Source organism: Colias eurytheme, chromosome 12 (genome assembly GCF_061535395.1).
Source record: "Colias eurytheme isolate Ceu_HAF_F1 chromosome 12, ilColEury1 Martin Lab GWU primary, whole genome shotgun sequence".
NCBI classification, from domain to species: domain Eukaryota; kingdom Metazoa; phylum Arthropoda; class Insecta; order Lepidoptera; family Pieridae; genus Colias; species Colias eurytheme.
In genome coordinates this window covers 1,373,143-1,491,452 of record NC_142991.1, presented here as the reverse complement: position 1 = coordinate 1,491,452, position 118,310 = coordinate 1,373,143, and the positions used below count along the sequence as shown (strand labels likewise).

General features: G+C 34.2%; 10 protein-coding genes and 3 long non-coding RNA genes across 15 annotated transcripts; 6 read left to right on the top strand and 7 right to left on the bottom strand.

Moving 5' to 3' along the window:
- The first annotated feature begins 4,673 nt into the window (after positions 1–4,673).
- On the top strand, positions 4,674–12,631 carry LOC149903794 (uncharacterized). Its single transcript, XM_090108187.1, has 7 exons — positions 4,674–4,859; positions 4,937–5,734; positions 8,789–8,903; positions 9,801–10,080; positions 10,650–10,712; positions 10,976–11,049; positions 11,912–12,631. Exons 1-7 carry the CDS (start codon positions 4,679–4,681, stop codon positions 11,964–11,966), a joined length of 1,566 nt encoding a protein of 521 aa, XP_089964313.1. The 5' UTR covers positions 4,674–4,678; the 3' UTR covers positions 11,967–12,631.
- A 2,916-nt stretch (positions 12,632–15,547) lies between these two features.
- Positions 15,548–49,953, bottom strand: fab1 (1-phosphatidylinositol 3-phosphate 5-kinase fab1). The gene is made up of 34 exons (XM_090107623.1): positions 49,545–49,953; positions 48,758–48,926; positions 48,260–48,393; positions 47,801–47,952; positions 47,521–47,604; positions 46,911–47,044; positions 45,803–45,919; positions 45,669–45,725; positions 44,641–44,802; positions 42,352–42,472; positions 41,812–41,920; positions 41,215–41,326; positions 40,683–40,823; positions 39,916–40,492; positions 30,610–30,754; positions 29,695–29,812; positions 28,614–28,800; positions 28,203–28,334; positions 27,848–27,938; positions 26,564–26,763; positions 25,975–26,093; positions 25,470–25,595; positions 24,812–24,931; positions 24,431–24,487; positions 24,288–24,320; positions 24,129–24,211; positions 23,599–23,729; positions 22,834–22,945; positions 21,877–22,012; positions 20,614–20,721; positions 20,338–20,457; positions 17,984–18,172; positions 17,383–17,538; positions 15,548–15,878 (listed from the first exon to the last, which is right to left on the bottom strand). Exons 1-34 carry the CDS (start codon positions 49,824–49,826, stop codon positions 15,703–15,705), a joined length of 4,890 nt encoding a protein of 1,629 aa, XP_089963749.1. The 5' UTR covers positions 49,827–49,953; the 3' UTR covers positions 15,548–15,702.
- A 2,090-nt stretch (positions 49,954–52,043) lies between these two features.
- LOC149903792 (uncharacterized) lies at positions 52,044–53,400 on the bottom strand. 2 transcript variants are annotated; one of them, XR_016457339.1, is made up of 5 exons: positions 53,258–53,400; positions 52,731–52,965; positions 52,532–52,603; positions 52,334–52,413; positions 52,044–52,229 (listed from the first exon to the last, which is right to left on the bottom strand). It is a non-coding gene; the product is annotated as an uncharacterized LOC149903792 (long non-coding RNA). The 2 variants fall into 2 exon arrangements; XR_016457340.1 differs by lacking the exon at positions 53,258–53,400 and adding an exon at positions 53,054–53,227.
- Positions 53,401–59,237: 5,837 nt separating this feature from the next.
- On the bottom strand, positions 59,238–61,549 carry LOC149903791 (uncharacterized). The gene is made up of 4 exons (XR_016457354.1): positions 61,189–61,549; positions 60,740–60,917; positions 59,881–59,985; positions 59,238–59,729 (listed from the first exon to the last, which is right to left on the bottom strand). It is a non-coding gene; the product is annotated as an uncharacterized LOC149903791 (long non-coding RNA).
- A 6,335-nt stretch (positions 61,550–67,884) lies between these two features.
- Positions 67,885–69,283, top strand: LOC149903790 (uncharacterized). Of its 2 annotated transcripts, none has more exons than XR_016457325.1 (5): positions 67,885–68,027; positions 68,320–68,554; positions 68,682–68,753; positions 68,872–68,951; positions 69,056–69,283. It is a non-coding gene; the product is annotated as an uncharacterized LOC149903790 (long non-coding RNA). The 2 variants fall into 2 exon arrangements; XR_016457326.1 differs by lacking the exon at positions 67,885–68,027 and adding an exon at positions 68,058–68,231.
- Positions 69,284–71,305: 2,022 nt separating this feature from the next.
- On the top strand, positions 71,306–73,545 carry EMC8-9 (ER membrane protein complex subunit 8/9). Its single transcript, XM_090107972.1, has 4 exons — positions 71,306–71,645; positions 71,945–72,094; positions 72,371–72,476; positions 72,851–73,545. Exons 1-4 carry the CDS (start codon positions 71,433–71,435, stop codon positions 73,018–73,020), a joined length of 639 nt encoding a protein of 212 aa, XP_089964098.1. The 5' UTR covers positions 71,306–71,432; the 3' UTR covers positions 73,021–73,545.
- Positions 73,546–74,919: 1,374 nt separating this feature from the next.
- LOC149903788 (alanyl-tRNA editing protein Aarsd1) lies at positions 74,920–78,556 on the bottom strand. Its single transcript, XM_090108085.1, has 8 exons — positions 78,408–78,556; positions 78,191–78,319; positions 77,674–77,833; positions 76,928–77,142; positions 76,653–76,759; positions 76,336–76,476; positions 75,640–75,954; positions 74,920–75,074 (listed from the first exon to the last, which is right to left on the bottom strand). Exons 1-8 carry the CDS (start codon positions 78,444–78,446, stop codon positions 74,951–74,953), a joined length of 1,230 nt encoding a protein of 409 aa, XP_089964211.1. The 5' UTR covers positions 78,447–78,556; the 3' UTR covers positions 74,920–74,950.
- Positions 78,557–80,585: 2,029 nt separating this feature from the next.
- On the bottom strand, positions 80,586–81,552 carry LOC149903787 (uncharacterized). Its single transcript, XM_090108219.1, has 2 exons — positions 81,316–81,552; positions 80,586–81,064 (listed from the first exon to the last, which is right to left on the bottom strand). Exons 1-2 carry the CDS (start codon positions 81,536–81,538, stop codon positions 80,679–80,681), a joined length of 609 nt encoding a protein of 202 aa, XP_089964345.1. The 5' UTR covers positions 81,539–81,552; the 3' UTR covers positions 80,586–80,678.
- Positions 81,553–85,408: 3,856 nt separating this feature from the next.
- On the bottom strand, positions 85,409–89,805 carry LOC149903786 (alanine--glyoxylate aminotransferase 2, mitochondrial). The gene is made up of 10 exons (XM_090108086.1): positions 89,761–89,805; positions 88,553–88,644; positions 88,263–88,447; positions 87,954–88,077; positions 87,594–87,782; positions 87,128–87,256; positions 86,789–86,941; positions 86,364–86,585; positions 85,841–86,086; positions 85,409–85,541 (listed from the first exon to the last, which is right to left on the bottom strand). Exons 1-10 carry the CDS (start codon positions 89,771–89,773, stop codon positions 85,446–85,448), a joined length of 1,449 nt encoding a protein of 482 aa, XP_089964212.1. The 5' UTR covers positions 89,774–89,805; the 3' UTR covers positions 85,409–85,445.
- A 1,705-nt stretch (positions 89,806–91,510) lies between these two features.
- On the top strand, positions 91,511–94,965 carry l(1)G0320 (signal sequence receptor subunit 1 l(1)G0320). Its single transcript, XM_090107962.1, has 5 exons — positions 91,511–91,713; positions 92,208–92,396; positions 93,004–93,281; positions 93,792–94,032; positions 94,538–94,965. Exons 1-5 carry the CDS (start codon positions 91,653–91,655, stop codon positions 94,606–94,608), a joined length of 840 nt encoding a protein of 279 aa, XP_089964088.1. The 5' UTR covers positions 91,511–91,652; the 3' UTR covers positions 94,609–94,965.
- Positions 94,966–96,305: 1,340 nt separating this feature from the next.
- RpS28b (Ribosomal protein S28b) lies at positions 96,306–96,821 on the top strand. The gene is made up of 2 exons (XM_090107928.1): positions 96,306–96,584; positions 96,696–96,821. The coding sequence occupies exon 1, from the start codon at positions 96,383–96,385 to the stop codon at positions 96,578–96,580; it is 198 nt and encodes a 65-aa protein (XP_089964054.1). The 5' UTR covers positions 96,306–96,382; the 3' UTR covers positions 96,581–96,584; positions 96,696–96,821.
- A 1,348-nt stretch (positions 96,822–98,169) lies between these two features.
- Positions 98,170–99,077, bottom strand: bc10 (BLCAP apoptosis inducing factor bc10). The gene has a single exon (XM_090107959.1). It carries the CDS (start codon positions 98,894–98,896, stop codon positions 98,657–98,659), a length of 240 nt encoding a protein of 79 aa, XP_089964085.1. The 5' UTR covers positions 98,897–99,077; the 3' UTR covers positions 98,170–98,656.
- A 1,918-nt stretch (positions 99,078–100,995) lies between these two features.
- On the top strand, positions 100,996–113,760 carry LOC149903782 (sodium-dependent neutral amino acid transporter B(0)AT3). Its single transcript, XM_090108254.1, has 5 exons — positions 100,996–101,682; positions 109,081–109,752; positions 110,288–110,649; positions 112,672–112,935; positions 113,328–113,760. Exons 1-5 carry the CDS (start codon positions 100,996–100,998, stop codon positions 113,512–113,514), a joined length of 2,172 nt encoding a protein of 723 aa, XP_089964380.1. The 3' UTR covers positions 113,515–113,760.
- Positions 113,761–118,310: the final 4,550 nt, after the last annotated feature.

Here is a 118,310-nt window from a genome sequence, read left to right as displayed (position 1 = left end):
AAGTAAAATTGTTTCTACCTTTATGTATCCCAAAGACTGATATTTTCTTTTTTTTGTAAGGTTCCGTACGCGTATGTTAGACTTGTCGTTATATAATTATATATATTTTTGTTTTTAATTCAGTTCTAGATAAAATACTAATTTTTCATGTTAGGAGTATAATTTTGTACGGAACCTCTATGTATTCCACGATCATGTATGCCTTAAAATTAATTTTGATCTTCCCTTTTTATCCAACTGATTGTCATAAGTTTATAAGTTTTTTTTTTTTTTGAGAAAATAAGTCTGCTGTAAAAAATATTATGATAATTACATAGTAATCTTTCAAAACAATGACCACAAACATCGACGTGTGCCATACTGAGATTTTGTATTTATCTTCAAACTATAGAAAAAATTACATGATATTTATTCGTATTATTTTAGCCAGATATCAATTTATTTATTTTTGGAGTATATGTGCCAAAATTATTTTCGAAACTAATATTTTAAATAAATCAAACTAATTACTGTAATTTTAGTTTCACAAAAGTTCAAGCACTTTTTACATGTTCATTAGGGTGTGTAATAATAATTTAGAAAATAATCTATGGCCCGGATTATGCAAAATACAAGGAGATAATTTCAGCACAGATAAATATATTGCGAATAAAATACACCATAGAGTATGCATTCAAAAATTAACATTATTTCAGTAAAGTCACGAATCACGTATTGTAGTGTAACAATATTACTTCAACCAAATTTCATAGAACATTTATGAAATTATAAGTTCATACTCTTCAAATATTGTCTATTCTCCTGAATAATAATTCTAAATAACATGTTATTTAACCTTACTTGTGTACTATAATTATTACTTAATAATAAGCAATGTGTGATGCTTAAAAAGCTAAAAATAATATGCTCAGTCTTATAAGGAATGTACCTATTCTATATTTTGTAATAATACTTTAACTATAAAATTATATGTGCATTTATTGTAAACGAATTTATTTTGTGTTGTTTTAACTACCCACTGTTATGTTCAAAAACCTATGTTTAATCAAAATAAATGAATGTTAATATTTTGATGGTTTTTATTTTATTATTACATAATTTGCACTTATTACTAATTAGAAACTAAATCAAAAGCCTGTTATGCCTTGGTAAGTTATGCAAAATTTGAGTGTTTTACAACCAACGGGATTATAAATTTAGGACAGCGCGCGTGATCAGAAGCTTCTAATTTCTAAATGAGTTTCTAAATTTAGTTTAGAGTCCAAATTAAGGAAGATGTAATAAGAACATTCTCAAATGATATAATAATATGAAAAATCTCTCGGGATACCCTTATAGGTAGGGATGTAACGATACATGATTTTGCCGATACGATACCGATACCGATATTTGTAGTAATGTATCGGCGATACCGATACCGATACCGATATCGATGGCTTGGTAGAAAAATAAATAGTGAATTATGCATAAAAAGTTACCAACATTTAACAGAGACAACTGTTAATCGTATTCTTTTAAATAAAAATGCCAAATCAAAAAACAACAAAACCATTTTATTTTAGTATTATTATTTTACGAAGTCAGTTAAACTTTAAGTAATACACGTCATACAATCAGTACCTAATAAAAGTTTACTATTGGTAGAGTTTTTTCAGAAAACAAAGTGCGCACGCGCGGGCGGCCTCCCGCATCGTTCATTGGGCGCGGGTTTTTGAATTATTTGATATCAAAAAAATTGGTTGTTTGTAAAGTAGGTTTACGATCGAGATGTTTACGTGATAACATAATGCAGTGGCAGCGCTCGAGATGAAACGGGAGATCGGTCCGTCTCTCTCTCGTTATACATGCGATCGCGCTCGTGAGGTTTTGGTGTGACACAAGTTTATGAACATGTCACCCGACTAAAATGATTTTTAAAACGTTATCACGTTAAAAATTAAAAAAATTCAAAATTATTTATTTCTTTCCTTTACATAAACAAATGTTGGAACACTCCTAGTAAGCAAATAAAATGCTTGTGTCAGGAGGTTCCGCTCTTCCTTAACACTATTACAGAAACAGAAATAAAACAATATGAATGAATACAATGCAAAAACATAAAAGAAAAAAATGGTTGCCTGTAAAGTCGGTTTTACGGGCGAAGATTTTACGTGACAACGTCTTTTTCTCGATCATAGTTGAGTGGGAGAGAGACGCAAGGCATTCGGCGGGCCTCTCTCTCGTTCGGTGACTCATCGTAACGTTACCGAGCGTTACACTTTTTCTTATGTGACTCCCAGTCGCAACCTAATTTAAGACGTTGTCACGTCAAAAAGAAAGAATTTAATAAAAAAATATCGGTATCGGTTGATTTATTATCGGCGATACCGATATATCGGCTTGCCGATATATCGGCCGATATATCGGTATCGGTATCGGTATCGTTACATCCCTACTTATAGGATACTCGCATAAAAATTAACATACACTTAAATTTTAGTAACTCAATTAATTTTTTTTTTAACTTATGAAATTTATTTAAATCGTTATTTAGCAAACAATCAAACCGACTTCAGAGTTCAGAGAAGAGGAAGGTTACAATACTGAATAAATTCGAGACTGTAAAACACACGTTAACTCATAAAATTGATTGCCTGTGAAATATATTAATGTCATTACTTTGTACAAGACACAGTACAATAGTCCGGGATACATCGCCCATTTTTGCAAGTGATTACTATCAAGCTAATTTTTCGTGAGTAGCTTTATTTTGATGAGATGCCCAATAATTTCATGTACGAAACTCTCGATTGTGGTAGCTTACAGAGGTAACAAGGATAAAAATTTTTGATTTGATGGTTCTCAAATATTTATTACGCAATTTGTAGGACAATATGTCTGTTGAATTATATAAGTATTAAATAAGTGAAAATAAAAAAATCAGCTGGTTAGTAATCAATTATGATGACTTCGTTATCGATATGTCGTGGCCATATCGTAGATTTGCTCATTTCATGATATGATCGATCATTTCACGAAATGGTCGCATTTCATGAAATGGCCAACATAGTTTGATCAGATCGTTAAATCGTCAACGTTTCACGATTTGGCCATCCACATTTGGCCAGATCGTATAAAATATAAAGAGTCCATAAAATATTAAAAAAATTCAGAATATTCTAAAAACTTGTTTAATGTCATTTAAGTTAGTGCCGCGGCAGCGGGCGGCGAATGCCAGAAGCGAATCGTTTTTGCAATAAAAAACAGTTAGGTTAGGTTAGGTTAGACTTTGATAAACAACGCACGAGCCGAGCGAGCAAAGCGAGCGTGCCGCGGCAGCGGCCGGCGAGTGCCAGAAGCGGATCGCTTTTTAAAAAACAAACAATTATAATACTATAGTAGGATATATAAATATATATTATATATCCTAAAAGAAAAAATGCGTCTTAAATTATTTTATTTAAGACGCATTTTTTCTTCAATACATAATATAAGATATCCACATTTTCCATAGTACTCGAACCGTCGTAAATTCTTTGCTATGACTTTCTTCATATTGTTATTAAACGAATTATGAAGTTTTTAACTGCGAATAATCAAATTTTCGCCAGCGGCCGCCATCTTATCACATAAACACAGAGCTTGCAGCGCCTCTACCAATGATTAATGTAACTATTTTACGATATGATCAAATAATTTTGATCATTTCATGAAAAAACCGCGCGTTTAGGTGGCCATATCGTGAAACGATTTCTTATCATTTATCTGCTCAAGCCACATCATGATGTGGCCAAACTAAATTGGCCATTTCACGAAATGCGACCATTTCGTGAAATGGCCAATCATATCATGAAATGAGCAAATTTACGATATGGCCACGACAGATACACATTGGAAAGGGGGACTCTTTGATCAAACCATAGATTTTGTAGGACAAATATTTTTTCGAATATTATTCGACCAAGCCAACTAGACGCTCGGGTGGAATGCGGCCTCCCCGCCCGCTTACCGCCTCAGGTACCGCGTTCGCCTTAGTACGGTTCGCAACATCGACGCATTCGTACGTTTCGCATCGCTAGTTATTTCTGTACTTTTTATTATTAATCGTTAAAGCTTGTTGTTGACTGTTAAGTTTTTTGTTGTTATTTGTTTAAGTTTTTACTGTGTTGTTATTCATAGACAGCCCTCGAAATGGGGAAAAATAAGACTATTCATAGCGGAGAGCGAACAGTGATATTATTAATATTTTTTTTTTGCTATCTGTACCCGAGACATGGGCGGGTGACGTCACAGTTGAAAAGGGTCTAGTTGGCTTGGTCACGTAATAATTTAGATAATTATCTTGAGATTGAACAAAAAAAACATTCAGTTAGTAATTAATATTTGAGAACCATCAAATCAAAATATTTTATCCTTGTTTCCTCTGGTAGCTACCACAATCGAGAGTTTTGTACATGAAATTATTGGGCATCTCATCAAAATAAAGCTACTCACGAAAAATTAGCTTGATAGTAATCACTTGCAAAAATGGGCGATGTATCCCGGACTACAAGAACATCATCACTATATTAATTAATAATTAATAACCGTGGGGTTTTCGTTTAGTAATTTTAACAACGCATTTTGTTTTTTAATTTGTCCTGTATGAAGTTTGACGTTTGATTCTCGAACGAAATTTTGAAATGTCATTTTCGTTATCATGGCGGAGGACGAAGATGGTGTTTCGGACAAAAAATCGCCTCAAAATTCAAATAATTCGGAAACCAATGACGGTAACCAGCCCAGTACATCAAAGCCTGATTTAGGTATCGAAGAGGCTAAATATGATAGCAAGGAAAATGGTCATAAATCGCCAACAGAGCCGAGTTCTTCATCATCAAGTGAGTGTTTTGCGGAGTTGTTTTTTGTTCGTCTATATATAAAGGCATTCTTGAGCTAGCGTGCTTTATTTTTGCAGAAACGGGAGCGATGCGCAAGGAGGACAACCCTTTTTCGTTACGACACTTCCTGAAGCGGGATCTCTCGTTACCGGGCAATTCAACATACGAGAACACCGGCGCAAGACCGAAGGTTTACGCGAACACAGTGCAGCATTCGCCGACTAGACTAGACAAAATAGACATTCATAGTGATTCGAGACGTGACAAGAATCGCTCCAACGAAAATAAAGCCAAAGAAAAGAAAAACGACCTTGTGATACATCGTAATAGTGAGGACGCGTCTTCTAGTAGTTCCGTAGAAATTCCTTTTAGTGTAGTTGAAGAATCCGAATCTAAGCATAATTATTACGCGGATAGTTCAGACGGGCCGTTCTTCCACCGGCCGAACTTGGCATCCGAGCCTTTGGGCATGCCATCCCTGCCTGACTTTGTTCAAGATCATATTTTAGTGGAGCAAGCGTATTTAAACTCGAACGGACCTATATCAGTGGATCTTGACAATTTACCAGATTTTACGTATACCAATTCGAATTACAATGCTGGTTCTTCATCGCTTGGTAGGCGAAACAAGAATAGCTATGGTGGCAATAGGAATTATGACTATGATGCTTATCTGGGTGCTGCGTCCACGTCTGAAGAGTCGGGTCCGTCGAACCGCAGCATCCCGCTGGACCTCCCTGTGGGAGCGGAAGCAGCTCCTCCACCTTTGGACTTAGTGCACCTGAACCTGGATCTCACAGAGTCTGTGAATCCCGCTGACAGGAGGAATGTCTCGCCAAGGAATAATTTCCCGCTGGACCTTCCACCTAATGCTGGTAAGTGTTCTTGTCAAAGCGAATGTTCTTGTACTGTAACTTATTAAATTATTTTAGAAATGTAAAAAAGAGGAAAGAACTAAGCTATATTTTAGAAAAGATCACAATTTTTACCAAATTGAATGTTTATTTTAAAATTGTTCAGTGTGTTTAAATACTATTGCACGCCTCATAAGCGAAGCGTTGAGGTGGGTACTACTGTCACTTCGCGAAAAACATCTGATTTTTCAAACTTAAAATGTCTTTATGTATCATACATTGCACTTGTAAGATAATACACACACATATTAAGAAAAAACACTATTTTTAACGTTAATGATATTTTTGATGTCATTTTTGTTATTTAAACTAGTTAAAAAACAGTTTAAAAAAGTTCTGTCTTGGACGTCCGTGTGTCTGTATGTGCGGATCCTTTTTCTTGTTAACACGATAGCGACCGAAATACTTTACTAATCGAGTCTTTTTTTTTCTCTTACGCTTGAGTATGCTCAGGAATAGAACCCTTTCATTTTTCAGGGTCTGATTCGATGTGGTTTAATTGTTATTAAATAAACAAAAATAATAATTAATAAATATTTATTAAAAAAAAATTATGAGGCGTGCACTTTTGGATTTTCCAAATTATTAACTTGATTTTACTTTACTTCTGAATGATGTTTAATACTGTGTGGCATATAGTAGTACAATAATTTTGTATTGTACATAAAATATTTCTAATTTTTTTAAAACCAATTTTTTCTAATTGCCATCTAACTTAAATACAATCAAAGACAACTAAAGTTAATCTTAAATTTATGCACAGTTTAATAAAAGACTTAAAGATTCATAACATTTTACTGATAAATTGTAAATACCAAAGTACAATTATAAAATTTAGGACAGCAAATTTGGCTAGAGCTATGTAAAAGTACTCATAAGTTGTTTACAATTGTTTAAATTATTTTAATGAAAGCCAACTGATCCTAAAGTAAACAAAAAATACTAATAAAATCATTACTTTTATTCCACTTTTTAAATTTAAATAGTACCCATTATCATAGGGTAAAATCAAAGTAAAACAATATAACAGTAATTATATGCGGCAAACATAAAATCATCTACAAATTTGCTACCTTGACCTCAGAAAAACTCATATATACATAAACATGTACATTGTATACATATTCAAACTATGTTGCGTATTTTCTATGCTAATTGTTTATAATTCAAATTTTCCATTTGATTGGCAATTTTGATTATAAATTTAGTAGCTTTTTCTTAGGGCTTTGATTGCATTATTTTTTGGTTCAATTTATTTTTTAATTTAAATCTGTACAGCTCTTTGGAGTTCAGTAATAAACACATGAAGAACTATATAACTAGATATTCAAAGATGTATATTCAATATTATTTAGTTTTGTCGCTCTGCCCTGTAACCATTTACTTTCTAGCTTATTTGAATAAATGGTTATGGTATGCTTTAATAGTTGTCACATGAGTGTTAGCAAGTATTTCTATACCTTAATAATATGTTGTATTCTGGTACATAATCTCAAGGTATCATGACTTTTGACTGACCAGTTGGCTTGGTTGGTAGTGGCCCTGCCTTCCAAGCCAGAGGTCGTGGGTTTGTTTCCACCCGGGGCAAATATTTGTGTGATGAACATGGATGCTTGCTCTGTGTCTGGGTGTTAATCCATACTTACTAATATTATAAATGCGAAAGTAACTCTGTCTGTCTGTCTGTTACTCAATCACGCCTAAACTACTGAACCAATTTGCATGAAATTTGGTATGGAGATATTTTGATACCCGAGAAAGGACATAGGCTTTTATTGCGAAATATGTACCACGGGCGAAGCCAGGGCAGACCTTTAGTTATTTATATAAGTATGTATTTATTTAAAAATTATATATCTATGTTTATCAGCCATCTGATTTCCATAACACAAGCGAAAGCTTAGCATGGGATCAGATCGTGCCGTGTGTGAAAATTGTCCTGGAATATTATTATTATCATCAAAATCTGTTCTGCAATTTTTGTATGAAACAATAACAAACATCCATTGATCCATTCCTACAAATTTTCACTTCTATAATTAATGGGTAGGATATACTATGTCCTCATGTTTCCAAACTTTATCTTTCTGAATTCTATAGTTCTAAATCCACAAGAAGGCAAATGTATTAACAAAAATAACTATTCCAAATGTACTTAAAAATACTTGTTACGTAAAGGTATTGCAAAGCAATATTAAGTCGCAAGCATTTCCTGAAAATGTATTAGATATAATATGTACATATCAATATATTTAAAACTAGGAGAGGTTATTCATTTTGACCTATTTGGAGTGATATTTTAATCATTTACACTTTACAGTTTGCATGTATTTGCGACTTGCGATTTGTATTTGATAAACAAAATAATTTTATACAAGTCAAACAATGTAATGATATGCGTTATTATATGTAGATCATAGACGTAAGAGCATTTTGAAAGAACTAACTAACTATACAAAGGTCTGAATATGATAGCCCTGTTATAGCACTTGGTTGTTAAATGTTTCATTTATTAAATGACTAACCGGTTGGCTTATTACCGTTTCATTTATTAAATGACAGATTTAACAACTAAGACTAAATGAATGACTGAAATAAAAATGAAGTTTAGTTATACTTACCTGTATAAACTGGTTCAAATATGTAATATCAAAAATAGAAAAATCTTAAATGTTCATAAATTAATGAACTATATGCATGCATAAATGTCTTGCAAGATTAATTTGACGATTATTGTTTTTTGGTTTGTCTTCACTTTACACTGCATTGCATTCTAATAAAAGCAGAACGACAAACAAATTACAGTCTACTTTTAAGTATATACTCAAAAACAGTTGAATTAAAATACAATGGTTTAAGTTCTGCTAAATTTGTCTAGTTTGAATTTTTTAATTTAGAAAAAAGTAAACCAGGTTGTAACCACTGAAAGCAACTAGTCAGATGTAAAAAAGAAAATGATAAATGATAAAAAGTCTGACCATTGCCAAAATTTTACACAATTACTCTTATTTGCAGGTGCAGAATCCATGCGATTACCAGACTTCCTACCAGTGCACCCCGGCAGGACGTCGCCGGAACCACAAGCACAGAATGAACAGATACAGCAACTTGTTGAGTTGGAACGGACTAGGTGAGATTTCGCATGAATGTTGTTGTACTGTGCAAAGTATTTTGAAGTGTATGGTGGCCATAGAAATCTAAATAACAAGACACATAGAAGTGCTATAATGTCATAATTCGTATGAAAACCGCTGTCGCCAAAATCAACACATTCAAACCGAAAGCTAAACAGTACACACAAGTAAACTATGCCTTTTATTGGACAGCTTGATTTTAGTGAAAACTAACTTAACTATTAAATTAAGCTTTTGAATATGTATCCTAACGCACGAATTTACGGTTTATTTTAGAATAACATCCCTAAGTATATGAGACTTTTTGCTCCAATACGAACAAACGTGATAATAAGAATGGTCGACTGTGTCATTCATTGTTATTTCGATTACTATGGTGACACTCGTAATACTTGTAAATATTCTATAATTTTAAGGAAAAACGGCATTATCTCTAAAAAAAAATATTTTCCGATGAAATATTATTCCTTTATAAGTATAATTACAACTTGTGGAAGAATTTCCGCAATGGGAATTGCTGAAACACACCATGTATACACTCATACGTCTCCAGAGCAACTGAACAGTGACGAATGCAACTGGTGATGTGAAAATCACCTGAGTGGCGACAAGGTCACGCACGCTTACGACTTCTAGTGTCTTGTTATTTAGATTTCTATGATGGTGGCGCTTTATTTATATGTTTATAGGATAATGCACCACCTGTTGTGCTGTTCTTGTTTTAGTATTTGAAGTACTTATATTTTTCTGTAGGATTTGGTTCAAAATAAATAATCATGATTCAATGACAGTGGAACATCTCACTACAGAACATTACTAAACTGCTTGATTTGTTGTTAGTAGTTGCTCGTTTAATTATTTTGTTTTTTACTTACTTAACCTATTTATTTTAGGTCGGAACTATTTATGGAACGCAATAGGCGGCTTCGCGCTGAAGAAGAACTGAATTCAGGAAGGGAAGCTCTACGTTTGTTACGAGCTGAGCTCAGCACTGTACGGGCCGCTGAGACGGCGCTGAGAAACCAACTCAGTGACGTCAGACTGGCCGAAACGGCGCTGAGAACTCAACTCAGTGATGTTAGACTGGCTGAGACGGCACTGAGAACGCAACTGAGTGATGTCAGACTGACTGATGATGGTGTACACCGGGAACATAATCTATTGGATGTAGCGGTAAGTGAATAAGTTCATGTTATATTGGGGATGGTGCTGAGAATGTTACATATTTGATGTACAATAATGTGTTATTGTCATGTATAAATATAAAATAGTTGATATGTATAAATCTTTTGAATTGTCTGGTTATGAGTGTGTAAATTCCGTTCAAACAGGGATAAATAGTAGTTTTCATTTTCATTTTTTTTTTAAATAGTAGTTTTTGACCACAAGTAAAATATAATTAAAGCAATAAAATAAATTTGTGTTATGGCTCTAATAAAAATGCTCATAACGCGTTGTGGCGAGGAAGAAATGCCACAACCCATTCTTAACTTTAATTTATTTACCACTGTGAGCAAACTTTTGTATGTTATGAATGTTTGTCCTCATATAATTAAGGTACATTTGCAAATTGTATTAGCCCTCGAATTTAAGTCGCAACGAATTTTGCACTGTGGCTTTTTTGGTGTTGTGAGCTATTTTTTTCGCTCAATGAGCGTCGTTGTTCCTTATAATAATTTATCAGTTATACTACTTCAGAAAAAATATCAACATTTTAATAAAACAATACCCTTTATTTACAGGCTCGGCCCAATGAGACAGACTCTACAGTTGCAGACTTGAAGAATGAAATAAAACGACTTCAGGTTGGTTTTATAAAAATGTTTATTGCACATTATTTGTTTTGTATAACATTTTAGGTATAACTTTAAAATGCCTTAACATTTTTAATACAAATTAGAATTTTATATCCACTGAACTTAGATAAATTACAATTCTATATCTATTTTAATTGCCTATCTATTTTAATCTATTTTAATTGCCTTTATCTTTTAATTTGTATTTGTTGCTATTTGCTTCTATATATTATAAGCTATAAGGTATTCAAGTAATTTTGTATTGTTTTCAGGAGGAATTATCATCCTCTCAAGAGGAGGTCCGGACACTCCGAGCTGCGTCTACTATCACAGAAACCTCACTACGGTAAGTTTCACATAATACATGAATATTACGCTCAAAGACAAATTGTTCAATGAGCAAAACAATATAAAAAAATCTGATTGCAAATTTGACTATTAATCACATTTTTTGCGTTCCAAAGAAATATTCATACATAAAATCGAAAAACATAACCCTCCTATCGCAGTCATATAAAAATAACTCACAACACGTTGTGGTAATCATGTCGCCTACGGAACATTAATTGATTCAAAATCGACTATTTGTATGAATTTAAAGTTATTTCTAATTTTTATCATTTTTTAATGCCTGTCCGTTCGCGTCGTGTCACCCAGTTCACTCAATAGTGTATCAACATTTTTACAATGAACAAATTCGTCGGTTTCGTGCGTATGTCAGTGACTGGTATTACGATAAACCAATTAATGTTAATAATTGCCATTTCTTTCATTGCCACTACGCTTTATGAACTTTATCAATATAGACATGAATTTTGCGTTCTGGCTATTTTACCATGTCCAGAACGCGTTGTAAGCATATTTTATTTACACAAAATGAGCGTTTAACACCGGGCTATAAAATTTGGTCTATCTCAATCGATATTTACCGTCCGCGTCCTGTTCTCAATTTTGTTAAAAATCCATACTAATATTATAAATGCGAAAGTAACTCTGTCTGTCTGTCTGTTACTCAATCACGCCTAAAGTACTGAACCAATTTGCATGAAATTAGGTATGGAGATATTTTGATAGCCGAGAAAAGACATAGGCTACTTTTTATTGCGAAATATGTACCACGGGCGAAGTCGGGGCGGACCGCTAGTATGTTTATATAATAACTTATAAAATATTTATTTTTTATTATAATTATGTTCTCTTATTTTCAGGGAGCTCTTATCAAATTTGGAGCGACTGCGGACACAGAACCGAGACCCCACTTGATATTAATTTATCTCACTATGTATAAGCGGATCCAACGCTCACTCCTAACTAAAGTGACGCATTTTATTACAAAACTATTTACTTTATATTAAAATCATGATTAACTTTAAAAATTCTAAAGCAGCTTGTTTTTTTCAAGTCACTTTAGTTACAAGAGTCATATTGTATATTACTCATAATTTGCGATATATTTTCTCATGGATGCACTAGGCATATTCGCTATCGCAATCAACTCATTCAGATTTGTATAAATATACATATTTTTTTCTTTGTTTGTCGTCTCCATAATGATTAAAGGTAAAATCACTGTTAGATTTTTTTGTTTGTAAATAGTTTGGTGAAATCGTGGTGGATGAAATACTCAAGAAGCAGCTTAATTTAGTTTTTAATTACGGAATCATCATATTAATATTAAAAAAATATAATAAATTCTTGTATGCCAAAGGCAAAAAATATAATTGGATACTTTATTCCAATATATGATTATTTAAAAGTTGATTATAATTGAGCTTCCTTCCTAGCTTGAAATTTGGTTAAAAATCATCATGATCATTAAATTGTACATAATATGTAATGGTACAATTGTAAATTATCATAATTTAGGATTTAAATATCTAATTTTCTTATATGTCGTTTCTTATATTCAGTTTAACTCATAAAATATAACATGATTTGACTTTTCCAAATTAAAATCGAAAAATACGCTATATTTTTCTGTTTCAATACAGACGTAAACAAATTCTATTTAATAGTATACTAAAAATATCATAGTATAATCTATTATTATTATATATAAATATATATTATTATTCATACTTCATCATCCTCATCATAAACCAAATGAGAACTATAACATAGATTTCATTATGTGTAAATAACTTCTGTACAAATAGGCTCTCGTCTATGAATTATTTATTGAACTTAGAATAAATAATACATAAATCTACTTGTGGGAATAGAAGTGTTGAGAGAAATCATGGAAAATATATTTAAGTATCACAAATGGGGCTCGGAATCTAAAATCTAAATTATATTGGTGTTTTTGCCGTACTAAATGTGACAGATTACTAATTATTATTAATTTAAATTGTAAAGTACTGTATAGCAGTAGCTATGGTGAATTTGGTGAATTTTCAATACTTCTAAACGTATAAGTGGGAAGGATTTGTAAAGGAAAATAGAATATTTTGGATATTTATGAGAAATAAGTGGTTGTTTACGAGTATTGAAAATTCTGCCATTTATGTATTAATAAGTGTTTGTATGGAAATATGTTATGTTTTTGAAACTCGGAATGTAACTTATGTGAGCCTGAGGATAATAAAATTAATTATAAACATGTGTATTTTTTGTTTTCTTTCGTAACCTCCACTCCCATATAAAAAAAGCCGTTATATACGATTGCGATGAAAAAAGTGATTCAAAATAACGTTCTTAATTAGACGATTACTCGAGTTAAAGGTGCCAGAATTTTGAGGAAGCCATATTTTTCTGAAATTTTACTGTTCTTATTAAATTAATCTCATATCAAAGACCATGACGCTCAAAGAGCAAAAATAGTTCACAAGATGTGGTCATAGGAAAAGTGCCAATCATTAATTATAGATTAATATTGGATGGCTGAAAATGTGGCCTTAAAAAGCTCACGGCTCGTGATAGTAACAGAAGGAACACAGCGTAATTCGTGTCGTGGCTAAAATGCTATTCGACATCGACGCGTCGTGGCAACAACGCAAAGCCACAACGATATCTGACACAACAAAGATACTTATCTGAGCGATTTTCCGCTAAATTTAACTACGGACCAAACAAAGTCAATCAATTCTTTCACAGATATGGTTAAGAGTATAAGTATTTGCAACCAGCTTAATATTTTTGTTTTCCTTTTCCTTTACTTACTAATTACTTTTAGTTTTGGTTTTATCACGATTAAACACTTTTATCGTGATAAAACCAAATGTTTTATAACGCGAAAAAAAGAGCGCCAAAAGTGTTTTATCGTCATAAAACCAAAACTTAAAGTTATTACACAAAATACTCTGACAAAGCCCTCGCAAATGCTTTAATATAATTGTTTATGTATAATCATTATACATGTCAAGTAGAAAACGTAAAAGTGTGAAAATTAGAGGTAACTTCGTGATTTTTTTTTAATGATCAAACAGAATCCTTGAAAATATCATCTAGTTTGATATATATTATTTTTTTTAGATTTGGTCTGGAATATTACACGTATCATCTAATAGAAGATTGGTAATTTTGCTTTATACCCACCCTTAAATGAACTAACTTTTTAATGATAAGGGTGCCATGCCATGAGATAGTTAGTACCTACATAATTTAGTATTTTGGGCCTTATGGGTCAGAGCCAGGGTGAGGCAAGTGCGGCAAAATTTATTGCTTTTGGAATTTGGCAAATATGCTAATAAGCTTGATTTTCATGCTTTCTTCTGTCAACATCAAAATCCCTACAAAATTTCACGACATTTCTGTTCGTTTTTGTAGTAAAGTAGGACTGTTTTGTGTTATGTTAATAATGAAAGGAGGTTTAATAGGAGAAAAATAAAAACACAGTTAAAATAAAATTCATTTATTATGCTTAGGGTGTATAAAAATAACATCAGGTGAAAGAACATAACATTTTAAAACTAATGGAATGTAACTAAACGTGCAATAAAATATTAAAATTCAACTTATTGGAAGAACTAAAAACCTTTAATACAGATGTTCGCACACAAACACTTTCCATAAAGCATACATGTAAAATAAATATATAATTTGCGTATATGTACTTAAATAAAGGGTATATAATACTAATTATTATGCTAATTCTTTGAGACTCCAATCAGCTAATACTTACTTAAAGCCAATATTTAAATAAAAAATGAGTTAGATTCAACTATGATTCCTATAAAATATAAAGACTGGTACAGAAACCTTTATTGTATTAATATTATTGCATTTACAAATTTTTCATTTTCACAACTTTAAGACTAAAAAATATGGTAATATCAAATCAGAATAAATCAAACAAATCATCTTAAAACTAGATATGAAAAAAAAAATATTCCTTGTGGTTTTTATTAAGTAGATGGAAGATGAAAAGTTAACAAAACATAAAAAAAAGTTGTGTGGTTTTATGAAACCACGGAAAAGTGAAACTGTTCGAACGGTTCCGAACACTGCTTTGTGTAGCGCATGTCGCGTGACGGTCGGTATACCTACTCGGACGGTAGGTATACCTACTCGGCAGCCGCGATACACGCGACATGCGCTACACAGACCAAAAAGTTTGAGACGATGTAATAAAAGTTTCACTTTAAAAAAATCTAAAAATTAACCGAGCAACAATTTGAAAGCAAATATTTTTTTTAATACATATCATTAATGTGATATCGAGCAACTTTTAATCAAATGTAAGTAATATTTTATATCATAATCGAATGAACATTAGAGCCGATTTTTACCCAAGTAAAATTATTTTTACCCATATAAAATTTCATTTCACATTGTTCGAAACAAAAAACTAACATAATTTGTAATATTGTACAACATAAAGCTTGCAATTTATTTCATTAAAAAAATCATCACTTCATTCTACACCTTCTATATTATTTGATAATCAATAACTGATAAAATATCAAAAATAACAATTTTTTTTGCACAAAAAAATCGATTTTGCTAATTTTTTTTTACATATTTTATACAAAAATCCATATTTCCTGCAAAATTTCTCCTAATTACCAAAAATAAGATCCCAATGGTGAGGACAATGCAGGAAGTATTTGCGAGCGGCCGCACAGAATCTCCTGCGATATTGTTCAGGCGACACCACGGTGGGCTGGCCTGAACCTAAGTTCTTCTTAACTAGATGCTCTAGTTTTTTATCCCAAGTGAACGTGCGGATGTAATCTAGAACATGAAAAACGTATTTTGTAATGGTAGTAATATAACAGATTAATGTTTTAGTGATAAAATTAAGTATTTAAATTTTTTGAAAATCAGACTTGGGGGGATTTAGATTTTTTTAACCCACAAAAATGTAAAGAATAAAACATTTTTTATTAATAGAGTTAGTTTAGTATCTTGAACTATATATTGAACTAGCTTCCGCCCACGACTTGGTACGTGCATCCCCCGTTCCCGCAAGAATTTCGGGAAATCCTTTCTTATATAAAACTCAAAGGTGACTGATATAGTGATCTATCAACGCACAGCCCAAACCACTGGACGTATCGGGCTGAAATTTGGCATGCAGGTAGATGTCATAACGTAGGCGTCCCCTAAGAAAGAATTTTAGAAAATTCATCCCCTAAAAGGGTAAAATAGGGGATGAAAATTTATACCATGAAAATTTATCTTTTCCACGCAAGCGAAGCTAGTATGCTAGTATGCTATAAAGTTCGTATGGTTTCAAAGTATGTTCTGTAATTTATGAGTTTATTTATTATTCATAACAATTTAATAGCACGATGTAGATGAAAACTTTTTTTGATGTAAGCATTTACAAGTGTATAACAATAGTAATACCTTTTTTAGCCACTGATTGAGGACAAAAGTACTTAAAAAATCGTTATTTTTATTCTAAAAAAAATTAATTTAGAAATCATATTTGAATGCTTTAAAACTAAAAATCGAATTCGATAGAACCTTATAAATATCTTAAGCGTGATATAATCAGGATTACTGCCTACTGGTACAAATAGCGCAGATATTCCGATTTCCGCGGCTTTCAATGCAAAGCTCTGAAAGTTCTCTGCTTTCCGAATCGGTGGTAAATGTTAAAAATATGTACCTAATGACGTTTCAAAAGTGCTTCTAGAAGAAGTCTAATTGAATAAATAAATGTTTGAGTCTGAGTTCCAGCAAAGGTTTTATATCGGCCTCATTGCGCGCTTGAATGAGCGATTTTAGCCCGAGAGCTCTATCAAGTCCTAAGAGAGCTTTTACTAATTGTCCTATCATTAAAAGCTCTATCAAATCCTGAGAGAGCTTTTACTTAATGTCCTATCATTAAAAGCTCTATCAAGTCCTGAAAGAGCTTTTACTCAGTGTCCTATCATTAAAAGCTTACCTAGTCCTGAGAGAGCTTTTACTAATTGTCCTATCATTAAAAGCTCTATCAAGTCCTGAGAGAGCTTTTACTAATTGTCCTATCATTAAAAGCTTACCTAGTCCTGAGAGAGCTTTTACTAATTGTCCTATCATTAAAAGCTCTATGAAATCCTGAGAGAGCTTTTACTAATTGTAATATCATTAAAAGCTCTATCAAGCCCTGAGAGAGCTTTTACTTAATGTCCTATCATTAAAAGCTCTACCTAGTACTAGTCGGTAAAATAGATTAAAAAAAAAAACTGAAATCAATGAGACAGTTATATTTATTAGTGGCAATTTTTTTTTTCGTTTTTTCACTCACCTATTATCCCCAAAACGAGCGTATTATCTTGTATCCCCAGCAGCAACGAGTAATCCATCACGTGGTGTTGCGAAAGAAACGCAGTATCCCGCTCCAGGCTACTCCATAGCGTGTTAGCGGTACTTGCCGACACGTAGAGTTGACGGTCCCAGCGTACTGGAACGTTTTTAAATATAGTTTTTGGAGTTTTTTGGACATTGGACAAAAAATCTTAGAGCATTAAAAAGCAAATAATGTTTGAATAGAAATATTTATTTTTATAGCTTTTTTTTGAGAATTTGATATGTCGGATTGCGAATCCGACAAAGAAGGCAGAAGTGATATGTGATTAGAAAACACAAAAAATTGACTTTTTTGACACATATTTTTGCTCGTCTATTATATTTAAGGTTGCTTGACCAAAATTGTTTAAAAACAAACTTTATTAATTTAAAATGTGAGTCAAAACAACTTGTTATTACGTTACGTAAATATTCACATTGTAACCTTGCGACTTCGAACCTTACAATACAATAAATGCGGCGTTCTCTGTCGAAATTTGTTGTGATGGGCGACTTTGAACCTTACCCTTCTTAACTTAAGACTCAAAATCGATACTCACTTGCAAGCAAGTTATCGTCCACTAGCACAGCTTGCCCAGGCGGAGCAGCGGCAGCACCGAGCGCGAGGCGATGCCTTGCCGCACCCTTCAGGTCAAACCGTGCGCACGTGCCGCGCCCGTACCACACGTGCTCCGTCACCAGCACGCCGCTGCCCGCCCCGCCCACGCTGAACACGCCCAGGATGCGCGCTACAACACACTCGCACGTCACACACACTCTACAGGTCGACCCGCGCACGTGCCGCGCCCGTACCACACGTGCTCCGTCACCAGCACGCCGCTGCCCGCCCCGCCCACGCTGAACACGCCCAGGATGCGCGCTACAACACACTCGCACGTCACACACACTCTACAGGTCGACCCGCGCACGTGCCGCGCCCGTACCACACGTGCTCCGTCACCAGCACGCCGCTGCCCGCCCCGCCCACGCTGAACACGCCCAGGATGCGCGCTACAACACACTCGCACGTCACACACACTCTACAGGTCGACCCGCGCACGTGCCGCGCCCGTACCACACGTGCTCCGTCACCAGCACGCCGCTGCCCGCCCCGCCCACGCTGAACACGCCCAGGATGCGCGCTACAACACACTCGCACGTCACACACACTCTACAGGTCGACCCGCGCACGTGCCGCGCCCGTACCACACGTGCTCCGTCACCAGCACGCCGCTGCCCGCCCCGCCCACGCTGAACACGCCCAGGATGCGCGCTACAACACACTCGCACGTCACACACACTCTACAGGTCGACCCGCGCACGTGCCGCGCCCGTACCACACGTGCTCCGTCACCAGCACGCCGCTGCCCGCCCCGCCCACGCTGAACACGCCCAGGATGCGCGCTACAACACACTCGCACGTCACACACACTCTACAGGTCGACCCGCGCACGTGCCGCGCCCGTACCACACGTGCTCCGTCACCAGCACGCCGCTGCCCGCCCCGCCCACGCTGAACACGCCCAGGATGCGCGCTACAACACACTCGCACGTCACACACACTCTACAGGTCGACCCGCGCACGTGCCGCGCCCGTACCACACGTGCTCCGTCACCAGCACGCCGCTGCCCGCCCCGCCCACGCTGAACACGCCCAGGATGCGCGCTACAACACACTCGCACGTCACACACACTCTACAGGTCGACCCGCGCACGTGCCGCGCCCGTACCACACGTGCTCCGTCACCAGCACGCCGCTGCCCGCCCCGCCCACGCTGAACACGCCCAGGATGCGCGCTACAACACACTCGCACGTCACACACACTCTACAGGTCGACCCGCGCACGTGCCGCGCCCGTACCACACGTGCTCCGTCACCAGCACGCCGCTGCCCGCCCCGCCCACGCTGAACACGCCCAGGATGCGCGCTACAACACACTCGCACGTCACACACACTCTACAGGTCGACCCGCGCACGTGCCGCGCCCGTACCACACGTGCTCCGTCACCAGCACGCCGCTGCCCGCCCCGCCCACGCTGAACACGCCCAGGATGCGCGCTACAACACACTCGCACGTCACACACACTCTACAGGTCGACCCGCGCACGTGCCGCGCCCGTACCACACGTGCTCCGTCACCAGCACGCCGCTGCCCGCCCCGCCCACGCTGAACACGCCCAGGATGCGCGCTACAACACACTCGCACGTCACACACACTCTACAGGTCGACCCGCGCACGTGCCGCGCCCGTACCACACGTGCTCCGTCACCAGCACGCCGCTGCCCGCCCCGCCCACGCTGAACACGCCCAGGATGCGCGCTACAACACACTCGCACGTCACACACACTCTACAGGTCGACCCGCGCACGTGCCGCGCCCGTACCACACGTGCTCCGTCACCAGCACGCCGCTGCCCGCCCCGCCCACGTACAATTTGTTGACCACAAACCACTCATACGTCATAACACGTTCAATTTGTTGACCACAAACCACTCATACGTCATAACACGTTCAATTTGTTGACCACAAACCACTCATACGTCATAACACGTTCAATTTGTTGACCACAAACCACTCATACGTCATAACACGTTCAATTTGTTGACCACAAACCACTCATACGTCATAACACGTTCAATTTGTTGGCCACAAACCACTCATACGTCATAACACGTTCAATTTGTTGACCAAAACACACTCATAAGTATTTTGCAGCTATCACTACGCTTTTATTCATGAACATAAAACGGGTTATAATAAAACATAACTTTTTTTAATTATAAGGATTTAAAACTTCAAAGACCAAAATTTATATTTAACAGATACTAGACAGATTCGTTGAAAAAAAAATGCGGTTTTCGTTACATTAAACATTTTAAATAGAAATTATATCTTTTATAAAATAAACTCACCGAGCAAACTGGGCTGCTTATTATTCCTGCAGTTTGTGATATAGTTGAAGTAGTGTGGAGCAAATTCTAGGAACTGTTGCCATTCTGGTTTTGTCATTTCTTTCAGTACATATCTGTCATCTGAAATAGATAGGTTTAGAAATTGAAAAACTATTCTATTTCCTATTGTACGTTGAGAGCAAAAAATAGCCCACAAAATCGAGAATTTGAGACGTGAAAGAAAGAATAATGAAAACTTTCTCATTTATAATATCACATGTAAAGATATGGACTTACCTTTAGTTTTACAGAATGTAGAGCCAGATTTTCCTCCCCTAGTAGCCCAGGGCACACACTGCGCTAACGAACGGATGAAACCTTCCTCTATTTCGCACACACCTTTGTCTGTAAGTGAAATTATATTGTGTTAAATTGATGTTCCATTCCATACATTTCCATGTTGAAATTAATTGAGTATTATGATGAAGGAGCGGTATTAACTATAAACATTGTAGTTTTAGAATTTATTCCGTACAAAATTATACTTTTATTAACTAACACGTGCACTCACTGGTTATTTCAAAATATTGATAGAATTTTTTATGTGCAATTATGTACTCACACGCTTTAACAAGCACACTACAACATACATGAGTGTGACGTGTGAATGTCATGACACGTTCAATTTGCTGACCACTACACACTCATACGTCATGCCACGTTCAATTTGCTGAACTCAACACACTCATACGTCACGCCACGTTCAATTTGCCGACCACAACATACTCATACGTGATTATACGTTCAATTTGCTGACCAAAACGCATCCATACGTCATGTCACGTTCAATTTGCTGACCACAACATACTCATACGTAATTACACGTTTAATTTGCTGACCATAACATTCGCCATGCCACGTTCAATTTGTGGATCACTACACAGTCACACGACATGCCACGTTCAATTTGATGACCAGAACACACTCATACGTCATGCCACGTTCAATTTGCTGACCCAACACACTCATGCGTCATGCCACGTTGAATTTGCTGACCACAACACGCTCATACGTTATGACACGTTCAATTTGCTGATCACAACACACTCATACGTCATGCCACGTTCAATTTGCTGATCACAACACACTCATACGTCATGCTACCTTCAATTTACTGATCATAACATACGAATACGTATTAACACACCCAGTTATTGAGCTGACGTAGCAACGCATGCAGGATACCCGTTACATTTAATGTAAAGATTCAACTTTGCTCAGTATTTACTACAATTACATTGCTATCTTTTGACGTGACAACGTCTTATAATTCGATAGCGCCGGCTGCACGCACGAAAAAACATGACTCATGCGGCGTTACCTCGCTCTGGCCCATCTGAGGCGTTCCATGTAAGGCTTGAAGTGCGAGCGAGAGCGCGGAACGAGCGACAAAGAAGCACAATCGGACGTTGTCACGTTCAACTATCGTCAGTAAACCGACTTTACAGACAACCAAATTTTTTTATTAACACACGTCCTGTGCAATATGAACACACTCACTGTCCCTCTCCTTGTGCGGGTCGCAGCACTTCTCGTCTCTATGCTCAGTGGGGTCCGCAGCGCTGAGCGGCGCGACCAGCATGTGCCGCAGCTTGTGGAACTGTGCCGCGTAGTACACGCGACACACCAGCCCGTCCTAGCCAATAGCAATAAAAATAGACGGGTTGCACTCCGGGAGTGCCGGCAGAAGTGAATACTTGATTATTAACGTTGAGCATGTTTGATATTTTGGAATGGTATCCGTCTTACGCTTTTTCGATCAGGTCACGTGTCCTGACGCGAGTTTAAGATTTTATACCCATTACAGAAAAAGTGCTCAACGCCGCTAAAGAAGTTTTCACTTCAATAATAAATATTTCAGGACAATTTTCACACACGGCACGATCTGATCCTATACTAAGCTTTTTGTGTTATGGAAACCAGATGGCTGATAAACATACATATATAATTTTAAATAAATAATTATAAAGATAATTAACACCCAGACACAGAGCAAACATCTATGTTCATCACACAAATATTTGCCCAGGGTGAGAATCGAATCCACAACCTCTGGCTTGGAAGGCAGGGCCACTACTAACCAAGCCAACCGGTCAGCTCAATATTTGCTATTATCACGTGCTATTGCCCGCGGCACCACCCGCACTTTTACAGCGTAATTGCTATCGTAATGATATATTTCATCCTGGTAAATAGTAGCCATATCTCTAGCCTGCTTACTATTTAAAGACACAAAAAGTATATCATAAAATCACCCCGTTGCAACGTGAATGAAAGACAAACAAAAAATAACACACTTTTGCATTTCACGGACTGACGGACACATCCCTTCTATAAGGTTTCTAGCAATAACTCATTGTAGAACCGTTTTTTATTGTATCACTACACGGATTAACATTCAAAATCTGTTTTAAATAATATTTTAGTATGAAGTACAATGTTATAACTTATACTCACTTTTAACAACACCTCGATGTGATCATTATTTGACTTGGCCTTCGCTTTGTCACCGTCGGTTTTATCTTTGCTAGATGTTAAGTTCTCGTGTTCCTCTTGCTCACTTTGAGTACTAAAAATATCAAAAAGATATTTTATAATACTATCTATAGCTGTTTTAACAATTGATTCTTGAATTTCTATATAAAAAAGGTGAAAAAATTATCAGTTTGATAAAATCGTCGTACCATTATTATACAGGGTGTCCTTCCCAGACATAGTGTACAATGGAACCCACAGTTTATCACGTGCTGATAACATAAAAATACTACACCAGCAGTAAAAAATAGTCGACTTTTTCTTAAACTGTGTGTTTACTTGAAATTATAAACTTGTCATGAACATAATATGGCATAACAATTGCGCAAAGTAAAAAAAATCGCGCATAGTAATCAGTATCTTAAAAAATATACTTTCCATTGACCTTAGTACACAATACCCGTGACACCCTGTATAGTATTATTATTTTAATTTATTGAAGTGAAACTTCTTTATCGGGGTTGGAAAAAAATTTAGTGTAACATTTTTTCGTTACGCGTGACATTTTTCCGTTACGCGCCATCTTTGATTCGACGTATTTCTGTAAAGTTGCATATAGTAAATTATTTTTTGAAAAATTAGGTCAAAAAGAAGTTTCACTTCTTACGTGTGTACACTAGTACACGCACACATTTTTTTATTTACTTATCTACAAACAATTAGATTACATAGATCCATTAGTTATACCTATGCCGTTGACGATGTTGTTGCAAGGTATGCTGATAAGTGACGGACGCAAGTGTGGCCGCTATCACTGAGCCTATTTCACCCGCTTTTACCACCACTGGTACAACCCCGCTTGATATTATCATACCACCCTTGTGGATAAAATATTAAAATAAATATTAATATTGTTCATAATTTGAAATTCGAATACAAATTTTGTGATTGGAAGTATGAAATACATACGCACGTAATTCGAAGTTTGAAATACAAAAATCGTAATTCGGAGTTAGACATACTAAATTCGAAATTCAAAATTTGAAAAACAAAATTCATATTTCGAAGTTTGAAATACAAATTCGTAATTCCAAACCATTTTCCAAACTTAAAATACAAGTTTTGTAATTTGTAGTATGAAATACAAAATTCGTAATTCGAAGCTTGCTACAAAATTCGTAATTTGAAGATTGAAATACAAATATGCAATTTGAAGTTTAAAAAAAAAATTCATGATTCGAAATTAGTATGTAAATATAAACTATATTGGGATATACCTGATTAGACGGTTGATTATTGCTGAGTAGTTGTGACAAAATCTGCTTTACTGTTTTCTTATCACCTTTCTCTTCTTCTTCTTCTGTACGTCAATAAATAAATATTTAAATATTTTTTTGCTATAAACGAATTTATATCAATTTGTAAAAAAGACTTACCACCGTGTTCTTTTTCGGAATCTCTGTTACCATCTGAAAACATATTTTAATGAATATTTTCCTGCAGCAAATAAATAGTCCTCCGAGTATTTAAATGGACGTTTTAATATTTGTATTTCTTATTATAAATATTGCACACTCACCACTTATTTCATTCGACGAATCTCCAGTGGAGTCCTCTGAATCTGTCCTGTCTTCTACTGAAAAGAATATCAAGCATTTTTATTTTAAATCTTAAAAATCAACTATAATTCTGCTATTGCGAAGGAAGTATTATGTTGTAACATTGAGAAGTACGAAGTCAAAATCAATCTGGGATATAACTATCAAAATCTAGAAAGTAATTTTTTTCGTTATAAATGAGATGGAACATGAATATTCATAGCATTATTCGTACGTTCTTTTCGACATAGTCCCAACCGTTTAAGAAATCGATGCACATCAAACATATCAGAAGAAAATCTCAAAAAAGTGCATACACAATAAATCCTATTATTTTTCTAATTACAGAACATTCTGCTCACCATTACTCTCCATTTGCACTTTGCCCTTGGCGGTAAGAGACAGTTTGTCCTGTGCATCCCGCAGCATCTTCTCTCCAGTTATTATGTTATCGTATACGTTCCAGAGTCGACGGACCATGTCTGTTTATTAAAATATGTTATTAAAAATATAATTTCTCTGAAGTGATAAGGCCGCCCCGTTACACATATTAAAGCTGTAACTTTGTGATTTATTATTTACTTTTATATTTTATAAAATAATGTGTGTAATGAAGTGTCAAATAAATAATAAATAAATAAATAATTTAAATGCATGGATAGGTGTACTAATGATAATAATTACCTACATTTTGTTGGACCACAAGAAGAAGATTGTTATATAAACAAGAAAATAATTATTATGGTGTATAGTGTAAAGGACAGAACTCGAAAAGTGTTCGTTTCTAAAAAATACTTGCTTTTTAAAATCGGTGAAAGGTGGTAAACGATACACTATAGGGGGCAAGTGGTTGACAGAAATCAAGTTTTAGAAGACTGGTTATTAAAAGGTAAACATAACACGGTATATCATAAGTGTTAAATTTGCAAGTACAAGATATGTTTTCAAATGTTGTACGATTGACAGGTATAACATGTGGTGTTACACAGTTTTCAGTGTTAAATGTATAATATCACTTACCAGGAACGGATGACATATTACTAGGAGCAGTAAGTGCTAGATGCAAATGCTCCATATGCAACTTGAACGCGGCATATTCACGCTCCGCCTCACCGCAGTTGTCACTCGCACTTAGTGTCTCGTGACCTGAACACGATATGCTATGAGTTGCTGTTGAAAGTCATGAGTTGATGTTGAAAGACATGAGTTGACTTTGGATGTTATGGGTTGACGTTGAGAGCATGAGTTGACGTTGAAAGTAATGAGTTGATGTTGGAAGTCACAAAATAAGAAAATATGAGTTGAATTGACATAATATTGCAATATATGACTACAATACAAGAATTAAATTAAGGATACGTCTCAAAGTATGAATTTACTTTACAAGACGTTACAATTAACAATATTATGGCAAAATATCAGTTTCATCAAAATAATAATTTGGCGATTTGTACAACAGTACTTATTACACGCTGGAAACATTTCCTGGGAGTAAATGTTTATTTTTTTCCTCAAAGTAACTCACCTTTCAGCATTAAGTCATTGAGATGTGCGATAAGGGATTCTCGCATCTGCTTCACATCATAATCTATGGATATCACGTCTGGAGGCAGTTGTATCTCGTACATTGATATCTTGTTGTATCTGGAATTTATTTGATCATCGAGTACATTATTTTAGTTTATCTTAAGTCTATTTACTATTTTATTGTTGACAAGTAAAATAAAATTATGATATATATTTCTTTCATCTAATATAAACAGTGGGCAATTTCCTACAAAAAAAAATAAACATTTTTCCTTCTTTCTACTTTATTTTTGAAATGAAACTTCTTTGGGCGCTGAGAGTAAAATTTCAAGATCGTGTCATGGCAATACCATCACGTCATGGAGTAAGGCGACAATATTGGTATCTTTGAATCTTGCCAAAGAAGTTTCACTTCTGACGCGTGTGCTCTGCACACACGCTCTTTTGTTAGCTATTAAATTTATTTATTTTTATAAATAAAACTTTCTAACATGCTGGTTCATGGGCACATGGCAAGTGTGATCCGGACTGCAGCAGTATTTCTCGAGATGCGCCTAGAGAAATATCGGTAAGTAAATGATACTCACCTGAAGCACGCGGTAGTGAGTCGAGTGACGAACGCGTGTGAGTGTGCGCTGAGCGGGTGGTGGCACAGCGCGCGGGCGAGTCGGGGGGCGGCCACACGTGTGCGCAGGTACTGGGCCAGCGAGAGCGACCGCGCGCTGCGGGACAAGGGGGCACCGCGGGATACTGTGGCGCATATCTCGCAGCGCGACCAGAACACCACCTATGAGAGCTTTATTATTAGTGACTAACTGCGCTTCGCGGTTTCATCCGCGTGGCTCCGCTCCTGTTGGTCTTAGCGTAATGATATACAGCCTATAGCCTTCCTCGATAAATGGGTTATCTAACACCGTAAGAATTTTTCAAATCGGACCAGCAGTTCCTGAGATTAACGCGTTCAAACAAACAAACAAACTCTTCAGCTTTATAATATTAGTATAGATAACGCTCGTGCGTAATGGCGCCGTGCTGCGTGGTAATGTGGAACTTAGATCGTAGCGTGACTAAAACACCGCCTTACGCCTACGATATCATTACTTAGTCACTGCATGAGCAACGCGTGGGCGTGATAGTGCTGCAATGCGTGGTAAAATGGCACTTAGGGTTACGCGTGTGCGGGATAGCGCCGTGTTGCGTGATCAAGTTGCTTCCAAGCCAGAGGTCGTGGGTTCGATTCCCACCCGGGGCAAATATTTGTGTGATGAACATAGATGTTTGCTCTGAGTCTGGGTGTTAATTATCTATATAAATATTTATTTAAAATTATTAAGTATATTTATCAGCCAACTGGTTTCCATAACACAAGCGAAAGCTTAGTATGGGATCAGATCGTGCGGTGTGTGAAAATTGTCCTGAAATATTTATTTATATCACGCAGCATGACCAGAACATGACAGCTTTATTACTAATAATAACGCACGCTTGTAAATCACCGTCTGTCACCTTTATCAACATTTTTAACAAGTTCGATCAATTTGGATTTTTCAAGGGTATTTCAAACACTGATGCTTGATTAATGTGTAGTGTTACGACGAGTAACATACTGCAAATTAAGGCTATGAAACTTGGGAAAATCAACAAAATGGAAAAGGTGTTCTTGCTTAAGCATTCGATTATGTCGAAAACAAAAAAGTTAGAGAAAAAAGTTTTTACGCAGATTCAATGAATGGTCAGAAATTGCCGAGTGCAATTATAACATTAGGTGTCCCACAAGGTTCCATTCTAGGTCCGTTATTATTCGTGACATATGTTGTGAATTGCAATTTAATGGAACAAAATAAATATTTTTTGCAATTATTTGTACATACCTGTTTATTCAAATCCTCCTTCGGTTTATCCACATTACTATGGCCAATAGTATTGCATGTTATTGTTATACACACGTCATCATGCACGAACCTGCAAAAATTTGATAAAAGTTTTATCTATTCAGTTTCACTTCATAGTTTTATTAAACTTCTTTCGGCTCGTTGAGAGTAAAATTTCAAGATCACGTCATGGCAATACCGTCACGTGATAGATTAACGATTTTGGTATCTTTAAATATTGCCAAAGAAGTTTCACTTCTGACACGTGTGTTCCGCATACACGCTCTTTTTTAAGCAGGTTATTTTCTGACTGTTAACTATTTAATTTTAAGGCAATTAATTGAATATAACTAACTTCCTAACATGCTGGTTCATGGGCACATGGCAAGTGTTAGAAGGACACTTGTGGTCGGGACTGAAGCAGTATTTCTCGAGAAATGCGCCGAGAGAAATATCATGACGTCCATACATCTCCATTGTTACTATCCTGGAAAAAAATAAATTAGACGACAGTTTTTTATTATTATAGGTAATTCACACATCTAAGGTATTTTATACGTTTTAAGGTATCTATGACAAAAAATTCTACGTTTGTGACAATAAAAGTGAAATTTTAAAAGTATTCAAAATTATAATAATTACAATGTTTTCGAATTACAATATTTTTTGAAATTTTCATTCAATCTTTAACAAAAAAACTGTAGTGGGTTATCAAAAGATATTTAAATAAACAAATCTTTTTAGATACCTAGGTTTAAGATCTTACCAAGGATTAACACAGAAGTCAGGCACGTTTGGCGACTTATTGCTATAGCTGTACAATAGTAGACTAAGTTTCTGATGATTGACCGGGTCCAACGGATCCGGGGGTTCCACACTTTCTGTCTGTTTGTTCGTCTCTTTCTCACTCTCCACTTGCTTGATCACAGATGGATTGTATTTCGGACATTCCACTGGAAGTTATTGTTAAATATTGCTTAAGAAAAATGTTTTGAATAAAAAAATGTGTATCGTAGCAGAAGTGGGACTTATTACATGTAATTTCAACATTCGGATATCAGTAAATTCAAAGAAATGTTGATGGGAAAACTAATATACCCCAAATATTATGTGAAAGGGTCCTTAACTTTGTAAAACTTTTTTTATAAATATTTTTTCCGAGCACTACTCATGTATCACACACATCCATGTATCACCACAATCCCTAAAATTTTATAAAAAAAATCCTGAACTTTGTAATATATGTATTTTTTTATAAATTATAATTTTTCCAAGTACCTCTAGTGTAAAACCAACTTATAAAATTAATATATCTATACTCTGTCCATTATATTATTTGCTTTTTGACAGCTTCACGCCTATAAAGGATTGTATTGTCTATGTTAAAATGTCATACAAATAATTATTGTACTTCATGGGCAGGCCCTGCCCACTTAGTGATGTCTACACAGAATTATTCAATGATGGGTCGATAGTTTATAATAATCGATAGAAATACTCTGTAAAATATATCCGATACAGAAAAACTCTTCTATTATGTAGTATATAATAATTTAAACATAAAGACAACCAAATTGTAAGATAGAAACCAATAAATAATAAAATATTAGTTTAGTTTAGTTTTAACATAAAATGCAATAGATATGTGGTCTTATTATTACATATCTTATTAGTACGTTTACGTTGTAATTATTATTTACGTACCTGATTCGATTTATGATAATATTTTGAATTTATACTTGAAATAGTATCACAATCGATAATCTTTTGGACATCACTTCTGGTATCACCCGTCGAGCTGTCAAAAAGCAATTTTTATAGTGGACAAACTAGTCTACCAAACTCACTCTTATGATTATCAGTAACATATCGACATCCGGTCGCCCGAAAGTGCGCTAACGACCTCCGCATTGCCAAGTCATCCGCAGGTGCTGTGATCGCTTGCTTTATGAACGGGTGCGGTTCCTTGGTAGTAAAGTAATTGGTTAAAGGTAAATTCGTCTTTTTTGTAGTAGCTATCAATATTATAAATCATTATAAGGAATATATTTTTTTAAAAGGACAATTTCTCACACAGGCGACCAAATTGAATATATGAGAATTTATTTAAACCTAAACTTATTTAATAAAATGATGAGACAATAATTATTGTGAAAAAAATATTTTTAGTGTCATTAAAATGTATTTTTTTATGGATGAGGCGGCCAATGTTCAAATCCTTGCGTACATCCAGCTGTATGGAAGGAAGCCAAGTTTTGTTCCTTTTTTTTAACATACACAAAATAAATAAAAAAATTGAGAGGTGTCAAGGGTCACTCGGATGGAACGAAGTTACTAAAATAGCTGACTTGCTTTCTATGAGAGAAAAAAGTCGAAAAAAGTGTCGTTACAACTTTTCGTGAGAATTTTTCCGTCTAGCCCTCTTTCACAGCGCGCAATAAGGAACTTCGTTCCAAAAACAAAATTTCTGCAATAATTAAAGTATAATCTATATCTATTTGACGACGCGGTTGGCGCAGTGGTAAAGTAACTGCCTACTGAGCCGACGGTCTCGGGTTCGATCCCCGGTCAGGGCAAATATTTGTGTGATGAACTCAATTATTGGTTCTTGGGTCTGGGTGTTATTATCTATATATGTGTTTATTAAATATTATATTTATCGTCGCCTAGTACCCACAACACAAGCCTTAATTGAGCTTACTGTGGGACTAGGTCGATTTGTGTAATAATGTCCTATAATAAAAAATAAAAAAAAATCTTACCGGCACAGGCGTCGTTTTCTGTTCCTTGCCGTGCGTGCGCTGCGGGCGCGGTGTGTGCGGTCGCGGCGCTGAGTACAGCGGCCTACTTGGCGCTGGGACTACTATGTTTGGTGACATTGAGAGCACTACGTCATCTGTACACCATCTATGGGGACATTGTTTATTTTTTAATGTTGGTTGGTATGGGAATTATCAATTACATCAAGAGAGCCGGTTCCAAAATTGTCTCAAATATTTATAATAATAAAACAAACAAAAAAAACTCAAAAATCAAACCTATAAATAAAAAAATATAATAAAACTAGCTTTCCGCCCGCGGCTTCGCCCGCGTTTTCAGAGAAAACCCCGCATAGTTCCCTTTCCCGTGGGATTTCCGGGATAAAACCTATCCTATCTCTCAAGTTGGATCGAACTGCACATGGTGTGCGAATTTTATTATAATTCGTTAAGTGGTTTAGGAGTCCATTGGGGACACACATCGTGACACGAGATTTATATACATTAAGGACGCATATACAAATTGACGCGCATCAATTTTACGTTTTGAGTCTTACTACTACACGTGCACGGCTCACACACACAGCGAAATGCGAGAAACGACGAAATTATGACTAAACTGACACGACTTGATAATTGAACTTATTTTTATTGCCATGTTTTTTTTTAAATTTACTTTGATTTGTTTGTAACGTTGAATGGTCACAAAAGTAGATACCATTTACCTAATTTCATTGGACAGTGATTGATTGGTAAACAAGTACTTGCCAAAGTGTACTTCGAAGACGGCTACTGGAACTAATAGATGATTAGAGCTACGTGTACCAAGTTTGGGCTCATTTTGTTAGTTATGTTGAGACCTTACCTCCGGACTTGATGGAGTGACCTGAAGGTGTACTTCGAAGACTGCTACTGGAACTAATATACGAGCTGAGCTAGGTGTGCCGAGTTTGGGCTCGTTTTTTAGTATATCCTCGCGCTGGCCCTCGCGGCGTAGGGGAGCGTCCCCCGGGTGGCGGATGGGGGGATGGTCGGTAGTACAGCCTAGCTACGCTACCGGCTAAGTCCGATGGACTCGCTGACCAACGATGGGTGTGGTCCTCCAGCAATATGGGGGTTGTGCGGCGGGTTAACACCCCTCCCACATAAAAAATCTTCGTGTTACGAAACCGAGAACGAGAAAAAGAAAACCCGATCCCAAGAACGACGACTCCAGGCATGGCATAAAGGATTTACGAATAGCTTCATGGAATGTCCGCTCCTTGTTTCGCCCGGGTGCCATTTACCAAGTAAATAGTGAGCTGCGTAGATACAGTGTAAAAGTAGCCGCACTCCAAGAAGTAAGATGGCCGGGCAAAGGGGAGTGTAATATTGACGACAAAGCGATTTTATTTTATAGCGGTAATGACACTGGACACCATACACACGGTACTGGATTCATAGTCGCCAAAGATTTTATCCATAATGTCATTCGCTACGACGCTGTATCTGATAGAATATCAGTACTTCGTATTAGAGGTCAATTTGCCAACATATCCTTAGTTAATGTATACGCTCCTACAGAATTAGCGGAAGACGATAATAAGGATCAGTTCTACGAACAGCTTGAATTAATATACGACCAATTACCGAGCTACGATGTTAAAATAGTACTGGGGGATTTTAATGCCAAAATTGGACGGGAGAATATATATGTCCCAACAATCGGAACACATAGTAAGCATGTGCACTCTAACGACAATGGGCTAAGACTAATAAGTTTTGCTTCAGCCAAAGCCATGGTAGTCAAAAGTACTATGTTTCCGCACAAGGATATTTATAAGGGAACTTGGCGATCCCCGGACGGACACACCATTAATCAGATCGATCACGTAGCGATTGATGAGCGTCACAAAAGAACCATTGAGGATGTAAGAACTTTCCGCGGGGCAGACTGTGACAGTGATCATTACTTGCTGGGAATAAAACTGAAGTTTAGAATAAAATCAGTAACAAGACATTCACAAACTGCAGATGATAGAATTGACATAGACAACCTAAAATCACAAAATATTAAAGAAAATTTTCAATTAGAATTAAGTAATAGATTTAAAGATTTAGATATTAATGATAGTATTGACACAGTTTGGGAAAATATAAAGAACACCGTAAAAGAAATTGGGTTTAAAGTATTAGGAAAGGTCAAGAAGAAAAAGCGGAGGAAGTGGTGGAGCCAAGAGTGTGAAGATAAAATGCAAGAAAAACGACACTATAAGGTTCTGGCGGAGCAAGATAGGCAATGGATTGGAAAATACATGGAATGCGGGTTACAGCTCAAGAAAGCAATCAGAAGAGCCAAAAGACGGCATTTTGATGACCTCATTCAAAATATGGAGTCATTTATACGAGCCGGTGAATCAAGGAAATTCTATCAGGAAGTCAAAACCACAAAAAAAGGATATCAACCAACAACCCAAGTACTGGAGGACGAAAATGGTGACCTCATTACTGATAGAGATGACATCAAGATGGCATGGCGAGAGTACTTCCAGATCCTACTTAACTGCCCACCTCCTCAAGCTGAAATAATCAGGGAGACTGAAGACAACGAGGAAGATGTACCTGCTCCCACATTTGAAGAAGTGCACAAAGCAATTATGCGGCTCAAAAATAACAAAGCACCAGGTATTGACGGCGTGCCTTCCGAAATATGGAAGCAAAGTGGAGCGGTGTTTCAATCCAAGTTGTACGAAGTCCTTAGAAGGATATGGGAGGAACAGATACAGCCCAAAGATTGGAATACAGGGATCATCTGCCCAATTCACAAGAAAGGTAGCAAGAAGAAATGTAGCAACTACCGCGGAATTGCTCTGCTGCCAACAGCATATAAAATCCTGTCGTACATATTGCTGGACAGACTGGAACCCTACGCGGAAAAAATTCTCAGTGACTATCAGTGTGGGTTTCGTCGGAACCGAAGTACGATAGATCAGATTTTCCTCCTCAAACAGATAATGGAAAAGAGGTGGGAATATGCTCAGAGCATGCACGCGCTATTTGTGGATTTTGAAAAAGCTTACGACAGTATCGATAGGGGCGCCCTGTTCGCAATTTTAAAGGAGCTTGGAATTCCAACCAAACTGGTGGACTTAATAAAAGCGGCTATTGGAGTCAGTAACATGCGAGTGAGAGTAGGCAAAGAACTAACAGAAGAGTTTGCGGTTTTTACCGGATTAAAAGAAAGAAAGAAGAAAGAAAGAAAGAAAATACGTTTATTCGGCAATCAGTAAGACACAATCATCACAAAACATTAATAAAAGCAAAACAAAAACATACAAAAAAGAAATGGAAAACAATAATAAAATAAAACAAAAAATAAATCAATGTAATATGAAAGTGCCCCCGTATCGCCAAAAAGGACCAAGTTCAGCATGTGCCAGGCATATTATGCCTGGCGCTGGTTTTCAACAAGATCCCTTTAAGATCCGACTCACGGACGTGAGACGACGCAATGATAATAATAATTAAAATAGTGTTTATAATAAGTAAGTAGTGCATTTTGAGTGTATGAAAATCATATATATAAATATCACATATAATTATAAAGTAATATAATAAAATAATACAATAAAACAGATATAGGTACATATATACATTACATTATACATCATATTAAATTACACGCAGGCCTAAAATAAAGAACATTGTCCAAAGCTACAAACACATCAAATATAATTCAGTGAAAGAACAGAACACGAAAACAGAAACAGAAACTGGACACTAGCTTATCCTACGCTGCTCATCGATCAAGTAGTTTTTAAGGTGTTTCTTGAACGTGTTAATATTAACCAATAACCTAATCGGTGGGGGCAAGTCGTTCCATATTTTTGATGCTGCATAGCGGAAGCTGCCTCTAAAAGTAGTCGATCTATGCTGAGGAATAATAAGTGGCTGAGCGCAACTTCTGCACGCAACATCCCGACTATTGGTTGTCCAGTTTAACTTTTCATAAAGGTAAATGGGCGTACGGGTCTTGATGATCCCAAACATAAGAGACGCCAGATGCAATTGGCGCCTTGCCTTTAGCTTGAGAATTCCATGCTTATTTAAGAATGGCGTGACGTGACTGCGAGGTGGAATTGTGTAACAGTAGCGCGTACACGCATTCTGTACTCTTTGTACGAGCCTTTCGGTTCTGGCCAGGAGACGTGGACCGTAGACAGTATCACCGTAATTAAGTTTAGATAGAACCAAAGATTCTATCAAACGCACTCGAAGGTCCTCCGACAGGTATGGACGCACTCTATACAAAGTTTTTAAACGGAAAAAACAATTACTAACTGTGTTAGTGATATGTTTCTCATATCTTAGTGAGCTATCTACATAAAGACCTAGATTGCGCGCCTCGTAAACTCTCTGGATTGTCTTACCTACGATTTTAACATCAAAAGGTGGCATAGATGTGATATACTTTTTTGCACCGAATAACATATACTTTGTCTTATCAGGATTTAACACCAAAGCATTTGTGTCAGCCCAATCTGCAATACGTGAAAGGTCATCATTCAAGTGTTTTATAGCATTATCAAAATCATTCGGAAAGAAAGAAATATAAACCTGAGTATCATCGGCATAAATGTGGAACTTACACTTTTTTATTGAATTAACTATATCGGCCGAGTATAAAATAAATAGGATGGGGCCCAGAATAGAGCCTTGGGGAACACCTCTATCAAGAAGACCAAAATCTGAAAATACGGAGCTACCATCATCCAATCTGATTTCGACACTCTGCTGTGAAACCAGTGTACTGTGCTGTGGCTAAAGCCATAGTAACGCAGCTTCGACAGAAGCAAAGGAATACTTATACAATCAAATGCTCGGGAAAAATCAAGCAGCACAAGGATGGTACACATACCCTTATCCTGAGCGGCCAATACATTGTCCGTTACGTCCAACAGAGTTGTTGTGGTACTATGGCATTTCCTAAAACCAGACTGAAATACGGGAAGCAAGTTATTGTTCTCAATAAACTCCGTAAGTTGCCTACAAACAACCCGCTCCAATACCTTCGACATGCACGGCAAAACACTTATCGGCCTCAAATCCTTGAATGAAACAGGGTTACGATTCTTAGGCAGAGGCCGAACCAAAGCTTTTTTCCACAAATCGGGAAACGTCGACGTCAAAATGGAGCCATTAATAATCTGAGTTAAAGGTTTCAGGGTGTGAGGAAGAGTAAGCAGCAGCATATTCAAATTTATTCCATCACAACCCCCAGCGTTCGACGCGAGTCCCAGCAAACATTTTGACACAGTGTTCTTCCGCCTCGCTGTGCAGATGGGAGTCGAAGAACATTAAGGACGTTGAATCTACAATAGCACTACCTGGGACTTGTAAAAAATGCTGATTTATTTAATTTTTTAAAACAAGGCGATTCTCTGTCGCCTGTGCTATTCAATTTGGTACTGGAATACATCCTGCGGAAAATGCTTGCATTGGACTGCGGAGTGCTACTAAATGGAAAGCATATGGTAATTGGATATGCAGACGACCTCGCATTGCTTGGTGAAAACCGTGACGAAGTTAGCAAAGCCGCTGAGATCTTGAAAGAAGAAGCAGAAAAAGTCGGACTAAAAATAAATGTCAAAAAAACGGAATATCTCCACATGAAGCGCTATAGGGACACACGAACTCAGCGCCAAAACCTACAGGTTGGAGATACAACGTACACGGGAGTAGCTAGCTTCAGATATCTGGGTTGCACGATAACTGATACACACACCAGAGAGGAAGAAATTAAAATCCGCATCCAAAATACCCTCAAGTGTGGTGCAGCATTGCATAAAGTGCTCGTGTCCAGGCTTTTAAGTAAAAAAACCAAACTGCGGATATACAAGACGGTTATAAGACCAATACTTACATATGGTTGTGAAGCCTGGACCCTAACCCAGAACGAAGAGCGTAACCTTTTAGTTACCGAACGAAAGCTTCTTAGGAAGATCTTTGGTCCTATCCAACAAGAGGATGGAAGCTGGAAAGTCCGTAAGAATGCCGATTTAGAAAAACTCATGGCCGAGCCAAATATACTTGGGGGAAATAAAATCACGACGCCTGCGTTGGCTCGGGCATGTAGAGCGAATGGGTGAGGAGCGAGGTCTGAAGAGAGCATACTTGGGTCGTCCGTCGGGCCGACGGCCAGTTGGTCGACCCAAGTATCGCTGGCGCGATCAAGTGGAGAGGGACCTGAGTCAGCTCCAAGCCAATGACAATTGGCAAGAGACCGCTCAGGACCGGGGAAGGTGGAGAGTTCTCGTCTCGGAGGCCAAGACCCACTTCGGGGTTTCAGCGCCACAGGAGTAAGTTTAGTATATAATTTTGTTGTGGTATCAAATGCAAGTGGATTTTCGAAAACTAGAAAGAAAATACTTTTATTTGGCACATACATATACTACTGATAGGTACTTGCAAATACTTTTTAAGTTCCAATATACTGAAACATTACTATAAATAAAATGTTGTGTGGTTTTATGAAACCACGGTAAAAGTGAAACTGTTCGAACGGTTCCGAACACTGCTTTGTGTAGCGCATGTCGCGTGACGGTCGGCTGCCGAGTAGGTATACCTACTCGGCAGCCGCGATACACGCGACATGCGCTACACAGACCAAAAAGTTTGAGACGATGTAATAAAAGTTTCACTTTAATAAAATCTATCAAAAATCTTATATCATACGTATATAATATGTATCTTTATTTATATCTAACTAGCGACCCGCCCATGCTTCGCATGGGTCATGGGTGCAATGGCACGGCCGCGGCGGCCGGCCGGTACCGCCGCAAACGCTACGTCCCGCAATTTTTAAATCTGTAATATCTTCGAAAATATTCACTTAAATCATACGGTGTAAAGGGCCATATAGATCTATATTAAATTAACAATGTATTTAAGGTATTTAATTGGTTAAGAATTAATGCTGTATTGGTTAAAATCGCTTCGAAAATTAGCCATTATTTGTCGTAAAAAGTAAATGACAAAAAAAAGTAATTGTGGGTTATCCATAAGAGATAGACATATACCATCACGGACTTTTATGTAGACTTTTTCAATGTGTACAATACTTAGTACATTATTTTGATAAAACTCGTAGGGTTCAGCCTGCGTTTGCAATGTAAGCGGAAAAAATGTTATTATTTACGACATCACATTAGAAACCTCAAAAATAACAGTACTTTTCCACTATTTAATGGATGTTATTATACATATAAACCTTCCTCTTGAATCACTCTATCTATTAAAAAAAACCACATCAAAATCCGTTGCGTAGTTTCAAATATTTAAGCGTACAAAGGGACATAGGGACAGAGAAAGCGACTTTGTTTTATATGTACTATGTAGTGATGATAGTGGTAATATAATGTATCTATCTATTTATAATCAATGTGTAGAGTAGAGTAGTGTAGGGTAGGATAGATAGGGTAGGGTTATGTAGGGTAAAAGATAAAAAAATGGATAAAACTCACGAAAAACAATTCTTTTTAATTAATTCTTAGTTTTCATTATATTACTATGGCAATTTGATGAATGTTCCTGTAGTTCCATATTTCTTTTGAATCTTGGATCGGTCAATTCTGGAAGGAGGCTGTTCTTATAAAATGGAATTAAATGTGTCTTCATGTTCTCCTTCAAAAATTGATCGTCATATCTTTCCAGTTGCCCTTCGGGTGTATCATCACGACTACCTTCACGTAGCTCTAATCGTCTATTAGTCCCAGTAGCCGTCTTCGAAGTACACCTTCAGGTCACTCCATCAAGTCCGGAGGTAAGGTCTCAACGTAACTAACAAAACGAGCCCAAACTCGGCATACCTAGCTCTACTCGTCTATTAGTTCCAGTAGCCGTCTTCGAAGTACACCTTCAGGTCACTCCATCAAGTCCGGAGGTAAGGTCTCAACATAACTAACAAAACGAGCCCAAACTCGGCATACCTAGCTCTACTCGTCTATTAGTTCCAGTAGCCGTCTTCGAAGTACACCTTCAGGTCACTCCATCAAGTCCGGAGGTAAGGTCTCAACGTAACTAACAAAACGAGCCCAAACTCGGCATACCTAGCTCTACTCGTCTATTAGTTCCAGTAGCCGTCTTCGAAGTACACCTTCAGGTCACTCCATCAAGTCCGGAGGTAAGGTCTCAACGTAACTAACAAAACGAGCCCAAACTCGGCATACCTAGCTCTACTCGTCTATTAGTTCCAGTAGCCGTCTTCGAAGTACACCTTCAGGTCACTCCATCAAGTCCGGAGGTAAGGTCTCAACATAACTAACAAAACGTACCCAAACTCGGCATACCTAGCTCTACTCGTCTATAAGTTCCAGTAGCCGTCTTCGAAGTACACCTTCAGGTCACTCCATCAAGTCCGGAGGTAAGGTCTCAACGTAACTAACAAAACGAGCCCAAACTCGGCATACCTAGCTCTACTCGTCTATTAGTTCCAGTAGCCGTCTTCGAAGTACACCTTCAGGTCACTCCATCAAGTCCGGAGGTAAGGTCTCAACATAACTAACAAAACGAGCCCAAACTCGGCATACCTAGCTCTACTCGTCTATTAGTTCCAGTAGCCGTCTTCGAAGTACACCTTCAGGTCACTCCATCAAGTCCGGAGGTAAGGTTAGGTAATGCGTGAAGGATCAAGTTTATTAGGTGAAATATTTTGTATTCGTACAGTGATCTTTTCGTAAACGAGGAGCTGCTTACAAGCGTCACAGTGTCCACTCACAACGGCGGCCGAGCGCAGACCAAAGAGTACTATAATAATACGGCAGACTAAAATATTTCATTACAAATTTTTGTGCAATAAATCAAGATGAGCCGGTAAAATAACCCTTATTTCAATCCAATAAGTATCACGCGTTACAACTAAATATGTGAAAAAATAAGGTTTCATTTTCATTTTTTTCTCAGCCTATTTGTAACATTTTGATAGTTTTATCTAGTACCTTTTTGAGTTAGACATGTCTACTTACTTAAAATATTTTTAAATAAATCAATTTGTTTTATTAAATACAAGAAAAATGTTCGTTTATTCAGCACGATATTGTCAATTTTGGGTGAAGAGGCAACGGAAATTATTTTTTTCAATATTATAAACCAAAATTTTCGACTTAAAATATAGTACCATTTAGAAGATAAGATAAGATTAAGGAGTAATCTATTTATGGTAATTATTAGTTAAATTTGGTTTTGTACTATTTCGCCGCAAAATGCACCGAAAAACTGCGTATTTTTGTCAGATTCGTAAACGCGTCCTTAAGATTATATATTTAACGATACCTTTCACTCTTCGTATCCGCCTTCAACTCGGCCTCCTCAGGAAGAAAAACCTCGTCTTCCATAGACAGTGTAGACCTCAGCGGATCACTAAAATCCCGTATCGGCACACCGCAACTGAGATTCTTATCGCTTTCAGTTTTACGAAACTGCTTCGCTTTCAGTGGATCACTGTCTTTAACATTAGTATTTGAATCCTCTTTTACTTCTCCCGTTTCAGAATTATCAATAAGAGCGTTGCTCCTCGCATTAACAAATATATCGTCGCTATCATCAGAACCATTGGTATTTATTCTTTCGAGTACCGCTTCCCCGGTTTCTATTATTTCTTCTTTTGTGTTTTTATCATCATTTTGTTCATCTTCATCATCCACAAAGCTCATTCCGGGTTCTGGTAGTACTGCTTCTATATCACCGAGGAATGCTTTTTCTAGCTTCCAATTATAGCAAGCGAGTAACATGAACTTGACTACTTTCTTTACTCGCATCAACTCTTGGTTGTTAGCGCCACGTAATAGAATACAACAACCTAAGTTCGGTTCCGCGCATCCTTCTAACACCATGAGAGTTTTGCTCGAATCTAAAATATAACATTACTTTTTACTACATTTTTTTTCAAAACAGGTAAGTAGTTAGAGATAGCTATACTGTTAAAATCACACTTAGTAACAAAATGTTCTTAGGTTAAAAATAAAACAATCATTACTGCTGTAAAAACAACAATAGATAATTTATTCTTGAGAACATAAAAAAAACACATTGATACTCACAATTTTTGACATAAAAGTTTTTACAAGTGCCAAGTCTAGGCATTCCAATCCTAGCATCGATAGAGGCAACCAGATCTGCTTTAGCACATCGCGCTGCTCTACGAAGCGCTTTATCACCAACTCCGAGTGCTAAAGCAACACCTAAAGTAGATAAATAAGCAATATAAATAAACATTTCATTATTTTCACATTCATAAAAAATGTATTTTATGATTAATATTAATAAAAACAAACACGAAAAAAAATTAACGAAAGGCACTAACACATATACCAAGTTCCCTAGGTGAATAGGGCACAAACACACATACCGAGTACCCTAATCTAATAGGGCATATATACACATTTTTCGTTCCCTAAGCCAATAGGGTACAATCATACATTCCGATACCGAGTTCTCTAAAGTTTCACAAACAAACACCCACCCGTACACACTAAATCTCACACACACGCATCACGAGTTTCCTAATCCAATACGAAACACCCACAAACACATACATACACACCAAAACCAATACGACACACACACACATACCCAACTCCCTCAACCGGTCCTGCACAGCTCTAGCCACAGCGCCCCGCACGAGCACGACGCGAGGCCGCAACGCCGATATGCGGGCTGCACATCGTGCTAAATACTCTTGTTCCTGTAGTAAAAAAATTGGTTGTTTGTAAAGTAGGTTTACGATCAAGATGTTCACGTGATAACGTCTTATTGGTGGCAGCGCTCGAGATGAGACGGGAGATCGGTCCGTCTCTATCTCGTTATACCTGCGATCGCGCTCGTGAGGTTTTGGTGTGACACAAGTTTCTGAACATGTCACCCGAAAAACGATTTTAAAAACGTTCTCGTTACGTAACGTTCACGTTAAAATTTAAGATAAAAATATTAAAAAAAAATCGGAGCCTAAATTTAATATATACATCAAAAATCTGAGGTTATTGTTAAAAAATTTAAATTTGAATTTTGTAATAGTGACGATTCTTATGATTTAACACTTCATAAGTTTCCATTTTTTGGTGCATTTTGTCAAAATGTAAAATAATAAAAGTAAGATTTTCTGTAATATAATCTACTTAATAGAAAAGTTAAAAATCATAAAAGAGTTAATTTCTACTAGAACCTACATACCTGCATCAAAACAGGTTCCAACGAAGTTAGTTTCCCCTCCACGCGCTGGTACGCGATAGAACAATCTAGAAGCAGCACCGTCGGATTTGAAATCTGACGCGGCATACCCCTGTAACTCACTCACTTTTATAAGAAACACACATTTTGTAAAAAAATAGAAAAAATCTGTGATATTTACATTTAAATAGTAGACACAAAAAAAAATCTCAAATAAAAAAAGATGGGTTGCACTCCGGGAGTGCCGGCAGAAGTGAAAACTTGATTATTAACGTTCAGCATGTTTGATATTTTGGAATGGTATCCGTCTTACGCATGGAATATAAGGGCTAAAAAAAATCCGTCTTACGCTTTTTCGATCAGGCTACGTGTCCTGACGCGAGTTTAAGATTTTATACCCAACGCCGCTAAAGAAGTTTTCACTTCAAAAATATTTATTTCAAATGTACGATTGAAATAGATGTGAAATAAATTTTCATGCCTAAGAGGGAACTTGGAATTAAATTGTAATTAATATAATTATTAATATAATTACTATCATACCTGTGTACTACATTCTTGGTCATAACCACACCCGGTATGACCACGCTATCCTTCATATCTCCACCAGGAACCTTTTTAATTTGAACGTAATTCCTCACGTCGATGTCGTTGCCCATGTAATCTGTAAACAGGAGTTCGTTAAACTTTCAAAAAGACTGATTTTCGTATGAAATCAACCATCTTAAAAAAATAATAATAATAATTTATGCCTATTATCATATTTTTTCTCCTTTGAATAGTATACAGGGTGTAATCGTTAAGTGTGCACAGGCGATTTTTCCGTAAGTATTACAGATAACAAAAAACTTTAAACTGATATCGAAAGTACTTAACCTAATGAGTAAAATGGCGGTAATAAATTTTTAAAAATAAATCGAGAAATATAAAAAAAAATATCTTTAAACCCTCCCATACATTAAGTATGAAATATGAATATCCCATATACATTTAATATGAAAGATTTTAGCTTTCTTTTTATTTATTGGTTTTCTGCTTTAATTACTTCGCAAATTTGAAGTGGCATTTTCCACGCTTTTTCCGGACATTTTCACGCATTTTCCGGATATTTTCCGGGAATTTTCCTGACATTTTCCACGCTTCTCTCGGACATTTTCACGCATTTTCCGGATATTTTCCGGACATTTTCACGCATTTTCCGGGTATTTTCCAGATATTTTCCAGGCATTTTCCAGACATTTCCCTGACATAGCCTGTAAATGTCTGGAAAATGTCTGGAAAATCCCCGGGAAATGCTCGGAAAATCCCCGGAAAATAACCGGAAAATGCGTGGAAATTTCCGGAAAAACCGTGGAAAATGCCTGGAAAATTTCTGGAAAATGCCTTGAAAATATCCGGAAAATGCGTGAAAATGTCCGGAAAATGCGTGAAATGTCCGGGAGAAGCGTGGAAAATGCCTGGAAAATCCCCGAAAAATGCCTGAGAAATGTTGGGACATGCGTGGCAGGCAAATGCCTGGAAAATCCCCGGAAAATGCAAGGGAAATGTCCGGAAAATGTCTGGAAAACACCCGGAAAATCCCCGGGAAATTCGCGGAAAATAACCGGAAAATGCCTGGGAAATGCTCGGAAAATGCGTGGAAGTTTCCGGAAAAACCGTTTGTCCTCACCATTGAGGACAAACGGTTTTTCCGGAAACTCCACAACCACTTAACCGATTATAATAAAATTCGCACACCATGTGCAGTTCGATCCAACTTGAGAGATAGGATAGTTTAAACATGTAGGTACCACGGGCGAAGCCGGGGCGGACCATTAGTATATAATAAAAATAGGATTCTTATTTTCATCTTTGAAAAATAACACAGCATCGCCAAGTGTTCTGTGCCCGCGGCCCTTTCTATGGCTTGGCACACTATACGACACGAGTCGCGAACTAGCGGCTAGATAACAAAATAAAATTAAGGTGCACATAATATATTGTCTCTACCTATGCTACATAAACACACTGTCATATATGTACCGTTTCGTACTGAATCATTGCATCTGTACAGTCACGTGGTGTCCCTGAAAATCAGTGCAGCAATACAATCTAATTGCTGCTTTGCTGACGGGGACTTTTAGCCACCATTGCTATTTTTTTTTCCTGTGTTAGATTTAGATTTTTTTTTCATGGTGGCAAATAAAACGCTTTCTATTTATATTTCTACTAGCTTTCCATCCGCAGCTTCGCCCGCGCAGTCAAAGAAAAACCCGCATATTTCCCGGTCCCGTGGGATTTCGGGGATAAAACCTATCCTATTTCCCGGGGTAAAAAGTAGCCTATGTCCTTTCTCGGGTATCAAAATATCTCTATACCAAATTTCATGCAAATTGGTTCAGTAGTTAATGCGTGATTGAGTAACAAACAGAGTTACTTTCGCATTTATAATATTAGTATGTATAATACACTAGCTTACCGCCCGCGGCTTCGCCCGCTTTCTCTAAAACGATTTGAGATTTAAACTATCCTATCTTTCAAGTTGGATCGAACTGCACATGGTGTGTGAATTTTATTATAATCGGTTAAGTGGTTTAGGAGTCCATTGAGGACAAACATTGTGACACGAGATTTATATATATTAAGATATATGTATATATAATTTGAAATTATTATTAAGCTATTGCATAGCTTCTATCGAGGGCCTTGAGCGCGGGGACCGAATCGAGAAATTCCGTAACGAAAAAACCTCACGGAGACGGGCTCGGAGATGTGGCTTGAAGGTATGCTATGCAATAGCTTTACCGCGGCAGTCTCCGAGTACCACACGTCTTTCTTTTCTATTTCTATTACCGGGCACAGTGATGTGCGCGGCGTGCACACACAGCGGCAGCAGAGCGGGGGCCCAGGCGGCCGCGAGCCCGAGCCGCGCGAGGCACTGCCGCAGCAGCAGCGCCAAGTGCTCTGCCCCGGCCTGCTCTATGGCCTTGCACACTGGCCGGGGGGAATCGTCAACTGAAAAAAACGGTAGGTACAAAAAAACGGTTGGTACAGAAAAAAACGGTAGGTACAAAAAATTGGTTGTCTGTAAAGTAGGTTTACGATCGAAATGTTTACGTGATAACGTCTTATTGGTGGCAGCGCTCGAGATGAGACGGGAGATCGGTCCGTCTCTCTCTCGTTATACCTGCGATCGCGCTCGTGAGGTTTTGGTGTGACACAAGTTTATGAACATGTCACCCGACTAAAACGATTTTAAAAACGTTATCACGTTAAAAACGATAGGTACAAAAAAATACATGGGATAGGAACTATGTGGACTTGGCTATCAATTTCTGGCTAACTTACGAATATTTTACCACTGGAAACCTCTAGGACTATTGATCAGTCATTTTAAACGTTTTCAGTAATCTTGAAATCTTTAAATGGGAAGTTATGCGATAATTGAATCGAAAATAGCTTTTTGCGAAAAATTGAATCGAAAATCGCTTTTTTCGATTAACCCCATTCAATCATTTTCTGACTACAAACGAATATTTTACCACTGGTTTTTCGATTACAAGCATTCAATCATTTTAACCTCTAGGACTTTTTATTAGTCATTTTTTATGTTTGTAGTAATTGATAACGATAACGACTTTATTTGGTGCCTATAAATTTTACAATTACATATTGAAATCTTTTAAAAGAACGCGAAAAATATTAATTACATATTGAATTTTTTTTAACCCATTGAGCCCCAAGCGACCCGATCGGTCCCAGACACAATAGATTTTCTATTGTGTCTGTGGTTCCGGGGCCTGAGTTATTACGTCGGGTGCCAAGTTCACATAGCCGTGAGACAGCATCGATAGAATACAATGGAAATAAAAGTAACTTACTTTCATTTTGATCCACATTTTGTTGTTCTTCTTCCGTTGGCTTTACCTCAGTTGGTTCTAAAAGAGTAATAATTTTGAATTTAAAAATATTTTTTTAATAAATTTTTCTGCATGTTTTTATTATTTCCATTTACCTGTTTTGGTGGATTTGATGAGTCTAGCTGAACTATTTCCTAGATTTAGATCTAGGCAATACGACGACACGCTTTCCACTAATCTAGTTGGTTCTTCTACAGGCTGTTCCTCTTCAGCTAAAAAAACAATTTATCAACATAAAGCATATTAAAAATGAGTGTCATATTATATGCGTGTAGCATATTATACTCATAGGTCACATAGCGACGTATGAGTGTCACATATATCTATATTTACATATAATAAAATAGTAGGAAAGTTAAAACTGTAAATTGAATATTTTTTTTAAATACCTTGGAGCGTGATTTATAATAGATACCGAAGCCAAAAATATAGTTTTTAGAATTTTTGTCTATGTGTCTGAATGTATGTCCGGGCTAATCTCAAAAAAATACTGCATGGATTTACTTCAAATTTGGTAGAGAGATTGCTTGAGACCTGAGGAAGGACATAGGATAGGTTTTCCCGGAAATCCTATGGGAACGGGAACTATGCGCGTTTTTATTTGCTAGCTATAAAGCTAGTTAAAAATAATTAAAGTCTTCAGTGGCTCGCTCCACGTAGCCCAGTTGTATGAGACTGTGGCACACTTGTGTCGATGTTATAATTAGTTAAACAATATTTGTCTTCCCACAAAAAACTTTACAGGGTTTCACTTTAAGCGCGGGTTCTCTTTAATGTGGTTTTGTCGTATTTCACATAGAAATTGTTTTGTGGTTCTTACCACAAACGCTACAGAACGGACACTCTCCGCCTCCCGCCAAAATTAATTAAACACTTACCTCACCCCGCACAATCAGTCTAAAAATGGTCCACATTTTTCAGAAAAGACGATACGCAACGAAGATTGACAACATTAATCAAATTAACTTAAAGTAATTTTAATATTTTGGATTTGTGAATATCGTTTTTCATGAAAATGGTTAGATATTGTGCTGTTTACGGATGTATTTCATCAGAAAAAGGTGAATTTTTTTTTACGCTAGTCACAAATGTGCCAACCATAAAGCGTTAACACACACATTTGCGGTTTCTACAGTGTGACTGTCAAAACGGTAATTTTGTATGGAGTGTCCGGGGTGTGGTAAGACCAAATATATATCTCACGTTGCTCCTTATTGTCAGTGCGCGCTATACTCAGCGGGCGGTAGAGCGCGTAATCGGCGAACTGCGAGGGCTCAGTGGCTCGCTCCACGTAGCCCAGTTGTATGAGACTGTGGCACACTTGTGTCGCTTGTGCCCTGTTAATTAAAGAAAAAAAAATTTATTAAAAAAAAATTGGTTGTTTGTAAAGTAGGTTGACGATCGAGATGTTTACGTGATAACGTCTTGTTGGTGGCAGCGCTCGAGATGAGACGGGAGATCGGTCCGTCTCTCTCTCGTTATACCTGCGATCGCGCTCGTGAGGTTTTGGTGTGACACAAGTTTCTGAACATGTCACCCGACTAAAACGATTTTAAAAACGTTATCACGTTAAAAAACAGATTTTTTTCCCCCTTTATAACAGTACTAGCTTTCCCGCGGCTACGCCCGCTTAGTGTAAAACCTAAAAAATTAGACACTAAAACCTTCCCCTTGAATCACTCTATCTATTAAAAAAAACCGCATCAAAATCCGTTGCGTAGTTTTAGATATTTAAGCATACATAGGGATATAGGGACATAGAGAGCGACTTTGTTTTATACTATGTAGTGATGCATATAAAATAGTAAATTACCTTGTTTTGTGTACAGTATTGTCCATTACCCATTGTAGCATGTCACATCCACGCCACACGTTGTTATATCTTACTAGCCGATATCTGTGATGTAAAAAAATTACATTATTATACCTGAAACTCTCTTTTTTAACAAATTTTAAATTTTTTGGTTATACCTAAGAATTGACAGAAATTTGAATATTTTTTCAAAGTTTTTTTCAATAATTATTGCTTATTAAACTAATAATTTTTTTTTTACTGTTGCAAAAAAAGTTTGCAGATGATTTTTTTTACTTACCTATGTTGCTGTGTAGGCAACGCAAATGATAATTGTCTATAAATTTCATAGATATCTTTAGTTGTGCTTTTGAATTCGCACGTTTCCTGCTCTCGAGCGAACACGAAGTCGCGACTGTTGGGACTCGTTGATTTGTTTTCGGGAAATTTTATCTAAAATAATGTGTTACTTATTTTTATTTGTATTCAATAATTATATACTCATTAAAAATAGTTAATTTATATTTTATTTCAAAATAGGCTGGGACTTTAAATCTTTTTTCTTTCGGTTGTGTTACCTGGTACACAAGTGAGTCACTTGTGTACCAGGTTACAAAATATTACGAAAGAGGTAATTTATTACTGCTTAAAATAAAATATAGTGGCATCGTAATTACTTGACCGTATGCTTTTCTTTCAACGAATAACGAAATCACCTGTAAATGTAGAAAAATGCACCTGTAAATGCAGAAAAACGCACCTGTAAATTCTCTTGTAGCGTTCGTAAATCGGGTGATATTTCGCCGGTAATGTCATTTTCGCGTAGATATCTCAACACCACATTACAACAATATGTGCACACACGGAGATCGCCCGCGCATCCAAATATTTGACCTGAAAAAACAGGTCATACTTAATATTTTATCTAAATTTTAACAAAAATTACATTTTTTTTTTGTAATTGTCACAAAAAATTATTTAGGTTCCAAAATACAACAAATATCAGGATTAAACATTTATAAAAAAAATATACTATTTTTATTTGACCACCAAACCCAAATAATAGAGGTCTATATTTTTTTATTTGGAAATATTATTGAGAACACATGGCACACATGGAAAATATAGTAGATACATTTTTATGTATCTCCTATATTTTAATATATTATATGTAAATATTTTAATTCCATAAGTAATTTTTTCTACATGATATAGAAAATAATTTCTAACTACATCATTTCTTCCTATTAAAACTTACCTGGTACCCGTTGACTACAACACCTCGAGCAGAAGATCTGTCCGCACACTCGACAATGATGACGCCGTCGCAGCGTGCCGAACCGCGCGGCGCACTCGTAGCATTCGCGGGAGATATCGTCCGGCATCCAGTAGCGGGCTAGCTCTGTGTCCGCGTACCGAGTACCACTCTAGAGAACATTTATTTATTTTCTTCTTAAATCGTTTTAGTCGGGTGACATGTTCAGAAACTTGTGTCACACCAAAACCTCACGAGCGCGATCGCAGGTATAACAAGAGAGAGACGGACCGATCTCCCGTCTCATCTCAAGCACTGCCACCAATAAGACGTTATCACATAACATCTCGATCGTAAACCTACTTTACAAACAACCAATTTTTTTAAACTTGAAATTATTGTTTTGTTACAAACAGAAAATTTAAATAAATTAAGATTTGTCATTGTGTCAATTATCACTAGTGTAACAAACAAAAATTTGTAATAATTTTAGATATCATTGTGTTTCATCTACCATATAAAAAATGTATTTTTAATTTAAATCTCATAATTAATATACATGGTGGCATTTTGTAATAGCACCTTTTAAAAGAAACATATTATTGATATATAGAACTGTGGGAATATGTTGATATAATGTGAACAATAAAACAAAACAAGAATCTGTTGTTGATAGATATTGAAATAATTATAGCATTCAGCAAATTAATGAATTTAATATTTAAAATATTTGGCTTTAATTATTAGTATTATCATGTATAATTCATAAAATAAAAAAGAAAACGCTCACCCCAGAGCCCAGGTAACTTATTTTCCTAATATTGGTCTTAAATTCACTGTTCTCTGAGTTATCATTTTTATCTGAGTATTCCGTCCTTTTTCTTTCATCACTACGATCGTTATTTCTTTCATCACCCATTAGCTTCTCATCTGATTGATCTGTACTCTCGTTAGGCGAAAATAAGGGAAGTTTCCACAATTTATTAAAAAATGTTGTAACACCCCTTTGATTCCCTTCTGTTTCGAACCGAGGGAACTCGGTCAACTGAGAAACGTCATTTGTATCCATCATGAATAAATTAACAATTTCCGTACTATCATTGGTAGGAAATAAATATGCAAAATAGATTTACAAATACCAAATCTTTTGCAGAATAATTAAACAAAACATTTATTTATGATTAGACAGTTTGTTTTTTTTTGTGACACATGTCACAAGGCGATAGATGTCAGCTGATTTTGAATGTTCGTTTAGGAATCGGAAAAGTAAAACTTGAATTCGATTGTAAATTTCTGATTTTATATTAGCTAGAAATAACAAAATGTTGATAATATAGACCAGTGCAAACTTAGCACCCCATCAATGGAATTTTGGGTCGAAAATGACCTTGATCGTTAGGTCCCCGTTAGGTCCTTTAAGGTCCCACAATTTTTTCGTTAGGTCCCCTTTAGTTTTTTTTAAATAATTTTTTAAATTTTAGGTATAAAAAAAAATGCACTTTAGCACCCCATCCATAGAATTTTGGGTCAAAAATGACCTCAATCGATAGGTCTCCGTTAGGTCCTATAAGGTCCCACAATTTTTTCGTTAGGTCCCCTTTAGTTTTTTTTTAAATAATTTTTTTTTAATTTTAGGTATAAAAAAGTTACACTTTAGCACCCCATCCATAGCAAAATTGGCAAATTTTATCAAAATCGTATTCTTTACCGTTAGGTCCGTATGGGCTCATCATTGAAATTGTTGAATTATTTATTTTATTAAAATTATAAAATAATAAAAACCTGCGCATGCGCCTTAGAGCATTAAGGCATGCGCACATCATACATAAACAGCGCGAAATTTAAAATGGTATCGTTTCATTTATTAAATAAATCTATTGTTCTGAGAGTGCTTATTTATTAAAAACCTACTTTTCAACAAGTTTTCAACCTAGAATTAAAATAACCTGGTATTAGTGTCAATCTATGGTGTCAATATATTTTTTGTAGCGGCCACAGGGCCACACTACGGTCGAGGTATATATTCGGAAAGAATAACATGCAACAAATCATTAATTTGATTCGGGATGACCTTCGCGTGGACACTCGAGGGGGCGGTATTCCAGTGGAACTGCAAGTGATGGCAGTTATTCGATATTAGGGCCGGCATGAGGTAGATGTGACTTGTGCTCTAGTTTTGGATATATACAATAGAAAAGCCTGTATAACGATCTATTACATTACAGATCCAAGAAGATTGTGCTGACATTCACAGAATGAGTCAACAGACACTTTCCCGTTTGTCCCGAAATGTTGCTATTGCGTTAGCTTCTAAAAGTTCGCGTTATATTAATATGCCGTCGAACTCAACCGAGGAAGCCAAAGCAATTAGGAAATTTGAGGCCATAATATGCGGGATGAAGCGTATCATTGGTGCAATAGATTGCACTCATATTAAGATACGCAAAGTGAGTGGAGAGGCTGGACAGTACTATGTTAATAGGAAGGGACATTACTCCATTAACACTCAAGTATGAACATTGTACAATAACATTTTAGTTTGATCATAGTGTATTTAAAGTAATAAATTTTCATTGTTATGTGTGCTATTATGTGTTTCTAATTTATAATAATATTGATGACAATAATTACAGGTAGTATGTGACTCTGACCTTAAAATCTGCGATATTGTGTGTCACTGGAGAGGAAGTACACATGATTCCCGCATATATAGAGAAAGCTCAATAAAGCGGAGGTTTGAGGAGAATGAATTTCATGGGAAGCTGATTGGAGATAGCGGGTATCCTTGTACTTCGCATCTTCTAACACCAATATTAAGACCAAGGACACAGGCAGAAGAAAGGTACAACCTGAGTCACATACGAACGAGGAATACTGTAGAGCGTTGCTTTGGGGTGTGGAAGCAAAGATTCCGCATACTCAACGAAACAATGCGAGGGTCTCTGCAAGTGATCAAGACCACTATTGTTGCTTGTGCAGTTTTGCACAATTTAGCAATACTCTTTAATGAGTCTATTTTAAATCAAGGTATTTGTGCAAACTAATATGTAAACAAAGTATATTTAATAATGCCAATACATAAAAAATAAGCATATTTTAATTCTTTATTTTGTATTTTTCTAGATCCTTCAGGCCTTGAAAATCAATTATTAATCGATCCAACTATCCCTGATAATATAGAAGATGAAGACGAAAATATAAACAGGGCCATTTATATTGAAACTTATTTTAATCAATAAAAACCATATTTTATTATTTTTCAAAATTTATTTTTTTTAAATATTTCTCCTCTAATGCAAGTATTTGGAGCTTCTTCTCGTGAAGCTCCCTCTCTTGTTCTATTCTTAATAGGTGAAGCTCCCTCTCTTGCTCTATTCTTAATAGATGCAACTCTTGTTGTTGCTTCATTAATTCCTCCCTGCTTTTTTTTGCAAGGAGGAATAATTGATGCTCGTAATTGGAATTTGATTTCCCACTGTAAAAATAACATAAACATTAAACATTATTTCACATAAATCACAGCTGAACAATAAGCACAGGAAATTTCATGAAATTCTATTTTCAACATTACATACTTACGTTTTTTTTGGTTTAGCTTTGAAAATATGATGTGTAGGATTTATACGTGGCAATTCAGTGGAGAAATTTGGCAATTCAGGCTAAAAATAAAAAAATAATAATTATTTTAAAATAATATAAATTTTATTTATAATACTGATATTTTTGTATAACATAACTGATAAAAATATTATACAAATTATTATATAATATGATTACCTATGCATGTGCAGTGCTTTCATCATTTTCATTCAATTTCAATGTATCATCAGCAGACTCCTTAGTAACTTCCTATAAATATATAAAATATAATTACTCAATCTCACAATAAAAAACTATATATGCATAGCGCTATTATCCCTTAATGGATATTCCAAATTAAGGAATAATAGCAGTAGAAAATGTAAAAAATATAAACCTGTTGGCCATGTGTTGCATCGCTATCGAAAGGATTGTTATCAACCACAAACTCATTAGGAAGAGCTGCTATAAGCTCTTGATCTTCAGGCGGAGGACTTGGTGGCGGAGGTCCCCCGCCTGTCATGTTTCTTGCCGTTCTAAATTTGTGTTCCGAAGCCTTAGCTTTCTTCAAATTCCTCCACTGATTTTGTATTTGGCTTAAGTCCCTTTTATGGAGTGAAATGATATTATAACTGAAATATAAATACAATAATAATGTTATTACACTGTAACAATTTATTAAATACAAGAAACTGTTAGAATAAGTAAAACTAAAATAACCAAGACAAAACATCTTCCCATGCAAGTTTTTTTGCTGTATTTGTATTAGTCGACGTATCCTTATTCTCTAATATAATATGTGCTCGCTCGAGCACTAATTATTTTCGAAGCACTTTCTAAAGAGCAATATATATTTATTAATAAGCATTAAAACATGTAAGGAAATAAGTACATTCTATTAGATTTCTTGTGTACATTACGTACCTTATCCTCCTCACTCCAATTCGTCGAACGAGAACGTTTATTGATCATTGAACTCATTTTAAATTAAAACTGAATTTGAATTTATCAAAAATCTCAAATCTGTACAAATGTTTGAAATTTGAAAGTTATCAATATCCTGTCAGTTAAACCGTTAAACGTCATACAAAATAAAGTCTACCATTCATATTTGTCAAAAAGTACATTTTTAGTCAAGTTTTACGTGAATAGCGGGCTTTATTTCGATAATGTTACTAGAAAAAAATACATAATTATATTGACGTAACTTATAGTCTGTCCACTATAAGAGCGTTTTCACATTATCCGATCCGATATCGGATATCGGAAGCCGATAGCCGATATCCGATATCGGAGGGAAGTAAAATGTATGAAATATGTGTCTGTCTTTCACATTGTCCGGTCCGATATCGGATATCGGAGCCGACACCGATATTCCCAGTGGCTATCGGACGATAATGTTCAGTGTTGCCAACTCAATTTTCGAAAAGGCAGTATACCAACAGCAAAAAAGCACTAGTTTGTGTATTTTCAGTCTTATAGGGCGCTCAATCTTTAAAAAAATTCTTTGCTTTTAACCTAAAACCCTTTCTATTAAAAGAAACCTTTTTTTATTAAGAAAACACACATTTAAGTATTTATAGACATTTAAAATACGATTTATACGGCAGGTATTTTTATTTGTCGTATTAAAATATACGGCAATTGGCTGAACTGAAGTAAACAAAAATATATTACGTTCTTAAATTCAAATATCTATCTTCGAAAACATTAGTGTCTATCATCTTTATTTTATCTCATTCTGCCTCGCTCCTCCTCCAACTCGGATGTTGGTTGTGCTGTTTATTGTATTGTTGTCATTGAGTGCTTTGTTTTTAACCGACTTCAAAAAAAGGAGGAGATTTCACACCGATTTTATTTTTATTTTGAATTTACAACAAAGAATACAAAGTTTGAAAACTCTTAATTCTAAAATAATTGTTTATGAGAATAAAATAATTTATGTATCTTTACTTACAGGAAATTACAACAATCATATTACAAATATATTTGAACGAGTGACAATATTATTTTAGGATATTACAATGTAATAAGAAAAAGAAAAGAAAATGTGAACAAAGATTGTATCACTTAATAAATTTATCATAGGCACTACATGTACTTTTATAAATGTATGTAGTGAAAAAATGACTAAATGACTAGGTACGTCTTGCTAAAAATACATTTAATAGATTTTGAAAGGTATTTACTAATATGTATTACTAAAACTATTAACTAATACTAGGTTGTAGTAGGTATTGATATAAATTTATTTAATTTATAATGTGTTAACATAAGTATAATATTATGTTATACAAATGACCGATATCAAAACTATTAAGTAAATAGCACATCTAAATAATATGCAGTAATTTGTGATATCAAATCTTTTTTTACATTTTACTTTTCTTTTTTGAAGTTGTTTTTCTTTATCGTAGTTATTTTTAATGTAAATGTAAAACAATGATTTATAACATTTGATTTTTTTTAATTATACCTTTTTTTATCAACTGGCAATTTAGTTTAGTTTTCTCTAAAAATTTCTGGCAACACTCATGATGATATCGGAACGATTTTATCGGACAATGTGAAAGGGCAAATTGTATCCGATATCGGATATCGGCTATCGGCGTCCGATATCCGATATCGGATCGGATAATGTGAAAACGCTCTAAGAATTGCTTTTTGACAGCTCGACGGGTGATACCAGAAGTGATGTTCAAAAGATTATCGATTGTGATACCATTTCAATTATAAATTAAAAATATTATCATAAATCGAATCAGGTACGTAAATAATAATTACAACGTAAACGTACTAATAAGATATGTAATAATAAGACCACATATCTATGCATTGTATGTTAAAACTAAATTAAACTAATATTTTATTATTTATTGGTTTCTATCTTACAATTTGGTTGTCTTTACGTTTAAATTATATAACATAATATAAGAGTTTTTCTGCATCGGATATATTTTACAGAGTATTTCTATCGATTATTATAATCTATCGACCCATCATTGAATAATTCTGTGTAGACATCACTAAGTGGGCGGGACCTGTCCATGAAGAACGATAATTATTTGTATGACATTTAAACATAGACAATACAATCCTTCATAGGCGTGAAGCTGTCAAAAAGCAAATAATATAATGGACAGAGTATAGTTGAGAGACTGCTGAGATAGGTTTATAAGTACCTAAGATTATTTTAATCATTGTTTAAGGAGTTGAGAGTTATTTAACTGAGAGGTGTTTATGCAACAGATCAGTCAGTTTTTATAAGTAAGGCTGGTAATTTTTTACGACATCACATTAGAAACCTCAAAAATAGCAGTACTTCTCCACTATTTAATGGATGTTATTATACATATAAACCTTCCTCTTGAATCACTCTATCTATTAAAAGAAACTGCATCAAAATCCGTTGCGTATTTTCAAAGATTTAAGCGTACAAAGGGACATAGGGACAGAGAAAGCGACTTTGTTTTATACTATGTATAATATAATAATGATAGTGATAGCACAGTATTACAATATTATTTCCTACAGTAAGGAAACGCCTTTGATGTCGCGCGATGCCGCCGCCAGCGTAGGTACTTACGCTGCCACACGAAAATACGCTAGGGTTGCAACAAATGGGAAATAAAACAATTGTGATTATTAATATTATGATGAAATCATTTATTCATATGTACATTCAAAATAATTGCGATTATTAAATCTGATGTAATCATTTGTTCATAAATATATAATTACAGATATTGCACTGCTAAATATTATTTACGTGGACACTTTATTTTTGGATGTTCTTAATTGTATATTATACCATTTAAGAAGTAATGCATTCGCATTGGGATGTACAATCTGATTAGAAAATAATGAGGACAACATATACATAGCTTTGATTTTAATTCAACAGATACAATTATTAATACAATCTTTCTGAAATATTGTTTCCTTCTGGGATTTCAATGTAGATTTACATCCGTAAACGGAACAGTTTTTGCGCGCCATAATAGAATATGTAAGTACCTATGTATAATAAAATTATTACACAAAAAATACGACTGCGTCGTCCTTTCGCGATAGTTAATGCAAACTCAGCGTGATTGCATTAAGCGGCCCGCGTCGCCCGACCCCCCGCCAGTTCCCCTCCGTTTCTCTGCACAAGTACATTCGTCGCCATACTGTAGGAAATATGGTGATACTGTGGTGATAGTCCGGCTAACGAAAGATAAGACTGGAAAAGGCGGCAAATTCAAAAAATCATCATATTAAGGTAACCTAATGGTAACTTAGGTTATAGTTGGAAATAAAGTTTTGATACTTTAATTTATTATTACGAGCTTTGTTTTTTTGAGAGATTAACAACCTCTACAAACTCTTCATCTATATAATATTATATATATGTAATCTGGTACAGTTATCTGATACAGATAAAAAAAAGAACAGCTAGTGAAAGTAATAAAAAACATAATAAAATACAATTAAATTTTGTTTAATCAATATAATCATATTAAATCTAAAAGCCGCGTTCAGCCGCGAATAAAGAATAAGAATCACTATCATTATCAGCTCTGACATCATTAACTCTTCCATTTCTGCAGTTATTCCATCTTGTTTTTTTTGTACTGCTCTTCAACATGAATAACATGGTTCGGTCCATGGACGTATAAAAAAAGACGGACGCCGTATTACGAACAAACAACGTGAAGCCACCGTAGTAAGCTAGCGATCGTGTAAAGACAATGAACACGCACACACTCTCACCATAGTAAGCTAGTCGGCCGCCATTACGTCGTGAACTACCGACTGATTAACTGCGTCACTGTTTCACAAAAAATATTTAAAATGCCGTCTTGCGTGGTTAAATGGTGTCGCAACAGTACAATTTTAAATAACAAAACACAAGGGATTACATTCCACAGATAAGAAAGTTATTTCTTTTATGTTTTAATGACAAAATTATTACGGCAAAATTTATAGAAAAAAATACAGCCGCCATTGTCATCAACACAGCTGTTGCCATGGCAACATGGCACACAAACATGGATGTGTCGCCGCCATTACTAGGCTTCACTCAATGTTTAGGCGATATACCGTCCGTCTTTTTTTATACGTCCATGGTTCGGTCATAGAAGAAATCTCGTTGAGATACTGATTTTGTGTCTTTAAACATTTTGAACGGACAGATCGTTCAATTTTATATTGTTGCTTTAATAGTTTATAACTGGATTACTGGTATCATCCATGCAAAATAATAATAATAATATTAAACAAATCATATAATGTGCAATGCAATCAAGATGAAAAGTATCAAAATATCAAGTCACACTGTGTGTTTTTCCTTGAAAACTACATCTCTTTCAAATTGTTTCTTTTTAAATTTATTAATCATAGTTTAAAGTTTTCGTCATGTTTTCAACTCAGTTTTCAATTATTAGAAATCACTAAAATCCTAAGCTAAAATCCTCTGAACAACGATCATATGGAACTGCCATATGCATGTACTTTTCCTGCATACCTAAGTAAACAAATCGGGGTACAAACATGGCGGGCTAGGGACGTTCACTTGTTCGTCTAGTCGATAATATTGTATCGATTGATGATAGAGTTAAGAATGGGTAATTCAGGTAATAAGAATTTTGTCTTTTTGAATGATAAGTATGCAGTAGGTGCTTACCTAGTAAGAGGTACTTCTTTCAACAAAATAAAAAAGATAACTACTTCTATCGGGCAATCGTTACTCGGTAATTCGTGATTCGGATTAACCATTTTGCAATTGTACCTACCTACTAGGGATAGCTGTAGCACAGTATTACCACAGTATTACCATTATTTCCTACAGTAGTGCGACGAATGTACTTGTGCAGAGAAACGGAGGGGAACTGGCGGGGGTCGGGCGACGCGGGCCGCGTAAAGCAAACACGCTTAGTTTGCTTTACCTAGCGCGAAAGGATGACGCAGTCGTATTTTTTGTGTAATAATTTTATTATACATAGGTACTTACATATTCTATTATGGCGCGCACAAACTGTTCGGTTTACGGATGTAAATCTACATTGAAATCCCAGAAGGAAACAATATTTCAGAAAGATTGTATTAATTGTATCTGTTGAATTAAAATCAAAGCTATGTATATGTTGTCCTCATTATTTTCTAATCAGATTGTACATCTCAATGCGAATGCATTACTTAGTTAAATGTTATAATATACAATTAAGAACATCCAAAAATAAAGTGTCCACGTAAATAATATTTAGCAGTGCAATATCGGTAATTATATATTTATGAACAAATAATTACATCAGATTTAATAATCGCAATTATTTTGAATGTACATATGAATAAAGATTTCATCATAATATTAATAATCACAATTGTTTTATTTCCCATTTGTTGCAACCCTAGCGTATTTTCGTGTGGCAGCGTAAGTACCTACGCTGGCGGCGGCATCGCGCGACATCAAAGGCGATTCCTTACTGTAGGAAATAATATTGTAATACTGTGGTATTACCATATTTCCTATAGGAAATAATATTGTAATACTGTGGCTGTAGTGTGTAATCAATACATTTTGATATTTTCGTTCTGCAGTTTTATATGAAACAGCTGATTTTTTTCGCGATTGACAGGGTTTTCTTTATATACCTATGTATCCTCACTAATCCTATCCTATCACTTCCTACTAATATTATAAATGCGAAAGTTTGTGAAGATGGATGTGTAAGTTTGTTACTCTTTCACGCAAATACTACTGAACCGATCACAATGAAATTTAGCACACATATTGAGGGTAATTTGAATTAACACATAAGATAGGTTTTATAATATTATAAATGCGAAAGTGTGTATGTATGTATATTCCGTTTTCACGCTAAAACGGACAAGCCAATTTTGATGAAATTTAACATCGGGTTTTATTTGACCGGAGCCATCCATAGGGTACTTTATTTATTTATTTATAAGCTTTATTGCACACAAACAGAAAATACAAATTTTACTTAATAGGACATATTTAGTCAAAAGGCGGCTTTATTGCTCCAAGCAATTTCTTCCAAGCAACCCATTCGATCATAAGAGCATTCTTTACCCGCGACTTCGTTCGCATGTACGAAAATAAAAAAGAGCAGAGCCGCTGGCTAAAATACATGTGAGTGACTCAAGCAGATGTTCAAGGGCAAGTATAGTTAAATAACAAACACAATTTTTTCATAAAATAATTTATTTAAGTTATAGTGGTTACTATATATGTTTAGGTACATGCGACAGTAGTCACAGATGCGGCAAATGAGCTTGGCCATATACAGTGTGGAAATTTGTTGACGGACCACTTCATTTAAACATTTAATTTTCTTTCTCTGTTTCTCCACTTTTTCTTCTATTTTTTTCATTCTTCGAGTGCTGAAGCCTAAAACATTAAATAAATTTTAATTATTGATAATTATACACATGAATCTCAGCATGTATGACTAAGACTATGAAAAAGTTACGTATTGAAGTTCCCTTTTTTTAAACAAGAATTATTTCATATAGGTTTTCTATTCAAGAACTGCTCTTACCAATTCAAGATCCTTGGCATCTTGTGGATGTGAATAACCTGAGCATGATGGTTGATCAGTAGTATTTGATATGTCAATTAAAGCAAATTGAGATGGATGGTCTGCCTGAAAGAGATAAAAATGTTACATTAGATATGGTCCCAAGTAATAATAAATAGATTGCTACAGAAACATGGACTCAATGTTTGGTAAATTGTAAAACTTTTAGTATTTTTTTTTTTATTAAAATAATTTATTGAACAAACATAGTGTATTATATACTTATGGAAAGTGTAGCTTTCCAACAACGAAAGAATTAAAAAAATTGGACCAGTAGTTTTGAGGTCTTTTTGTGCATACACAATCAAATCTTTCCTTTTTACAATATTAAGTATAGAAAAAGTTTGAGACGATGTAATAAAAGTTTCACTTTAAAAGATTTTAATAATGTAGGTAATATCTTAAAAACTAAAAAATAACTCAGTAGGTTTTAAGTACCAGTCATCACACCACTTGTCTCATGACAGTCTAGGTCTCTAGAGCATTATGTCAAAAAAGATATTGTGAAGCATATAGCAATTAGATTAATCGGTCAACAGTAAGGGGGTACAATTTCAATTACTACCTTGTACCTAAAAAAAACAAACAGGATGAGCTAAATAAAAGCTGAAGAGTTTGTTTGTTTGTTTGAACGCGCTAGTCTAGGGAACTACTGGTCCGATTTGAAAAATTCTTTCGGTGTTAGATAGCTCATTCATCGAGGAAGGCTATAGGGTATATAATATATATCACCACGCTTCGACCAACAGTATTGGAGCCACGGGGGTGAAACCGCGCGGAACAGCTAGTTGTTTAATAAAAAGATTGATGAATTATTTACCTTTGCAAATACTGTTGGGATAGCATCATCTCTCAATCAAACAATGTTTAAAGTCTTATTAAATGCGCTCTCTTCAAAGTGCAATGAGCACACATTAATGTTTTTAGTTCCTGGCCGGATATTTTCTATGCCAATCTTTTCCAACCATGCCTTTCGCCGGGATTCGTTACTTGGTAAACTAAAACGAGAAAATATACAACAATATATAACTTCGCACGTAATTAATAAACAAATTAATAATTTATCGATAAGGTGTTTATGCGATGATGTTCGACACTAGCACTCATGTTTATGTTTTCGATGCAAATGAAATAAGGAGAATATTGCGGGTTTCTACAGCTCATAATAACTAAGACGATTAAATGTAAAATGATTAAAAGATTTCTATACACTTGATAATAAATACACTTTAATATAAGCAACAATTTAACAAAATGTTAGCCACTTACCGTTGAAAGGTTAGATTCGGCCTGTTTTTGCTTTGGCATAGGCCACAACCTACTATAGAACACTTCATGGTACCTATTATTATTTTCAATTATACTTATTACACTCGATTATGGTCGAAAAACACTGGAAAATCATAAAAATTTCACAATTACATCTTCTCACATGTAAACAAAACCGTATACTAAGATGGCGTCCGCGCAGCAAAGGTACATCGATGCCAATGAAGAGAGCGCTAATAAAAAGAGTGTAGATGCTTTTTCTAAGGTAAAACCACTGTTGTGAGAAAGAGATGGGTATATCATTATTATTTCCGCGTCAAATTGAACAATTACGGCAGTTCCATAGGATTCTTTGTTCTGAGCTAAAATCGCAGAAAATAAAATCACTTTGACAAGCTTTGACACATCAACAACTCAGGTTTTAATGACAGTTAACTGTTAAGTGTTGCCAAATAAATTTTCGAAATAAAAAGCCAGTCTCATCTTTCGAACCAGACGTGACTAGTATAGATTTATTTATTGATTTAATAAATGAAACGATACCAATTTAAATTTCGCGCTGTTTATGTATGATGTGCGCATGTCTTAATGCTCTAAGGCGCATGCGCAGGTTTCAATTATTTTATAACTAGTGCCCCGGCTTCGCCCGTGGTACATATTTAGTATCCTATATCCTTCTCCTGGCTCTAAACTACCTCCCTGCCAATTTTCAGCTAAATCGGTTCAGCCGTTCTTGAGTTATAAGTGGAGTAACTAACACGACTTTCTTATAAATATATAGATTTTAATAAAATAAATAATTTAACAATTTCAATGATGGACCTATACGGACCTAACGGTAAAGAATACGATTTTGATAAAATTCGCCAATTTTGATATGGATGAGGTGCTAAAGTGTAATTTTTTTATACCCAAAATTAAAAAAAAAATATTTAAAAAAAAACTAAAGGGGACCTAACGAAAAAATTGTGGGACCTTATAGGACCTAACGAAGACCTATAGATTAAGGTCATTTTTGACCCAAAATTCTATGGATGGGGTGCTAAAGTGTAATTTTTTTATACCTAAAATTTAAAAAATTATTTAAAAAAAAACTAAAGGGGACCTAACGAAAAAATTGGTGGACCTTAAAGGACCTAACGGGGACCTAACGATCAAGGTCATTTTCGACCCAAAATTCCATAGATGGGGTGCTAAGTTTGCACTGGTATAATATAGCACACTTATAGTAAAGTAAAGGACCTTACATACTCCTTTCGTAGCAATTTCAACTCGATACTGACAAAAAGCCACCAGTGCAAACTTAGCACCCCATCTATGGAATTTTGGGTCGAAAATGACCTTGATCGTTAGGTCCCCGTTAGGTCCTTTAAGGTCCACCAATTTTTTCGTTAGGTCCCCTTTAGTTTTTTTTTAAATAATTTTTTAAATTTTAGGTATAAAAAAATTACACTTTAGCACCCCATCCATAGAATTTTGGGTCAAAAATGACCTTAATCTATAGGTCTTCGTTAGGTCCTATAAGGTCCCACAATTTTTTCGTTAGGTCCCCTTTAGTTTTTTTTTAAATATTTTTTTTTTTAATTTTGGGTATAAAAAAATTACACTTTAGCACCTCATCCATATCAAAATTGGCGAATTTTATCAAAATCGTATTCTTTACCGTTAGGTCCGTATAGGTCCATCATTGAAATTGTTAAATTATTTATTTTATTAAAATCTATATATTTATAAGAAAGTCGTGTTAGTTACTCCACTTATAACTCAAGAACGGCTGAACCGATTTAGCTGAAAATTGGCAGGGAGGTAGTTTAGAGCCAGGAGAAGGATATAGGATACTAAATATGTACCACGGGCGAAGCCGGGGCACTAGTTATAAAATAATTGAAACCTGCGCATGCGCCTTAGAGCATTAAGACATGCGCACATCATACATAAACAGCGCGAAATTTAAATTGGTATCGTTTCATTTATTAAATCAATAAATAAATCTATACTAGTCACGTCTGGTTCGAAAGATGAGACTGGCTTTTTATTTCGAAAATTTATTTGGCAACACTTAACGTGCTGGCCACGGACAATTCGCTATAGCGAAAATTCGCGCGGCGCGACTGGCGGCGCGTCTTGCGAATGAATCAAATGTATGGAAATGTACTGGGCATGCCACGCGCAGCGGCGACCAGCGAGACGACCGGCGAATTTCCCCGAGCGAATCGCGCGGCACGACTAGCGATCGAAACAAATGTATGAGTTATTACGGTGCAGGCCACGGAGTCGAGCGGCAGACGCGGCGACTACTCCCGGAGCGAACTTAATTTAAAATAGTTTGTTTTTTTTTTCGCGAAAATGGAGACGGAAGCTTTTATTGCAGAAATTCTAGCTAGACCAGCTATTTGGAAGTCTAGCCACCCGCAACATAATTTTTCATCATGCCTATATTTTTCATATTTTTGGTGGAATTCTCCGTCTGTAACACGATTTCTATTTAATTCGTGTACTCCACTATATCTTCCAAACATTAAATCTTGAGCAAAAAAGCTGCTACTCTCCAAACAACGTCGAGCTAACTTTGATAAAGCTATCTCGTCTCCTCGTCTACACTGGTCGCGGCGGCGAACGCAACTGCCCGTGGCGTGCTTACCGCGCCGCGCGACTTGCCGCGCCGCCGGTCGCGCCGTCGGTCGCGCCGCCGGTGTCCGTGGCCAAGGTGTAACAGTTAACTGTCATTAAAACCTGAGTTGTTGATGTGTCAAAGCTTGTCAAAGTGATTTTATTTTCTGCGATTTTAGCTTAGGATTTTAGTGATTTCTAATAATTGAAAACTGAGTTGAAAACATGACGAAAACTTTAAACTATGATTAATAAATTTAAAAAGAAACAATTTGAAAGAGATGTAGTTTTCAAGGAAAAACACACAGTGTGACTTGATATTTTGATACTTTTCATCTTGATTGCATTGCACATTATATGATTTGTTTAATATTATTATTATTATTTTGCATGGATGATACCAGTAATCCAGTTATAAACTATTAAAGCAACAATATAAAATTGAACGATCTGTCCGTTCAAAATGTTTAAAGACACAAAATCAGTATCTCAACGAGATTTCTTCTATGACCGAACCATGTTATTCATGTTGAAGAGCAGTACAAAAAAAACAAGATGGAATAACTGCAGAAATGGAAGAGTTAATGATGTCAGAGATAATGATAGTGATTCTTATTCTTTATTCGCGGCTGAACGCGGCTTTTAGATTTAATATGATTATATTGATTAAACAAAATTTAATTGTATTTTATTATGTTTTTTATTACTTTCACTAGCTGTTCTTTTTTTTATCTGTATCAGATAACTGTACCAGATTACATATATATAATATTATATAGATGAAGAGTTTGTAGAGGTTGTTAATCTCTCAAAAAAACAAAGCTCGTAATAATAAATTAAAGTATCAAAACTTTATTTCCAACTATAACCTAAGTTACCATTAGGTTACCTTAATATGATGATTTTTTGAATTTGCCGCCTTTTCCAGTCTTATCTTTCGTTAGCCGGACTATCACCACAGTATCACCATATTTCCTACAGTATGGCGACGAATGTACTTGTGCAGAGAAACGGAGGGGAACTGGCGGGGGGTCGGGCGACGCGGGCCGCTTAATGCAATCACGCTGAGTTTGCATTAACTATCGCGAAAGGACGACGCAGTCGTATTTTTTGTGTAATAATTTTATTATACATAGGTACTTACATATTCTATTATGGCGCGCAAAAACTGTTCCGTTTACGGATGTAAATCTACATTGAAATCCCAGAAGGAAACAATATTTCAGAAAGATTGTATTAATAATTGTATCTGTTGAATTAAAATCAAAGCTATGTATATGTTGTCCTCATTATTTTCTAATCAGATTGTACATCCCAATGCGAATGCATTACTTCTTAAATGGTATAATATACAATTAAGAACATCCAAAAATAAAGTGTCCACGTAAATAATATTTAGCAGTGCAATATCTGTAATTATATATTTATGAACAAATGATTACATCAGATTTAATAATCGCAATTATTTTGAATGTACATATGAATAAATGATTTCATCATAATATTAATAATCACAATTGTTTTATTTCCCATTTGTTGCAACCCTAGCGTATTTTCGTGTGGCAGCGTAAGTACCTACGCTGGCGGCGGCATCGCGCGACATCAAAGGCGTTTCCTTACTGTAGGAAATAATATTGTAATACTGTGCTATCACTATCATTATTATATTATACATAGTATAAAACAAAGTCGCTTTCTCTGTCCCTATGTCCCTTTGTACGCTTAAATCTTTGAAAATACGCAACGGATTTTGATGCAGTTTCTTTTAATAGATAGAGTGATTCAAGAGGAAGGTTTATATGTATAATAACATCCATTAAATAGTGGAGAAGTACTGCTATTTTTGAGGTTTCTAATGTGATGTCGTAAAAAATTACCAGCCTTACTTATAAAAACTGACTGATCTGTTGCATAAACACCTCTCAGTTAAATAACTCTCAACTCCTTAAACAATGATTAAAATAATCTTAGGTACTTATAAACCTATCTCAGCAGTCTCTCAACTATACTCTGTCCATTATATTATTTGCTTTTTGACAGCTTCACGCCTATGAAGGATTGTATTGTCTATGTTTAAATGTCATACAAATAATTATCGTTCTTCATGGACAGGTCCCGCCCACTTAGTGATGTCTACACAGAATTATTCAATGATGGGTCGATAGATTATAATAATCGATAGAAATACTCTGTAAAATATATCCGATGCAGAAAAACTCTTATATTATGTTATATAATTTAAACGTAAAGACAACCAAATTGTAAGATAGAAACCAATAAATAATAAAATATTAGTTTAATTTAGTTTTAACATACAATGCATAGATATGTGGTCTTATTATTACATATCTTATTAGTACGTTTACGTTGTAATTATTATTTACGTACCTGATTCGATTTATGATAATATTTTTAATTTATAATTGAAATGGTATCACAATCGATAATCTTTTGAACATCACTTCTGGTATCACCCGTCGAGCTGTCAAAAAGCAATTCTTAGAGCGTTTTCACATTATCCGATCCGATATCGGATATCGGACGCCGATAGCCGATATCCGATATCGGATACAATTTGCCCTTTCACATTGTCCGATAAAATCGTTCCGATATCATCATGAGTGTTGCCAGAAATTTTTAGAGAAAACTAAACTAAATTGCCAGTTGATAAAAAAAGGTATAATTAAAAAAAATCAAATGTTATAAATCATTGTTTTACATTTACATTAAAAATAACTACGATAAAGAAAAACAACTTCAAAAAAGAAAAGTAAAATGTAAAAAAAGATTTGATATCACAAATTACTGCATATTATTTAGATGTGCTATTTACTTAATAGTTTTGATATCGGTCATTTGTATAACATAATATTATACTTATGTTAACACATTATAAATTAAATAAATTTATATCAATACCTACTACAACCTAGTATTAGTTAATAGTTTTAGTAATACATATTAGTAAATACCTTTCAAAATCTATTAAATGTATTTTTAGCAAGACGTACCTAGTCATTTAGTCATTTTTTCACTACATACATTTATAAAAGTACATGTAGTGCCTATGATAAATTTATTAAGTGATACAATCTTTGTTCACATTTTCTTTTCTTTTTCTTATTACATTGTAATATCCTAAAATAATATTGTCACTCGTTCAAATATATTTGTAATATGATTGTTGTAATTTCCTGTAAGTAAAGATACATAAATTATTTTATTCTCATAAACAATTATTTTAGAATTAAGAGTTTTCAAACTTTGTATTCTTTGTTGTAAATTCAAAATAAAAATAAAATCGGTGTGAAATCTCCTCCTTTTTTTGAAGTCGGTTAAAAACAAAGCACTCAATGACAACAATACAATAAACAGCACAACCAACATCCGAGTTGGAGGAGGAGCGAGGCAGAATGAGATAAAATAAAGATGATAGACACTAATGTTTTCGAAGATAGATATTTGAATTTAAGAACGTAATATATTTTTGTTTACTTCAGTTCAGCCAATTGCCGTATATTTTAATACGACAAATAAAAATACCTGCCGTATAAATCGTATTTTAAATGTCTATAAATACTTAAATGTGTGTTTTCTTAATAAAAAAAGGTTTCTTTTAATAGAAAGGGTTTTAGGTTAAAAGCAAAGAATTTTTTTAAAGATTGAGCGCCCTATAAGACTGAAAATACACAAACTAGTGCTTTTTTGCTGTTGGTATACTGCCTTTTCGAAAATTGAGTTGGCAACACTGAACATTATCGTCCGATAGCCACTGGGAATATCGGTGTCGGCTCCGATATCCGATATCGGACCGGACAATGTGAAAGACAGACACATATTTCATACATTTTACTTCCCTCCGATATCGGATATCGGCTATCGGCTTCCGATATCCGATATCGGATCGGATAATGTGAAAACGCTCTTATAGTGGACAGACTATAAGTTACGTCAATATAATTATGTATTTTTTTCTAGTAACATTATCGAAATAAAGCCCGCTATTCACGTAAAACTTGACTAAAAATGTACTTTTTGACAAATATGAATGGTAGACTTTATTTTGTATGACGTTTAACGGTTTAACTGACAGGATATTGATAACTTTCAAATTTCAAACATTTGTACAGATTTGAGATTTTTGATAAATTCAAATTCAGTTTTAATTTAAAATGAGTTCAATGATCAATAAACGTTCTCGTTCGACGAATTGGAGTGAGGAGGATAAGGTACGTAATGTACACAAGAAATCTAATAGAATGTACTTATTTCCTTACATGTTTTAATGCTTATTAATAAATATATATTGCTCTTTAGAAAGTGCTTCGAAAATAATTAGTGCTCGAGCGAGCACATATTATATTAGAGAATAAGGATACGTCGACTAATACAAATACAGCAAAAAAACTTGCATGGGAAGATGTTTTGTCTTGGTTATTTTAGTTTTACTTATTCTAACAGTTTCTTGTATTTAATAAATTGTTACAGTGTAATAACATTATTATTGTATTTATATTTCAGTTATAATATCATTTCACTCCATAAAAGGGACTTAAGCCAAATACAAAATCAGTGGAGGAATTTGAAGAAAGCTAAGGCTTCGGAACACAAATTTAGAACGGCAAGAAACATGACAGGCGGGGGACCTCCGCCACCAAGTCCTCCGCCTGAAGATCAAGAGCTTATAGCAGCTCTTCCTAATGAGTTTGTGGTTGATAACAATCCTTTCGATAGCGATGCAACACATGGCCAACAGGTTTATATTTTTTACATTTTCTACTGCTATTATTCCTTAATTTGGAATATCCATTAAGGGATAATAGCGCTATGCATATATAGTTTTTTATTGTGAGATTGAGTAATTATATTTTATATATTTATAGGAAGTTACTAAGGAGTCTGCTGATGATACATTGAAATTGAATGAAAATGATGAAAGCACTGCACATGCATAGGTAATCATATTATATAATAATTTGTATAATATTTTTATCAGTTATGTTATACAAAAATATCAGTATTATAAATAAAATTTATATTATTTTAAAATAATTATTATTTTTTTATTTTTAGCCTGAATTGCCAAATTTCTCCACTGAATTGCCACGTATAAATCCTACACATCATATTTTCAAAGCTAAACCAAAAAAAACGTAAGTATGTAATGTTGAAAATAGAATTTCATGAAATTTCCTGTGCTTATTGTTCAGCTGTGATTTATGTGAAATAATGTTTAATGTTTATGTTATTTTTACAGTGGGAAATCAAATTCCAATTACGAGCATCAATTATTCCTCCTTGCAAAAAAAAGCAGGGAGGAATTAATGAAGCAACAACAAGAGTTGCATCTATTAAGAATAGAGCAAGAGAGGGAGCTTCACCTATTAAGAATAGAACAAGAGAGGGAGCTTCACGAGAAGAAGCTCCAAATACTTGCATTAGAGGAGGAATATTTAAAAAAAATAAATTTTGAAAAATAATAAAATATGGTTTTTATTGATTAAAATAAGTTTCAATATAAATGGCCCTGTTTATATTTTCGTCTTCATCTTCTATATTATCAGGGATAGTTGGATCGATTAATAATTGATTTTCAAGGCCTGAAGGATCTAGAAAAATACAGAATAAAGAATTAAAATATGCTTATTTTTTATGTATTGGCATTATTAAATATACTTTGTTTACATATTAGTTTGCACAAATACCTTGATTTAAAATAGACTCATTAAAGAGTATTGCTAAATTGTGCAAAACTGCACAAGCAACAATAGTGGTCTTGATCACTTGCAGAGACCCTCGCATTGTTTCGTTGAGTATGCGGAATCTTTGCTTCCACACCCCAAAGCAACGCTCTACAGTATTCCTCGTTCGTATGTGACTCAGGTTGTACCTTTCTTCTGCCTGTGTCCTTGGTCTTAATATTGGTGTTAGAAGATGCGAAGTACAAGGATACCCGCTATCTCCAATCAGCTTCCCATGAAATTCATTCTCCTCAAACCTCCGCTTTATTGAGCTTTCTCTATATATGCGGGAATCATGTGTACTTCCTCTCCAGTGACACACAATATCGCAGATTTTAAGGTCAGAGTCACATACTACCTGTAATTATTGTCATCAATATTATTATAAATTAGAAACACATAATAGCACACATAACAATGAAAATTTATTACTTTAAATACACTATGATCAAACTAAAATGTTATTGTACAATGTTCATACTTGAGTGTTAATGGAGTAATGTCCCTTCCTATTAACATAGTACTGTCCAGCCTCTCCACTCACTTTGCGTATCTTAATATGAGTGCAATCTATTGCACCAATGATACGCTTCATCCCGCATATTATGGCCTCAAATTTCCTAATTGCTTTGGCTTCCTCGGTTGAGTTCGACGGCATATTAATATAACGCGAACTTTTAGAAGCTAACGCAATAGCAACATTTCGGGACAAACGGGAAAGTGTCTGTTGACTCATTCTGTGAATGTCAGCACAATCTTCTTGGATCTGTAATGATGACTGAGATCGTTATACAGGCTTTTCTATTGTATATATCCAAAACTAGAGCACAAGTCACATCTACCTCATGCCGGCCCCAATATCGAATAACTGCCATCACTTGCAGTTCCACTGGAATACCGCCCCCTCGAGTGTCCACGCGAAGGTCATCCCGAATCAAATTAATGATTTGTTGCATGTTATTCTTTCCGAATCTATACCTCGACCGTAGTGTGGCCCTGTGGCCGCTACAAAAAATATATTGACACCATAGATTGACACTAATACCAGGTTATTTTAATTCTAGGTTGAAAACTTGTTGAAAAGTAGGTTTTTAATAAATAAGCACTCTCAGAACAATAGATTTATTTAATAAATGAAACGATACCATTTTAAATTTCGCGCTGTTTATGTATGATGTGCGCATGCCTTAATGCTCTAAGGCGCATGCGCAGGTTTTTATTATTTTATAATTTTAATAAAATAAATAATTCAACAATTTCAATGATGAGCCCATACGGACCTAACGGTAAAGAATACGATTTTGATAAAATTTGCCAATTTTGCTATGGATGGGGTGCTAAAGTGTAACTTTTTTATACCTAAAATTAAAAAAAAATTATTTAAAAAAAAACTAAAGGGGACCTAACGAAAAAATTGTGGGACCTTATAGGACCTAACGGAGACCTATCGATTGAGGTCATTTTTGACCCAAAATTCTATGGATGGGGTGCTAAAGTGCATTTTTTTTTATACCTAAAATTTAAAAAATTATTTAAAAAAAAACTAAAGGGGACCTAACGAAAAAATTGTGGGACCTTAAAGGACCTAACGGGGACCTAACGATCAAGGTCATTTTCGACCCAAAATTCCATTGATGGGGTGCTAAGTTTGCACTGGTCAAAAAGCCTTTTGTGCTTTTTATACAATATCAAAAGAAATAGAAAAAAAAAGATAAAATTGACTTATCATATGTCAAATGTCAATCTGTGATGTCAATTAGTCTTAGATGTCAATGTTAAATTGATTATAGGTGTTGAAGTGTCGTGTATTTTATCAGAAAATAAGTTTTTAGCTATTATTATATTAAATCCTATCTAATTTCCCATTCCGAATAAGTAATTGTAACTTCAACAATGGGAGAAGTATCATTTGAAACAAGTGCCTACGCTAAAATTATATTACATGCAGTGAAATATTCTCAATGTGCTGTGAACGGAATACTTCTAGCGGATGGAAGCAAAATTAAAGAGGGGTCTAAGAATCCCGACCTGCATATTGTGGATACGATGCCCTTATTTCACCATAGCCATAGTTTATCGCCAATGGCTGAGGTCGCTTTAACACAGGTAACCAAACCACTCCAATCTTTTTCTAATATTTTAATATGTGAACATAGAGCGTACCTACATAGTCTCTTTTCCTGCCGGCTCTTGGATTTTGATTGTAAATAATACTGTAAAATTAGTGGGTAATCATTGTTATAATTTAAAGTGCTTATGAAGCCTCATTGACAATAACATGTTTGAGATCAAAAAAGCAACACTAACATTTATATTTGATAAGATTTACAAGCTCAAACTGAAATCGAAACATTTTCACTCAAACAGGAACGAGCAACATCAAGTGTATTGTAATTTTTTTATAGATTGAAGCATTAGCACAAGCAGATAACCGTGTGATAGCAGGTTACTATGCAGGATGTGAGAACTTTAACGACAACACAGTGGAGAAGTGTCCAGGACAAAAGATTGCTGAGAAAATTGCCGAACACTTCCCATCCGCTGTGTTTATTGTGGTAATGATTACATTGAATTGGTATTACATGAAATTTGCAGAATTTTTTACCATCTGATTATTGATTAAGTGAAAGTTAGACATGATGATTTCAATTTAAAATTATCTTGTCAGATTTTTTGTAGTACTATTAAATTATTATAAAACCTCTAGCAAGTGAAACAATGTATCTATTGTGTTAAAACTCTGAAATCTATTACCTACTTGATTTTTTATATGCAATAGTCATTCAAATGATCAAATCTGATTATAATAATAACATTTTTATAATTTTAAGGTGGACAACAAAAGGCTTGTTAGACACTTAGTTACACCAGCTATTAAGATTTATAGATACAGTGAAGGGAAGTGGAAACCACAGGACACAAATAAAGTGTTATTCCGTAAGTTATACTTTGATCAATAACAATTCATGCTTATTCTGGATTAGAACATAATAATGTAATTTAATTAAAACAAAAACATATTTGATTTTTGACACTACCCTCAAAAAGTACTATTATTTGTTCATACCACAAAATATAAAATAAATCTTAAATATTAGAGGGTAGAACGTAAATTATATTGAAAATTGTAATTAAATATCGAGCTCATGCTACATGTATCTTGCATTTTATTTATTGCTAGTAATACTAATAGTATTCATAAACTATGTTTATTAATTCATCATCTTTCCTACATTCTTTAGTGTCGCCCCAGTTATGCGAAAGGCATTTTTTATTCTTTAAAAATGTATAATATCAAAATTTATTCTCAGAAACACCTTTAGTACTAGAAACGGTGTCTCATCTCTTGCAATGGGAAGTTTACAAAGAGTTAGTCGACTTTGATAATTATCTAGATGACCTCACACAAGATTGGAGCAATCTGGGTATCGAGAAAGTGGTATCAAGCATTAACGCTGTTAACACTATAGATAGTAAGTAATTATAGTTTCGTTGGATTTTTGTGTAACTGGTAAATAATAAATGTAAGTGCAACATTTATTTATAAAAATAAATTATCAGTTTTTGGTATAAGCATTGAAAACTAGCAAATTATTTAGAAAAGTAATTTAAGTGAATATTGAATAGCATTTATATGCAATTTGTCTTATAATGAACAAGGGATGTAAACAAAAATATGGGGTGTAAGGTATTTGAAATATTGTACGTGATTTGTGGTAAACTCAGAATTACTGACGGAGGTACATTTTGTACATTATTAAATTTCTACATTTTCAATAATTTTACCAAATTATCTATACAGACAATATAAGCATATTATGTATGCTAAGATTTTTATATCTGGCAGTTTTTAGACAATCTGGGATGTGAAATATCTATGTACTATGTTCATTTTATGTAAGAATTGATTATTTTAAATAACGTATATTCTATTTACAATTATGTTTATTCTAATATGAAAGATGTGCCTATTACAGTGTATTTACAACAAACAAGCAAATGCTCATTCTAACCGCTCTATATCAAATTCTTTTAGTGTAGGCAAAGAGCATTTTTTCGTCGGTCTTGAGCGTATACGCACTATGCGGGTAGCCGCATTGCGGGTAGCCGTCCGGCTGACCGCAAGCACAATTATGTACGTAATATTCATTTCTATGCGCACTGTGCGGTCTGCGGTAGCCGCATCGCAGTGCGCATAGAAATGAATATTACGTACATAATTGTGCTTGCGGTCAGCCGGACGGCTACCCGCAATGCGGCTACCCGCATAGTGCGTATACGCTCTTAGTGTATTCGATAAGGTTAGTGTTGCCGAACTATCGATAGTTTGACTATCGATAGTTGACCTTGAAAATAAGTCAGAATATCGATAGCACTATCGATAGTATCGATATTATCGATACTATCGATACTATCGATAGCGTTAATCATGGAATACTATTGATGAACTGCAATAGTATCGATAAAATCGATAGTATTGATTGCCAATAGTTGCTATACTATCGATACTGTCGATAGTATCGATACTATTGCTACTGAATATTGCAACTACAATCGATACTATCGATAGTACTGATACTATCGATAGTTTTGAGCTATCGCTATAGCTAAGGTCACTATCGATGGGACGATATTATCGATAGTATCGACACTATCGATAGTATCGATAGTTCGTTCGATATTGAGCTTCGATAGTATCGATACTATCGATAGTATCGATAGTTCGTTCGATATTGAGCTTCGATAGTATCGATACTATCGATGGTATTGCTATGTGTCGATAGTATTTATGCTTATAGGACTATCGATACTATCGATAGTATCGACACTATCGATAGTATCGATAGTGCTATCGATACTATTGCTTTTCCCCAACTATCGATAGTTAATCGATAGACTATCGATAGTGGACTATCGAGCGGCAACACTAGATAAGGTTCTAGGCAATGCTCTAATACTGAACAACACTGAATACGAGTTTTCGTTTTAAAAGATCACGAAAGAATGCTCTTGCTCTAGCTCTAAGTATGTTTGTTTGATCTAAATGCACCGTTACAAATATGTAAAAATATGAATATGATGAATATTTATTTCTCCTCGTGTTAATGAAACAATGCAAATAATGAAAATTATAATGCTTACATATAATATTGAAAACAATATAAAAAAAATCAATTTTCAGCATTCAAATAACATTTTAAAGTACATATATAAAATCTGTTGACCTGACTTACCAGTAAAAATACTGCTTTTGATTTCTACTACAGTTTTTGGCATTGCATTGTTTTATTAACACATGGTTTATATCTAATATACATTATTTTAAAGGCATTATAGAGTGAATACCGAAATAATATACGGTTGTTTAAATAAAAACACATTTCAAACCACACAAGTTATATTTTTTTTAACTACAGACTATTGAAGTAATCCTCTATGATTTTCTTGCATTTGTTGATGTTCGTCAAGTCACCAGCTTTTCCTTGAAACTTGCCATTTTTAAATGCACCTTTTCCGTTTAATATTTGCGTGATCCTATAAAAAAAATTCTGTTACAAAAACACTTGAAGATTTTCACATGACACTTTAATTTTAATAGTAAAGACATCATCATGTATTTTTTTACAATATTGGATTAAAAAACGTCAAAATTTTTTGTTCAAAAAACAACTACTACTAAAACAATTTCACCACTTTTATGTAAATTTGTAAAAATTAAGTTTACTATTATTAAAGAGACAATCTTCAAATAATAAAAAGAAACGCTATATTGCTAAAAATGTTTCAAAAGCCTGCCTTATTAGACACTATGAATTGACAACTAGTCCATTGAAAAGTTATATTTGGGGTTGCGTTTTTTAGAGGACGCAATTTTATTTTTTTGATGTGTAGGGGGGGCAGTGTGAAGCTATCACCAAGTTTGTGGGGTCGCCACCCTTGTCCCATGGCCGCCATCTTGAAAATAGCGGTTGAAATGGTTTTTACGATATATCTCTTAAACTATTTATCTGATAATAAAACAATGTTAACAATGTTTTATTATCAGATAAGGTCAGGCCTAAAAAATGTAAAATTTCAATGGACTAAACTGAATACTCACTGGGGTCCCAATACATTACAGTGTTCCTCTGGCCCTTGCATCATGATCTGTCCCTCTTTCGGCTTATCGGGTTCTTCTGAAGCACAGAATATGAACATGCCTTCGCTCTCTAAAGCCTTGCATATAACCCTGTTAAAATCAGGCGTCGCTTCCTTTTTAAACATGAATACGAATTTTGGCTTCGGTTCTGCACTCTTTATTTTGTCCACTTCATATTGCGCCAAATCCGAGAGAACGTTTTGTAGATTTTTGTTTGTCACTTTGAGGTTCTTTTGTAATTTTTGCACGAGTTCTTCGTGTTTCGATGCTTCATTTCTGAATGAAATGAATGAATGAAAAATACTTTATTGTACACCTTATAGAATACATTTTACAAACTTAAAAATATAATATAGCAATGTACAGTAGGCGGCCTTATCGCTGGCAGCGATTTCTGCATTTAGTAAATAAGACGTGATGTAAATATTAGCTATAATAATTTTAAAATGATTACATTTGATCAGGCGGGCGTAAGAGTGGTGTAAAATTAAAATAATTTATGATAAATATTATCATTAAATCGAACATGTATATCATTTAATATTTCTTAAACAGTGAATTCTAAAAGGATACATTAAAATGAATATTACATATATTGCCTATAGCTACTGCATTGCATTATATATTGCATTCTCATGACATATAATAAATACTTACTTCAAGAGACCAGTAAGTGCTTTCTCTCTGTCCAGCTTAATTTGGAAAGTTTTCATAATGCGGTCCCCAACAAGGAACCTTAGGTTTGTTTTGCCTTTCTTACCAGGCTCAGCACCAAGAAACTTAATCATTTGCAACTGGCTATAAAAAAACATAAATAAATGTTGTAATTATAACAGTTTTGCTTTATTTAGTAAACAATATTTGCGAAATACTATGAAAATTCGTTACAGTAAGGAAGAGCGGAGTATATTTGAAACAAAGAAAGTAAAGTATTCCAATGTTTTTTTTATGTAAAATACATTTTGTTTTCTGACCTTAAATTAGACACATGAGTGCCACAACACATGTTCTCATCTACATCCTTAATACATATAATTCTGATGGTTTCAATGCAATCTTCTGGCAATCCTCGAGTATGTGCCTACAAATAAAATAATATTTTCATAATAATGTAGAGAATTTTACTCATTATATATAGAAAAAACTGTTACAATGGTCTTATCTTGTATATTATTTCAAGCAAGGAAATTTGCAGTTTCCAGTTTCCTATTGAAAAATAATTTTATACTTATTCAATATCCGAACTTACTTTATCCAAATTAGGATCATTGGCCTTCACAAACTTAACAGTAACAGGAATGGCTGCTCTAATTAATTCATTGCACCTATACTCCGCAGCTTTTAAAATATCGGCATTTACACTAGGTTGGTCCAACTCTACATAGCTCTCGTCGGCTCCAAGCCACCAACTTGTGGTTGGGAGATTGTGCTCATTTTCTAGTATTGCTGAGAGAAGATGCTGACCTGAAGTAAGTAGCAAAATTTTTAAGGTAAGTAAACATATTTTTAAGGTAAAAACGATGATATATTTTACTCAAATCCATCCAGTTTAAATTCAGGGGCCTGAATTTATGTGAACTCTAGGATATAAAACTAACCCTTGTCTAATTTCATAAATATTTCTTCAAATAAATACAAAAGACGTGTGGCACTCGGGTACTGCCGCGGTAAAGCTATTGCATGCTATGCCTTCAAGCCACACCTCCGAGCCCGTCGGAGTGGGGAGCGTGAGGTTTTTTCGTTACGGAATTTCTCGATTCGGTCCCCGCGCTCAAGCGCATAAGGTCCGCGATAGAAGCTATGCAATAGCTTAATAAAATTCTAGTAAGTATGTAGTACTAAAAATGTAATAGGTATGTAGCAATGGTTGGTGGATTGCAGTGTTTTTGCTTCAACAAAAAATATATTATCAGAAACATTAGTGAGGTTGTTTCAAGATATTTGCTTGCTGTTTATACTAAGTAACTTTTCTGAAGTCTGTTTACACTTACCAACCTGAATGTTGCTGCATGTGGTCAAAACGTCTCTGCCAATTTATTTTCTGGGAAACAACCGCACCAACTTCAAGTGGTTTAGTAGTAAAATGGAGTGCCTCTTCACCTTTCCGGAGGACTTGTAATACCTCAAGGTCATTTAACCATCCTTTATCGTGAGGCTGTAATGCATAGAAACAAAATTTTATGTGCCTTTTATTAATCATACGAAATTTATATGAACTCACTTTTTGTTGTTATATTTTTATTATTCAACGTTCTAAGTGAATGAGTTATTGACATAGGAAATGGATTTTATATTATAGAAGGATTTCTATACACTATATTATCTTCTTCTTCTCTTCTATATAAAAATAAGTCGGGTTTTCCTTCCTGACGCTATAACTCCAGAACGCACAAACCAAATTCCACGGTTTTGCATTCGTTGGAAAGGTCTCGGGCTCTGTGAGGTTTATAGCAATAGAATATAGAATATATTATAATAGAATTATGAATAAACTTCGAAATTTTTTAGTTACCTGTCCGCCACCAGCAGGGAAAAGAATTGTATTATCAAGTGTTATTTGATAACCCTCGAACTTTGAAGTTTTCCCATATTCAACTATTGGTTCTTTCGTAGGCTCACATTTCACAACTTTAGAGCTAAACTAGAATAGTAACAATACATTTATCAAAACGTATGTAAGTAGGTCTAGAGGTATTTAAAATAAGTTTGGACAAAAATACTATACGAACCTCTTTCAAGAAACTATCCTCTTGACATTTAAAAACCATTTTAAGATCGATAAGGAATAATACAATAAAGGGTAATAAAATAAAATAATTCGGGTTAATTCAATCTGAATTCTGAAGTCTGCGCAAAAACAAATAAAATGATAAACCGGGTGAACCACAAAAAGAGTCCCGTAGGTACATGCGGCGCCGTAGACAGAGAATCCAATAGACACCGGCAATGCGTGTCGCAGAAAGAGATAAAAAAGAATACGTCACAATATTTAGGGTTACCATGTGAGGGAAAATTTACCCCGCAATTTGTAAGATACAAATCTCTCTATCATTATTCACATAACATAAGTGGATAATAATGAGATATCCACATTACTTACATATTTATACTAATTTATACTAATATTATAAAGAGGAAATGTTTGTAATTATGTATGTATGTATGTATGGTTTTCACGCATAAACTACTGGACCGATTTCAAAAATTCTTTCACCATTAGAAAGCTGCATCTTTACTGAGCAACATAGGCTATATTGCATTTTCAAAAAAATTAGAGATCCTTACCAAAAATGTAATAATGTATCCATAATAAAAATTCTGTCATCGCGTGCGGAATCTATTGAAAACAGAACAAATAAATGTTCTACGGTATTATAGAATGGACCAATATATACAAGAAAGTCCGCGATATTCCATTCAAAACATATAACGAATTTTTTAAAGGGTCAATTTACAGAAAATAGTAGGTATACTGTTTAATACAATGAGGAGGCGTAGTGCGGGACGGGGTGAAGGTGAGGAGGGAAGGGATATTCGCAGGAACTACTTTTATTCCGATTTGAAAAATTCTTTCAGTGTTAGATAGCCCATTGATCGAGGAAGGCTATATTGTACCATAACACTTAGACCAACCGGAGTGGAGCCACACGGGTGAAACGGGTATTCGTAAGTATTAACAGATACACACGTTAATTATATTGACCGACCCGCGAAGGCGCAAAAAAAAACGAAATTTACTTAATAATAATTTATTCTAATAAAAAAATTACATTTAAATTATCTCTAACTTAATTAACTACGTCCCTCCGGTTCAATGTTGGAACAAAGAGTGTCCATTGTCTTCGGCGGGGCAGCGTCGCGGTGGTGGTGATTGCCGTAATACTTTCTAACCTTCGGTTTTGGTTTCCAATCTGTTCATCCTGTAGCTACAATCCAAATTTGTCGTAAATTATCCGGTTCAGGAAAACTGGAACAAGCCATTGAATATTTCAGATCTTTAATTAAATACACACTGCAGAATATATATTAATATTTCCCATAATAGTGGGTAACAATTTGTAGAAAAGTTGGCAACACTAAATTTTTTAGGTTAAACTTTATAATTGTTATTTTTGTGGTTTTTAAACAATGTATTCCTGTCAACAGCACGTGATACACAATATATTAACACGCTGAAATATCATGAAGGCCTATAAACTGATAAAGAGTTGTATACTTACGAGTGAAAAGACAATCCAGGCATTTTCGTTCCACTATCACTTTTACACCCTTTAACGCTACACCGCACCATGGTATTATTTTATAAAGTATTAACAGTAAGTCTAAATCATTCGAAACCAAACATACCATGAATTACGTAACTTATAACATGTAAAAACCGTGGTAAAAACTATATTTTTAAGGAAGACGATAGCTAGCTGTCAAACTTTGTTTATCAAAGTAGGTTGCTATTCTTGAAAAAAGTGGCACGCTGGGTGAAACAAAAAATTTTATCATTCTCTCTCATTTCTTTACACAACACCGGCATAAGTTGCTCTTTTTCTTGTGTGAATGCGACATAAGATATCAATTTGTCTATTGGTTTCTCTGTCTACGTGCGGCGCTGTTAGCGCCTGAAATAATGTTGCTAGTTTATATAAAATACCCCTAGAGTTGGGAACACAGGTTGGGAAAATAGATTTAAATGTCACAGAAAATCTCTTTATTGTGTTGAATATAAACATTTATTTATTTAATATGTTATGTTACATAATATTAGCGAGAAGATAGAGATCAATTATAACATTAACCTATTATTAATGAAGATTTAAGATTCAGTTATATTTTAGCAGTTTTTATTGTTGAGTGAATATAAGTCAAAACCCATTTATTTCAGTATTTTTAATTTAGTAATTAATAAGAATGAATTATCAGTCATCTCTTATATTGTATTGTAGCATTATTTACAAACTTACAAATATAAATTTTTATTTTAAATAATATTACGATCACTTGATGGTTCAACTGCATTGACTATCGCTTTCATTATTTGAGAGGTTCGACTCTTCCGTGACCGTATTAGAGCTTTCCATCGATGTATTTTTTTTCGTTTCGCAGGGCTTAAGACGAAATCCCTTTTCTTTTAATATTCTTCGAAGAGTTGTATTACTTCCTTTAAAGTCAATATCTTCTAGTAACTCCAGGCGCAGTTTATTAACAGTTGGTAATTTATTATTTTCAGAGAAAAATTCATTAATTTTTTTACGAATAACTCCAACGTGATACTCATGGAGATTATATTTTTTTGGATGTGGTCGAATTTTTCCTGGAGTTACCATTTTACTGCATGTCCTGGTTGCAATGTTACCTTCTTTAGTAATCCTAGATACAGTTTTTTCAGAGATACCTGCAAAAAATATATTCATCAATGTACGTCTCGTATGATTGGAACTTAAAAAAGCCGCATAACACTTTAAGGGCTTTTTACTTTTCTGAATAAAAAATAGAAGAAAATATTCCCGATTTATATTATATTATCGCAGTGAAAGACCCTTAATTCTTTAGCATGCTTGCCATTTTACTTTGCAAAGTTACACGAATAAAAAATATCAACTTACGGGTAAAACAAAATATTATATGGCAACCATTAATATTTACCTGTCAAAGCAGCAACTCGAGCTCGAACGTTAGCTAGTGGAATTAGAAGGCCTTTATTTTTCTTTTCCGCTTCACAATACTTCTTCACTCTGAGAATCACTTCTCGGACTCCATCGTCTACTTCTTGTGACATGGTAAACAACAGTCTAAACGTTATTTCTACATATATTCGACAAATCTCTTCACTGATGTAAACAATGACGATAAACGTCATGGCCGACATGTCAAATTTAGTTTATTCATTTCGCCGTAAGACTTGTTTCGTGGCACGCAGAAGTAGTATCACAAACAGCTAATCACAAACTTATTTTCGATTCTTTTGGTTCAGATAAAGTTCACATACGCATGATTGATTGTTTAATATATAAATCAAGAAGCTTATATCTAATACACTGGAGATTTCAGTATGAACATTAACTTGTAACAAGAAAATATGATGTTGAATGACGCTTGTATGTTTTTTTATCCCTTCCCACCCAGGTAGTCAGTTAGGTGTGAAAGGGATAAAAAAAACATACAGGCGTCATTCAACGTCATATTTTCTTGTTACAAGCAATGATATTTTATGTATAGATACGTTATATACTCACAATATATCCAAAAAAATGCTTCATATGCAGTGTCAGGCACACACAAATACAATTTTCATTTTACTTAATTTATTACATTGACAGACTGTATAAGAGAGATGGCTCTAATAAAATGATATAAATAAAAAAGACAAAGATAGTTTGTCACTTCCGCGCAGGTGTAAGCAAAAGTCATAAGAATTCACCAATTAAATATAAATAAACAAATAGTTGCCATGGTAATTGGCATAGATAAACGACACAGAAGGTTCAATGCACAGGTTCAATGTTAAAGGGCGTATTCAGAAAGAAAGCTTGAAACTTATAAGCGCTTATCGGCGCTTGTCATGTTCATATATTTTCCTGTCAGTGCTGTCAACCCGCGCAGGAAAATATATGAACATGACAAGCGCCGATAAGCGCTTATAAGTTTCAAGCTTTCTCTCTGAATACTCCCATAGATGTTAGGTTTCCTGCACAAGTAAATAAATGTGACAATTTCATTTACTATTTTATGATTATTATGATGTCGTATTAAAATGAAAAAAAAAAAATAAAAAACTTTTTTGGAGATATAACTGTATTATGTATTTATTTACTAGCTGTGGTGTTCGTTTAAGTCATCATCATTTCACCCGATAATAACCCACTGCTGAGCATACTGCATATAGTCCTCCTTATAGAACTCCATAAGGACCGATCTTACGCTATTCGTTTCAAGGCAGTTCCCGAAACCCGTACAAGGTCATCACTCCAACTTGTAGGATAGTTATAATAATAGTGGTGCCTAGATGAAAAAAAAAGGATGAAATAAAAGAAAGGATGAAGTATAAGCCTTTTTTATCTAAAACACAAATAAAATTTATGTTCAATAGCTATTTACAGAAAAGCAAATAGCCTTTTTCGTCAGTAGCGATAATCTTTTCTTCAATGTATACATATATTCAACATCATTTTTGCAAACAAACATTTTTGCCATCACGATTTCATTGTACTTATATAATAAATAGATATATTTGTTAATTATATGCACTGTGTGGATTTAAATATAAAATTAATCAAGTATTTACCCAAATCGAAATTAATAAAATAACCGTTCTATTTTCAATAATTGTATCTACATGATAATCTTTGAACACAGTGTACGCTAGCTTTGTCACACTAGTGATTGAAGCAATGTTTTATCCCTTTCATTATTTCAATACATGTGTCAAGCAAGTGTCATTAATAAAGAATTGTAAATTGTTATTTTTACTCTTAAACTGTAATAATTTAAAATATTTTGCTGTGATATGATATTCCTTTATCTTTCTTTATTTTTTTGCACGAATACGTGCACTTTCTGAACACACAGGAAGGCATTTTCGACAACTTTAATGTACCTATAGGCACATGCGCTCACTGGGACCGGTGACAATCTGAATGATTGCATTGGTCCCAAATAGGACCAATTCACGGAATCAGTTTTGGTGCGTTGATGACGTATCTACCTCTTGTTTCTATATATAATATCATTGGTTACAAGACGTTAATGTTCATGGGTCAATCAATTTTTAAAGGTCCCGATCATAATTTTCTCGTATTTTTTTTTTTTACTTAATTTTCAGCATTTTACTATTTCATTTAGAAGATAATTCTTCGTAGATTAAGATTATATAAGCAGCAGTGCAGTTGATTTAATACATTTGTGGATTTACCTTCACGAACCGATCTATTCACGGGAAATAATGTCCTTTGGACAACTTACACAATAGTACTTTTTTAAATGTTAAATTCCCTTAAGAATTAAAACAAATTCTTCTAATATTAAATAATAAATAATATTTTGATATTTGTTCTATTTACACCCAAAATACGAAATATTTTTATTAAAATTGAAACGAATGATGTCTTTTGAACAACCAAATAATGTTTCATATATAAAAAAGTTTCAGTAAAGCGGAAATAGTGATATTTTTTACAAAAAAACTATTAAGGCGAGGTTGTTACGTATCGCATTATTGATTTTACTTAATTAAAATGAACTGATTCTCGATATAACTGAATGAATGAAGTATAATGTGATTTTCATATGGGGACATCTTAGTTGTAGTAGTAGCGTCTTGATTTTTGAAATGTTAAAATTACAATTAAACTAGACATAAAATCGCGTAATAAAAATGTGTTCCCGAAACAGCCGAGTAATAAACAAAACATGAATTATTTAACTGTTAAAGTATAAGTTTTATATAATTATTGTCCTAGGTACAACCAAATTGTCCATGGTACAACCACTTTGGTTGGCCCAGTGACTGGTTGTCCGCGGGACATTTTTAACGTTTTGAGCCGCCAAGCAAATACTATTGTTATTTTATATATTAATCTCAGCTCACACTAAATTATAGACGAAAGCGCATCTCGTGTAGTATAATTGATAACAATGCATCAAGTACTTATGCTTTAATCACAGTTGTCTGACGGACTGACAATAAAGCCACCCCACACTCACCAACATCGCTCGGACGACTGTTGCCGTGATTTTATACAAATCAAAATGGCGTTTGAGCCCGACAGTTAATTGTTGTGTTTAGCTTGTTGTTTAGGAATCTACCGCGCCATTTGTGTTTTGTTTCCATAACTAAATTACGGTTGTCTGTGAGACCTGTGCCATGTAGATGATTTATGGGGACAAAAGTAAAATGCCTGAAAAACGTATTATATCCAATAAAAAAAAAATATTTGTATGTTTTTATGTCAATAATCATGAACTGAATCAAGAAGTCTATTTGGTATTTATGGTCGTGATAGTATGTGTTCGTGATGCGAAGTTTGTTTATGCATAGTAGCTTGGGGACAAATATGATAGTACTGGAAAATTGCATTTAGTCTCTGGACAACCATGAAACTACGCACAAATTAATAAAGCAAGTAAAATATTGTTCACAATAATGTTAGAAAATATTAAGAGGAATATAATTAAAACCAATTTAACTCTTTCTGATTTCATGTTTATTAATTATCGTTCAGGGACATGATGCGTGTACCGTCGGACCATTAAAAGTTGATCGACCCTCATACTGAAATCTCCAGTGTATTAGTTATAAGCTTCTTGTCTTGATATAAATATATTTTGTTCCATGTTTTGTTCCATATTTTTTTATGTCAAAAAATATTATGGTTTCAAGCAATGCAGTATAATATGTCGCAGAGAAATGAGGATATCAGACATATCACGAAATCACGGTAGGATATTTTGTCAAATAATCTTATTTTTAGGTTTTAAACAAAAAATATTAAGTGATCGTTTCACCAAACTAAATCGAGTGAAATGATGAGTCATTGATCATTCACTAAACGAAAACTAGAAAAAATGTCCCTCGCGATAATAAACAATCGACCAATGTACTTACCTAAAAAAACAGAGAATATTCTTTCATTCTTTCATATCTTTTCATTTCAAATAAATTGTTTGTTTCAATAAAAAATACACAAATTGAAAAAAAAACATATAGGTATTTAATCCAATGAAACAAAAAATCATTTTACTTAGGTACACAATATAAACACACAAGATATAAATAGTTATTTAATAAGTCTTGACAAAGCTTGATCCAATACTGAAATACCGTAATCGACGTCTTTTTTGTTTATACACATTGGAGGCTTAATTCGTAATACCTGAAATAAAAATAAAGATAAAATAACAAAACACGAATTACTTTTACAAATAATCACTTTTTATGAATTTATGTTACGTATCAAATCAATTTGGAATCACGAATACAAAAAATAATTTATTATACAAAAGACTCTCCTAATTAACACTACTTAGTGTCAAATTTAAATAAAACCACCAGCTTTAAATAAAAAAGGAATCTTATAAACGGTTCACGCAGTTGCGTGATAAATACATTTGAATTAGAATCCCCTCTTTTTTTGTAGTCCGTTAAAACATTAATTATTGGAATAAAACTCACATTAACATATCTTCCCCCACATCCGAATAAAACACCCATATCCTTAGCGTCTTCCATGACATTCGAGAATGCTTCTGGACTCAAAGGATCTTTTGTCCCAGGGTTCACTAACTCCACACCCAGCATGAGACCTTTGCCTCTAACGTCTCCGATAGTGGGATGGACCTTTTGTAATTCCATTAGTTGTTCAATGAAATACTTTCCGACGATTTTGCTGTTCTCTTGAATGTTTTCTTCTTCTATTACCTGAAATGAAATTCGTCGAAATTTTTGTAAAGATTTTCTGTTGCTTCTGTTAAACAGGAACCATTTAATAGGGTTCGGTTTCGTTTACAATAAAATAAATTTTCAGAAAAGGCAACTTAAGTAACTATTGTGTATTTTTTTTTGATTGGGTTGTTGTTTGTTGAAATGAAAAAGTCTTCATATATCATTTTATTTGCTAATAAGCACTTCCTGCAATATCCTTTTGGATATAATTTTGCAAAAAAAAAAACAACGAATCGTTTAAAAACCTTCTTACATCGAGCACAGCTTTTCCCACAGTAGCAGCCAGAGCGTTCCCCCCAAATGTATTAAAATAGGACGCTTTTTTATGCGCATCAGCTATTTCCTTGGTAGTAACAACAGCGGCGAGTGGGAAGCCATTACCGATTCCCTTAGCCATAGTTACAATGTCTGGCATAACTTCATGGTTCTGGAAGCCCCAGAACGCGTCGCCGGTACGACCGAAACCGGTTTGTACCTGAAAAATTTAAATAGTCTGTGCAAAAATGGCAAAATAAAGTAAAAAGGCTTCATTGTCATTATTATTAAGCTTATCATATTGTACAATTGTTTTTTGATGTGTTAATTTTTGTTAAAATTGATTTGAAGTTGGGCATGAATGTGAATGAATGGGCATGTGAGTTCTATTAGCGTTATACGGTTAACGGTATATCAACTCACTTCGTCAGCTACATACAATCCACCATAACTTTTCACCAATTCCTTCGCCTTCTTCAAATATCCTTTAGGAAATTGTACCGCTCCATTCACACCTTGAATTGACTCCGCAAAGAAAGCTGCCAAACGACCTTTTGGAACTGAATGTTCTAATAGCTAGAAAAAAATACCTAGGTATATTATTAAAAATCTAATGAAAATGATCCGATTACCTCATCCATTAACTAAAATTTCAAAGAAAGAATAATAATTAATTTAGTTAACTACGCTAAAGTGCTATTAGAGATATTATATTATGCCTTTTTTACAATAAAGTTTTTCAGCAATTTCATCATACGTTACCTCTTTAAGTTGGTGTATGTATTTATCAGAAGTGACACAATCCCCTGGACATGAGCAGGCTCCTGGTACCTGGGAGTACGAGTCGCGACATCCTCCCCACAGACCGCGTAATGGATCGGGTAACATTGCCTGTAATAAGATAATTTTAGTATACGACCCTAACGAGTTACCTAATGATTTAGCAGTTAATTCGTAAAAAATCTTTTATTTTGATAAATTTAAGAAGTCGAAAATACTAGAAAGATAATATGATGTAGGTGTCGCCGTCATCTGTTTGAATCTGTTATCAGCTATTTGATTGAATAACTAGCTATTACTAGTCATTTCAATTAAATATCGTCATTCAATGAACGATCTATTCATTCAATCAAAGAGCAGATTCAACCAGATGACTGCGACATACGCATCAGACATTTTTTTTCTAATTATGTTACTTTTTAGTAGACTGTAGTAATGAATGTCTTACATGATGAAATCCAGTGGGTACAGGAACAGGATATCTATAAGACTGTGTCGCAGTAAGACCTATAAGACTACTAGAGTAGCCGTGGTAGGAGCCTTGAAGAGAAATGATGTCGTGATTACCAGTGTATGCTCTTGCTAGCAGTGTTGCCAGGTCGTTGGCTTCGCTACCACTGTTTACTAGATAAACTACCTGAAATAAAGATCAAATTGCCCAAATTAAACCATTATTAATATGTATACATAAAATTTCACTGAAACGTTATAGATAGGCTTAAAATAAGTTAATGATATTATAAGCGCATACAACGCTAGCTGTGGTATGTAGATTGTTACTCTTATTAAAATAGGAAGTAAAAGTTACCTTCAAATCGCCAGGAAACTTAGCTGTTAATTGTTCAACGTATTCATATACTTTTGGATGCTTGTAAATACTAGTTGTATGCCACAGAGTATCGATTTGATCGTGAAGAGCCGCTGATACCTTACTGAAAATTTTACCTATTTATAGTTAACGGCCATTAATTAAATTACAAAATACAGTTATAGAGAGCGGTAAACATTATTGCGTTAAGCACCTACGACATATCTCTGTATTAAGCTTAACTCTATATTAACAACTATTTATTTAGAAAATCAATAATTATAAAATTTAACAAAAATATATAATTACGGGTGGCAATGTCCCACGGATACAGTGACGATGCCTGCAAAGAGATCCAAATATCTCTTGCCCTCATGGTCGAAAAGCCACTGCATGTGACCTTGGTGAATGACCACCGGTTTCTTAAACATATTGCCTTGCACTGAGGGTATATTATCCATCTTCAATTGGTCCAGCTTTTGAACGACAGGACCCTGGAATTATTTGTAACCTATTAACGAACTAAATGTTGAAAGCTATATCAAGAATAGAATAGGAAACTAAGCAGTTCCCTATCGGTCATAATCATCTTAACTTACGGTGTACTCTTTGGGCATAAAACTGCATTTTGGTAGAGGTGCAGAAGCTGTGCTCAGACGCCGACTAATATGTTTAAAATACTGTAAAGATGCTGAAAATTAAACACGTAATTTTTTACAACAATATTATAAATAACTAGTTACTAATGGGGTTAGATTAGATTTACATTAAAAGTTCAGTTGTTCAGATAAATTATCCATTGTTTAATAACAATAGCGTATAGTTACTCCATAGCAGGTTCTATAAATAATTATTTAAGTAATCTTATCTCCGCAATTTCAAAACATAATTTCAACACATAGATAATAGGGACCTACTATAAAGTTAAAATTATCGTTTTATTAAATCTATCTAATATCTAATATGTATATATTATAAAGGCGAAAGTTTGTAAGGATGTATGGATGTATGGATGTTTGTTACTATTTCACGTAAAAACTACTGAACCGATTACAATGAAATTTAGCACACATATAGAGGGTAACTTGGATTAACACATAGGATAGTTTTTATCCCGGAAATCCCACGGGAACGGGAACTATGCGGGTTTTCCTTTGCAAACGCGGGCGAAGCCGCGGGCGGAAATCTAGTATTATTATTAATTATACTTATTAAAAACTTTTAAGTACTGATGATGAAAGACTCAAACTCAAATTCAAACTTGGTGTTTGTAATTTCAAAAAATAAGTTCAAAACTGAAGTAGTTACTCAGTATGTTTGAATAAAACTCATCATCATCTTTGGATCTGCGTCTTATCTCTACCTTCACCAGACAGATTTTTGAAGAAAAGTACCTAAATTCAGAGCATAATATATAAATCAAAAATAATGCCGGCAATTACGGATCACGATTGTAGAATTTGTGCCTGTTAGATTATAATCTAACGCTTTTTACAATCTTGCTACGACATAGATTCCTAATGACGATTCCAACGAAGTGGACAAGAGTCAGCTATTTTCAAATGAGTTCCATATTTTTTTAATTCCGTCGACATAAAAAAAATATTCTTATTCATTGTGTACTTACTAACCAACGAGTACTAACTAACTAGTTAACTTCAATATTTTTTTTTAGTTTTCCTCACAAATGAATTTACCTACGTATTTTACCTACGCTACTCGTAGGTAGCTATGCTCGGTTAGATCCATAATCCATTAGATAGAAGAAAGATAATCCAAAAAATAACTAAACGAATAGTGGACATACCTTTTTTGACCATTATTAAATTCGATATAGCGTAAGTTACTATTAAGGTGGCTAAAACACAACTGAATGACGACCGTTGACTCTTGAATACATAATAATTAAATAGATCGTGTTTATAATGTTAAAACAAAACATTTTATTATTCCCAATTCTGTAATCACTTGGTGTGTTGCTTGGAGATTATCTAAAATACGTCCAAATACGACATAGTTTTTTTTTTTTATTAGGTAATGGTTTTTATGGCGAATGTTAAGTTAAATATTTAATAATTTATTAATAATAAGTATTATTATAAAAGTAGAATATTGCTAAAAAAATAGCTTATGCAATTCAAAATAAAGATACAAAAATATTTACCCCAGGTACGTAGAATCACTGTTAAAAATAATGCATATTAAGTATATCATATTATACATGTGAACTGCCCTTTACCAAATTATAATTTAAAATTTATGTAGGTAATGTTACAAAATTTTACATAAATTAAAAGTTCATTGTAAGTAATTCTGATTTCTGATATACTTAGTTCAACCTTTTAAATTGGTTAAATAATAATTATAACTAAAAAAGGTACATAAAGAGCAATTTTGAAAGAAAGAAAAAAAGTAGCTCTTGATAAGGCAAAATAGTAATTTATAAATTTTTATCTGTCTGTCTGTTCCGGCTAATCTCAAGAACGGCTGGACCGATTTTGACGGAACTTTCACTGACAGATAACTTTGTCCCACACGAACATTAGGATTAAAAGGAAAAATTCAGACGCGCGTGCGTTTTGCATCAGTAATTTAATAAAATTAATAATTGGCCCTGAATTAGGTAGTTAAGTAAGTAACGTTTTACGTTTACTAATATTTTAAGATTTTTTTTAAATCAAATATTCTCTTATTTACAGGCAAATCACATAGGTTTCATTAAGGGTTTCATTGCTTTCATTATCAACATCGCTGTTTTGGACAGCAATAATTGAGACGTAGGATTTAAATTTTAATTGCTTTCTTGTAAGACTTTTAAGTTTTAACCATCTTATGTATTGTGTAATCGTAATGAGAATAACCTATATGAGAAGTAATATACGATTTTTTATTTATTTATCATCAAATTAACAAGGCATGCTTCTAATTTCTATGTGTGCTTTGCAATGTTTACAAACTAAGTTAACTAGATGATCCATCATCCAAGGTAGATTCGATGTGCATTATAGAACGTGCCACGAAAGAAGTCCCGCCAAGTATTAAACTAACCTTGGAGTTTGGAGTGCCACGTTATGGGCACTCAAGTAACGTGCAAGTAACCAATATTGAAAGTGCTACCTTTTTATAAATTTCTGATTAATATATATAGAAACGTTATAAATATAAAAATGCCTTTATAAAAAGTACGGAAAGCTACGTTTCCGCAGGAGATGTTCTCCCCATTTAAGTTTATTCAAGAATAATGATACCCATTATTATATTTCAGAATGACACCTTATAATATTTAATTATTATGGGTAAATTTATCGTTATTAAATTAAATGTTAACGAAACATGATCAAACCTTAGATTAAACATAATTAAATTAGAAAGTCTAAAAGTTCTAAAAGCTGTTACAAGTTAACTACGTTTTATTATTATAAAATTAATAATATTAATGTAATTAAACGTTATTTTTTTGTTAAACGTAAAATATTATATATTTTTCCGTTATCGATTTTCTATAAAACCGATTCGATAACAACACTATTGACAAGCATTCCTTCCACGTCAATCGAGTTGGAGAGAAAATTGGCATTCGTGAACATCGAGCTTTTGCGGTGGCGGTCGCATAGATATAGTACGTGAAGTGAATGTCTCATAGCTAGCATCAATTTAGTATATTTCTTTAACCTTAGTTATTTTTAGAAATAAATCAAAATGAAACTCATCTACCTAATGTTATTAGTTTTACCCGCGGCTCTGCTGTGCTTCCAAAACGGTAAGTCCAAAGAATTATGTATTTATTTTAGAAAGTAGTGTAGGTACGTGGCATAGGGTTATTATTTTGAAAGAAACTCACTATAATTTAGTGTAAAATATAAAACGTCCATTGTTTCACAAAGATATTTATTTCCATATTGCTAGTTACCGCATAAATAATTTTATCATACCTACAGTTATGAAATTAAACTTGTTCGAATCAAGACGTAATTAGTTCAACATACGACTTGTAAATACATGAAATATAGGCAATTTCTTTTGTTATATATAAGTAAGTTAGGCAAGATCCCTTATGAATATAGTGAAAACTTTCTCACATCAAAAACTAACTGTATTTGTTGTCACAATCATACACTCATAAACCTTTTAATGAAGATGCTCACCGATGTGCACAATATATACTCATAAACCTTTTAATGAAGTTGCTCACAGATGTACACAATATATACTCATAATATATACTCAATATGTTATCTTTTTGTAAATTTTCAGCTAATATCCTAGCAAGAGCAGAGGAAGACGAACTCGATGATGTAGTGGACATTGAAGGTGAAGACAACCAGGTTGTCGGTGATGATGTTATTGGTGATGAAGACGACTCTGTTGTAAAGTCATCACAAGATGTAGACACAACCATATTGTTCACCAAACCCATCACTAACTATGGTGATGTGTCATTTGGTGAGTTTATTTATTATAACATAAAAATATAATTAAAAGCATATAATTGCAAGAATATTTTATTATGTTACATGAGTTAATAAAAATTTCGAAAGGTGATATTAACTGACCTAGAAACAAAAGAATACTTTCATTTAAAGTTAAATTTTTACTCTTAAAAGTATGTGCAATTATCAGTTACTTATTCTGTTATTAAAATCATTCAATTGAAGCGTACACTATAATATTGTTTGCCACTCTTTGTACATCTCTATTATAAGTATCTCAACCATGTAGCAAATTATATTTCTATGTATGTACAATAAAGAACATTTATTAAATCATATTATAAAAAATCCACCAGTTTCTTACACTAATTTAAAATATATAAAAATGAATCCCAAAATGTGTTGGTAAGCACATAACTTGAGAATGGCTGAAACGATTTCGATAATTCTTTTTTTATTATATTCCTTGAAGTACGAGGATGGTTCTTATGTAGAGAAAACGTAAATATGTACCACGGGCGAAGCCAGGGTGGACCGCTAGTTTACAATATAAAGCATTAATTTATGCATTATTATAACGTAAAGTCCACCTGTATCTAATTCTTATTTATATTTTTTAGATTTACAAGCGGGAAATCCAGTGGAATTCCTAGTTGGTTTCATCAACAAGGGTTCTGAAGACTACCTGGTTGAGACTATGGAAGCTTCCTTTAGATATCCTTTGGATTACACTTACTATATCCAGAACTTTACCGCTCTGCCTTACAACCGCGAGGTAAAACCGAAACAAGAAGCCACCTTTGCTTATTCCTTCATTCCTAATGAAGCGTTCGCTGGAAGACCTTTCGGATTAAACATTCAGATCAACTACAAGGACGCTAGCGGTAACTCATACCAGGTAATTCAATTGTCCATAATATTAGAACGTAGATTATTGTGATATCTAATTAGAAAACTTTTCTTAGAATTCAGATATTCATTACAAATTGTCATTATTAATGATGGTCATTTCAGTTGTTACTAATGATTATTAAATTTTTAATTATCTAATTACATACAAATACTCGTTGAAAAACTAAAAGAAAAATATAGTATGTTATTAGACTGTATAAATTTATTGATACCAAAAATATTAAATAAATAATAATAAATATTTATTTGATATCATGCTACATAAAAACATTTAATTACCTTACATCTTAATATATATAAATCTTGTGTCACAATGTTTGTCCTCAATGGACTCCTAAACCACTTAACCGATTATAATAAAATTCGCACACCATGTGCAGTTCGACCTAACTTGAGAGATAGGATAGTTTAAACATGTAGGTACCACGGGCGAAGCCGGGGCGGACCGCTAGTTTACTAATATAAACAAGATATAATGTGCCAATTCTTTTTACAGGAAGCAGTCTACAACCAAACGGTAAACATAGTCGAAATCTCCGAAGGTCTAGACGGAGAGACATTCTTCCTATATATATTCTTGGGTGCGGCCTGTGTTCTGATCCTAGTATTGGGGCAGCAAGCTTTATCATCACTCGCTCGTCGTCGATCACCGAGATCAGTTCCTAAACCCTTGGAAACTGGAACAGCTAACGATGTAGATTACGACTGGCTGCCGAAGGAAGTCGTTAACCAGCTGAGTAAGTATTTATTGGTGACTAGCTTTGCCCCGCGGTTTTACCCGCAGTGCTCCGCTCCTGTTGGTCTTAGCGTGATGATATATAGCCTATAGCCTTCCTCGATAAATGGGCTATCTAACACAGAAAGAATTTTTCAAATCGGACCAGTAGTTCCTGAGATTAGCGCGTTCAAACAAACAAACTCTTCAGCTTTATAATATTAGTATAGATTTATTAAAAATTAAGCATAAATGCGTATCAATGATAAACATAGACACTCTTTAATTAAATCTAAATTACTCCCTATATTGTGTGTGCTCGGAGTGTTAACTATAATTTAATTGTTTTGAAAAAGAAAACACAACATAGAGAACAAATAATAAAGAAAATGAAAAATAACAATACAACTTATAATCATGTGATTGCCAGAATCTAATGTTGATAAGACTTCTGTGATATGATGGAAAATTTTTTTTGTCTAAAAGATATACCTAAAAATGTAATAAAATAAATTTCTTTTTTACAGAAAAATCACCCAAGACGCCGAAACAGTCGCCACGCATGAGGAAGGCCAAGAGATCGGCGGGAGATGACTAATTTTAGTTTTTTAAATTAATTTTTAGTAAACATCAAATCAGCCAGGAGTTTACAGTGAGCAGTCAATTAAAATAAGAATAAGATTTCAATAATTGTATACTGCAAAAATAATGTTAATTACTTTAGGAAGCAGTTGATATAGCTTTCTTTTTCACTTTTTATACTTACACCTAATAAAAATTAACTAAGATGTACAATAAATTGTCTTAATTCTTATTTTATTTGATGTAAAGTGATGAGACTGTGTGTTTAGTTTAAGTGTGAGAGTAAATTATGGAACAAAATGAGTGGACATCTTTGCAATAATGTTGCGTTACGAGAAGACATTATTTAAATATTAAAAATGTTACATTTTTACTTCTGGTTTTATTTTATCCGCCGTTTTTTCAATGGATGTTTTTACACTTACACATGCAACACAAGTCCGGTTAAGCTATAGAACCCCTCCTGGGCTAACAGCGACAAAACCCAAAAAAATAAAAAAATAATTTGGAAAATCCAAAAGTGCACGCCTCATAATTTTTTTTTAATAAATATTTATTAATTATTATTTTTGTTTATTTAATAACAATTAAACCACATCGAATCAGACCCTGAAAAATGAAAGGGTTCTATTCCTGAGCATACTCAAGCGTAAGAGAAAAAAAAAGACTCGATTAGTAAAGTATTTCGGTCGCTATCGTGTTAACAAGAAAAAGGATCCGCACATACAGACACACGGACGTCCAAGACAGAACTTTTTTAAACTGTTTTTTAACTAGTTTAAATAACAAAAATGACATCAAAAATATCATGAACGTTAAAAATAGTGTTTTTTCTTAATATGTGTGTGTATGTATTATCTTACAAGTGCAATGTATGATACATAAAGACATTTTAAGTTTGAAAAATCAGATGTTTTGCGCGAAGTGACAGTAGTACCCACCTCAACGCTTCGCTTATGAGGCGTGCAAAAAAGTGCAACAGTGTAAAAATTGAGTAAATTTTTGAAAAGTGATAATCTTCTTATAATATAAAAATGAATTGCATAATGTGTTGGTAAGCGCATAACTCGAGAACGGCTGAACCGATTTCGATAATTCTTTTTTTATTATATTCCTTGAAGTACGAGGATGGTTTTTATGTAGAGAAAACGTAAATATGTACCACGGGCGAAGCCGGGGCGGACCGCTAGTATTGTAATAAGAATTTGCCATTTTAAGCTATTGCATAGCTTCTATCACGGGCCTTGAGCGCGGGGACCGAATCCAGAAATTCCGTAACGAAAAATCCTCACGCTCCCCACTCCGACGGGCACGGAGGTGTGGCTTGAAGGCATAGCATCAAGCATGCAATAGCTTTACCGCGGCAGTCCCCGAGTGCCACACATCTTTTTCTACTTGTTTTTGTACGTCCTAAATTTTCAATACTAGATCGATTAGAATCTTTCCCAGGTCATTCTGAGGGGCGAGTGTTCGTATAATTATTATATCAAAAAATTATAAAATATTAATCAGATAGAATATCGAATTAGATTAATTTTATTCTATTTAATTTAATTATTGAATAAAATTATTATTTTTTGCATCTGTTACTATGAGCCACCTATGAGCTTATTTAAATAATATTAAATTTTATTTATAATAACTAAAAACCGATAAAATAATACCGGTTTTATGTAATGGTAACACTATTTTCGGATCCTTCAAAATTTAATCTGTGACAGATTTCTTTTTCGTACGCGCCGTTTGCGTTGCACGTGTATTTAGTGAGTTTCGCTCGATATCTGCTCAAAATGGACAAACCCAACGTTCTTGCTCGCGTCGTTAAGGTTCTGGGCCGTACTGGCTCCCAGGGACAATGTACCCAGGTTAAGGTCGAGTTCATCGGAGAGACCAGCCGTCAAATTATCAGGAACGTAAAGGGACCTGTTCGTGATGGTGACATCCTAACCCTTCTCGAGTCTGAGCGTGAAGCTAGAAGACTAAGATAAGCAGGTAAATTGATTACCAACACTGTATGAAAGAATATTCAATCTTGATAACCTATTTATTACAGCATGACAATCTTTTTTGTAATGTTTTTCAACCAATGTTTCTTTGTTTCAGGTTGCTAGAACCTCCTAGGTTAAGGCTTTCTATGTATCAAGTATGTTATCAAAATTGTAAGTGAACATCAAAACCGTCAAAGATGACCATCTTAAATCCAGCTCGTTTAATAAACAGTTAACACCATTTCTTGTTTTATTTTAATTTATTCCAATTTTTCATACTTCCAGGCTCCAAACAATGTTATATTTATGTGTATACCAGTGATAGCAGTATATTTCTAATAAGTTACAAGCGCTTGTGAAATGAATATTATTAGCGCAGTTTGTATTTACCAGATACTGTTGATTGAATTGCATTAATGGGAGGATTATTAATGATTTTATTGCATTACAGAACTTATTCTTATAAAAATGTGTAGTAATGTTATATTAACTTAGATATATTGCAGTTGATGAACTTATATGTATTCATTTTACTATGAAGTATAAGAATTAAGTATTCAAAGTTTCTGAACTGTTCCAGCATACAAGCACTATAAGTGTGCAATGTTTTGCAGCAGCAAACCTGTTTAAATAATAATAGCAGTACAATTTCTAAATGGACTGCTATGCCATGATCCAGTTTTTTAGTTGATGTATACAAAGTTGTTAAATATTTATACCTTAAACAATATTTAAAATAATTGCAGTTTCTTGCATATAACTTAAAACTATAACATTCTTTTTTTTTACTAGATAGGAGGATGGTCAATAATAAAAATGTAAAATCATTGAGCTTAATATTGGCACTCATATAATATACTAGCTGCGCTTCGTGGTTTCACCGTTAGTCTTAGCGTAATGATAATTATATAGCCTTCCTCAATAAATGGGCTATCTAACACCAAAATAATTTTGCAAATCGGACCAGTAGTTCCTGAGATAAGCACGTTCAAACAAACTCTGCATAATATTAGTAGGTATAGATAAAAATGCATTACAATAAGTTCCATAATTTGTATAAATCAAAATCTATTTGTGAATAATAATAAGGATGTCTCTGCTGGGATGTATTTGTATCACCACATTACAGTTATGATTGCTAATTTATAAATAAGTAAATACAAGTAAAAATTTAAAGTTTTAGGTGGTTTTAGTTAGAAATAAAATTGTTCTCTCCTTCAGCAGTAGTAATATATTATATTATATCCATAAAAAAGGATGCATGTTTAATAAACATGTTAAATACTTTAAAAAATATGATAATTAAACTATTTAGATATATGTTATCTTTCTTATAGTTGATATCATCAAAATATTTTCTAGAACAAACTATATATTTGGTTGAAAGCAGTGTGTTTACACCAAAATGTTAATAGGCATTTTATCTGATATTAGGCATCAGTTAATGGACTTTTAATTATCTTTGAATCATGAAATAGACAAAAATATATCAATAATCATAAAATCTTAAATAAAAATACCTTACGTGTACAAATTCAACTAAAACTTAACCAAGGCTTAAGGATTGAGAAAAAGGCATTGTATAGCTTTCAATAAGAAATTTATTTATGCTACTTACATTGAATTATTTATTAAATATATAAATGAAATTGATTTACATTGTTAAAAATTGAATTTTAAAATGCAACATTATTGAATTTTCTATGAATGATACGTTAAAAGTGTCAATGTTTATAACATTTCTATAAGGAAATGAGTTCTAGACATTTGATTAATTTACAATTAATATTTCACTATAAAATGCTAACAATAACTGTACAATAATAATCACAATGTTTAATAATCAACACAACAATGTTAAATAAGTACAAATCGGCACATATCCCCAGGGGATTCCAACAATAATTATACAAAACATTATGTAAACAAAACATGTTTTATTTACATAATTATACAGTAACTAGGTAATATTATTGGATAAATATGACGTCAGCAGGATTTGGCCGCGTGTCTTGCCCGAAAGCGTCAGGAACACTTGAGTTTGAGCACTTCGCTGATAGGATTCTTCGGAATTCGCTAAGTGTCATATTTTTCCACTTCACACTGACTGCCCCAGAATAAACAATTACCTATGCCGCTGTAACATATAAGAACTACTGCGGCCATGAACATTACGCTGCATACAGTGCAAGGCTTCCGCTCAAGGAAAAACCCGATTAGATATAACACCATAAACATTACGTGTGTATTTACTAATGCCGGGTTTACGGGCTTCGGAATCAAGAGCACAGGTATTAGCCATTGTAAGCAATACATTTTGTGTGCTCTGAAGATAAGGGTTACGATTACCTTACACGGATACAAACACAAAAGGGTATCGATGTCACAATCGACATATTCTGTAAAATATATTTCTTATATTAAGCAAAAATAATGTCAAGAAATAAAATGCGTAATTCTACAATCGTCACAAATGCAAAATGCAAATCCTGTATTGACATTTGACAATTTGTAAGGATAAATAAATCATGTCAAAATGACAGTGATAGAGGCGAGGATAGAGGTTTGTGTGGGTTTGACGGACAAAAAATGTTGCTAGTAATAAAAGGCAAAAGCATCACAGAATAGCGTGAGAATAGCATTTAGAATCTAACTGTCCTATTACTTATCGTTATCTAATATACAAGTAATATACGTTGAACATTATCAGAAAAAATATTGTATACTAGATTTCCGCCCGCGGCTTCGCCCGCGTTTTCAAAGGAAAACCCGCATAGTTCCCGTTCCCGTGGGATTTCCGGGATAAAACCTATCCTATGTATTAATCCAAGTTACCCTCTATATGTGTGCTAAATTTCATTTTTCGCCTTTATAATAGGTAGTATTAAGATGTACTAAATTTAATGATGAATATTATGTATTTGCCATAACAGAAAAGAAAAAGAAATATTATGTATTTTTATTGCGGTTTTGTTACATTTTAGTAGGAACTTGGTCCTCCTGCCACGGTAAAAACGAATAATATCTCCTCCTACTTCGGCTCCGAATATAATTGGATTTCGTTATTAATTTAATATAGAGCTTACTGTTACCTACCTCTATCTAAGACCTCTATAGATGAGTATTCAAAATGATTTTCTTTATATTTTTATGTTAAACTTATATATTAGTTACATATTTTTTAGACAAAGCGGACGAAGCCGCGAGCGGAAAGCTAGTAATACATATAGATTAAATTATCTAGTATTGCACTAATTAATTAAGGGTTTGAAGTGCTGAGTCAAGTCATAACGAGTTTTAATACTTATAGCTATTTAAATTCTAGCTATTTAGGTTCCACTTAGGGTATGTAAATGAACTCTGAGCGAAGTATCTTTACATTTAGAGGGTTGAGTCGAGTCGAGATTTTATAGCACAGAGGCGAAAGTTTGGATTAGTTATGATAATGATCTATAGTCTATACTAATATTATATTATAAGTAAAGCTGTAGAGTTCGTTTGTTTGTTTGAACGCGCTAATCTCAGGAACTACAGGTGTTAGATAGCCCATTTATCGAGGAAGGCTATGACTATAATATATCATCACGCTAAGACCAACAGGAGTGGAGCAATGCGGGAGAAACCGCAGAGCACAGCTAGTAATTGATAAATTTAAAATTTTTTGTCTGTTTGACTCACAACTTCAATGGAAATTTAATTTAGATTTTGCCGACATATTGAAAGTGCACTTATGTACCTACCTATTACTATTTACTAATTACAATATAATATGTATTAGAATGTATTTTTTTAATATTTTGAATATTCGAATAGTCAGAAACGAGTATATATAATTATAGCACATAAAACTCAGATTACATTATTTACCTACAACGTAATATTAATCCAACGATCATATTACCGAAATGACTGATCTTTTATGTGTTCCTTATTGAATGGGTTATCTTCCATATCTATATAAGTACAATAAAGTGCTTCGACAGCGAAGACTAATGGTTTCACTGAACCGATTGAATAACCTTCCATACTCTTCCATTTTATAAAAGCCTTTACTTCTACGCATGCGCTTCTTCATTCTCACCCCTTTGTGGAGGATTTCCCGCCAGTTACATCTCGGCACCCTTGATGGTAGCCATATTATATCATTCACCTCTATACAAATAAAAAAATATAAAAAAAAAACCATCTCTGTCCAAACATTTCTTTGAAAATCGTGAAGTGTTCAATTTTTGAGTAATTGGTGTTTCGAAATGCTTCGATCAATATCTTCTGCCTCTAAGTTCATTCACATTACAATGTGTTACGCGGTGGCCGTTTATATACTAGCCATAATGTGCCATGACGATGAGTCTAATGAACTAGCTTAGATACTAAGATAATAAGACACTAATTAGGACAATAAAATATAGTTAACAATGGCGAACACGGCTCAATTAATTCGGCGACAAAGCTCGCGTGATCTTTACGCACAACGTTCATTAGAAAGAATGGAAATGAAGGAATTAAGGGGGCGTTTGGTTCATCTAGAGAATGGTCAGCCGTTGCGTGCACATGCTATGTATGGAGCGACGAACCAGGCGTTCGAAGACACCAGTCCTAACAGACAGACATCAGAAACACCGACAAGCAAGGAAAGCTCAGTTGAAGGAAGGGGTGTTTTCAAACCAGAAGGAGATCCGGGGGAACGAGAATCTTGGGACAGTAAGCTGACATTTCTTCTAGCTACAGTTGGATATGCTGTAGGTTTGGGTAATGTGTGGAGATTTCCATATCTAGCTCAGAAGAACGGAGGAGGGGCATTTTTAATACCATACTTTGTTATGTTAGCTATCGAGGGGATACCGATATTTTATCTGGAGTTGGCTATTGGCCAACGTTTGCGAAAGGGTGCAATTGGCGTGTGGCATCAGGTGTCCCCATATTTGGGTGGGATTGGAATAAGTTCCGCGGTGGTTTCCTTCAATGTCGCCTTGTACTACAATTCTATAATAGCCTGGTGCCTGTTCTATTTCGCTCAGAGCTTCCAAGCAGAATTGCCGTGGTCGGAATGCCCGAAGAAATATTTCAGTAATGGATCGTATACAACTGAACCAGAATGCGCTGTAAGTATACCCCATTAAAAAAATCCTATTTAAAATTACGGGTGATGATAATCAATACAATTTATGACAGTATTAATAAAAGAATGTTTAGGTATTTAAGGACGTTTTCAATTTCACATTGTACCGTTTGTAACAAAACTGTATTTCCGAAACTATAGTGAAACAACCAATGAAAATCTATAGCAACTAAACGACAGAAGAATGGAAGGTCATCGCTGGCCATGAGCTTTGGAAATGTACTCTACGAATGAGGCTCTACGAAGCAATTGCTCTATATGTATGCCGTAGCCAACTAGTTTAATTATCCGTTTAATTAACTAGGTTCTTAATTAAATTGCTGATTAAGCTATTTGACTTCAATATAATATATGCATATATTTTAGTACATACATATATCGAAAATCAAAACATAATGCTTGATAATTCTTGTGTGATATAACTATATAATTATATATATCACACGATCGTAAATCTAGAGGGATTATAATATTAATACCACACGATAAATGCTTTAATTTAATTTGAATTAACTTGTAAATATATAAAATGATGCGGAAACTATAAAGCTTGCAGAAGAATTATATGCATATTATGCATCCCTTACCTACTAAGTTAATCACTACATAGTAAAAAACAAAGACACTTGCTCTGTCTCTGTATGTAGGTAGGTATGCTTAAATCTTTAAAACTACGCAACGTTAAATTTTTTTTAATAGATAGATTGATTGACAAGAGGAACGTTTAATTAGTCTATAATTTATTTGGTTTTAGCACAGACTAATAATAATATACTATGTATACAAGTTTTAGACAAAGCGGGCGAAGCCGCGGGCGGATAGCTAGTCTAATGTAAATGATACTACCTATAATGCTACCTATGTACTTACATTGTTAACTTGCTTATACCACAGACTAATAATAACTTATACACATGTTTACTTACCGGTTTGAGTTTACTTTGTGAAAACTACAAGTACAATAAATACTACGTAAGCATTGTTCCTAAAAGTTTTCAAGTAAGTAGGTAGCTATTATCTATATATATTTTAGATTTTGGAAGAGCTAACTGGGGCCGCGTTAATATGCTTAAATGATTTATGCTCTTATATCGATCTAGATACGTCACCTGGTGGTTCAAATGACCCATACATTTTTCAACATGTGCCTGTAGTCTATAAACAATTTGTTGTGTGTAATATTCCTTTTCCTTGCTATAATTTGATGATACCTATCAGAACCAAACCAAAATAAAAAGGGTAGAAACATATTCAATTTTGTATTGCAATGGACAAACACTGCACATAATATAGCTTTACAAAATTCATTAATCTCCATTGTTGCCGATCCACTACGAAATATATCATTGTCAATTTACTTATGTTTAATTTGTAGCTTACCTGAAACTGAATTTAATTACATTTGATGCCAAATCAAACAAATACCTGAAACAACAACGTGAAATTTAGATATTTCAATTTGGTTTTTTATTTTACAGTCTATTCTTATCTCTAAATGAATCTCATAAAAGACGAGTAATAATAATATCATATTTCCTTGAATCTACAAAAGTCTTCGAGCGGAATAAACGACCTCGTCAAAGATGTTTAATTACGGGAAAATATTGTGAAGTGGTGTTAACAATTATCCTCCTGTTGTTAATCACTTAAATTCAATCGACCGTATTTTATAGAGGTTCAGACTTCGGAGCTGAAGTTCTGTAGAAAGTTTATTCATTAATATAATAACTTTATAACATGCTGATATTAGGGACTAAAAAAGGCCTGGGGCCGTATTATGTCCTCATAAATATTTCCAGACAATAAGCCGTGAATTGAACTGACTGGAAAATGATGATCTCAATAACCAGCAATGGTTATTTATGTAGGCTGAAGTAGGTAAACATGATATAATGAGCCAATGAGGCTTAGAAATTTGTTTCAAATGATGCTTGATATAAGTGATATAAGACAGTCAATAATTTAGTGAATGTGCCTACGCGTTTGCATATTTTGTACTTATTAAAAAGAATAAATAAGGGAAACTGTTTCCAGAATCATACGTAAGTTTTACACGCGTAACGAAATTTATCTGTTTCGTTTCGATGTACCATGCGCTATTTGTCTTGAATAATTCAGATTTCATGTAATGCGATTACAAAATAATATAATAGAACCCTGAAGACGGGAGACCTCCTCTTTCTACATAAAACAAACAAAAGATTCAATAATAATTATCCTTATGATATTTTATTGTCTGTTAATCCTTATTTTGTTATAATTGGATTAAGATTAACCCAAGATTAACCCATAACAATCAAGTTAAGTCGTAGCGTAAATAGCTTACCGTTATCATTTTCTAATTAGATTGACTTTGAAGAGGTATGCTAGGCTTTGTCAAGATATTAACGTATGCGCCTGCGTATACCTAATTGAACTTTAATTGATATGGGGCTACTATGATACCATTGTTTGAACTCTATTGTTTTGTAGAGTACCTAAATATGTATAATTAAACAAATGGTATGATATGATTTGAATTATGAAATATTCATCAAAGCTAATTTTAAGTATAAGTATTGGATATTTGTGGTTTTTACATAGGTATATATATTGAAAAACTACTCTTTATGTAAAAATAGAGATAGGGATAAATATAGTTTTTTATTGCCGAATAACCTTAGTTGCCTATATTATCTATTGACATTTTTTTTAACATTTCGTCTGAAGAGTCTGAAGAGTCTGAAGAGTAGAGTAAGGCTATCAAAGTATAATATAAGCTCTACAGATGATTATTTAGTGATTTTCTCTTTGGCTCACGCTCGCCGATATTAAACTGAAAATCTATAAAATCTTTTCTTCATACATCTTTTCTATAAACAGCCAACTTTAATCAAAAATAGATCACACGTCTCAAGTTATTAGAAATACATGAGAAACATGTTCAAAGGGTGATATTAAAAAGTTTCTTATGTAAGTTACCTATAGAATGGAAACTTTACGGTGTTCTGTGTCGTAAGTTTTATGAAAAGGTACAGGGTTATAATCCCAGCTCACAATTTTGCTGCCGAGAAGTTTGTCCCTTTTTAATGTCCTGTAAGTTTTCTTAGGATAAATGGAGGAAGGTTTTCGACTTGATTCATTGATTCAAAATTATATTATTATACCTTTTATGGGTGGTGCTTATGTCTACACGTACATACAAAAAACCAAAAAATTGTTAATCATGATAATAATTATGCTAGATTGTAGTTATTACTAGATTTAACGTAATCAGAAACACAAACATTTATTAGAAATAATACTCATACTTATTAGTTCCATGAGATAAATAAAAGGCGACAACAGATTGGAGACATCTTGACATCTACTGACGCCGCTGTATTGGTGAATTGATTACCTCTAGTCGATCCACTCGCTCGTTTGTCCATTTTCATGTAGAAAAAAAAACGACATTAATAGAATGAACTTTCCCTTTTCTTGGATTCTAAAAATATACGCAAATGAATCCTTTGAATTCAATACTTCGCTTGATGAACTAAAAACAATGGATTTTCTCTTTTTAATAATTTAAATCTGAATATTGACGAGATAGCACTGCCATTATAATAAAAAAGAATAAACCACAAAAAGAGCTTCTGTGTTGCAAAATATGAAAATTAATTAATATCGGAACATCAGTTTCGTTATTGATTCGTTGAAACATGTTGCGGATTTACGTTATGTAAGTGTTAATTTTGTTTAAATTGATTTTTTTCTATGTAAATAATGATTGTATATGTAGAAGTAAAATGGCGTAGTGATATACTTATAACATTGTTTGTTGTTATTATTTTAGATTTATGTTATTTGAAATTAGTTGGTAGGTTATTTTTCTAAATAAATATAAAAATATAATTATATGTTTAAGTGTATATCTAGGTATGTACTTCAATAGCCCTATTAAACTAAGTCTTGGTTCTGTAAATTGATAAAAATATATTGAAAAGGGTCGAATCTAAAACGAAATCGGCAAAAAGTTTTGTCCTTTCACAAAGTACTTGATTCATATTAACTAGCCTACTTAGGGCTTATTTTTAAAGGTTTAACAAAGTTTTAAAAGGCTTCATAAATGGACGGAAACTTTGCAACTTAACGCCTGATTGGAGATATAAATTGAAAACTTTGACGTAACTTTAGTAAAAATTGTCGATAACTTTTTTCTGGTAGCACTTTTTATAGCCTTGATTGGAAATATTTTTTTCCTGTTTTAAAATAGCTCGTCATATTTGGGGAATCTAGATTGAGTTGTAAAAATATAGAGTTCAGATTTTGGTACGTAAAATTGAAATGCCCGTGTTCATATTAAACTTTGCATATTATTTGATTATTAAAAGTTTTATTATTAAAAATTACCACGATTTTTTGCGATATTATTTTAAACAGAGAAGTAAAAATTAATTTCGAACCGATAATAATTAATGTATTACGATGGTATTTTTTAATGTTCTTATTGTAAAATTGCACATAGGCTGTAATTAAAATCTCTACTTAAAATATCTTAAATCTTTATATTCGAAATTATTTGGCGAAAGGCCAAGGTTTGTTTCAATTACAAAGACTTGAATCTACAAACGTAGACGGCTTTATACTACGGCGTAGAACAAGCAGTATTCATCTGCTACGAATAGGGCTACGAGTGGGTCTACGAATCCTTTATCCTGAAAAGGGTTGTAGGTATAAAGATAAAATTAGATTTATTGTAAGTCTTAATTTAATTCGGCTTTATTTTAGTATTTATATAAGTAAATGATTATTTGATAATTTATGAAATAGGTACCTACGTATTAAAGATTTCCAAATTCAATGGTTTTTAATGTTACATTTAAATATTATAATTTTGTAAGCGCTATTATAATAACTTTTTCAAAGCCTTATAATAAATGTGAATACTGTCTTTATAATTTCTTCTTCGTAAGATTTATAGTTCATGACATTTTTCTATTAGCCCGTAGCCGTTATTTCTCTTTTATGGTACTTTAATTCGATTTCATTAAAATAAATTTTTAATCGAATTTTCTTAAAAATGAGAGTTTTAAAACCTTTTAGAAAGGCTGAAAAGCACATAATTTACTTCGTAAAATAAGCAGAAAGGGATTTTTTTATTAATATAATTATCATACGAAATTACGATAATTCTTTTTCAAATATTTTCTAAAGCGTGCACACTATATTTTATGTACCTACATATGTAATTCTAATAATTATTAATATTATGTTTTTAAGCTATTGCATAGCTTCTATCGTGGGCCTTGAGCGCGGGGACCGAATCCAGAAATTAACGTTGCCCGTTGGAGTGGGGAGCGTAACGAAAAACCTCACGCTGGTGTGGCTTGAAGGCATGCAATAGCTTTACCGCGGCAGTCCCCGAGTGCCACACGTCTTTTTTTAATTTGTAACGTATTATATTTTGAAAGAAAATTGATAAAAGTTTTGATACATATTCTATTTCAGCTTTCAATAGAGGCTATACGATAATACGAATAAAAAGATTAAGTACTATCCGAAATCATCTCGGAAGTAGTTGCCTTAATTTATATTAATAATATCTTATCATTTTGAAGTTTTATTACGTGGGTTAATCTTCTATATCTATTATATATCGGTATAGTAAAAATAAAATTTATAAAATATATTTTTAGGTGGTAATCTTGCAAACTCAATTTTCAAGCAGATATTGGATTTATTTTCACTACTAACAGTACTAATACATATAATTCAAATTCAAATTCAAATTATATTTATTTGCAAGAATGTAGTAGTATATGGATGGAAATGCTTTCTAAAAATAACTCAAAAATTATGTGATGTTGTTCTAAATAATTGTGGTCAGTCACGTAAAGGAAAGCTTAATTTAAAAAAAGGTTTTTAGCTTAACTTTATGTTTATCATTATGTAATTATTAATTCTCAGCCAAGTTTGAAATACGATTTGAATTAACCTTTAACTATTTTAAGCGCGAATTATTAAATACTTACTTTAAAATAAATGAAACTTGGATTGACGTTCTTGAAAAACGTTAAAGTTATAGGAAAAATAAAGTTATAGTCTCTACATCTATAAATAACGATTAACGATGCAGGCAGTCTAACAGATGGCACGAGGAATAATAGCTTATTTCTAAATAGGAATGAGTAGGAGTTCTATAAGTGGCGAGTGGCAGCCCTAGCATAAAGCGTGGGCGTTACGAATATTGATCGTCATTAGGGCTGCTGTAGAGAATCTATTAAAGGTGTTGAATCTGTTCACGGTTTATCATAATAGTCGTGTCTTGTTAGTTAATGATCACAATTCACAACTATAGTTAGACGGAATTCCGGGGCGGAATAATTAATAAAGTTATCACAGAAGCGGGGCTAACATAATATGTACCTACATAATGACGTATTTAAAACTACAGGTCTGCCCCGGCTTCGCCCGTGGTACATATTTCGCAATAAAAGGTAGCCTATGTCCTTTCTCGGGTATCAAAATATCTCCATACCAAATTTCATGCAAATTGGTTCAGTAGTTTAGGCGTGATTGAGTAACAGACAGACAGACAGAGTTACTTTCGCATTTATAATATTAGTATGGATTAAAGTAAGAAAACGAAGGGAATCAATAGGGAATGGTAAATAAATTTAATAACTTATGCTACTAGTTTTATCAACTATCATGTTAGGTACACAGGTGTACGTATGAATTGTTGTTAAAATAAATCATGTCTCCAAATTCATACGATTTTAGTATCAAACATTGACTATCCACTGTGATATTTGCCTAAATTTTAAGCATTTCATTCGAATTTTTGAAAAAGGGTGGTAGTAGAGGGAGAAGAGGAAATCCGTGTGTGAAGCTAGTAGGGAATGCTTCGAACTGGGTCACGTTAACACTAGCGTGGCGTTGTTAATTGGGAATGTGTCATTGCAGTTCGAATGATGGATTAGAGGGACGTACATAAACTGTTATTTTCTTTCATTACCTATGTTGGAAGCTATTAGAAACCTACGCATAAGTTAACATGTTGTTTTTTGTACTACAAATTTATATATATGACATAGAAATTATAGTCAGTTAATTGTAGATATATCAATATCATAATTATGATTGAGCGAGATGAATAATTTAAATTAAATTAATTGCGTGTGCTTTCATTCTGATAATTTATTCATTGAAATGTGTCAAGGTGAGATTCAGTTTTGTTCATTTGGCACTATAAATAGAAATAAGCGGAGGTATTATTGTGATCGGTTGTTTGCGACTTTTAATTCCCCTGTTTGGACTTACCCAGAATTTTACGCTAAAGAGGGTTGTTAACTTTTAGGCATATTTACTGAATTATCCAAATCACGATGACTTAATGATATATCTTTTGTTGCAGCTGAGCAGTCCTACCCAATATTTCTGGTACCGGACCACATTACAAGTATCGGAGGACATCAATTACCCAGAAACTTTTAATTATAAAATCGCCCTTGCCCTTATTATAGCCTGGATCTTAGTATACATGTGCATGATCAAAGGAATTGCATCTTCAGGCAAAGTCGTATACGTCACCGCCACGTTCCCCTATATAGTCCTGGTGATCTTCTTCTTCAGAGGAATTACTTTAAAAGGAATGGGAGATGGCTTGATACATTTATTTACACCCAAATGGCACAAGATTCTAGACCCCGTTGTTTGGCTAGAAGCGGGAACACAGATATTCTTCTCTTTAGGCTTGGCGTTTGGAGGCCTCATTGCCTTCAGCTCCTACAACCCCGTCGACAATAACTGCTACAGAGATGCTATTATGGTATCTATGACTAACTGCTTAACGTCTATGTTTGCTGGGATCGTTGTGTTCTCAATTATTGGGTTCAAAGCGACTATGATCTATGAGAAATGTTTAGGAACAAGGAACGGGACGCTTCTTGAAATTTTTGGACCAGCATATACGAGTATGGTAATCCCAGAACCGGGAACAAACGTGACGATTGAACTGAATGGAAATTTAACGCATTTAATCATGCCACATTTGCCGGAATGTGATTTACAGAAGGAATTAGATAATGTAAGTTTACTTATAATATAATTCAAGATTTACTTTACCCTATATAATATTTGGTTGCATCTAAATCCGGCTTATAGCTTCATTTCCGCAGCTTGGATGTCAGCCAAAGTGGAACTTTATTGAAATATTTCGTGCACGTTTGAGCTAAATTATAACACATATTGCAGAACTACTGCTCTATTTATAATGATTAGGTTCCTTTGAGTATTTTTCGGATTTATTTAATAAAATAATGTATGAGAAAATCACATTTGATCCTTGTTATGAATATCTAATTTTATTAGTTTTTACTTACAATATAATTATATTATTTAAAATATTTTTAACTTGGTTCTATGCTTCATTATCAAGTACATTCAATTACAATTGCTTACTTAATAAGCCTATTAATGGAAATATCATTCAATTCTTACGATGAATTTAAAATATGAAGGCGAAACTAACCTGAAATGAAAACAGACCCTCACAAAAAATATTTTCGACGAACCCAAAATACGAAAGCACTCAACTACAATAAACATTTTTCCATTTGCAGACAGCATCTGGCACCGGCCTCGCGTTCATAATTTTCACGGAAGCGATAAACCAATTTCCTGGCGCGCAATTTTGGTCCGTTTTATTTTTTTTAATGCTCTTCACTTTGGGCATAGACTCACAATTTGGAACATTAGAGGGTGTGGTGACATCGATCGTGGATATGAAGCTATTCCCGAACCTGAGGAAGGAATATTTGACAGGCGGCATATGCCTGTTATGTTGTTTATTATCAATGGGATTCGCACATGGTGCTGGCAGCTATATTTTTCTATTGTTCGATATGTATAGCGGTAACTTCCCGCTGCTGATCATAGCGCTGTTTGAATGCATTGGAATTTCTTACGTTTATGGAGTTAAGAGGTAAGTGATAAGTTATTTTTTAACTATTTTTTTCCTTTTCAATTAATATTTTATATTCTTTACATTTAATAGAATCAATTTATTATTAAATGGTTAAATAAAATATAATTTGGAATGTGTATCTGTTATAATATGTATCTACTTGTATCTACTCATTATAATAAGTTAAACTGATATAATTTTAAAAACATATTTCATTAATGAATCTCATCAAATAATGGTCTACATCTTATATATAAAATTCTCGTGTCACAATGTTAGTCTGCATACTCCTCCGAAACGGGTGGACCGATTCTCATGAAATTTTCTGTGCATATCGGGTAATTCTGAGAATCGGCCAACATCTATTTTTCATATGTACCACGGGCGAAACCGGGGCGGACCGCTAGTATTTCAATATAATTACAGATAAAGTTAGGTTTAGAGGAGCATGTAGGTATGTAACTAGACTGCTAGTTACATTCATTACAAATTTTCAAAGGAAACGTAATAAACAGAACTCTATCGCAATCTTAATATCTTATAATACTATTATAAAGGCGAAAGTTTGTAAGTATGGATGTATGGATGTTTGTTACTCTTTCACGTAAAAACTACTGAACCGATTACAATGAAATTTAGCACACATATAGAGGGTAACTTGGATTAACACATAGGATAGGTTTTATCCCGGAAATCCCTAGGGGACGGGAACTATGCGGGTTTTCCTTTGAAAACGCGGGCGAAGCCGCGGGCGGAAATCTAGTTGATAATAAAAGAGCATAGTAAATAGTCTTGTATGCTCAGTCAGTTCTAAATAATCCAGCAAAATTGTTTTTCCTTTCAACCATTTCGTGGGTGTTCATATACTGCATTTGAATTCTGCTTGCGTTTTATGTCAGCGTGGGTTGTCACTAAAGGTCAAAGGGTGCCATTCAATTACATTTTAGTAAACACAGTTTGCATTTCGATAAAATGCCAATTAATATTTGTCTATTTAAATATATCTCGATACAAATATTTTAGACGTAATGTTTGCTATAGATAACACATATTTAAATTTACGTATTTTAAGTCATAGGTATTTAACTCATATATAATTTTTATAAATGTATTAATTCTCGTTTATTTTTATTTTATACAGAACAATTATTGTAACATTTTAATTAAAAAAGAGTAACAGAAGGTACGAGAGAGCATTGTCTATGAAATCAATAAAGATTACTTTGCTACGACGTAAACTCTACGCCGTAGAGTCGTAGTACGTTCGTCTAAATTATTTATAAATATTGTTTTTTAGATAGGTTTTAAGTAAACGTAGTCTTAACCTAAATTTAATGATACATGTACTAAAAGAATAACACACAAAAAATACCCCGAAGCTCTATAAGCTGCTTTAAAGAATGATAAATAAAAGTATTTATCCTTATTGGATTTTCAATCAATCGTAGTCTTAACGTGAAAATTTTTTTATGCAAAAAATGACAAAGAATAACAGCCAACCAAAGCCCTCGCAATGAAAGAAACAAATCTTTTTTATCCATTTGCGTAGATGTTAGCTATAAGTCATAAGTGCGAGGGAGATAGCACGATAGATCGACCGAAATGTGTGTTGTACATTTAAATAAGGTTCTGAATAATTGTACCTTTTTATCTTAACTCTACTTCCTACTAATATTATAAACGCGAACGCTATTAGAAAATGTATATTTGTTCCTCATTCACGCGAAAACCACTGAACGGATTTTGATGGTACTTGTCAGTGATGTAGCTGGTACCAGAATAAAACATCTAAGCTGAATCGAACAAATAATTTAGATGATATCAATGACCGTATTAAAAAATTAGATATACATACCTACCTATACTTTATTTATAATTTTCAATAACAGTATAAACACTAAACACCTACGCAACAAAAACACAATAATCCTAATAATTTTCAATCTTCGAATAGTAGATTACCCGTTCATTTTTCCGTACAGCAACCAATAGAGTGACCTATTTAGATACTTATTCTAACCCTCAACCGTTATTCCGTAGATTCGCTGACGACATAGAGGCAATGACGGGCCAGCGACCAGGCATATATTGGCTGATCTGCTGGAAGTACCTCTCTCCCCTGGCCATGATATCAATCCTGATCTCCTCCTTTGCGGAGTTAGCTGTGGAGGGATCAGGATATGACGCCTGGATCAGCTCTGAAGGCGATACAGTGAGGAAACCCTGGCCAATCTGGGCCATTCTACTGGTGTTGGTCCTCGTTTTGGCTTCTGTGCTGTGGATTCCGGGATTGGCTATTTGCAGGTACGTTAATGCGCGACTATTAAATTCGCATTTCATAGGTATTTTCATAGTTTAAAAAATCTAAACATTCTTAGGTATTATCACAGAATACTTAATAGTAGGTATGCTAATGGTATTGTGTAATGCACACCACACCACACGCAATACCCATTTCGTTTACTTATTTTCACCAACTAATAATTAATTATTCTCTTCTAGTAGGTAAGATTTTCCGCAACATAATATAGGAAACCAAGTCTAGCTATACAATGAATTTATTATCATGAAAATTTGTTTAAAAAATTGCATTTAGTGATTCTTTAGATACTGTCGTATTCACAAGTAGATAGTAAAAATAAAAATCAAATTTATTTGCAAACAATATATTTATTCCAACAATCGTAACATTCCAGATACTTCGGTATACCAGTAATAGAAGACGAGGAACGCGCCTGGTTCCCAGCTGAAGACCTTCGCGATTTCCACGGCATAGAACCTCATCCAGTCTCCACCCTGGAGACTCTGCTGTTCTGCACCAGACCAGACGGCACTGAAGGCTGCTGCTGGCCAGGCTGCTGCGAAACCGATGATGAGGAATAGGTACTTGGGTATCACGTAAAATGTGCGCACAAAGGTTTCGATTAGTGTAGCTCTAAGTTGAATTCAATATGTAGCACAATAATGAAATGCTAGGAAATTGGATGATCTTATGATAGACATATTGTAGTTATATCTGTCAAAACTATGTAAAGTACCTACATACTTACTACAGAAAATTATCAAAAAGTCGTCTTCAAAATGCATCGTAAAGATCGAAGATAACTAAAATGTTGGCCTATGACAATAAACAATAATATACATACTTACTAATAACTCGTGAAAATTTGGTTAAGACGAAGAAAGAAAACGAGAAGAAGGCATCGAAATAGCATATTATACGGTGAAAGACAGGAAGGTACACATTTTACTCCCTGTAGGTACCTAGCTATCGTTTATCTTGGAAAGCGATTCTTTATAATTCATATCCAACGTACTTTGATTCACACATCGTTAATTCTTTAATTATTATTAATTATCAAGACAACTTGGAGAAGGCCAAAACTTCGTACAAAAGTGTGCACAAAATAATCGTATTACGAACACATTAATATTTTCTACCCGTATAGGTTTGTATCGATGTGTGCGTCTTTCATCAAGTATGGATATTTAAAAAAATGTTTTATACAGAATATCTGCATTCGTAATTTTTTTGAAATGTTTTAGAATTGTAGCATTCTAAATAATTTACATTTTTGTGAATTTACATAATTTAATGAGAGGAAACATATGACAATAATTTTAATAAACATACTGTTGTTGTTGTTTACTTATTTAAAGTAATACTATAATAATTATTATGAATAGTTGTGTATTCTACATATATTGAAAACTTGTTTTTGAAAATATTTTTACAGAAAAATAATTATAATTTAACTATATATATCAACCTAACTGTTACAAAGATAATTTTTGATATTCTTATATTTACTCTTGTTTTATTAATGTTAACGATGAATCTAATTTTATGATTTATAACATCATGGCAAAGTTTTAACTGGTACATTTTTAAAATAAAATAATTATAAATTTAGCGAGACAATACTTGTAAGGTGAAGACAATACTTTATGATAATAAAAAATAAATATCGAATAATTAACTTTTACAATAAGTTTACAGTTGTTATTGTGGTTTTCAGTATTAAAATAACTAAATATGTACATCTTTTTCTCCATGACAATAAAAGTTTGAATAATAGAGTAGTGTGACATTATATTAGGGCGTATTCAGAAAGAAAGCTTGAAACTTATTAGGGCTTATAAGCGCTTACCGGCGCTTGTCAGCGCTGGTAACCTGCGAACATGACAAGCGTCGATAAGCGCTTATAAGTTTCAAGCTTTCTTTCTGAATACGCCCTTAGGCTGTATAAGTCCTTTGCCTTAAAAGGGCATTTCAAACTAGTAGATTTTATCAAGACAAAAAAATTGTTCGCCTCAGATAATCTTCGGCCAACCAATGATATTCTAAGTAAAAGGGTTGGTTAAAAGCGCTCCGGGAGTTGCATAGAAATTCGGCTTATTAGTCAGAATATTGTCTCTGTTTTGCTCACAATATTTTAATCATGCCATGCAACGGCACCTTCGCACACGCACTCACGATTCGACAACTAATCGTGTGTGCGATAGTGTGCCATTTTTGAAGATCAAATGTTATGGTAACCTATACCTACCTTTTTTCTCATAATATCATTGCCTACAATTGTGTAACATCTCATTTCCATTAATATTGTTGTATCTTGCTAAAATAGTTGTATTCAAAATAAAAATATAATCGCCTGAATTGGCCTAGTCCTTAATTTCCATCCGTAGGTGGAAAATTAGATTTATATACATATAATAACATGCAAATGACTGCATAATATAATATACGTGTAGAACTAGATAATATTTGATGTGATAAAATTTATTGTTGTTACATTTTTGACTAATATTGCTGATCTTATTCTATATTATATAACCTGTTGATATGTATTTATAGCTTAGACGTTTACTGTAGTTAAAGATGTCCGACAATAATGATGGATAATAATTAATTAAATATAGTTTTATTAGTTTTAATTGCAATTTGCAATATCACAGAATGCTATATCAGCTTAGCGTAATGTTTCCAAAGATTATTGTATTTTTAGGAAAATCATGTAACTATTTGGTAATGCTTCTTATTACAAATTGTCTATGGAAATCCTTCCATAAATCAATAAAGATGGAGATGTAATTATTTATATTGCATTGTATCCTAAATTTACACAAATGAATTGCACGTTGATTTTTCTGATATTTTTGAAATACGATTTTACAAGAAAGGTCTTGTCTTGGCACATACCTACATAATTACTTTTTTTTTTAATCGCAAATAAAGACTGGTTTGTCTTTGAACAAAACTAAGAGAATGCTACAAGCGTCTTTATACGTGGCAGCTATAACACCATTGTAAAATGTTATCTTATGATAGGACTTAGGAACTTCTGTAAGCATATCTCCTACGATTAATTTAAAATATATTTATAGTAGTGAAAGCTTTGGATGTTGTATTTTAACTATTTAACAAATCATGTTATTAACCCTACATATCAAAGTTAAATATCACAGTATTAGTTTTGTTAAATTAATGTCAATTAAAAAGTTTAATCTGAATTGTGACTATGGGTTGTTACATATTTTAATGTTTATTTTGTAACGTGAGCACAATATGTACACAAATTAATTATTATTAAAATTATTTTAAAATATAGAACATATCTATACTTAGATGTTAAAACGTTCACATTAACTTCCTATTCCTATGTTTTGTGAGCTGTAAAGTTTGTCTATTGCGTGTTAATGGTAAATAAATGTTCAAAAAATGTGAAATGCGTTTTTATTTTTACTTTCCCAGATATAATATGCCGTTATAATTTATATCTATCTAAAGAATAATTTTCTTGACTAATGGTGCATTTACACATTCGTGTTCGACGAAATATTCATCTACGAATGTCAACGCGAACCGTTCGCGGCGAACTACGAACGAAAAAAAAAACACGAAATACAGCTATTCGCACGAACATGCTGAACTTGGTCCTTTTTGGCGATACGGGGGCACTTTCATATTACATTGATTTATTTTTTGTTTTATTTTATTATTGTTTTCCATTACTTTTTTGTATGTTTTTGTTTTGCTTTTATTAATGTTTTGTGATGATTGTGTCTTACTGATTGCCGAATAAACGTATTTTCTTTCTTTCTTTCTAACATTTTTTTAAATTCGATAAACTTTATGGTGCATCATATATACAATGTTGCTATTTAAGTGCTTTTAAAAGCTTTAGAAAAGCTTTGAATAAAGAGTAGGTATATTTTTTTATAGGTCTTTTTATATCTACATTGTAAAGGAGTTTAAATAAAAACACACAATTTCAGCATACTTTTAATTTGCTAACCTTACATCAATAATTCCAAGTACTGTCAGGTACAAAAATAGCTATTAATACACAACACAGTAATATTCTATAAATTATGGTAGGTAATGGTATTGTCAATGAAACATATCAAGCCGTCAACTGCGCGGTTTGTAGCGACAGCTCGAGCAGTCAACGACCAACCGCTCGAGCAGTCTGTGTACGTCGCTCAGCCGTTTACTGCTCGAGCCGCCCGTGTAGCCCGCGCTTAAATGCATCTTTTTCACATTTGAAACTGTGCTGCACATGCTTTCCCATTTAGATTTTGTGATTGAAATTATAATATATTTCATGATACCTTTCTGTTAATAGTTATTTATTTCATGGTTATCTTAGAATACATATATAAACTGAGGTAGAAGCGGCATACAGTAGAAACACTTTCTGTTTGAAGTCAGATAATTTAGCTTGGTTGCGTTTTAAGTCGATCACGTTGCTCTTTTCGGCTAATGGTTTAAATGTATATTCTATCTTTGTCTAACGCGGAACGGCTTTAACTGCCATAAAGCTTTAAAATTAAATGCTGTTTTTTCGCATAAACCGCTTCTACATCAGTTTATACATACACATTACACACATATAATATGTATTCTAAGATCGTTATTAATTATTTTATCGTGTAAAATTGTCAATATATGAAAACATTTCAGGCAAATGTTTTTTACTTAGGTACAATAGTACACAAACCATATTGAAATTTACTGCATTGTTTTAGTACATAATATTTCAATAATTAATTTTATTATTGCTTACATAACTCATTAATTACAATCACATCTTAATTAATATATTCCATAATGATCTTGAATTATTTCATGACATATACCGTAAAACATTTTATGATCCAATGGAAAACTATCAGAAATTACAGGCGGAAAGAGTGAGGGAGACAAAACGTAATTAAATTACCGAGAAAAGAGATGGATATATTGTTATACTGACCTCTTCGCTTACTTATGGCTGGTTCACACTTTGATTAGTGCGAGTGCAGGTGATTAGTGCAGGTGTTTAGTAACTACGTGTGGACAGCGACTGTTTAGTACAAGTGTTTAGTAGGCTGTGTAGTAAAGTGAATAGAAGCGTGTTCTATTTTTTTGCGAGTGGACTGCGAGTAGCCACGTCCCGCGCGCCCTCCCTTCCCCCTCACTCGCAGTGTGCCTGCCTAAACACGTCTGGACACGAGTGTTTAGTGTTTAGCGTAGTGTGTAGCGTCGCGAATTGCACCATTGACCTACACTCCCACTAATCACCTGCACTCGCAGTTGAATTAGACACTACTCGCACTACACACCTGCACTCGCACTAATCACCTGCACTCATGGCTGGTTCACACTTTGATTAGTGTGAGTGCAGGTGATTAGT

Bases quoted from the DNA above. Each gene is read 5' to 3' on its own strand.
- LOC149903794 (XM_090108187.1), top strand. From the start codon at position 4,679: ATGGCGGAGGACGAAGATGGTGTTTCGGACAAAAAATCGCCTCAAAAT. The intron at 10,713-10,975 runs GTTGGTTTTATA...TATTGTTTTCAG, and splicing joins ATGAAATAAAACGACTTCAG to GAGGAATTATCATCCTCTCA. The intron at 11,050-11,911 runs GTAAGTTTCACA...TCTTATTTTCAG, and splicing joins ATCACAGAAACCTCACTACG to GGAGCTCTTATCAAATTTGG.
- fab1 (XM_090107623.1), bottom strand. From the start codon at position 49,826: ATGATGGATACAAATGACGTTTCTCAGTTGACCGAGTTCCCTCGGTTC. The intron at 45,920-46,910 runs GTGAGATATATA...TTGTTTTTTTAG, and splicing joins CACTGACAATAAGGAGCAAC to CTGAAGAGGAACAGCCTGTA. The intron at 20,458-20,613 runs GTAAGTCCATAT...TATCTATTTCAG, and splicing joins TACATTCTGTAAAACTAAAG to ATGACAGATATGTACTGAAA.
- EMC8-9 (XM_090107972.1), top strand. From the start codon at position 71,433: ATGGGAGAAGTATCATTTGAAACAAGTGCCTACGCTAAAATTATATTA. The intron at 71,646-71,944 runs GTAACCAAACCA...ATTTTTTTATAG, and splicing joins CTGAGGTCGCTTTAACACAG to ATTGAAGCATTAGCACAAGC. The intron at 72,477-72,850 runs GTAAGTTATACT...ATTTATTCTCAG, and splicing joins CACAAATAAAGTGTTATTCC to AAACACCTTTAGTACTAGAA.
- LOC149903788 (XM_090108085.1), bottom strand. From the start codon at position 78,446: ATGGTTTTTAAATGTCAAGAGGATAGTTTCTTGAAAGAG. The intron at 77,834-78,190 runs GTAACTAAAAAA...TATGCATTACAG, and splicing joins TCCCTGCTGGTGGCGGACAG to CCTCACGATAAAGGATGGTT. The intron at 76,477-76,652 runs GTCAGAAAACAA...GTTTTTTTATAG, and splicing joins ACTCATGTGTCTAATTTAAG to CCAGTTGCAAATGATTAAGT.
- LOC149903787 (XM_090108219.1), bottom strand. From the start codon at position 81,538: ATGTCGGCCATGACGTTTATCGTCATTGTTTACATCAGTGAAGAGATT. The intron at 81,065-81,315 runs GTAAATATTAAT...TATTTTTTGCAG, and splicing joins TCGAGTTGCTGCTTTGACAG to GTATCTCTGAAAAAACTGTA.
- LOC149903786 (XM_090108086.1), bottom strand. The intron at 87,783-87,953 runs GTAACTTTTACT...TCTTTATTTCAG, and splicing joins AGTTTCCTGGCGATTTGAAG to GTAGTTTATCTAGTAAACAG. The intron at 86,087-86,363 runs GTAAGAAGGTTT...ATTTCATTTCAG, and splicing joins TGGGAAAAGCTGTGCTCGAT to GTAATAGAAGAAGAAAACAT.
- RpS28b (XM_090107928.1), top strand. From the start codon at position 96,383: ATGGACAAACCCAACGTTCTTGCTCGCGTCGTTAAGGTTCTGGGCCGT.
- bc10 (XM_090107959.1), bottom strand. From the start codon at position 98,896: ATGTATTGCTTACAATGGCTAATACCTGTGCTCTTGATTCCGAAGCCC.
- LOC149903782 (XM_090108254.1), top strand. From the start codon at position 100,996: ATGGCGAACACGGCTCAATTAATTCGGCGACAAAGCTCGCGTGATCTT. The intron at 101,683-109,080 runs GTAAGTATACCC...CTTTTGTTGCAG, and splicing joins CAACTGAACCAGAATGCGCT to CTGAGCAGTCCTACCCAATA. The intron at 110,650-112,671 runs GTAAGTGATAAG...GTTATTCCGTAG, and splicing joins TACGTTTATGGAGTTAAGAG to ATTCGCTGACGACATAGAGG.